The 144,179-nt window shown below is 34.7% G+C and overlaps 1 protein-coding gene across 1 annotated transcript; it reads right to left on the reverse strand.

Moving 5' to 3' along the window:
* Positions 1-10,479: 10,479 nt before the first annotated feature.
* On the reverse strand, positions 10,480-116,382 carry Eyg (eyegone). The gene is given in 8 exon segments (XM_074181529.1): positions 10,480-13,223; positions 17,733-18,019; positions 21,406-21,587; positions 21,590-21,691; positions 25,007-25,192; positions 43,637-43,777; positions 92,702-92,944; positions 116,056-116,382. Coding segments are annotated over 8 exon segments (1,521 nt in total). The 5' UTR covers positions 116,258-116,382; the 3' UTR covers positions 10,480-13,045.
* Between the last annotated feature and the right edge of the window lie 27,797 nt (positions 116,383-144,179).

A 144,179-nucleotide genomic window follows, 5' to 3' on the forward strand; every position in this document is an offset into this window, starting at 1 on the left:
GATGGAAAGCCAACGTGTTCAAGGTGCAAGGAGAGAAGAAAATGCACATAGTCTCTACCAATCCATACATTTTCCCGTATTTTAGTAACTCATTTGAAGATATTCTTTCCAACAAAAAGATTCAGAGGAAAATTGAATGTTACCATTGACTTGTCTTCAGAAGGATTAGATATGAGCAATTATGCAATGTGGCGCCTTGTCGTTATAATCTATATGCACTTTCGAATCATAGTGGGACTACTTACAACGGGCATCACACAGCATATTTCGGGCACTCTTACAGTGGCACGTGGCATGAATACAACGATTCTCACGTGTCCCCAATTTCACCAAAATCGCTTGTGAGTGGGGAGGCATATGTCCTTTTTTATGAATTGGAGATAACGAAGCAGGACTTTTGAGGTGATTTTTCATAAATTAAATTCTGGTAATTGATTTGTATTTCATGATTCTCTTTGGATAAATTGTAAAATTTTGATTCAACATTACTATTTTTGCAATAAAAAAAAGATAAAAAAGTTGTAATAAAATACTTTCTGTATCTCATCAGAAGATAAGAACAGTAATAAATACTTTAATGAAATCATATAGGAAACTATTGATGGAAAAATATGTTGAACTGGAGCTTGAATTCTGACAGAGAAATAGTTGGTATAGAATATGGTATAGAACAGCAAACATTTCAGGGTACTTTGCTTCGGGACTCTGAAGGTCAGTATGGACAGCAGATCCAAACAGTTAGAAAAGTACAAAGGTCAAAGTATTCACGGTCCAATTCGAGGGTTCTCATCCTGATATTTTCTTTCATTTCATCATAAGTCCAAAGTTCTCTAGGCATATGAAGTTTATAGCTTCCTTAGTTAGTTATAGTACCTTAGAAACTGTAAAGCCTCGATTCTATCAATATGCACCTGATAGAAAGAGGACTAGGTGAATAAAAAAGTATAAATTTAAAAATTTTTACTAGAGCATTATACAGTAAACGGGTTGATGATGTTAGAGTGCTCGAACTTCAAATTGTAAATCAAGAATAGCGGATCGGTCGGAACGTAAAATCATTCATGATACCAAGTTATCTGAATTTACCTTACAACGTAATATACAATATCTCTTCTTCGTAATTGTCATTCGACGAATGAAATATTTCTGTCAGATAAAATGAATGAAAAGTAACTCTTTTTTTATCCTTTTTTTCGCTCGGAAGGTTAACCTCTTGTAGAAGTTCATGCTTTTTGTTACAAAATTATGTGGATTTTATTGAGCTGAGAAAAGAAACACAAATATAGTTGCTGCATTTCCATTACCTTCAGGATAACATATAACTCTCCAATTATGGATTTTGCGCTCTATATAAAACCTAACCCTTCAAGACCTCCCACCACCTAAGGTAAGAGATCAGATAAGTTCCACTATCATCAACTACCATTATAATATCACCGACAATATTACCCATGTGATGTCTTTTCAGGCCTTCCTGGTCCTAATTCAGTATCACCCACCTTCGACGACACCATACCTTTCATCATCAGCTTTCGTCGAACTTTCCCAATCTGCATGGTCACCCACCCAACTAACCTAATATAGGAACATACGTAACATGGTTCGAGATCCATATTTTTGCCCACCTTGGTCTGTGTGAACTTGTACACCACCAAAGATCATAACCGGTACCCTGGATATAATACCAACCGAATCAACTAAGATCTGTCCTTATTTCTGTTTGATTATACCTGCTAGTTATACTGGCTTTCTGCACTCATTTTTTAAAAACATCTTGGTTCCAATACCGTAGATTCAAGAAGACTATTAAAGAAAATGACAAATCTGGATATTTATTTAATTTACTAGATGTGAACCTCAAGTATACTTACCTACTTAAATGCTTAATATTTGTTAGAGTCTATGAAGTGACCCTCGATAATAGCAGGGGAGCCCACGATGCAAAATGGGGATTTACTCGAGCGTCATTGAGACATATTAGGTTGCAAAGCTTAGATGATAAGAAGAAAAAAATGTTATATAATATATACCTTTTCATCGGTGGGGGAGCGGCTATAGATTTTTGAATATGTTGTATGGAAAAGAAAAAAAATGTATTTGAGCGCCTCAGATTTTCTAAGGGGGTGTTGAGTGCAACAAAAAAAAGCTCTCATTCAATAATCTGACGATTTCGATATGACGCAAACTCGCGGACATTATTATACTGTGCAAAAAAAAATTCCATTTTGAAATACTCAAGCGCGTAATCTTCATGTTTTAGACGTGCTGTCTCATAATCTGAATTATCTAGAGGGATTCGCTTAATCTGACAAAAACAATATTTAAAAAAAGAAAATTTTCAATTCATTGTACTGAATTAATTGAAAAGTTCAGGAAATAGCATCCAAGTAAATAAGTGTATGTGTTTTAAGTAGAACACTTGTATTTATGAGATAATAATTCTAAAAAATTCTCAAAAAAATTTAATTGTTTATAATCATTTGATTAATTAATGAAGAAAAGAGAAATTCAACTTTCTATGTTTTTTACCACTTTCATTTGTAACTAGCGTTACTGCAGTTTCGTCATATAAGTACATTTTCAAACTTATACAATATATAAGGAGATTTTCAAATTATAAGTAGGTATAAGTTTGAAAATGTACTTATAGGACGAAACTGCAGTAACGTTAGTTACAAATGAAAGTGATGAAAACATAGAAAGTTTAATTTCTCTTTTCTTCATTATGATTTCCTACCACGTAGTAACGGCTACATCCATCAATTAATTGATTAATTATTCATCATCTTCATCTTTATCACGAACAATTAGCTGTGATGGCGTCATGGTAACCGAATTCAGAGTGGGGACGGAGTGAGAGAGTAATAGATAGAGAAGAAGTGAATAGAGAATAGAGGAATAGAAACTCGTAGAGGGAAATATAGGTATCACACAGCTGCACACATTAAACTTCATGGAAGAATTTTTGTTATTTCGGCTTGCGGAAATCGTCAGATCATATATTTTTCGTTATCCTTGAATTATTTCTTTCAAAATAAAAAAAATTTGCTACGCTCGTGAATGTCGAAATGACGTTATTTTTTTACAACTTTGCTGCCCTCCCCTTTCTTCACGTCACTCTCAAATTGTCAGATTACTGGAATACACACTTTTTAGCTGGTAAGCGGCTGGTGAAGCGGCATTTCGATTGAGAAACAGTTCGCTTGGTTCGATAAATAGTCGGGTAACAATGATAGAGACAGTTTACCAATACCAATATAGGACCTGAAAGAGAGCTTGCAATAGTCACATAAAATTAACAATATATCATTATACTTTAATTCCAAACCAATGGCCAATTGATAAATTTGATATAACATCACCAATATTGTGCTTTCGTCAGTAACAAGAAAAATGTATATAGGTTAGTATATAATAAAAAAAATTATATAATTTTAGTTTTTTGATATGTTTCGTCACTTTGCATGAAACCCTGTGTTTTCAAAAATGCAAATACCACCATAACCAAATTCATTCACATTACTTCGCACTCAAAATCGTACCCGAACTATCGGCTCTTGAAATCCAAATACACTCAGTCCGAAATAAACACAAGATAAAAATCTTAATTACGGCCACTTTCGATTCTCCCGCACTAAATGTCTCAATTAGAAGAGGCGAGAATACAGAGTTTTGGTAAAAGACCATCGACCAATATCCTTGTCAGGTTCTTTATGGCCCGTCAATAGGTTCTTGTTGTGTTAACGTTATCGACCTACAAGTACTAGCTCTATCGTAAATCGACTGGCTACCATCCAGGCCAAAAGACAGACGGAAAGAGTACACATGGACGGTGTCAAGTCATTAATTCAAAACATGTTTACTGTTTTCGTCGATTAGTATATTACATTAATTTTCAGAAACTAGCAGCAACATAATTTAAGGACTGAAAAAAATACTTGGATAGAAAAAAATCCATGAAAATTGCAATCAATCCTTCCATCAAAAAATGTTATTTGTTTGTTTGACGCCATCCAACTGTATCGTTTCAGTACAGCTCGAATTCTGCTGTCGACACTCCTTTTTATGTTTACAATACACCATATTCAAATTCCACATTTATTTTAAAACTCAACATCTACCGAACTGATGTGATCACTTGTTTGCGATTTATCAAAATGATCACAGGTCCATTGTTTACATCAGAAGAGGCGATGGAATATAACGGTGATTTTTTGAAATGTACAGTGTCGCCAGGAATGTTTTGTATGATAGAATTCTGTAACTCTGTGAATATAGGAATTGTTCATTTGAGTGTTTTCATTTTCTTGTTTGCGATATTTATCTTTTAACAAGGAAACTTTGAAAGGGTTATGTGTGAATTGGTTATAACTTTTAAATTTTTTCTTCAATTTCAATTTGATCTGTGTTTGAAGGTGGTTGACAATGTTTCGTGGTGCTTTTCAGGACAACTATTATGATAGCGCCAACATCATCAACGTGAGTTTCCGCCCGCACATAAACATAGAGGAATCCTTGTTGAGAAATGGTCTAAACTTCTCCATTGCACCAACATCTGTGTCCACTTTGGAAATAATAACTGCAGTGGAATCCACTAGTTTCCTTATTGATCAGACCAAGGCAGAAGAATTCAGATGGAAAATCAGAGAACAGCTAGATCGAGAAACAGTTCCAACATCTAACATCAGCAATGAAGAACGAAGAACGCTGAATGGGATACATGGAGACAACACCATCAAGATCTTATCTGCAGATAAGAGAAACACTACTGTTGTGATGGATACTGATCTCTACGAACAGAAGATCGAAGAGGTGCTTCAGAAATGAAAATACCCGAAGATCGTAATATACCCTACTGCATCAATTGAAAGAAAGTTGTACCACACTTTTAAAAAGCACCAAGTCTTTTTTTCAAAAAAAAAAGACCATCGCTAACACCGCAGCACAGTAAGCCCCCTCACTTCTATGGACTACCCAAAATCCACAAGAAGAATGTTCTGCTCAGACCGAGTATTGGCTCCAGAGATTCAGTCACTCAGAACTTGTCCAGATTTTTACTACCAATAATTAAATCACCGCAAGGAAAAACATCATCTTTTGTGAAAAATTCAAGGCATTTTGTTGAACTACTAGGGGAAATTGAAGTCAACTGATCAGTTTTGACGTAGAAAGCCTCTACACCAATGTTCCTGTCGAAGAAGCACTTCAAATCATACAGAAGAAGCTATCCAAAGATGGGGACCTGAAAGATAGACAAAACTTACCGAAACAAGTAATAATGGAATGACTAGGATACTGTGTACGAAACTGCTACTTCCAACTGAATGACGAATTCTTTACGCAAGATGAGTGACTACCAATGGGATCGCCTCTTTCACCGGTTATAGCCAATATATATTTATATATATATATATATATTACAATGTAGGTTTTCACGGATGGTAGAATATGATGTGTTGTTTTTCCGGGTGTTCATCCGTTGTGTACTATTCGATAGTCGACGTTTCGCCATCATCTCAAATGGCATTATCAAGACGAGTTACTGCTTCGCTTCGAGAGGTGTAACTGCAGTTACACCTCTCGAAGCGAAGCAGTAAGCAGAAGAGGACCGAAACTAAATCGGAAACATCTGTATATCGGAAACCCACCCATCTGAACCAGGAATCCAACCACCATCAATCGACAAAGAGGGGAATCATCAAGACTCAACTAGACCGTGCTTTTCGCCTCTGCAATACAAAGGAAGGTCTCAAAAAGGAACTAGGCATCATCAAAAATGATTTCAACGAAATGGGCCCAAGTATAACATCAGAACCTGCTTCAGATCTGGGAACACTATCCACAGCAGTCTCACGAAAACCAGGCTACCAAACGCAAACTGCGATTCCAAGAATTGTATTTACTGGATACCCTGCGAGAGCGGAGAATCATACATCGGTGAAACTAAGAGGCCATTGAAAGTTCACATTGCCGAGCACAAGAAACACACACAGCGAGGAGAAACCAGCAAATCCGGAATAGCAGAGCATGTTTGGACTCATCAACATAACATCAAGTGGTCCCAAGCTGAAATTCAATTTTCGTTTCTTGTTAATCATTTTTTAATTTTTCAGCTCGTGTTAATAGTTCAATTTTTTTTGGTTACTGCTGTATGTTATTTCATTGTAATTTCAGTTTTTTGCTTAGTAAAATTGTTATTTTTCAGCTGATCTTTTTAATATTTGACAGATTCTTTCAGGGATTTCAAATCAATTTATATTTTATTAGACAATGGAAGTCCGAACTGATGAAATACAATTTTATCATTTTCACTGACCTATCACATTTTCGAATTATATTTCTGTTTTTATTATCGTACCTATCTTTGATATCGAGCAGCGTTTTCTTCATATACTGACTAATATACCTTGAAACTTATGAAGCAGAGTCCCAAAATAAACAGAATATATAACGCTTTTTGACTATCAATTCTTTCACCTATATTAAGTAGGGATACTTGAAGTCTTCACTTATCTACACAGTCGCTTCATAGACAGATTCCTATCAGAAAACAACTGCTTCCCGCGAAGGGCGTTGTATTATATTCGACCGGTGTGAGTGCTGGATCATTCACAAAAAAAATCCTGCATATGCCATTGGCGATACAACTGCCGGAATCGATTTTCAGTTATTGGAACGGGCACACTTGCAGACCGGTTTCGGGCTATTTCGATGGTTTCCCATAATTGAAAATCAAATTCTTTCAGTTTGTTCAAAGTTTGTATGAAGCTGAAGCGAACGACCTCTGTCATCGACCCCTCTGTCCGTAGACGAGGTATTAACCAACCGCATTTTCGAATGGCCCAAATCCTCGTTATAAGGAAATAAGTTTCACCTAAAGTAAGTGGTGATACTTGAAGACTAGCTATAAATCACATCATCTGAAGAAACAATTTGTTCAGTCCAGTCTTCACTCGCGTACACAGAAGGTTCATGGACTATGCATCTATGCATATGCAGGAATCTTCTGTGAAGAATCCTGTACTGACACCTGTTGGATGTAATCAAAGGCCCATCGTGGTATTACTCAGGGAAGTAGTGTTACGGTTTGGATGGTCCTTCCAGTAACTTCAAAAACTAAATTGGTTCCTTGAAAAGAAAAGGAAAAAAAAGCCGATCTGGGTTTTGAAAAACAAGTTCTCTTCTGGTCGTGTGTATGTGTTGGTATTTCGGAATTGTATCTTTTTCTCTATTGTGCAATAAGAATTGAAGTAATGTAACTTATTTACTTGACTTACAAGAATAGGGAAGAGCACTGAAGTAAGAACTCGAGTAGGAACGTTATGTAGGAGTAGAATGTGGCTTATTATAGTGGGTTGGGTGCTTCAACGTTAAGAAAACATTTCTTTTAATCGTTGTTTCTGCTCCTGGTTGTGAAAGAGTCTAATATCTGTGTGGAGAAGCATTTCAAAGCGATATTAGGAAGGGCTTTTCGCCAATAATATTCACTACAGGGCGGATGAAATACTGTATAAGCAGTTGTGTCTTTTCCTTTGTTACTCAATTTGGATACGAGAGGTTTTGTGGACGAAAGGACCTTCAAGAGGGTTCCAGTGAGGGGGCCACTATTCATGATTGAAGTTGATGTGGAAGGTAATGAAGTAGTCATTTGCTTCTACATGCAATATTGCTGTCTTGGGCAAGTGAAATCGGTAGCTCTCAACTCGATTTCCCGTCTGAATTCTCCGGAGAAAACCGCAGAACTTGTAGTTGTTAGGAATGCTGATTTATTCAAATTTCAAGTTTTGAAATGGCCTTCCAGGTTCATTGCAGTATTAGTCAATACTATTTCATTTAAGCCTCTGGTTTCTTTAATTTAAGCAAGAACACAAATAAAATAGGATAAAAAAAAGATATAAGATTACACTTGAAATAAGAGAAATAGGGATTTTAAAGAGAATTTCAATGACATTCTTCTTAAAACAAAAATTATTATGTGTTTTGTTCCTAAGGTAACGTGTAAGCGACAACGTGACGTCACTGCGGCATGTTAGCTGAGTTTTGCCTTTTTTTGTTGTGAGTAAATACATATTAGATGTTTAGGGGCACTCCTTTCTTTTGTGTGAATGGATTATTCAGTAATTTGTACCGATATGCGTAATCTGTCTATTTTTGTAATATGATTGTTAATCATCTTTATATCGTTCCGATTTGTCTGTTCATACCCAGTCATTCTGGGCAGTCTACTAGTTTAGACTGGCTCATTGATAACTAGTGGCGCCCATTTAAATAAACTTAGGAAAATCAAATGAAATTAATCTCATGGGCCCACCCAACCGACACTTGAGCTTGTGTACGAGTTCACGCACCTCAGCTATTGGACAGGTGAATAAGGGTACCTAATATTAATTGAGTAGTGCGTGACAGTAGTCGTTTTCTGATAGGAGTGAGTCCATGATCCTACGGTGTAGGTAAGTGTTTCACTTCTCTATCTAAATACAAAAAATTGTGAGAGACTTCCAAAGAAAGGGAGTAAGTAATCTCTCCTAAAAATAGACCTCCTTCGATTCAAGTAAAATTTGCTAATGAATTATTGAGTGAAGAGATTGACACAAGTTCCTGGAAAAGAATGGTATACAAGACCTTCATGAGAGTCTGCATTTTCATTAAACCTTTCAAAGTACGAACTAATAATGCTTGATGCATGATGGGTATGAGCTATTTGGCTATACAATATAATATAGTGCAGGGATAAAAATTGAACTGGATCTAGAAATGGTTCACTAGGAACCATAAAGAGTACTCGGTAGATGTATCTGTGAACACACACAGAAAACATTCACCTGACAAAGAAGCTCATAGTGTTTTATGCGGATTTGAGGCGTTGAAACACAGGAAGCCAACATCTCCTGAAGACGCCAACTTGGACGGTGAAACGCGCGTCAAGAAGAGTATTATTGCATTTCTAGTGATTGGGAAAAGTGCTTGTTTCGGATCATGTCTTGATCCGAAAATATGTTGTTTGCAATGAAAATGGACTAGATAAGTATATTATTTTGATGCTACCATTCGAGGGTCTGATCTGGAACCACTTTCAGTCTCGATATCCATTATCTTAATCAGTATATTCTGGGTTTTATCTTTCAGTGCATTTTTTTTTAATTTTCATAAGTTGGAACTGAATTAGCGACAATTTTGAAGTATATCGCTTTAAATATTATCTGAATGTTATTCCTTATTCATTTATGGGTTTTCACGCCCTTCCTTTGGATGATGTTTCGAGAATCGACTCAATTTGAAAAGATCTTGAATATGAAATTAATTCAATTGTGAGTTTTCTGAGCATTTCCTAAAAGGATTCGACAAAGGAAATCCAACCAAAGGAAGAAAGTGAAAATCCATCAACGCCAGTAATTTCACTTTATCGCTGTGAAAGAATTATTTATGATGGTAATTTATCCACTGAAGACTACATAGACGATATAGGTGTCTGTTTTCATTGTACTTGATTCATTAATACACTTTTTTTTTCATTGATACCTCAGGTATTTCTGGATGGTACCAGGTATAGAGATATAAGCGAAATTTCTTGATATTCTATGGAAACGTTTGAACATAGTACGAACTAGATTATATATGCTAATATGATTCAATAATGAAAAGAACGAAACTTTTTTCATTTTTGGGTGAGGTTCATGAAAAAACAAGATAGTGGGTACTTACTTTGAAGGGATTAAAGATCTTATATCTTTCAAATCACCCATCTTCATGTTCTGAACTCCTCGCACATACTTTTCTTCTTAAAACTTACTTTTCAAAACTATTCACTTTACACCAGGAACCCTCAAAATCTTGAGGATTAACCAATACAGGTGTAATTTTGGATTATTTCGATTCTAACTAATTTAAAATTTCAACAATATCCACAGGACAAACCCTAACCTGTTTATTTGGAAAAAAACTTTATGCGATTGACCTTTATAAAACTGAATAAACTTGTAATAAAAATATGTTTTTTAGTTTGTTTTGTAACTTTCTCAATAAACATATATACGACAAGTTACTGATAATTAGAACATTTTTCTCTGTGAAAAATACTTTGATTTTACGCAGTAACCTATCAGAGTAAACTAAAAAGTTTGCCCTTTCTATAAAGTTTTCCATTATAATTTGTATATTTTTCAGATTGTGGGAGGTAACAAATACCCAAGAAAGGTCGATGAAAAACTCATTTTTCTCCACAAAAAATTACTTCCGTTGAATAATGAATTTTATATTCTGTTTGAAATTCACGAGTTGTTATGATGACACATACAATTATATTACAAATTATTGTATGTTTTTCACATACACTTGATGTGTATTGTATAGAATTATTGATATAAAGCAAGCGAATTTTATATCCTTCTTCAAAATTGTCATGGAAACTATTCCATTTATCATACCGAATTTGAAATAAATACCCCTGAAATTGAGAAAAGAAAAACAAAATCTGAAAGATATTTTTAATTTAATCAACAGTAATTACATACTAGTGTCTGATATACAGTAATGATGTACAAACTCATTACTTTCTTATTATACAAGTCAAAAATATCATCGAACAATACTGTATGATACGAAACTATTTATATTTGTACAAATAAATAGGGGAAAGTTCAACATGAAGATAATCAAACGATTATAGGAACAACTGTTTACAGTAGGAATTGAGTTATTGACTGATTTTCAGTGAATTTCAGTTCGGAATTAAATCGTGAACAATATTTCCTTTCTCACATCCTGTTTACCAGGTATTTAATTTTTACGATTCCTTCTATATTGATCATGAATATTAGAAATGATGATCATTTTCGCAACAAACGCATCTCACTGAAACTTATAATCTCACATGAGCTGTTCTTCACGGAATATCTCATCGAATCCAACTGAAAATCAGTTAAGTTTTAACAAACGAGACAGTGTTAAGGTGTATGTACATTTTTAACCTATTATATACTAAAATACATCATCAAGATAGCGCTATCTACAGGAACCGGTGCGACAATTTCAAAATGTAAACTGATAATACATGTACAAATATTTGATTCATGATCTAATGATATCACAAAATGAGCTGTTGGCCGGAAAAGTATGAACATTGAGCAGGATATAAATATAGTTGCATCTACTCATTCGTAAAAATTTGATCTCAAGCAAGAAACATTTGCAGCAACGACAAAAAAAATCTTCAAAATTGGAAACAAAAAAACTTCCAAATTTTCTGTTTTTTTACATGTCACCAAAAATTCTAAAAAAAATGTAAATAAACAAAAATATTTATAAAAAATCAAACTTTGGTTGTTTCAATAATGAATATGAAACAGGAAATTGTGTTTGTACAAATTATAGACATAACAAACGTTTTCGCTTTTCGCTCATTACAACAGAGATAATTAAAATTATAAAATTTGGTTTTGATAGCATAAAAACAACAAAACTATACGATATCAACACCTGAATTTCGAAGTCATAATAAGAAAAAGTAACAGTAAAATTTTGATTTTTTGTAACCTTCAATTTCCTGATTCATTTTCACCAACTTCAAGATATTTGTGAACTCCAGTAGTTGACCAATTGTGAAGTGGAATCATATTTGCGTCGAAAATTTGTAACTCAATATTTTTTAACGTATTTATACATGTTTTTACACATTTGTAAAAGATAACTGTCAGTTCCATCCAATAATATAATTGGTCGAAAGACTTGAGAGGTCACGGTAGTGTGGGAATGGATTACCATAATCATACTCTCAAAAATCAGAACCTATACGCGGATATGAAGATGATTCCATATTTCGTATCATCTATCAATTGTCAAAAAAGCCTGGAATTACAATTCTGTCACCAGAAGTGACATATCTACTCATGTCATGATGACCGACAGTACGTGAACATATTCATTTCGTTATTTGATTTAATCCCAGCCATAGGATCTTGTTTGAATTGAAAGGCAGATTTTTTATCAGGTATACTTTTTGGCTTTCTAGTTCTTTATCTCTGTATAAAACATATGAGACTCTACCAAAGGAAGGAAGAAAGTTCAAAATAATCATACTCGTTACATAAAATTAATTTTCACTTTCCCCGAGATATAAAGTCATAATGTTATGAAAAAAATTAGTGCTTCACCATATGTTTTTATACAAAACGGTGTTGATGTGTTGATGAGAGAGGTATCCTAAACTTCGAAGTACACCATCGAAGATGACACTGTTTCTTGTCAGTGAAATTCAATATCGATATATACTCTTTAATATATCATATTGCGGATCGTTTTTATGAAAGATATATGTTACAAATTCATAACAATTGCTTGGACTAAAAGTGAACACCACGTATCGAGGTGTTAAAAATAAAGGTTTGGTGATGGGATAAAACTCCAGTAATATTCATTACTACACCATTACTACAGCATTCCTTATATTGAATCATTCACAGATACTATCCTATTCCATGAATGAACAATTCGAATGTATAACTTATGGAATTCCAAAATATATGTTATGAATTTGTAAACAGATATCGAAAAGTGAATGGTGAAAATTTTGAATGAAATAGATTGTAATGAGTTTTGAAATAATGATATTTATCATTTCCTGTAGATTATTATGAAGAATGTAAAACTACTCACAACTCAGGATTGGATGAACTGATTTTTGGAAAATGATGTTGGATAAAGAATTGAAAGATCGAATGACCTGTCAACCCAGGTATTATAAGACCCCCTTACTGTCTGAAAAATGGTAACGGAAGAAGTCACACAAAAAAGTAATTGATGAAAATGAGTTTTTCTTCATAATTCTGGCTGACATTGATATCTAGTCTCGTTCAAAAGTTAACAGAAGGAACTTCTCATGTCCGCACTATGGAAATTGCCATGAGAGCACATAAAACAGTTTTTGGATCATTTAGCAAAATCCTCACCACATAAGCCACGTTGAGTTTCGTTAATTTCATGTTTCGAGGACTAACTGGTTTCACAAATATCCTGAAATAATTTGTTACAGTATACGTTACATGTCACGTTAATCCCGATCATGCATTGTGAGCTGCAGCGGCTGGCACGTCGTGGTGTCCTTGGAAGATACCTCGACAACTTCTACTGGACTGTAGGAACGCGATCTCCTTTCTATATGATCCTCGATATCTGATTCGTCATTGACGTTTATTTCTTCTTCGGAATCTGTCACGTAATCGCTCAATCTGAAAAAAAATATCGGGATCAGCTGAAAGTAATGAAACACATTGTTAAAATATCACGAGGAAGATATTCCTCTTGAAGTTGATCACTTGGTGACCGATATACGTATCGAGGTATTAAATCAACGCCAGTAATATTCATTACTACACCAAAGGTTCCAAACAGGGCATCACAAGTACATTGTTTGAGTGCATTTTTACAAGTCTGACGAGACAGCATTATAGATCGATTTTTCCCAATTGGAAAAGGTTCACTGGTTCACTTTCAATGTGACATATTTGAATAAATTAATTTTGTCTTCTGATTGATTCGGCAATTACTTGATGAAGATCCATAGTAATTTCATAAACTACACCTGACGATTTGATCTCCACAAACTTTATTTGAAAAATATTTCACATGTGATTTGAATCACTATTGATAAAGCTACTGTGTTAGCGAAACATGTCGTGATATATTTCTCAAATGAAGTTTGTGGAGATCAAATCGTGAGGCGTAGTTTATAATAATAATAATCGTCTTCATTGTTTCTCAGCTGTAGTTACATACAAATATTCAAATAAATTACAGAGCTAGTTGCTGATGTAACAAAAGGTGAAGTTCAACTCAGTTAGCACAAGTGCTACTGAGTTGTTCTTCCACTCAACCTCAAAAAGATTCTACCTAAGCTAAGACAAAGAGAAAGTGAAACATAAAAAAAATTGGGATTGTTCAAATATCTATTAAGATGCTGGAGAAGACGTCCATTATAGGGTTGGGCAGTTTATACATAAAGTTGGCTTTCGAATAGAAGGAGTTTGAATCTTTTCCGTAAAACAGAAAGTTCTGAATTTTTCTGAATTTCTTTTGGTAACAGGTAGATCACTTATAATATTATAGCTAAAGGATCGCTTGAAAAATTCAGTTTTAAAACTGGGTGGGGTACCCTTAAATCTAATGTTCAGATTGTGAACATCAGTACGAAAAGTGATTTTTCTGTACAGATAAGGCGGCGTTTTGGTTTGTATAATTTTGTTTCATAAATTAGCAGCATTCAATATCCGTCTATTTTCCATTGTGATCCACCCCGTATCCAGTAACTTATGGAATATTCTTTGATATTTCCTAATTCCGTGAATGAGCCGTAGACACGAGTTCTGTACTTTCTGTATTTTCTGAGCATACTGTTTGATTAAACATGGCCCATATAAAGTATCCGAGTAGTTGAAGCGCAATAAAACCAGTGCATCACAGAGAGTTGTTTTCGTCTGCTTCGTGAGTATGTGTCTGTGTCCATAAATAAGTTTCAACGAAGAATATGCCAGTTGTATATGTTTGTTTATATGTTTCTCCAACCGCAAGTCAGAGTCGATTATAACTCCAAGATTTTTGCATTCGTTTTTGGGTTGTAAAGGAACATTAACATTCGTGATTGTAAGAGATTCACTTGTTTTCTGGCGATTCTTTTTTGATCCGAAAAGGATGATATTCGATTCAGTGGAATTTAGTAGTAGACAGTGATCTCTTGCCAACCCATCAAATGATTTGAGATCATTGTTAATAGGCGTACATGCGTTTTCTACACCTTGAGGGAGAAAGCTGTGATAGAGTTGAGTGTCATCAGCATAAAGGTGAAATTTACAGTGTTCTAGACTACGCAACATGTTTGATGAATAAATTGTAAACAATAATGGACCCAATATTGAACCCTGTAGCACACATGACTTAAATTTTAGATAGTTTGAATAGATTCCACCCTGGCACACTTTTTGTTCCCTGTTTTTGATGTAACATTCAAGAAGTCTGATAGCAATACCCGATAATCCCATATAGTTTGAAATGGAGGGAAGTAGATCATAGTTTACGGTGTCAAAAGCTCGACTAAAATCAAGAAGCACAAGTACAGAACAAAGACTCTCATCTGAAGCCCTAATAATGTCGTCCACGATGTGCAGCAGAGCAGTGGCGCAGTTATGACCTTTGCAAAACCCAGATTGTACTTCCGAAAGTGGAGAAAACCGAGAGAGATGATTTCTCAGCTGTTCTTCAACTGCTCGTTCAAATTTTTTTTGTGAAGTGCACGCAAATCCTTATATTCAGTTGGATTAGATTTTTTGGGCAATACTCTCACCACTGCTCTCCCCCACATCGCTGGAAATACCCTATGGGTTAAACAAAAATTCGCTATGTGGGTGATATATTGCACAATATGGGGACAACACATTTTAATTAATTTAATGTTTATATCATCACAACTTTCAGCATTTGATTTCATGTTACATATAATTTTATTTACGGATAATTCATTTTTTTCCTGGAAAGCAAAATCTGGTTCTACTCGATGGTTTTCCTTGTAAAGAGTTATTAGATTTCGAGGTGGCTGCATGTTAGGTATAGAATTAATGAAAAAGTTATTTACATCATTTGGGTTATTCAAATAATCTGGAATTTCATTGCATTTTTCAGATAAGATTCCATTTGATTTTAGTGTTTTCCACATTTCTTTATTATTTTTAGTGTTCTCTAACTGATAACATAAATATTCTTTTTTTCTCTGTCAATAGCCTTATTTACATAGTTCCTGATGTCTTTATAATACTGCAGCCGCCCCTCAAATCTATTTCTTTTCAATGCTCTCAGTGCTTTGGTCCCTAGTAGATATCATCTGCCTCATGTTAAACGTTAGCCAGGGAGTTTGGAAGGATATTTATCAACAAAAAAATTTTTTCATCAATGCTTTCGATCGTAAATCTGGAAGAATGGCATATTGTATAAGTCTCTCTGAAAAAGTTCTTCATTAAAATTTTTAAAATTCCTGTATGTACACATTTTTGTAATTCGCTCCTCATCAACAACTCTTATTTCACATTGAACCTTGAAGTGATCTGAAATACCATTATTATCGATGACACTCCTTTCTATCTCAGAATTTTCGTTAACTATAATTGAATTCAATTGTGATTGGCTGTTTTTACCTATTCTAGTAGGCAAGTCAATGATTTGAGTCAAACCAAAGTTTTATAAAACTGATTAAAGATTGTCTACGTGTGTATTTTCGAAATCTAGGACGTTGTTGTTGAAATCGCCAATGCATATAATTTCATCAACAGTTGGATGAAAATATTCGGAGTATCTTCGAATTCTTCTAAAAACAGTTTTTCATCCTGTTGAGGGGGCTTGTATATTACACCCAATGCAAAAGATTTTTTTTGAAGAGAAATTTTTACCCACAAATGTTATGAATGAATTAAGAATTGAAGTTTCCTCAAAATAACCTTTAATTTCGCAAATGATTTCACGTTGTATCAATTTTTCACGGGACGATTTTTTCATAAAAATTAGAAAGTTATTGATTATATTGATACAAACGTGATACAATCGTCCTGAGGAATTTCATAACTTTTTAAAAAAGAAACACACGTTAAGGTATGGTGCACTATAAAACCGACAGTCAAACCAAGATAACATTCAGTTTTATCCTGTTATAAAACTTCATGTATCATTATCGTTATTTCAAAATGAAATTAAAAATTAACAGCGACCTGTAACTTGAAAATCATAGCCTAACCAATTGATGTTTCATGGAGTTTTCGAAATACTTGAGGATTCTTTCGGAGTATAGGTATTGCACATTTAATAATATAAAATTCTGAATGCAACTGAGTATGGTGAAATTGAAAAAATATAGTTTAAAAAACTAAAAAACCTGCTTTTAAAGAATATCGAACTTAAAAGTTTAAAATACTTTTTAAATAATCTTAAAACAATAATGAACGAAAAATACTAGTGTTATTGTGAAAAAAGCGACGGGCGCTTGATATACAAAGAATATGGCACAAAGCGCCCTCGCTTTTTTCACACTAATACTAGTATTTTTCGTTCGTTATTGTTTTGAGCTCATTTAAAAAAATATATTTTTTCCTTTTTAGTTCGATGTTCTCCAAAGCGTGTTTTTTAGTCTTTTTCAACTATATTTATTTTATCTGAACTTTGGAATCGATCAGCCGTATATTGTTTAATATACGACATTGATATTTTCCAATTCCGGAGAGGGAGCCTGAGAATCAGCTACCAAGCCCAAGGCAGCAGACGTGCAAAGGAGGGTTACAAATAAGGCAACAGGCGCGCATGGTAATAAAAAAAAATACTTTTTACAAATGAAGAAATACATGTAAAGTGAGTTCGAATTATATCAAGGAGGTTACTTACAGCGCCATCTGCCCGCGAATAGATTAATCAATATAATGTCAATACATCAAGGAGTTTACGTACAGCGCCATCTGTCCGGGAAAAGATCAAGCAATGATATCAATAATTCTGGAGTTACAAACAAACAAACATACATACATACAGGTGAAGCCAATATAAAGCGTGTAAAAATACAATAGAAAATGAATAATTCTGCGATGAATCATCCCCAAGAATGTAAAAAAATAATCGAGTCAAACACAAAACCCTTCTTTCCAATTTTTCTTCGCCAGTAATGCAATGAAATGATCCATAATAAATATACAAACAAGTAAATAACTCACCGCCTGAGACTCTCCTGGGAATTCATCAGCCCTCCAGGCACCAGAGCCTTGAAGGCGCTATTTTCGCCGCCCATCCCCAACAAAAGGGACGAAGCCGCGGGGTGGGAGGTGAGATGCGTAGTAAGCGGCGAGCCAGGGGTGGAGCCGCCCTTGTAGTGTGGCGAGGGGGTCAAGCGGCCGCCGAACATCGAAGACTGGCCGCTGCCCTGCGGGCCCGGAGATGACCGCTTCAGTAGGTTCATGCGTTGGTGCCGCCTCCATTTCGCCCGTCTGTTGGAAAACCAAACCTGGTTACAATGCACCGATTAGTGACGAGTTTGATTTCATTTGTTTGTTTGTTGGACGAGATTGTGTGGTGTTTTATCAATACAAAGTAGTTTTTCAGAAAGAATTGAAATGAATATTCGAATAATTATTGATTTGTTTTCAGTGGTCTGTAGGTTGTTTTCACGTCTGACGTTTCGCTTACAACTAGCATAACCACATCTGTTGAATCATTTCCTTTGATAATATCTTTCGTAGTAGTAGACGAAACATCAGGTATAAAGACCTGCAGACCACAGTCAACAGATCAGAAAAATAACTTTGACACAGCTAAGGTCGAGAAAGTTTACACTATTTGAAAATTTGTTGCTGAAAATCTTTTGGTGATTATATTTCAAAAAGAGTAATTCCAAATTGTGTTATGAGTCGAAGTCCAATCCTGATGACGTAATAGTATGGACTGGCAGTCACGTGACTATCACATATACTTGATCTGTGGTTGATACAAACTTTTGGTAACTACGTAAGAGCTCCGAAGAACGTGCCTATGACTACGTTATAACATTCTCAAATGCCATAACAGCTTTTAAACAGCCGAGGTGGAAGTAGATATAAAAGAAAGAGGAGTAAATTAATTTGCGAATCGCTTTTTGATAATAGTTATGGGAAATAGGGCATCGGTCAAATATAACGAAGGACAGTTGCGATTTTACTAAGAAGAAAATGTAAAAAACCGTAAATAAATTTGTCGATTCTAACTTCAGGAATACATGACACTAAAACAAAAACACTCAGTATTCAGAATTCCATCTTTTGATATTTCAAGTTCATAGACATCGAAATTGATATGATCACAGAATATAGAAATTTCCAGAGAGAGCCAAGTTTCATCAATCATATCGCGGTCAACAACGTTCACAAGGTAAATATTATCGACTCCATTCATTCCAAAAAACTACAGAAACAAGTCATGGACCAGGTCTACCCAAATTCAAGAAACGATATCATCAGCTATAGGACATTGCATATTTTGGTGAAGCCACCAATTATATCGCCCGCGTTTTAAAAAAGGAATACTTGGACTTGGCTCACAGAACGGAAAATAGTTCAAGTAAATTTATCCGACACTTCAGTGTCGGAAAGATGGGGAGTATGTAAGTTGACTTGTGGCTCTTGCCCATATTGCCATATTGGCAAAACGGGGAGAACTTTTTCTCAGAGAATTAAAGAGAATAGAAGTAGTTTCTTGAATAAAAATACCAATTTCACATTTGCAAACCACCTTTTAGCAGAATCACATGAGTTCAATCATGAATATGATGTTACTTCAGAAGAGAAAAAAATTTAGTGAAAATTCCTCAATAAAGTGTTTCTGGAATATGCGAATGCTAATTTTTTCTTCATCTCATTTCGTTTATACTGAAAATTAGTTTTACCCCCAACATTCAGTTTATCTATTCATCCTCATGAAAACTACGTAATTCAATTTCCTTTTCCATTTGATTAATGATTCAAAATGGCAGAAGCCATGAATCATTAACTCAAATGCAGCTTCGGGTTTTCAACCCCTTAAAAATATGCCCTTGGCCAATGAATGAAATCATTTACCCCTCGGCAATATTCACCCCAATAAGTCATTGAGAGGCGTGTTTAGTGAAATTCGTTTATCTCTAATTCAATGAACCATGTCCAACATGGCAGGTAAGGTGTCATCGATATCACTATCACTACATAGTATAAAACAAAGTCGCTTCCCGCTGTCTGTCCCTATGTATGCGTAGATCTTCAAAACTACACATCGGATTTTGATGCGTGATGATGAATGAAATTTCATTCCATAACGAATGTTTGGAATACAAACTAAGTAGAGAAAAGTATCTTCTTTATAATTCAGTGTTCATGTAAAAGTATTTGTTTCGAAAGAATTTTTTTTTCTTTCGTGTAATTCAATGTTCATATGAAAGTAACTGTTTTAGGAGGGCTTTCTTTCGGAACTAGATTTGTTACCCTAACGAATTTATTTTTCTCAGAGAGGTAGGACTCAACTCATTTCAGACTATTTCGTCTGAATCCATAACATTGAAGTTTTTGCATTGTGATTGACGCATTGGACAAATTATAGGGCACTGTTTCGAACACCTCTGATACTTATTCCACTTATTCCACTAAACTGTACAAATTCGATCATTCGTTCCTAAAAACCAAACTGCTTCATTTTCAAAAAGAAAGACTACAAATCTTTTCTCAGCCAATTTTCCAATTATTTTAGCTTATGTTGGTATGAGGTAGATGGGCCGATCCCCAGTTTCGCCGCCCTTATGAGGAGGAATTACAACTGCAGTTTCGAAGAAGGTCAAGAATACTCTTAGTCTGAATGAATGTGTAATCAGTTGGACTGAAACATTAAATGCTGAGTCAAGAAAGTTTTCAAATTATCTGAATGAAAAATCGTCATTACCATATACATTATTTTTGATGCTATGACTGATCTCTTTCAGTTCAGATATGTCAGTATCATGAATATGGAAGAAATAAAGTATATGGATATCTGTGATATATTGTAAGGGATCTTTCATTGATGCGGTTCGTTTGCAATCGAACAGAAATATTCGTTGCAATTGTCATAGTATTACAACAGCTTGTCAATTAAAAACGTTTTCGTTTTCACTAGAACATTTTAGTGTATGGGAAAGCATTCTAGAACATTTTGAAACATTCTGGAATGATCATAAAACTCCTGGAACATTTCATATCAGTATGAAGTGATCAAGGGAGTTATACAGTGTGGAAGCTTTCTACCCTCCATCCTTGAAGAAGGTCTCTGTTTTCACTTGAAGGGCGTTCTTTGGACGATTAAAAGACTGAAAGTTTCGGCCACTAAAAGGACCTAGAACCGTCTAGGTCTTTGGATAGTGTTCGAAAACAATATTACAGCATTATTTCACAATACTCCAGAATATCACGTTCAGTGTTCATGTTCACACTATGTAAAATAATGTGAGATATATATTTATGGAGAATGATAAATGATAGTGATATATGGAGGAGTAAAATATTGTTACAAACCTGCTCTTCCTTGAAATTCAGTTTGAAATTTTGAATTGAAAATTTTAGAAAGCCCAAAAACGTATGGGTTCCGAAATGGCTCTAGTGGTACATCTCCAAATATGAGGAGATGATTCATTCCCTTCAATTATTTCAATAGTCCTGTGCTACATTAACCGAATATAAATAAATTATATCTTATCTAATATAATTTTGAAAAAGTTCACAGGAGATATTTTTTTTCTATTCTTTCCGTACCCTATTCATTCTCTCAGATAAAATGACTCCAAACTTAAAAACAAGAAACTACAAAATCCAGTCTGATATAACAACACACGATCTCGATCCTTTTCTTTCAACTCACCTGAACCCTCGCTTCCGAAAGTGACGTTTTGGAAGCAAGCCTCTCTCTAGTGGAAACGCAGGGATAGTGACTTTTCTCGAACTCCTTTTCCAATTCTTCAAGCTGATCAGGACTGAATGTTGTCCTATTTCTTCTGAACTTTGGCTGTTCTGAGCTGTCTAGACTGGAATCGTCCTTGTCCAGACCGGGGGTGAGCTCATGAGCCCGTGGTCGGGGTGGGGAGAACCGGATGATACTGGGGAGGCGGCCATAACTGTTGGGTTGCCAGCTCCGGGAGGTTGAAGACCTGAGACGAAATGAATGAATGAAACTTTTTTTTTACAAAATTTCAGAACCAATGAATTGTAGAGTATATTAGTCGAGGATACGTCTGCAAAACATAAAATATCAGAGATCAGACTGGTGACAATTCACATTTCCCATACTTGCCCAATCAATGGAAAGAAGAGAATGAATTTTGAATATTCTTGTCCCTCTAAGATTATTCTGGTCTATTTGTTTTTGGTATGATGTGGACCCCTTGTATTTCAATGGAACTCAGCGAAATCACTTGTTGGATATGAACACACAAGTAAAAATTGGTCAGGTGCTTTCTTTTTTTATGTTACTCTAGTTTGACGTTCTGATGGTTATAAAATTTTATTACTGTATGATGTCGTTGAACGATTTTTAGCCAGTTATTCTCTATGAATTCAAATTGAACCAAAGAGCAGCCTAAAGAGCCTTACAAATCAACGTGGCATTTGGTAATGATTGCGTTAATGAACATACAATTCGATGTTGGTTTGAGAAATTCTGTTCCGGAGATTTTAGCTTCGAAGATGAGCCTCGAAGTGGTTGACATAAGGTAATTCAGGACGAGGATTTGAGGACCTTGGTGAAGACTGACCCGTCACAAACTGTGTGTGGGATAGCGGAAGAACTGAGCATCAACTTCTATGATTAAAAACGTTTTGAAAAGCTCAAAATACTCAAAAAGCGGATGCCCGACGATTTGAACTATCGACAGAAATTGTCACGTTTCGAGGTCTGCTCTTCTTTGCTTTGGCGCAACCAATACGATTGTTTTTTGGATAGGATTGTCACGTGTGAGAAAAAAGTGGGTCTCCTACACTTTACGACAATAGGTGACATTCAGGAAAGTGGTTGAACACCGATTAGCCACCCAAGCACTTCTTGAAGGCAAAAACCCACCAAAAATGACCATAGTCACTGTATGGTAGTTAGCGGCTGGTGTAATTTACTATAACTTCCTGCACGGGGGCCAAACCATTAGGTACAGCTAAGCCCTTCTTCGACTTTATCGAATCCCGAGTACGCAATTCTATGATGAAAGAATCAATCGACTTGTGTAACGACGTTATATAATAACATAGATATTAGGGTTAGTACTAGAGCGTCACCAGGATTTAGCCAAAGCCTCGATAGATAATAACATTTTCCTGAGGTGAGTTGAAGAGCACGACAGGAGTAAAGGTAATCGCAGTGTTGACTCTTTAGCCAAGGAAGCGGCTGGACTAAGAATTTTAGCACCCAGTGGCATCTACGAACTAACGACTTCAACAATTGCGGAACTAGCCAAATGTTACACCCATGCTCAATCCCTAAAGAGATGGGATGGAATCAAAGGATGCAATCTTGTCAGGATCACTCTGGGCGACCTTGGGAAGCTGGCGCAGAAGAAATATCTGGCGATGACCAGGGAAAATATACGCTCAACAGTAGGATTTCTGACTGGTCACTGGCAACTGAGGAAACACCTCCATATTGTGGGACTAGTAGATACACACCTGTCAGGCATGTCTTATGTGAGTAACCGGAGTTATCGTTAATAAGAAGTTGTTTCTTTGGTGAATATTGGGCTATACCTGCCGATATGAAGGAAATGTATCCAAGTAACCTGTCCATCTTCCTGGAAAGGACAGGATGGACGATGACCTAGGAGGAAAACTCTTTGGGAGGATGTGCAATGGGTCACATGTGGCTTAAGTGCTGAGAGCTCACACTCACCCTCCCTTCTCTATAGATACAGATACAGAACAGATACAGAAATTTCATGTGAACGGAATACGTAAATGCAGAAAATATAGTCTTGATGACATAACGGTATTCTAAGTTTAACATTTCACCTGATATAAAAGATTGGGGTGTTCACAAACTAATGAATAAAAACCGTTTCACTTTTCACTAGGAAAGTTAGCAATAACGCAATTTTCTTAAAATCTCTACATGTGCTAAAATAAGAATTGTTAAGAAATTCCTTCTCTGGAATGATGTAATGCTTCCAATAAACTCTTCCATTTATTATACATTATGACACAATATAATGTTTGTAAACCATGATTCATTTATTGAGCCTTTTCACAGAAACCGGAAAACTTCAATTTCAATTGATATCTAATAAGTCAAAACTACTCAATCTGAAATATAATCTAGTGATGCTTAGCTAATATGGAATATAATCGACAGAAATTTGCAGTTTTGGTGGGGGTTCTGCTTGTTCAAATTTTTATAATTTCCAATACTTTCCAAAATTTTCGCCAATTGAAAAATATGTTGAAGTGACCCATTTCACTATATTATTTCTCTTCAGATGAAAGAAAAGAATGAAATTTATATGCACTGAAGTTTATCTTTTCGTAATTGGGGCACATTATGGAATATTTACTAATAGTTCTGCGAATTTCACAAAACCTTGCATACCGCGTATGCGTGTACTATATGCGTTCTAGCTTCAATAATTCTTTCGCCATTATTGATCGAATTCATGTCATCATATTTCAAAATTCCTCTCAGGCAGCCTTTCAAAAATATCATAATTCATTCATATTCATTTCAGAAAATCTAAACTGTTGGAAATGATAATATTTTCATGAAAATTCTATTACCATCTTATGTAGACTTCTTTTCTCATCCTGAGAGTTTCTGTTTTTTTCCGGTACTTAAATCAAATTATTTCCAATTTCTTGGATTGGTTATACCAATGACTGCCCTTTTTGGTTTTTCGTTTTACTTCAACGTGGTTCTGTCCAAATAGAGATGCTGTTTAGATTTTCTTTTCGAATTTGGTTTCCTTCGGTAAATTTAAAGACTGGATTATTGCTGTTCTTTATCAAGTATAATCATATATTTCAACTCAGATTCACTTACTTCATTGGGTATGGTGAAAAAACAATTATGACCTGAGAGATCCACCATTTTTCAAATGATTTTGAATATGGAACAATCTAACAAACTACCAAAATGTATATGTACTTCTGTACCGAACAAAAAAACCTATTTCTTCAGAAAAAAAGGATTTGGCTTTCTGCTTCTCCATCTTTATAAAAAATGTGGAAAACTTCCCAAGAAACGAATAAATATGGAAAAGAAACATTTATTTCCCAAGAATTACTAGTTCCTAAAATATATTTTTTTTAATTTATACTATCCTCCTACTATCAACACCCGCTCGCTCCGAAATATTTTGTAAAATAAGACTTTTCAATATATATCCAACATTGACAGGTACCTAGGAAGATGTGGCTCAATGTGTTCTGGTTTTTTGGTTTGGAGAGGTATCCTCAGCAAATGTACTGTAGGGTAGTTGTTATTCTCTTACCGTGCAAAGGTCCATTGGGCCATAGGGGTGAATGCCAAGGGAACCCAGCAGCAGCATAGGGGTGGTGGTGATATAGACCATAGCCAGCTGCCCGGGCAAATTCCGCTGCCGCCCTTTCAGCTGCCCTATTTCGAAGGATTCGGTTGATGCTGCTGACAGAAGGTGCTGTTGCATTTGTGCATACTCCTGAAACAATACAATTGAATCATGATCGGAAGTACCAGAATACTCAAGAACTTTAAAATGGTGGAACACATTTCGAAAGCATTCTGTTCTCATTATAAATTGTAGACAAAAGACCTTCCTTGGTTTGACTTTGGTAGAATACCACATGTGAACATACATTATCATTCTCTAAGAAGAAAAAGAAGTTATCTGACAAGAGTTGCTGCTGGTAATTTCATTGGCATATTCATTAAGATGCTTTGCCGAGAAATAGAAGAAACACAAACACCTTCATTTATGGTCTGTCAGTCAGGTTAGATAACACAGACGATAGTGTTATATTTTCATGTGAAAAGTTAGATTCATGGACTACTGTTCAATTTGCTAACAGATGCGTCTGTAATTGAGACGCGCTTTCCAGTCAGGAATTTTTTGTAATACATATATGGATAGAAAACTCACTTAATCATTTATTGAAAAGAAAAAGTGAAGGAAGTGAGACGATATAGGTTGGAAAAATTCTAGAACAGTACCTATATTAAGGAAATTTTGTGAAATAGCGTTTCTGGCTGAAAGCAGACAAGACACTAAAAGATTGAAGAAGCTGTTGCAAATCCTCTTATAGCGATATGAAAACATAGTTTCCAACAATGACTTGAAGATAAAATCTCCAAATGAAAACTGTGTTCATCAATGAATCTGGAGAAAATGTAAACAGGAAGGATATTACTGAATATTAGAGTCGGCGATCACAACATCAGCGAGGATACTATGACCCACTATAAGCATATCAGGAAGCGGTTTGAAAGTAAATTCGTCAATATGAAGGAACCCTAATTGAAGAAGGAGTTCAAGAAGGAGAAGAAAAAAAACTGCATAAAATTGAATTGAAACGAATTCTGGAAATCAAATTCCAAAATATGTCGGGAATGTATATCAAGGTAATTTGGTTTGTCATGATCTGAAAACAAATAATAAACCATATAGCATCATAAAACGTAATTCGAATTCTTCTCTTCATTCTTATTTTTCAATGTTATGATATATATTCAATATCATTTATCAGCTTCACTGCAATTTTGAGTATCTTCAAAAACTCCAGTTTTACTAAGGAATTGTCATTCAGTTCAATATAAATATACTATTCCGAAATTATCATGTCTTCGTGAAAACCATTTATTTGTATCTATCTGTTGCATGTAAGTATTGTACCAAATGCAATATTTCCGTGTTTATTGAAAACGGTTATTGAAGTGGTTTCAAGTATTCACTTGAAAAACTGATGACTGATTGGAAAGCAAGCACACTCATTTCTAAATTAATTCGTTAATGTCACCAATAACAATTACATGATTACATACTGAATAATTCGTATATTATTCGAAATCACTTATGATGAATTGTCTGAAAAGAATCCTTTCATACTTTCCACTGAAACACAATAACTATCCTGTTCAAACCATTGTATCTCATAGCTGTCGGCTGTGTTGTACCTAAACTAATATTTGTTTGTCCATTGATTCTTGCTCACCTTTTCTTTTTGACTGGTAAATGACGACTCTCTAGATATTTCTTAAAGATCCTCTGTCAAGTGGCGTTAACAAAGCATCGATGCCAAACGACGAGTAATCTTTTATATTGTTTGGACTGCCAACTCAAAGTATCACTTGGAGTATGCAGCACTCGAAAACAATGCAGTGATTCCGTTGAATGGGATAATTACGCAAGACTGCGGCGTATGGGATTACTAATAGAATGGGTGTATTGATATGAGTGAACTTAGGAGTGATTCGATATGGAAAGATCAGAGTATACTATTCTACGTTTTTTTATGGTAGCTGAGGCCATCTGACTTGCCAATTTATTTCTATTTTCGAACATTCGAAAAATGCCCTAACCTCAAAAGCTCATTGCATTCCTTCCATCTTTCACCATTCCAACAATATTCGTTTCAAGTGATACTTTATTCTGAGACTTTCACTGAACAGTCTACAGGATCGGACGTGTTTATATTAACTCTGTGTCACCTGCGAAAAGGGAGTTAAGGGCTAAAATCGCATTTTCGGAAAAACGCAATTGAAAGTTTCATCATTTTTCCATTTTTAAAACTTTAAAATTTTGCCAGTGCTTTTTTCTCAATTATGGAAATGGTATCGTTTTTTGTATTGTTAATTATAACCTCTATTTTAAGGAATGTTGTTTTTAATTATCTGTACTTAGTGCGTTTGACAAAATCTTGGAAATTTTATGCTATATTTACCCTGTTAGAGATTGAAGATATTATATGTAAACAATAAATTTTACTTTTTTCATAAATTTTTTTATTGAAACACGATAGCTGGTGAACAATAATGATATTTCATACTTAAAATAATTTTTCATTACTATATTATTATAATTGAAAAAAAGGCAAAGGAAGTTAGGAACGTGAACTAAACAAAAAAAAGTAATACAAAATGTGCTCGTAAAAAAACAAATATTAAAATAATGAAGTTAAAAATAAAAAAAAGTTAAAAATAATTGTTGCTTCTATTTCATTAGTTCGGACTTTCATTGTCTAATATATAAAATGATTTGAAATCCCTGAAACAACTAAAAAAGAAGAATTAAAAATGAATAGCTGGAAATAACAATTATATTGAGCAAAAAAACCTGTAATGAAATAATAGTTGAATAAAATACAAGTAAAAATAGAACAATTGAACAAAAAATGAAAATAAAGAAATAAAAATGAAAATTAAAACAAAAAAGTTAAGAGATTCCAAGCCAAGTTAGTTCACGACGTTTCGATTGTTAGGAACTAACTTGGCTTGAAATCTCTTAACTTCATTATTTTTATTTTCATTTTCATTTCTTAATTTTTATTTTTTGTTCAATTGTTCTATTTTTACTTGTATTTTATTCAACTGTTATTTCATTTTAGGTTTTTTTGCTTAATATAATTGTTATTTTCAGCTATTCATTTTTAATTTTTTTTTAGTTGTTTCAGGGATTTCAAATCATTTTATATATTAGACAAGGGAAGTCCGAACTAGTGAAATTCATCATAAAACATTGTCAATCACCTTCAAAGAAAATTGTTGCTTCCCTAAATATTATCATAAAATTCCCCTCTCGACTTCTTCATCTTGGGCATCGCGGTACACATCAGATACATTGCTCGAATTAAGGTTCTCAATAAAATTTCCTGTATGTTTGATCTATATAAGAAAGTAAATCCAAGAGATTCTCTTTTTTCAATTGGTATCATAGGTGATCCCTGATACCTAATGGGTGGCAAAAGTTCTACAACCTTCCCTTTTTTCTTGAAAGAAACTGTTTTAAATTCTTCATTGTCGAGTGTTAATTTATAGAGAATTCCAAAATTAGGTAAGCCATCTAACCCTAACCCAATACATCACACCATTATCGTTATTTTTTTCTTTTAACTAATGCAAATTTTAGTAATGCCGAGAAATTTTAAAAGTTACTTCTCTCCAACTCGATTACATGAAATTTATTTTTTTCCCGGTGTCACGCATTAATTGCACCCAATCATGAGAGTGTTCAATCGTCTGCTGAATTTTTTTGTTATTTTTTCTATGATAGCATGAGAGATATCGCACTTCATATGAGTATGGCCTGAAATGAGAAATTTGTGGTTGTAATTCCAGTAGTAGGCTACTGGAATTATGAAAAGCTACCCAGCACATAACAGCACAATGGCTATTTTTGTTTTGGCCAGAGCATGAATCGGAGTACATTGTTACAGATGTTACCGTAAGCTCAAGAATGTTGGTGAAATAGTGATACAAACATGATCCAATTTCGGTTGCTCCACCAAAAATGGTTGAATCAAAGATCCATAGAGTCCTTTCATGAAAGTAAATTGATGCATCATTCTGCGAAATTTCTTTGTCGTTTCGCTTTTGATCATAAGCCTAGTCAGCATCAGATTGATGTAAATGCAGTTTCTTGTATCATCGTTTTGTTCTCCGCTTGAGCCAACTTTTCTTCAAAGGTCAGACTATCACAAGTCGTGCAGGTATCGACGTTAGGTTTTTTAAAGTGGAGATTGTAACATGTAACACGTTCCCCCTGCTTTTTCGGCGTGAAAAAAAGTAGGGAAAAGTAAATTTTGGGCCATAAAAAATAAAATTAAAAAATAAATGAAAAATTTAAAAAAATAAAAATGAGAGGAAAGAAAAGGAGAGGTAATAAAAAAAGGAAAAGAACCAAGAGAAGGTTGGGATTTTCCAACATGCATAACTTTAAGAAAATTCTGAGTTGTTTGAAATCTTCAAAAAAGTTTAATTTCTACCTAGTAGGAAAACAGTCCTGAAGAGTCCACAAATTTTGAAGTGACAATTTCACAAAATTCCCAACGTTTCGCTGTTTTTTCGACTCGGAAAAGTTGGAAAATTTCGGGCCTTGAAGATAGAAAAATAATAGTAGAAATCAATGAGCACAATATTATTTAAGTGTTGTTTCCTTTCATTCGTATTGAATATCCCTATACATGGTGAATATGGTGGAAGACTAAGGACCTTGGTCCAAAGTAGAATAATTCCCATTATTATTTTCATAATTAGCAAAATTTAGTTTTGTTTGTGCATACACTAACGGGCATAATCATTCAGCCAATCTTTGTATAGCAAAGTAAGAAAATTTACATATTATAGTAGTAACTAATCCCTCAGCTTTCAAAGTTTTCGAAAGTTGGTTCGAAATTTTACTGGTGGGGTTGGGAAAATTTGGATTCCCTCCCCCCCTGGTTTTTCTTTTCGCTACGGCCCTGCCTGGAGCTCAGATCTGAATGAACAATATTTATTCTTAGCACAGGCCCACAATCTTAAAGCAGTTCTTTAGTGTTTTTCATAACGGACCCGTTCACGAAGATGTTTCCGTATATTTTCTCAATATACTTTATGTTTCTCATTGACTCATTTCCTGATCTGGTCTCGCACCATAGATTTTGGCATCTCCATAGCTGGTACAGAACCAATACATGGAACTGGTGATCCGTATCTAGCTTTTGGCGGCCTGCAATTTCTGAGTGTCTAGGTACCCAGTTATAGAAAACAACCGTTCGTTCAAAGTTACCATAATTTCAAAACTTTTTTGACATTTCTTCTTCACTTTTATCTAATAAGGAAGGGCCCTACATAAATGAATATTTTTTTAAATGTTCTATCACACGGTCATAATATTGTTTGTGTCGATTCACTAATATAGAGTTCGGTTGAAAAGAACATGAGTCGTTTGAGTGAATCAAATTGAATATTATACAATTTGGTTACAGTACTTGATTGAGTTGGTAAAACAGAATTTGATTTGGTTCATTCGTCTTCCAGTTAAGGTTAAGTTAAGGTTAAGTCGTAGAACTGTAGTGTTCTACACTGCATTTTTGAACGTCGCCTCTTGGTTGTTATACTCTATCTCACGCAATAAAGACCATTTTTATTATTATCATTGTTATTAAATAATGCAGCTTTGTTCAAATCGATGCTGCATTGATAAGAGCAGTTGTATTTTCCGTTTAGCATACTGAAACTTTCAAAAAATAATGATGTTGTTTATAGTCAACTAATAATTTTTCACTTTTCAAAAATTCACTGAACATAGTAACCGTAACAGAAAACTTTGTACTGCTTTAACACAACATATGGCATAATTTTTAATTTGGCATTCTGATCGTCCCATATAATTATATGGAAACACACACAAAACAGTCAATATTTTCCGTTTTTTGACCGCGAATAACTATAATTAGTTGCCAGTTTGCGGTCGTACCAACACAATAACAGTTTTGCCATCCCAGACAATAAATAAAGCCCTAAACATTGTCATTGATTCGTTATTCTACCTGCGGTTTCTTTAATATCGAGAGGTGTTTTTATTCACACGCAGAACAAACCAGTCATCTGTTCGTCACGAAAAGGATATATCTTTCAATTTCTTTCATTCTTTCAATGATATTGGTGTTTCGAAGTAGTAACCGAATACCACATAAATGATAATCGAAATAAATTCAATTGGGGGTAACAATAATAATAGTATTAATAATAATGATAATAATAATAGTTCCTCTGCTCACTAACTCATTCGAAGATATAAAATGAATCAACATAGGCATAGAAAACATCAACACACGAAACCGAGCCATGCTCACTAAACACAGAATGCAGCGCTCTAACTCAGATATGGAAAAAAACAATACTATAAACAGTTATAAGAGACAGAGGCTCAATAGATATACCAAGTAAATTACCTCAGAACATATTTCTGAGACAAAACCAATAGCTCATCACACCAAGAAATAATGAAAACAGATATAGGATACACACCTAAGGCCTGAATAAAACCCAGAACGATCAAACATAAACAAACAACTCACATACACACTCAGGTTGAAAATAACTTAAAAATGGTATATATAAATAAAAGAAAATATAAATTATCACGCATAAGATGATATTTCAGGTACATGGTTGGTTGGTTGCTTGGAAGTATTCCAATGGAGTATAAACATTTTTCAACTAAATGAAGTTTTAAATATTTTTTGAATGTATTCTCATGTTCCAGACCGTTCAGGGTATTTGGGAAATTATGGAAGATTTTAACTACAATCCTACTTGGAGCTTTGTATGTAACATTAACCCTGGACAGTGGCAGTCGCAGATCATTGTTACGATGGGTGTTACAAGAGAGGAAATCTCCATTGCGTAGAAAAGAATGCTAATTTTTTAAAAGAATACACAAATTTCAAACATATACAGGCCTGTACAGGTGATAATTTTGTGATTTATGAAGAGATTGTGGCATGAGTAGTCACTTTTGATACCAGCTATACATTTTATGATTTTTTTTTAGAAATGAAGACTTTCTGCGAGTGAGAAGAGTTTCCCCACGAACACGTTCCATACCTGAGCCGACTTTCCACTTATGCATGATAAAAATTTATCAGTTGCTGTAGAGTCAATACGTGTTTGAGATTTCTAAACATAAAGTAGATCGATGAGAGCTTGGAACACAGAAACTGACAGTCTTCTTTCCAGTCTCAGCGGGAGTCAATGAAAATGCCGAGAAATTTACAGTTTTCATGAACGGATAATTTTGTGTCATTCAGGAATATATATAAACTTTCATGTTACTTCTTTGTTGAGTGGACCAGTATTAATTTTGTTTTATTTGGCGTTGAAACCTCGTTCACTCAATGCAACAAGTTTCAAGGTAGATTCACAAGTTTCATTTGAGGTATATGGATTTGTATTAGATATAAGTAAACGAAACCGTTTTTATTTTCTGCCGAACATCATCAATCGATTATGAACCCGATGCGATTCACTTGATACAGAAAAATATTTTATTCATTTTCTTCACACACAGGGCACAGACCCCTATGTTGGTCACGGAAAGTTTCAGTTAATCATACGACACGCACAAAAAATGTTTTACTTGAGTAATTGCTACCGTTTGAGCTACATTTCTATTTCTCTGAGAATCATTTAACCATAATTATTGATTTTTACTCTGATTTAATTCTATGGTCAAGCGTCTCCACACGCAAATTCAAATTGACTGGTTTATTATAATTTGCTAGAAGTAAAAATATTTAGAAGGAAAAAAGTAACTCAATTCATTAAATAATAATGAATGGTATTCTCATAGACTAGAATCTACCTGAGTATATGCATCTTCATTGTCAAAGTAGAAGCCAATTTTGAGTAAATTTCCCAATCTATGGATGAGAGGAAATATGTGATCTCATTATCATCTTTACTCCAACAGATAAAACAGCACAGCGACGGACTGCATTCACATTCATAGGTCACCAAACCAAAAAATTAACAAACATCTTCAAACCCTTGAACATCAACATCACTTACAAGCCGAAGAGGGAAATAATACAAAAAATTACCAGCTCTGTAAGAGAAGAAGACAAAGACCTAAACGGAGTGTACACTATACAATGCATGGACTGCAACACGTTTTATATCGGTCAAACCAAAAAAAACTGATCCAACTATACGACAAAAAGCACACATAAACCCAATAACGTATAGATGAAACTTCGCAATATATACACGCCATACAAAACGAACATGATTTTTTCTCATCGAACTCATAAAACAAGTCAATGAAGGAAACAGTATGGACAACTGGAAAAACCCATTCCTTCATAACTTCAAAAGTCAAAATTCATTTATCAAGGAACAAATACAAATCGAAACACAACAATAAATAAACATTCAATATACTCCACAAAACAATACACATTCCTAGAAACAATGAACCTAGAGAAACACCAACACAAAGAATATTACCTGATGTAACCCAAGTACAGGCAAATTCAAAGAGACATCCGGATGAAAGGCGAGGACAGATACCTGCACTAAGGCGTTCTAACCATATAAAAGAACAAACAAGAAGATAAAACGTTCAGTTTGAGTAGAGCTGTGAAGATAATAGCACATCCTGCTATGGAAAGCGCTCGCATATAATAATTAGAAGTTGCTTCAAATGCTTTTTGTGAACAAATGTTAATATTAAAACATTTTTATTTCATATTCAAGATAAGCAAGTAAACATATAATAATGTCAATAATGTCAGTATAGAGTAGAAAATAAATTCATGTTTGATTTCCATATCATTTGAAAATTTTAGTCTTTATAATCTGATATCGAAATCGGTATATTTTTAAAAATAGCCTCACTTTTTATTACATTTTGGAAAAATTATCATAAGTTTACTCGTATTTTAGTAATTCATTTGAAAAGATTCTCTCCAACGGAAAGGTTCAGAGGCAAATTGAATGTTTCCATTGACTTTTCTTCAGATGCATTAGATATGAGCAGTTATGCAGCAGACAATGTGGCTCCTTGTCATTATAATCTATATGCACTTTCAAATCACAGTGGGACTACTTACAACGGACATTACACAGCATATTGCAGACACCCATATAGTGACACGTGGCATGAATGCAACGATTCACACGTGTTCCCAATTTCGCCAAAATCACTTGTGAGCAATGAGGCATATGTCTTCTTTTATAAACAGGAGGGAACGAAGCAGCACCTTTGATGTGTTTTTTTTCCTTCCTTTTTTTTTTCTTCTTTCCTTTTTTTATAATCTTAGTTCTTTGAATTGATTTGAATTTTTAGTTGTATCACAATTAAAGATGAAAAGATACTAATCACTGACTACTTGTTTTCTTTGTTATTTTTCAATAATTCGATAAAAGCATAATCTGAAACCATAATCGAATTTTCTACAAAGCTTTGAATGAAAAATCCCATGAGAAACAGACTTTACTAGTTATACTGTATATTCGTAAATTTTCAGTTGTGGGTATCTTTGGATATTCTTTCTGACAATTGTTTTTTGTCTATAAATTGATGAAAAAATATGTAAAATCTCCATTTCATGAAATTTTTTCTTACTTTCATTCCAAAGGATGAAATTTTGATGTCTCGCAACATCTTTAGAGTAGTTTTCCTATATATATAATGCACAAAATATTTTTTTGTTGGATCTTTCAGAAATTTTAGTCGTCAAAATCATTGCTCTTCTCACGGGTTTGACACTTTTTTTTTAGCTTCAGATGCACTTTCAATGAATGAAGTGCCTATGACCGACTTGATGTGTGAATGGTCTTCACAGAATGTAATTGTGATTGACCAATTTTATCTCTTCCACTATCGAATAATAGTCGTGAAACGATTCAAGTGCCGGTCTCTGAAATATATCCAAAAGTCGTGGCTGACTATTTAAATGTCCTTGAGAGTTCGAAAGCTATTCGTGTTAGTGAAATTTCATATTTATATCCTTGTATATATCACTGATATTTGCTTCAATCTCATCACCAAAATTTCGTGTACTACCTGTTTACTTCAGTTTTTATAATTGGAAGAATTTATTCGGGATCGATTTCTTCGATATGCGACTGAAAAATAAATTTGATGTACACATTGCTGTGAAGATTTTCTTTCGAAAGTTGTCAGTTTATTTTTCTTCCTTTGTAGTTTTCAATATATCAGAAAAGAAGAATAAAATAAAAGTGGCTGCTCCTGAGAATGAATTGTTTCAGAAATACTTCTTTTCTTGAACATAAATTATTTGTGGGAAAAACCTGTAACTTTTGCTGAGTACGCTATTTCCATTTTGGTACATTGTATTCTTTTGGTAGTTCTTTAGCAACGAAACAAACTGAACAAAATACATAAAATTGCCTTTCAAGTGAAGCAATTGGAAATAAAACACTTTTATATACAAAAAAAATCAAGTACAAAATTTCCAAAATAATTATATTAATATCTTTAGTTCGTAATAACAGATCAAATTCTTTGTAACTTTTTTTTCAACCGTTGAATTTGTGTTAGTTCCATAACAAAATGGTTGACATAACAACCATTACTGAATACACCTCCTGCGTAGAAGCTCGCTGTAGTATCAATTACGTTATGCGTCGGTATTAGTTACAATCATGCAACAATTCTCTAAACCCCGGTTTCCCTTTCTTGTCTATACAGCTCAAGTATTAGTTTCATTCGAGACATCTTGATACGCTCCAGGCTACTAATTCATTGTTTCAATTGAAACTGTTATATAGGTTGAATAGAAGTACAGAAAAAATATGGAATTTATTCTACAAGAATTTTCACATTTTTCACCACTTATCAGATCATGCCAAGTCTTTTTTACCTATACTTACTTGTATACTTTTTGATTCATAGTTTCTTATGGAGACCATTTCCTTCTATTGAAGCTTTATCTCCATAGTCTTTTTTTATTGATCGGTTTTATTGATCGGTAAAAGTTCATTTCTCACGTCCAAATATTATTTTATATACTGAGTTGTATTTGTCGGGTTTGAGGTTTGTTGTCGCAAGTTCATATTTGGCATTCATTTTTGGTTTTGTGTACCGCTCGCTTTTGAATTGTGAATGTGAAAGTTGAATCGGTTTGCAGAAAAATCGTTACTTAAGTGGAAAAGTTCATGATTTTGAAATACGTACCATTCACAAACTTTCATCCACTCAAACTATTCTCTATTTCCTTAATAGTCTGGGATCCCGCTACAGAATCACTACGTTCATAGCGTAGTTAACCAAACCAGATAGGAGAATACATTTACGACAGGGTGCCAGTCAAAATGTGGCCGCAAGTATTTTTAATTAAAAAAGCAAGTTTGCTTCGAATCAAACGACCAAAGTAAAACTTCTTGGCTCCAACTATATATGTATGAAAAAAATCTGCATGTAGCTAGTGTTTCCTAAATTATCCAATCCAATTTTTTTCGCAAGATTTCACAAGATTGTCTACTGATTAATTAGGGAGAACATGTTTCACATAATCTGTTTCGGAACCATTTCTCAAGCTGCAACCGATCCATCCAAGTGATGAAGGGTTTCGTAGAGGGATTGACCCAGCTCTTACTCCATGAAGTATTTCATCAGCTTGATTTTTTCAAATAAAAATATTGGCGGCCATTTTTTGATTGGGAACCTGTCATGTATTTTCCTATTCATGAATGTATGTAAAAATTTGAGTTTGATTAACTACGTTACGAACAAAGTGATTTTGCGGCGGGATCCTGTACTATAACGCTAAATACTCTTAAGACTCTTACCCTTCAAAACATGGCATATTGACATAGTAGTTTCTGCTACTATTTTGAGTTTTCGATATCGGAGTGAATAAATTAAGTTGAACTTTGAAAATAACAATTGTACCACTACTTGTTCAACTGGTCTCACTTTCGCAAAAATCTAACTTATTATTATTTTACTGAAATTAGTATTATGAAATTTGTAAGGAGTAGCAGAAATAGGTTTTTCAGAAAAAATTTTGAAAATTAAAGATAGCTTTGATTAACAATTGCAGTTTTGTAAAGAAATACTTTATCTAAGCATGATGATGATCGATCGTCTTGTCGAATGAAAAACCTGAAGTCAACTATTCAAGGTTTATGAAATGAGTGTCATCATTTTGATATTCTTCAAATATAATGCCCTCAGAATTCAGCAACATTTTTCTTTCGTTCTCATTCATGTACCTTTTCAACATGACGTATTTCGTTTCTCTAAATTTTTTTTAAATAAAATGAAATTCAGAAAAATTGAAAAATTAAAGGAAAACACTGTCAGTCGTATGGAATCATACTCTAGATCATACCCCATGAGTTTATTCATTTGAAAACTGGTGTAATGAAAATATCGATTTGAACATCGATACAATTCAATGTGTTCTTATAATGTACCTCTTTCAACAATTTCCAGCAGTGTTTGTTCATAGTATGGCCAGTAACACTAGACTTTTCTGTCTGTGTCATATACTCTAAATTTATATTTTCATTATGTTGGCGAAGGTTCATTATTTTCAACTACGTATCCAGTAACATGTTTCTCAATATAATATATTTTTTCATTTAATTCAGAAATAAGAAGCTTATGCATGAAACAGTCTGTTTTCACCAATTTTCGTTATTGACTTCAATGGAAGCTGTCTATTGAAAAATTCGTGTATATTTTTAATGTAATAATTTTTATAATGAATACATAAGTCTAGTAGCTCTTTACTAATTTCATTTCCATACTCATACTCAATATCATTAAGAGTTTACACAAAAAGTCCCATACCTCACTCTTTTTAGTAGAAATTTAATTCAATTTAACTAAATTTCATTTTTTTTCAAACTTATCTGTGATATTTCACACATAACATGTACATAATTTTAGATTTTTTCATGTACACATCAATATAGTGTTTTTCATATTGAAAAGATATTGATAAGCAAGTAATTGCTGATTCAGAAACAAATTAGGTGTTTTGATTCAAGACTCTTCGGAGTACTTTCGAATGATTTTATACTTTTTATAGTTTTCATGTTTTCGAGAAGGAAGTTAAAGAATTTTGGGAAATAATAAAATAGACACCTTTGAGAATGGGTTTTTCTGAAAAGTGGAATCTGTAGTCTAGGGAGTCTGTTTGATCTTGTTGTATAATTTTCTGGTGTTTTTTCAATATACATTTGAGAAGATCCAAATGATGCTTCTGTAACCATATAAAAAAATCTGTTAAAATCCATTTTACCGTTAACCAGCTATCGCCCTCCTACGAGCGACAACTCTCAAAAGTCAAAACTTGTACGAGCTATAGACTAACGAGGTTTTACCTTTTAACATGTGATTCCTAATAGGATTGGACGATATGAAGTGAATAGATCGTCCGGCACCGCGGTTCGTAGCACCGGTTCGTACCGCGGTCGTATTGACTGAGTGGAGCTGACCACTCACGTTTATTCATTTTTGGTGTATTATTACACAGTAACATGGTGTAATATCGTTTCACTTCCTTGTGAATCAATTTTAGTAAAAAAAATTCAGCAATTTCAAGAGGACCGTAAATATTATTAAAAGCGCTCTACCACGCTGTAATAAAGTGACTCAAAACAAATTCAGCCAAACTGTACCATTGAATAATTTCTAGACACAATTTTTGAATTTTGAAATTTATTTATCAGTAATTTCATCTCATCTCGAATAGAAATTATATCTATATATCAGATCCAAGGTCGTGGAAAATAATCTCAGTGACCTTTTGTTTCATCTGCTCAAGAATCGATCAACAGGTTTTGCTTTACCTTACCTTCGTGCTGTCTAGAGAATCAGTTGTTGAACTAAAAGAAATAATGTTGGATGCAAATCAATGGGAGTTGTATATTGTATTCTTCAACTCTTTATCACTTAGACCATTGATCCTAAGGTCTGTCAAATATCCAATAGATTATGATGTACTTCTGAGAATACCTACATAAAAAAATATATGAAGTAAAAACAAATTTCATAACCTCAAGTCCTTGATTTTCTTAATGAATTAGTTTTGACTGTTATTAAATACTAAACTGTTTTGTTAGCCAGAAATTCATGTTCTGAGAAAACTTCTGATATGAAATAATTTTAGTTATTGCAACAAATACATCTTTTATCTTCATGATACGATCCAGAAATTACTACGTGTATAAATTAACAATATTTTCTTCTTCATTAGATATTCATCAAATCCGTCCACTAGTTTTCATATCCTCATTCTATAAAATGAAAATTTATACTTGTTCATTCATATTTTACATTGAATTGCTAACAACTATCAATTTTTATTTTTGACCTATGCCACCATTATTCCATTACCAGCATCCGATTGATCGCTCCAGTCCTCATGCATATGACCATACACACCAAAACATCCAATAACTCATTTTCGTTCAGCGGAATATCATAAATATTCATCAGATGTAATACATTACATTCAGATGTAGCTACTATAATTTAACAATAAAAACTGAATTCGAAAATGAATTTATCGATGGACATTCCTTCATTAGCCAGAGGGATGAATAGGAAATTAGCCGAGAAGATAAATCATCTTTCTTCTCTCTCGTATCGATGCGTATCTGAGAGATGTATCCCTGCGCGATCATGATCAATGCTGCCATATGATAAATACGGAATTATTAATCATTGATCAGTCATCTTGTAATTATACAATGTGCTCTCGGATTCTTCCACTGTGATTTATGCGCGGTTGCATTTCAACTTCTGTCATAATGGGTGTAGCATGGCTCTATAACGGCAGAGATAAGGTCAACGGTGTTGATATGTATTGAAACTTCATAAACCGTGAGCTGTATGAAAACATTTGTGAAGTTGGAATACAATGAATTTCTTTAATGTCTCCTCCTTTTATTTTTTGAACGGGTCAACTCAAAAAATTTTATTCTGGGATAATGAAATAAATGCCTGAATACTTTAGTTTGAAGTAAAATTGACAGATGACACTTTCAAGTTGGGGACTGAGCGCCATCTGAAAAAAAATTGGAAGGAAAGGAGGGTCTTGTGAAGCTGCTGACGAATACTTCACAACCCTTGAATATGAAGGCAATATCTTTATCTACTACAAAATGGCGGACAAACACATTGATATCCATATTTCTAGAAATATTCCTTTTCATCTGCCATATGGCAATTCCAACAACCCGATAAGGTTTTTTAAGTTATTTTTTATTTATAAAAACGACAAAAAATGTCAGTACGACAATAAACATCATTGTTCAGTTAGAATATTCTCATTTAGTTTTCGGTTTTACTGGTAGAAAAGTAACACGTCAACAATCTCTAAAATGGTCAATTCTCGTCCATTAGAAGAAAAAATTAAAGAGATTTTTGAGTACGGTGGGACGCGTAACTTTCAGGAGACCGAAAGGATTTTCAATGAACGTTTTCCGAATCGTCCTATGTGTAGAAATTATATGAGGGAATTTGTATCGAAATTCACAACTACCGGTAGTGCAAATAATTGGTGAAATGGTAGAAAATCCTGAACAGTCTACTTATTTCGTCGCGAATGTTTGTGAGGTGTCTCCTTCTACTGTGTGGAGACTTTTGAAGAGGAATTGGTATCATCCATATAATATTAAAATGGTACACCAATTAACTGAAGGTGACCCTACGAAATTCTGCGAAATCATGAGGGAAACCATTGCATGGCATCCTACCTATCTCCACAATATTTGTTTCAGTGACGAATGTACATTATTTTTGAACGGCAATGTTCACGGACAAAATTGCCGTTATTGGAGTGACACCAACCCCCACGTTTTCCGGTAAACACATACTTAATATCTAGAAAAAATTTACGTTTGGGCAGGAATATTGGGAAACCATATTGTAGGGCCTCTATTCATTGATCAAAATTCAACATGGAAACTGCATTTGAATATGCTGGAAACTACTGTTGACCCTATCATCATTGAAATCGTCGAAACGAATCCTAATGAATTCGATGTGGCTATTGTATTCCAATAAGATGGAGTACAACCACGTTACTCCAGACAAGTAAGAATCTATTGGATACTACATTTCCTGGTCGTTGAATTGGCCGTCGTGTTCCTACAGATTGGCCAGCCCGCTCGCCAGATTTGACACCTTTGGACTTTTTCATGAGGCTATTTTAAGCAGAAAGTATACGAAACTGAACCTGCTTCAATATTGAATATACGGCAGAGAATAATGAATATTTGTAGAGATATTGACGTTACTGTGTTCGAAAATGTTCGGCGTGAAATATCGGATAGGCTATTCGTATGTCAAGAAGTTCAAGGCAACTATTTCGAGCATCTTCTTAACTGACCTCAAGCTTATTACCTCATATTATGTTGTTGAATATCAATGTATTCAGGCAATTATTAAAAGTTTCGCCATTTTGTAGTAGTTGAAGATATTGATATCATATTCCAGTGTTGTGAAGCATTTATCAGGAGCTTCAAAAAGATGTGTCACAAGACCCCCCTTTCCATTTAATTTTGTTCCCAGATGGCACCTAGTCGCTATCTTAAAAGTTTCATCTGACAATTTCACTTCAAAATAAAGTATTTATGCATTAATTTCATTATCCAAAATTTCAGTATTTTGAGTGGACCCGTTCAAAATATAAAAGGGGGGGACATCAAAGAAATGCACTGTATACAATGCAGCTTAGAAATAACAGATATTTTTCATCAAAATGCACAAACTCAGTTGGAAATCTTTTGAGATATTATATGAGTGGTGCCGAAATGATGATTCACGTAGGATTGAATTCACGCAGTACTTCTAATAAAAGACTTTCAAAACTTCGATATTTATTCAATTAAACCCCAAAACGATTAATAGTTATAGTTTACCACGTATTACTAAAATACGATGTAAGCCATCGGCAAGGCAAAACAAATGAGTGCAACCTGTATTGTGGAATCCACAAATTGAGCGGTATTGGGGCAAATTGCAAATGAAGAACTAGCTCTTAAAGAATTGCAAAATCTTGCGATACTCTCGTAATGTACCAATCACAAAAAATTCAAGCAAAGTTCGTTTTATGTATCGCCATTCTTCAAAACATATTCAGTGACACTAGACTTTACTGGTTGATAAAACTTATGGTACTTTCCTCTTCCACAAATTTGTGACTTTGAAGTTTCCGTCAGCTCGCTTTCGATTTTTCTGCTTTTTTCATAAATGAATGAGCTAGTTCATCTTTCTAGGAGTGCTTGTACCTCCACAAGTAGGTATTTACATCTAGTAATAGTGCGAACTGGTCTGCTATGCTCCGATCAAAACTTAAGTAAAAATTATTCAGCTCTACGATCTGGATCATTTCTGATATTCACGAACTTGAGCCGGCAAGAGTAGTATTCATCTTCAAGAGAATATGAACTCTGTGACTCCTAAACAATTCGCTTTACATTTTGAACAAAACAAATAGTGCAACTTTTCATCATCAACAATGGCCGGAAATAACTGTATTCAAGTTATTTTCCGGATTCTCTGACCGTGGACTACAGCTTTTTATGAATGAAGTTTTGCCTACTACTTCGGTATACAGTATCAAAAGCGATGTGGTAACGGCCGCAGTACTCCAGTTTATACTCTCGTTGTCCCGAACATGGACGTGGCTTGATTCCTCCTAATTGAATAACCTTACCTCTAAGGACAGGTAGCCAAGTTTCGTTGAGGTTCATTGCCTCTTCTCTTCTATCAAAATCAACCCTGTGTGTTTCAATTTCTATTGTCTCTCTATATACTATTGAATAGTAATTTTCAGTTTCATCGAGTATAACTGTATTTTCGAATGAGATAATGAGAGTATGACTCATTTGTTGAGAGCATGTTCTAAAGAAGAATGCATTCAAATAAAATAAGTACAGCAAAGGAGAATTCGAGCAGGCCATACGATACAGGACAGAATGCCAAAATAACTCCAGCTAGGCTGCCCAAGCGAAGAGCTTTCCTTCCTTATGGTGGAGAATCAGGATTGGGATATTCTTAAAAAAACACGACGTGGCCAACAAACTGTATCAGACAAAGTCTAAGGGCAGTTAAAGACGACAGAGAACCTTCAGCAACACCCAAGTTACACCAGATTCTCTATAGCTGCGGGTCGGTGTAGGTACCCATCTTTCTGAACAAATTACAAAGAAGTGGTGAACATCAACAAAATCTGGGTACCTGTCTCAAGAAGTATACAAACAAGGTCATGAAATCCAAGCCACGCTCACTAATAATAATATAAAACTGGAGTCAAAGCATCGTAGTTAATGCATTCAGAACAACGGGAGAACCGAGTTGGGCACTGCGATTGATACCACATCGCCTTTGATGATGTCTTCCGCAGAAGTAGATGAAACGTCAGGCGTAAAAACCTGCGGACCACGTCCAATAAAACCAGGAAAGTAACTTCTTCACATCAATAATGTCTTCCAACTTCTGCTCATTATCATATCTTGAATGTTAAGAAAACTGTTGTTTTTGAATCACCTTCATATTTATGTGTTCACTTACTTGTTTTTTCACTATATTCGTCAATTCAAAGTGGAGTACAAAGTGAAAGTTCTGATTTTATAAGTTTTCCTGCAATTGTGAACTAATATATAGATTGAATCTCACCTTCCGATATCAGTCTTTCTCGTATTTCCCAGGCAAATATCGTGGGATTCTCCCTTTTATACTGCTCTATTTTTGAAACTACTGCAGGGGTGGCTACTTTGGGTTTACTACCTCCAATCAACCCGGGTGGCCTCAAAGTTCCTGAAACAATTACAAAAGTATGAATTACCATTTGTATTTGATGAATTGATGGATGTAGATGTTACTACGTGGTAGGGGATAATCATGTATTCGTTTGAAAATGTTCCTATACTGTCAGTAACAGACTGAGAAAACTATTTAGAAAAAAAATAGTTTTCCACATTGGGTTTTAAATCTATGGAGAGTAGGTTGCCATCATATTCAACCAAATTTTTTGCAGTTTTTATACAAATCGTAATTATAATGAATAATAGTTTAAAACACTAAAAAAAACACGCTTCACTATCAACTCAAAATAAAAAATTCATCATTACATCATCGTTACATCAAGCCGCAGGACTTATAGTCCTGCGGCTTGATGTAACTAATGACTTTCAATAAGCCTGGAATCAGAATAAATCTTTCAAAATATATATATATATATATATATATATATATATATATATATATATATATATATATATATATATATAATATATATATTGTTGTAAAAAAGCGTGGGATTCTTTAAATTGGATTTTCATCATAGCTCCAATCTGGGAAACAGCTCCTTACCCCAAGTATTTATAACAATGTATATTTAGCACCCAGGCTCTAACCTGACCGAAATGAAGATGGGTTGTCGAATCATGCTTTTTTACAACAAAATTAATTTTTCCATAAGTGGATTTATTTTAATTTCAGACTTAATAAATGTTATAACTTATTTCAAGCTTTAGGACTTGCTTACTATTTCAAGCCCATTTGTTTTAATATGAAATATATACACATGCGCAGACAGTGTGGTTGTCTCACTTCAATCAACTTTTTTTTCGGCTATTCAAATATTAGTCCTATACACCACACGATACGTTGATGAAAGAAATCTTGTAATTGAATCGTTACCGATTAGTTGTTAAAACAAATATATTCAATCATAATTCTATATTTTCAATAAAACAACAAGTAGAGAAATACAGATACAACCCGGTGTGTGGTCCCGTTCAAAACGTATTTGTGATACTTCGTAATGAATTGGCAAATTACTATCCGCTAATTCGTCATGAGCAATAATAACAATAATTCAACCAATTTCCGATATCATTCAAGAGATTCAATTATGTATTTCAGACGAAATGAAAACTCCAGTTGAATTCGGTATACGAGTGCTAAAAATATCTTTTTTAGAAGAGAGTTTGAGTTTAATTTGTATTACTTACTCCACAATGAACGATCATGAAATAATGAATGCGAATCATAAATTCACTGACATAGTTCATATTATAAATATTTTATTGCGAGGACTGAACTGGAAACAGTACAAGGCAATATTATGATACTTCACACAGGATGATGTGGCTATTTGAAATTGAGCTAATCAGTAGTTACTGGAAACGAAATGTAGATTTGTAAACCGATTGTAATGAGTCGTAGATTTCTCTACATCTCAAGACCGTAACCTATAAAGACATGTTTGACTTCAATTCAGAAGAGCAACAGTTTCTTGTAAGGAATTATCAGAGTTAACGTAAACCTGTTGAGGGATTTAAGCAAAGCAAAGCGAATATAAAAAGGGAATACCAAAATCAGATCTATGTTCCATCGTGGCAATTCTTTCTTTATGTGACTTTGGATCTTTTCGGACCTATCACTTCCTTCAAAATCACTTAGGTTCGACATATTTCAATCTGTGCAGTTACAAATTGAATATTGGCTCTGCAACTCTGCATTTCCTCTCAATTGCAGCTGGTACAATACCACTTCAAACTTCGACTGACATAACGTTTCTGGGCTTTTAGAAATGCTTTTGTTGAAGTAAATTCAAAGGAGACCTCTGGAATAGTATTAGTCAGATAGAGATCATTTGGGATAACCAGACAAGTAGGTAATTAGTTGAAATTTCTTCAACTCAGACTACGCCAGAGTTTGCTAGCCAAATTTTGATGCTATGGCTTGTCGGATCATTTTTACACGCTTTAAATTAGCTTCACGGTATGTATGTTTGTTTGTAACTCTTGTTTTCATTTCATATCTGGATCTATATTTGACAGAATTATCGACATTATTGCTTGATCTACTAGCAGGCAAATGACGCTGAACGTAACCTCCTTGATATATCGACAGTATTGCTTGATCTATTCGCGGGTAGATGGCGGTATACGTAACCTTCTTGATATAATTCATGAACTTATGAATGAATAAAACAGTATTTTTTCATTAACAGGCGCGCCTGTTGCCACTTTATAACCCTCCTTTGCGCGCCTACTGCCTTGGTAGCTGATTTTTAGACTCCCTCTCCCGAATCGGAAACTATCAGTGGTCATTTTTCTGAACAATATACGGCTGATTGATTCCAAAATTTATATAAAATGAATATAGTTAAAAAAGACTAAAAGACACGCTTTTATAGCATTCGAAACTAAAAAATGAAAAATAAATATATTTTTGAAAACAAAAGCACATCGAACTAAAAAGTTAAAAATAACTTTTTTTAAAATAAGCTCAAAACAATAACCAACGAAAAATACTGGTATTATTGTGAAAATAGCGTGGGCGCTTTGTGCCATATTTTTTGTATATGAAGCTCCCGTCGCTTTTTTCATAATAATACTAGTATTTTTCGTTCGTTATTGTTTTGAGGTTATTTAAAAAATATTTTTAACTTTTCAGTTCTATGTTCTTTAAAAGCGTGTTTTTTGTTTTTCAAACTATATTTATTGTGTATGGATCCTTAGCTTCCTGAAAAAACGTTCCCTGCAAGTGGCCGTCGATGGATATCTTCCGGATACTATTAACATCAACACTGGTGTTTCCCAGGAATCCATATTATCCCCTCTTCGTTTTTTATTGTATATCAACGACTCATTGAAAAAAATCAAGAATCCAAAATATTGCTTTGCTGACGACAGCACACTTGTCTCATCATTCCATTTGGATTCCAGGAAATCGGCTGCGGATTCACATCTTCACCTGCAGCAGGAGGTTGCATATCTCATTGAGGATCTAGAGGTGAGGATCTAGGGATGAAAGTGACCAGATTCAATTCAATGCCATGAAACCCAGGTATCGGTTTTTCGCAAAAAGATGAATGTCTCCGAACAGGATATAATAATGTCAGAAAAAACAATACTGCTTTTTGCTTCGATACATTTGTTTGGGGTTGAGATGGACACTAATATGTCTTGGCACAATCATGTAGCTGTAATTGCAAATATTGCTTCTCAAAATCTTGGAAAACTATTCCGAACCAGAAAACTGTACACACCTCAGCAACTTTTGATGCTTCATAAAGCTCAGATCAGATCTTCCTTGGAGTATGGTTCTCATGTATGGAGCCCCGCCCCTAAGCATACCCGGAAGCTGCCGAATTCCATCCAGAACAGAGCCATTCTTCCAATTGGGGACACAAAGTTCACTTGCAACCTTGATACTCTGGAACATCGAAGAAAGGTCGGAGATTTGTCTCTCTTTTATAGATGCTTTCACGGCAGGTGTTCAAGTGACTTGGCACAACAGGAGCAGTACATACCAGAAATACGCGACGAACTGTGGCTGCTCATCGTGAAACTTTACTGTTTAAGAACTCTTCCATTTGTAGAACTGCGTTTATGTGGAAAAAACTTACGGAGAATGTTTTTTCAAATGAATGTAATCTCCAGCAATCTCAAATCCAACGTGATTAGTAACTTTCGCACAGGCACCGCTCTTAGAGGGTGTCAAGGATTTTCCTGTAGTACTTGTGTTCTGTTCATGAAAACGAATGATAGTTTTCCCAATTCGGTAAAAAACGCTGCGATCAACATGGGTTCGAAATGTTTATTTATGACATACAAACCATCCTTTCATTTCGTACCATTCTCGAAAATCTGTTCTGTCTTTGTAAATTCTTTCAGTTCTCAACATTTCCGTAGCCATCTAGGTGTCAGCCTGAAGCGGGTAGCTGAAAATTTCTACTTTGAGATTTTTTTTTCCGGAATCCTAATGCTAAAAGAGTTGTTGTGCTCTCACATGATAACTCAAAGAGTTTTGGCTCTACACGCCACACTGGTGGCAAAATTACTTTGTATTATCTCTGAACACAGAGTGGAGAGTTCATCCTAAGTAATTAATAAGTCTGCTAATGAACACCGCAAAACTGAACAAAATTACTTTTCATACGAATTATCCAGTTTCAGTGGAGCAATATAATCATATACAGCAAAACAAATCGGAGCTGAGCACCAAAAATCGTCAGATACTCGCTTTCGGTTAATGTAATAAGGCTTGTTGAATGCGATGCCCATAAAAGATTTTTATATCACTATAATGACACAACTTTTTGTCGGCACCTTTCGGAATGCAAAAGTGTGTTGTGGTTGTGAATGTTGAAATACTCACAAGGGAAGTGACTATCGTAGATGGTCCCCTTCCTATGTAACAAAGAGTTAAGTTAACAGATGGTTTTCCCATTTTGTCTCTTAAAAGGTTCTGTAGTTATAATTATATACAGTGTGTTTATGAAATACCAGAATGGTGGTACGAGTATTTATAGAATAACTGATTTTGAACAAAACACGGACACACCAAATGCCATTTTCAAAATCCTATGGTGTTTGTATGCTGGTGGTTCGATAGATGAGCTTTCATTTCAAAAAATATTGTAGACGGTGCTCTCAGTTATTATTTCCATTCATTTGATTTGAACTCAATGGGGATGTATAAGAAGAAAAGTCGCGAACTCAGTTGCAAAATTCACAACAATATACAGATCTTCAAAAAACTCAATCTGTCTACAAGTTTGGACATGGTCAAGCTTCAACATTGACTGAAATAAATAGCTTCAAATATTTTGAACCTCATTCGACAAATCCGGTGTAATAACCGTCTGAGGGATATTGTTATTATAATCTGAACAATCAAAGGTGAAACGTGAACATCTGGCATAGAATGAATTCAAAAGAAGCACTCTTCCCAATCTCCAGAACTACAATACTCTTCTCGAAGCGCGTTTGGTGAAGACACCAATTCGTTTGGTGAAATGCGCGTGTAGGAGAGTAATGCAGTTCTGGTTATTGGGAACAGTACTTGTTTTGTTAATAATTTGAATAACTGAAAGCGTATATTTTTGAAAATTTTTCGATTTATTACTGAAATTATCATATCTCAACATCAACATGACAAAATATGTTATAAAACTTTAAAATTCCATATTATTTCAATGAACAGGACGTGGGTGTGAATATTTTTGAATTTTTGAAAAAAGTTTGCCCGTTAACTGAATTATTTATAACCATGGTGACAACCTAATTAAAATAACATGTGAATGCCAAAATAGACAACTGGAGTCTCAAGTCGATGAATGTACCTTTCCGAATAATATAGACGCTCCTGGCAGATGTATTTTGCCAAATTTATTGTTCTTTGATCGAAATGTACAATAGCACATTCGGCAGGTGTTTTCAATCGGTAAATTTCGAAACGTATCGACAAAAACATAGTTAATCAACCTCATCTGGTTACTGATTTCTGAAACAGTGGTCGAACCGTTTACATCAACATACCTTAGATATCCTGTAGTGTGTAGAGTCCGACAATCGATAATTGGAGTTTGTGTATTCATTATAATTCGAATTGTATTAGAAAAGATCACGAACCGTTGAATTGACCCCTTGCACAAAAAATACAGTGGTACTGTCAATAATATATTTGTATTATATTACAAATCGCATTTTACATCACAAACAGGTTTATAGCAAGGGATATGTTTTCATTTTGGTCAAAAATACTCGAGAAGGAGTTTGCAGGAGTATTGATAAGATTGTCAATGAATACAATATTTCAGAATATTCTCAATTTGATATGAGTGAAAAATATAACAATTTTGAGTAAATTGAATTTGCATATCGATGAAGAAACGGACAAATATACTTCTCATAGGAAAAAACAGAAAAGTACCTATGTACTATCTGCCTCCAAATGACTCTTTTATAGTTTCCATAACTTATGATGCACTGTTTCGAACCCTTGGTGTAGTAATGAATATTAGTGGAGTTTTTTCCGGACATAAAATAGTTATTTTTAACAACTCGACACTTGTTTCCATCACCACGTGATCATTTTCAATAGGAAGATTAAACTTCTCTTGAAGATGTCCACTTGGTGATCGAAACACGTGTCGAGGTGATAAAAATAACAATTCGAGGTTGGAAAAATATCCCAGTAATATTCAGTTTCTATGAAGTCAGAAATTGTTTTCATTTCATTTCTAAATACGATAAATGATAGTTGTTTGATTTCATTAGCAATCGAATCAGAGCAAGAAATGCCTGGTGATGAATGTGTCCCTTTCTGATGATTTTTTCAATTTCTTTATTAACTATTGAGTTTTCCAAGTGAATAAATTAGGAATATCAAAGTATCAATCCCCATGACATAGTCCATTGGATATGAAGTTATTAACTTAGAACATTTGGGTATCTACTTTCTTATTTTTTTCATTGGAAATACCTCCGATATCATACTATTCTGATTTGTCTAAATAATTATACAGGTTTGCTAATAATTTAATATATATATTCAGTATCGATGGTATTTTCACTTTTACTGAATAAAAATTGAATTATGCTTATTATGAAATTGTTTTTTCAAAATTCAATATTGATTATATATTTCACGTTTCTGTATTCAGCAAAAGCTCCTGAAATGAAAGTTATTCAACTCCAAACCATTCTTCACCAAATTCTTCAACATCACATACATCGCATCTTACAGTTTCGATGTTGGGAATTTCGAAAACATTTGGATTGAATAATAGACTCAATACAGAACCCTGAGGTACTCCATTACGATATCAAAAAAATTAACTCATTCGTCTTTCATTTCTCTCTATCGCAATCACAAATGGGAAAATACATTTTTTGTTTGACCAAGTGAATTTATTTACTTTGTTGAACTTTTTAGTAGTTGTTTAGCTGGAAATACGTACATTTCTCAACTTTCATACAAAAGTAAATTCTCTGTCCAACAGTCAATAAGAAAAATAAATCTAACAGTGAAGTGTAGTAACGAATGTTCTTCAACAGAAAATCCTTCAAAAGTCTGGGAAAGTCAGTTGAATATAAAAAGAAAAAAAGTTGAATGAAACATGTTTTAAAAAATATTGGCAACGTACTATAGAAAACTACCTCTGGGCAGAAATGTGTAATGAAAATTTCACATCAAATCATGAAAATTGGTGATTATCATTAACAGACACTGAGTAATAGTCAATAACGAAAGAAGCATTAATGTTGCAGTTCTAGGCCAGGTTGTCTTGATGGAATATATGCAGTATCTGACTTAATTGTCCCAAACATCAGGATTCGTTCACACGTTCTCAGAATGTTTCATCGAGAGAAATTCCACCCGTACTGAATAGAAATGATTCATTAAATGAACGAAGCTGGATTGATTTTGAATTTTCTCCGAATGCGTCAACTGCAGTACATATTTGTGGAACACATCATCATCCGCAAGAGCAAATGGATCTTCAAAATTTTCGATAATGGAGTGATTCAAATCCTGATATAGCACACTAAATTCATACCAAATGCCCCTCAAAGTGAATGTATGAAATTTTGGTCACCCGTATTATCGGAACTATCTTATTGAAAGCGAACCTGAGTGTTAAAGGATATAACAATTCACATAATAATCATGTTATGACATACATTAACAACGCCATCCAGGTACTTCTCTATTGCGAAATGGGGTAGTCTGTCAACATGATGTACTATTTTCCATTGCTTAGTACTAGTATGTCAGTTCATCGAGTTGATGGATTGAAAGGAGATGTTTCACAGAATGGCCACCCTTATCTTCCGATTCGATTCCACCAGACTTTTTTATAGGATCGATTGAAAAAACACTAAGGAATGCAATCAATTACTGTAGAAGGTAAAAGGTGCTGTAGGCTATCGATAATTTATATTATAATAAATACGCTTGATAAATGATTCATTATTGATTTGATAAAGTTAATTTTTCAATTTAGTTTCACTTTATAGTTCAGAACTAAATACTAACTTAGTGAAGTCTTTTTTTTGACAATGTCAATAATATTACACGGGGTTGGATACCAACTCCATTACCTTTGTTCCAAAACAAAGACGTTGATATTTACTATGTGTCTGAATACTTTCATCCACGTCATTCTGAAAGCTCTTTCCGTAATTTCTCGAAACTAAGACTCCCGCGGATATTCTAGTGAAAAAAGTTGAGTGTCAATATCACTACCTGCAATTTCATCAATCACGTATTCCTACTCAATATGCATAGAGCATGATTATCTCTTTTCCCATATGGTCAAGAAACCGATTCGGATTGTACGATCTACTCGTTGGATTCCTTTGATGCCTTTATTCGTTGATAGTGCGGGAACAAACGGCAACATTTGTCTCCGTATCAATATAATGGACACACTAGCATTCATAGATATCATTGTTGATAATATGTAGATACATTAAATTTGATGTGATCCAAGATGCGTAAAATATGCCAGGTGTGATTACTTGGGCCCCACCCCCTGTGAAATATTTTGTCAATAACTATAGACCTATGGCACAATGATGAAGAAACGATGAAAAGATCCAACAAATTTCAATACTCCTTTCACAGACATGCCGAGTTCACCTGAAGCAATTTGGGAAAATATTGATCAGTTGAATGATTTTTTATTAAAAGAACTGAATAAAAGACGCGGGACAGATTTCAATTCTTGCAGTACTATCTCTTTTCTCGCTACCAGAGTTTTTGAAAAAAAAGTGAATCGGTAAAAACACCGACATCACCTGTGGTTGGGCTACCTATTGGGCGCGTGCCCAGGTGGTGGATAGGGGAACGGCCAGGGGACTGGGGGCCCTGTCCGGGAAGCCAATGTGGCCTTACGGACAGGGTCGCCAGACTCCTGGTCAGTGGCAGGAATAAGTAGGGCGAGGGGAACTAAAACCCCCCAAAAGCCTTTGCAAAACATGCCACCGTGGACCAGCCTACCTAAGCTAAGGTGTGAGGAATCGTGCCGACAGCTGAATGGCCACAGGGTGATATGTGGTCACGTACGATCCCCTTGGGGAACTGGGCGAAACCTCATAGTAATCAGCGTTCCTCTGGTAATACAGGGCTCTGCCAGAGATGACCAACTCTTCCCTTGCTACTCGTGGGAATACACATGAATGAAACAACACAAAAACAGAAACAACAAAAACAAAAACCAATTCCGAGGCTGGACAGAAGTGCTCCCCAATATATCGTTTGAAATGAGGCTGGACATAACAGATCACCTTCAACAGCACGGCATTTTCTGCGGCGGGCGCCAAGAGCTGCCTTGAATAAAAGCAAGGAACCGGCTGCCCTTGCAGGAAAGCTCCCTTACTTGGGGTTCTTGGGGTTCCCTCCATGGAGGGAACCCCAAGAAGGTTGAAGAAGCCGGGCAACGACAATAAAATCGCTGCACCTTTCAAGACCTTCGCGAATGCCACCATGAGAGATCTCAAGGTTGCCAAAGAGAGTGTGTGTTAGGCGAGTCTTGGCCTACACTTGCCAATATAAAGGAGATGTCTCCTAGTGACCTGTTCACCCTCCTGCAAAGGACAGGATGGACGATGACCTAGGAGGACAACTCTTCGGGAGGATGTACAATGGGTCACATGTGGCCTAAGTGCTGTGAATCTACACTCACCTCCCCAACTCTACAGATACAGATACAGAACACCGAGATCAGTGAAAAAAGTGTACCACAAAAATCAAATCTCCAAAAAATTGATCTAAAATAAAAAATGATTGAAACTATGGTACTCATTATTTGAATAGCGCAAATTGATTTTTTTTCCTTGAACAAAAGACAAAAATCGGGTATTGGCAATGATGATTTCTTTTTAGATGGAGAGTATCGGTCCTTATATTTCTTTTATTCTCAACAAAAGGTATCACCACAAATTATCAGCAATTGTTTTGTAACGATAGAATAAAAATCAAGAACAAAAACAAATGTCGATGAGAAAATAGAGAGAAAAATATTTCAAACCTACCACTGCACACTGTTCTGGTTGAAAACTGTTTCTCAGTCATTCATTTTTCTTTGTTTTCGTAAACTTTTTGTAGATTATTGAAATTTTGATTATCCTCAGTAACACTTTCTAATGGATATTATTCATTTCAAGTCAGAAAACTGTTTCCTCAACAAATCATTACACTCATTATTCAGTTATCTTCTATAATTTTTTATATCACTCCATCACTTTTTCATATTCAACTCTTTTGAATATTTTGGTTCTAGTATCAACTTCTAAGAGTATTCTAGTATTTCTACTACTCAATTCATTCATTTTGTCACAGACCGACCGAAAAGAAGTGTTTCTACATAAATATCGAAATAGTTCGTGACTGTATTTTATCAAACCGTCGAATTGGGCTAGAACCAATATCTGAAGAACCAAATATTTCATATGGACATGCTCATCATATAATTCACTTTGATTCGGACCTGTGATGAATTCCTGTAAAATGGATCTCCAAATATCTTCAGGTTGAACAAAAGTGTAGAAGCATGAAAAATGCAAGTTTGAAAGAAATGCAAACTTTCCAAGTCATGGATGGAACTTGCTGATACTCGATGAAAATCTAACATAACTCATTCAAATAACAATTTGGGAGATTTCCACCTGCATATGTAAAAAAAATGTCGAGGTTTTGTAAACTGTTCAGTGAGAATCTCACAATGGAGTATTATATTTGAGTACAGTAAACTTGAATCTGGCTCCATCCAACTATCACATATTTTCTTAACAAGAAAAAATTCAGATATGTCGTAAATTTTCTTCCAACGAAGTGACAGAAGTTGTGTAGGTTTAGTTGGAGAAGCAACATTTTTCCAAAGGTCCAAAGGCGTTGCAGGTTCGTTTCAATTGAGAGGAAATTAATTTAATAATGAATTTCTTTGTCTTTAAAATTTTGTATGCAGCTATACTAGTCTAGAAATTTTTCAATACATCCTCGTGAAAATTAACAGCATAATAATGAAAGTAAAATATCTTATGGAGTTTTTTATCTTTTCAATAAATTTTTTATGAAAGAGTGCATCAGTCGGTCAAGTTAAATTTTTGAAAACTTGTATGATTTTGAAATGGTATTTCGATAAGCATGTCACGAATTTTTGTCTGTTATTTTTCCTAAATTTACTTATTTTTATTTTCAATAGTTCACTCATAAACTAATAATTTATTCATATTTTTTTTTTCATTTCCAGTTTTTTCGACATAAGTCCATTTTCAGGTCAGGTTTGCAAAATTTGCTATTTTATAACAAAACTATAATCCTTACTTACATAAATGATTATGGGAACCTGAGGTGGGGTCATTTTTTTCCTTATATATTCTTATTGCCCAAATTTTCAGTTTCTTATTGTATAGATGTATTTTCTGACAACATGGAGATAGCAATGAAGTGAATCCTGACAAACAATTGATAGCATGGTGAATGTTTGAGGAACTCTTTAGTCAATAAGACTAGAGATGTGTCATTGACAAATTTTGGTAATAATTATACCTGAAGCAATGTTCTCACACGGATGAATTGAAACCAGTACCTAGTATTCGTCAATTGCTACCGCACTATGAGGCACGCTTGATACTGTGGAAAAATGTCGGATGTCAATGACAAATCACTACCATTGATTTTTATGGCAATGCCGATGTAAACATTGTTCGAACATTTTTTTGGCAGAGTACTGAACTGATACTGGTGTATGTCGGGAAAAAGTTTATTGCTTACTGTTAGTCGCAGGTAAGACATTCTTGTTTTCGAGAGAAAAGTAAAAAGTTGAGCATTGACACAATGGTTTCCTTAAATAGTGCTAATAAGACTTTTGCGCACAGAATACATCATGAAATCTGAAGAAGTGACAAAAACTCGGCATCTTTTCAAAGATACGTTAAGGAATGTTTCCATTGGCGGGGGGATTAATACACAAAAGCATTTTGTTGAGAGAATATGATCCGATTGTTTTTTATATTTTGGTTGAGTCACATACTAATGTACATTTTACCTTTCACAATACCTTTGATGGGGAATTCGAAATGTAATATCATTTTTCACATTTCATGTTCCATTTCTATTTTGACTGTTTCTGATGAAAACATCAATATGATCAAACTATCATGATTATTACAACACAAAATATCGCCTTCGGGGTTTTATTACAAAAAACGAGTCATATTCGATGAAACACATAAGTTTTGCTCCCTAATAAATTATTGATGGAGTCTTCATTCAATATCACGATTATATACGAAAAATTAAGTTGTCACTTGAAATAATAACTTACAATATGAACTGAAACAAAAGCGAAAATATAGTACCTGTATGAATATGTAATACTGAAATATTATGGGTAATCAACAAATAGAAAATGATTGATTTGGAGTAAAAAATCTCCTGATACATGCGCTGTATCAGGAATCAACACATTTTTTATATTAACAAACAAAGACAAATTATTGGATGATACTGGAAGATAACTTCATGAAAATCCATATTCACAATCACTTATACAATTCAGTGCAATATTTACCCTATAAGTGTGAATTGTATCAATTAATGTAAGAAAAAACAGGTGAAGTTTGCGATCAATCAGACAGGGTTCTTGTTTGGATGGTAGCTTGCACTCAATTCATCTAGAAGAGATAATATAAATCGTTAGAACTTTTTTTCAAGAACAAAACACAAGCACTGCAGAAAAATCCCTAAAACGCTCATAAAGCGGTGACCATGCGAAAGTAGCGATTCACATTGGATTTGAATCGCTGGAGATTAAACCCATTTGGAAAAACGTTCTCAGGAAGATTATTCCACATAAACGCAGTTCTCCAGATGAAAGAGTTCTTAAACAGTGGAAGTTTGACATGTACTGAGTTGAACCTCAAAACGATGAGCTGCCACAGTCCGTCGCGTATTTTTGATATGTACCGCTCTTGCTGGAATCAAATGTGCCAAGTCACTTGAACACTTCCTGTGGAAGTATCTATAGAAGAGAGACAAATCTCCAACCTTTCTCCGATGTTTCGAGCTATCAAGGTTGCACGTGATATTCGCGTCTCCAATCAGACGGATGGCTCTTTTCTGGATGGAATCCAGCAACTTCATGGTATGTTTGGGGACAGAGCTTTCTACATGAAAACAGTACGAAAAAGAAAGTCTGATCTGAGCTTTATACAGCATCAAAATTTGTTGAGGTGTGTACAGTTTTCTGGTCAGAATCAGTGTTCCAAGCTTTTAAGAAGCAATTCCAGCGACATGATTGTGCCAAGGTATATTGGTGTCTATTTAACCCCCCAACAAACTTATCGAAGCGAAATTGTCTGACCTGACATTATCATATCCGGTTCGGAGACATTCATCTTCTTGGAGAAAACCGATGCCTGGGTTTTTGTGGCATCAAATTGAACCTGGTTACTTTCACCCCATTTCGAAATCACTTCTAGATCCTCATTAAGATATATGACCTCCTGCTGTAAATAATAATGTGTGTCCAGTGACCTGGAATACAAATGGAATGACGAGACATGTGTGCTGTCGTCAGCATAGCAATATATTGGATTCTTGGTTTTTTCCAATAAGTCGTTGATATACAATAGAAAGTGGGTTGGAGACAATATGAATCCTTGAGGAACACCAGCGTTGATGGTAAAAGAATTCGAGAGATATCTATCGAGCAGAAAACGTTTTTTCAGGAAGCTGAAGAACCGTACACAAAAATGATCCAACAAGCCATAGCATCGAAGTTTGGCCAGCAAATCCTAATGCCACACACGGTTGAAGGCCTTAGAAATATCGAGCGCAACAGCTTGATACTGATCATTCATTACTTTTTTCTGATAGTTTATTGTTTGAAGTTTTTTGTAATACACAAATAGTTTTTTCACAAGTGATGAACTATGGACTTGATACATCCGATGGCAAATGAATTTTATATCATAATCATTATTCTTATCTTCAGGAAGTAAAGGTTCTGGCTTTCTTCCTCTTCATCTATTTATGAAAAATGTGGTAAACTTCCACATTTACTATATCATTTGGTGTTCCTAAAAATATATCTGAAAAATCCCATCAAGAATATTTGGAGTACAAACTGACTAAAAAAAAGTAATTTTGATATAATTGAATGCTCATACAAGCGTAGGTATTTCTGAAGTACTTCATGAAATTTAATGTTCATGTAGTTTTTTCGAGAGGACTTTTTCTTCCAGTGTGTATCTGAAATTAACTTATAAATAGGATTCACATATTTTTATGGAGAAGAAGCCAAAATCTATATTTTCCAAAAACTAATCCCCCCTCAAAATACACTGCTTTTCAATTTATTAATCAGATAACTTTGAAATAATAAATATGCAATATATTGTGTTTAGAAAGTAATTATTGAAGTGCTGACGAAAGTTTCTAGTGTTGCATAATTAAAGCAATTTATCATCAAACAATCAGGTTGCTCGGAGCAGGTTGTTCATTACTTCGTCTTCTCATTTCAGATGCACAAATTGATGACGCATGTCTGAAGATCCATTGACCGTTCTGTATTTATTGTCTTCCATTGATAAACATTAGTTTCATTATATCGTACATTTCTCTCTTTCGGTATTGTGAATTGGTATGATATTTTCTAGACATCCGATCTTTGATTGGCAACTAAAATATAATATTGATTGCACGCCAATGGTCGCGGTGTCTGATAAATTTCGAGTACGGCGGGAACAAATTTATAGACAAGTAAGTCAAAAGTGGTCTTGGCAATTGACAGCTTTGCCAATATGATTTTTTTCCGAATGTTCTCGACTTGTAGTGCCGCGTGTCCGGCATCTGTCCATGTTCCATTATTCAGTGGGCGAGTCTTTTGCAAAATAGCGCGGCTCACTTTTTAGACATCATTAATATTTGATCGCAAGGTGTTAGGTGAGGTATGTTTTATTTTCGGCATATTGTTTGCAGCTTTGGAGAATAGCTGAATTTGAATCGACACACAATTGACCTACTTAAATGTTGTAGCTTGTCAGAATTCGCAATAATGAAGTCTACTGAGAGGAAGTGTTTTTGTGGAGAACAGGTGGAAATATATCGATTTAGCCGTGAATGATTTCCTTTCAACCGAAATAATTCATTACCCCCGATATAGCTTTTCAAATGTTCTAAAACTTCATTCAACATACTAATGAAAAAGAGAAAAATTAAAGAATTTGGGACACTTTGTGGGTGATCTTTCAACAAGTTTGGACTAAAAAAATATTTCTATGAATTAATTGATTATGATTTTTCATTTGATTTTACACCAGTTCAGCTCTTGTAGTGAATAATTTCTGAATATGTTATGACTTTTCTTTGTGTAGAAGAGAACAATAAAAATTGCAAAGACTTCAGAAGGTTTGACCTAATGTGGGCTATTCACCGAACAAAAGAAGTCGTGATTTTTCATAAATATTGGTCTACAGTTTGAGCTTCCGACTCTGTAGTTTCGGTGGGTTCGTGTAAATCTGTACATCAACTTTATAGACACTACATCTGGTCGATGAACGGATTGTGTTCACTTCAGTTTGAGGACGAAAATGGATTTGATTTCTTATAATTCACAATTCTCATGAAAATAACTCTGTCTTTTTTTCAACTTCAGAATAGATAGTGAAATATCGGATGATTCAAAAACTGATTAATACAGTTTATTGTATGATTTTCACTATGAAGGGTTTCCCTCAGTCATGAACCCATTTGTCCTTCTTCGACAATATTCAACTAAAAGAGTAAGGGAGCTGGACTCCATCCTGATTGAAATGAAGACGCTAGATCAGTATGAAGAGTTTTACAAAAACCGCAACACGTGTTTTTCTATACAATAGCTTTCTCAAGCGTAAAATAAACGTCAAGGGCTTACTGTATGGTTTCGGTGGTTAGAGTCTTTCAACATATTCCGACGAGAAATAAAACAAAAAAATCTTTTCAGATCCACAATTTGTTTTCAAAACGAATTCGAACGATAACTTATATAATAATAAGTTATTTCACGCTTGAGGAAGCTATTGTATTATTGTATAGCGAAACACGTGTCGCTGTTTTAGTAAAACCCTTCAAAGTGAAAATCTTACAATGAACTGATTTAATGAGTTTTAATATGGGTTTTCATCAAGTATCGTCCAGTTCTATTGAATTATCGAAAAAGTTGGTATTTTTTTTGTTATCATTATTATTATCGAATATAAGACTGAAAATAAGATATTCGAATGAAATAATATTTATTAGTGTACATATCGAATGGAAGTGTTCAATCTTCGTCAGAAAAAAAGTTCGCTCTTTCATTCAATTTTCAATCGACCCTTCACATGTGATGTCTAGTAATCACAACAACAAATATTCATAAATTGCATCAGTGGCAACCTTCTGAATTCCAATCAAAACTTCCTACGGACTCTTACTCGAAGAAGACAGTCCAGGAAAATGGAATTTTCAAGGTTCGGTTTTGAGTGCCACGTTGTTACTTATTGTGATGAATGGTTGTAATGAGCCAGCTTGTATGCAGATGACATCGCAATGTAATCACCAAAACTGAGGGTATACAAACAGGATATCCAAATAGTGGGATACCAGGTAACTCGGAATTACTTTTGAGAGTAAACTCACCTGAAATGCTCACTTGAATCAACTTAGAGCATTCATATAAAACCACCACTGTCCAACCAATGTCAAGTAGTTACTACTTTGTGAGTTTGTTAATATTGTATTTACGAAATGTTAACGTTTCGTTGGTAATAATCCAAGTAGTTGATGCAACTTGTCTTTAAAATGGTTCTTCATCACTTATCGATATCCCAAATCTAATGTTAGTAAAATAATAGTACAATTTTTGTTGAATATAACTGGAGGTTTTTCCCAACACCAAACCGTTATTTTAACACCTCGACACGTGTTTCGATCACCAAGTGAACATCTTCAAGAGAAATATTAAACTAAACTCTTCATTACTGCACCAAAGGTTCCAAACAGTGCATTAATTGAGATAAATTAATCGAGGAAGATAACCAACCGATATAAAATAAATATGAATATAATTAGAATAAATAGTCTCATCCATGAATTTTGAGTATTTCTTCTGAAGTCATTGCATGCCCTTTTTCTTGATAAATGCTAATAAGAGGGATTGTACTAGGAAAGAATTTTATTGTCGAGCAACGTGATAATATGATATAATAAAGATTCGCGAAACATCGTATGGTGTTTATATAAAGTCAAGTTAGTGAAATTCAACACTAAGGTGCATCAGTTCTGAACTCAATATTATCATAAAAATATCATAGTTTGCGAAAAAATAATTTTTTGAAATGCAGATGCCACATTCTATAATTTCCTAGGCAAAATATGTTTCCGTCTTCCTATTACTCAGATCAAATTCAGTGGTACATAGCACAAACCATATTTGCATAATTATTGTGGAACAAAAAAGAGACTCGCCCAGATTATTCCGATTTTCCGAAAAAGTTTAGATGCATAAATATAAAAGTGCTGAGGTCAACATATCTTTTCTTGGGCAGGCCAAACATATGTTACTTGAACTCCAGATCGATTTTTGGTGGAGTTTTTATGGATGTTTCTTTTCCATTTGTTATAATATGGATACTTGACAAAATATCTCTTGTCAAAAAACAACGTATATCAGGAAATTTATAGTGAAACGATACTTATTTCAGGATACAACCATGAGGAACTCCGGTCGAAAAATATTACTACTATGAGGTGTTTGTCATTATCATTCTTTGTTGTCAATTTCCTATGTACCTTTCGGAAAATTTTTGCGTAAAACTCAGATATCGCAAGTAGATGATAGATAATTCTATCAAAATCAGTACTGATGAAAATGTTTTTTCATGACCAGCTTTGTTAATATTATCAGTGACATTGACAGTGATACAACTGTGCAAAGCGAAAACTAGATTGATGAGATGATAGTACACTGAACTTGTTCAAGAATTTTTCCATCCGTTAGTCAATGATTTTTCCATAAACTGTTAATATGGTGCATAAAATACGAATGAAGTTCAGATCAGAAAGATCTTGAAGGAAGCTGGCTTTTTCAATTGGTTATATATTCAGTAGGTAGCTTCCCGATATCAGCAAAAGTTTGCTTTCTCAAGGAATCATTTGAAATAAAGGTGGTATGCGTAGAGAATAATTCTTAAACTATCAAAGTCATGCTCAATCGTATTAGATTTTGTTAACTAAATATGCTTGTAGGTAAATCCCTTAGTCATTTGTGAGTTTGATATCAAATTTTGGTCTATCAATGTCACGTAAATTTTGATTTATTATCATCATTATTATTTTTCTTACCCTGGTGTTTTCTGGAAGTATATATATATATATATATATATATATAAATCAAAAGGAGGAAATTCGTGGACATGACACTCAAGAAATATGGAGGCAATTTGCAATTGGCTGCACCTCGCTGATGAGGCCAATAGCCAGTAACACGTGTCCGCGGTTTGCCTCCATATTTCTTGAGTGTCATGTCCACGAATTTCCTCCTTTTGATTTATATCATACACCCTCAATAATATATATATCTCTGTATATATATATATATATATATATATATATATATATATATATATATATATATATATATATATATATATATATATATATATTCTATCAGAAACGGTCGAGAGTGTAAGAGAAAAATGAGTCGCTCAAATTCTCAAATTAGGCACAGTTTGGTTTGATTTGAATTATTTGCTCTCTATATTTACCAAAATCACCCAAAAGTACAACATTCAAATCTATGTAACAGGAAATACAGTCCACGTATACTGATACTCAACCTAAGAATATCATCATCTGGTTGAAAATGAATTTTATAAATATTTGCAAAGTAATAATTGATTTCGATATTATTTAAATTATCAGGTGAAATCGCATTCGATGTGAAAACTGCCTTGAATAAGAAAAACATATGTAGCAGCTCCGTTAGTGTCGGAACACGAAAGACAGCATTCAGCCCTGACATTTTGTGTATGTTCAATGAAGCCGCGTCACTCAGTATCAAGAACAGTAAATTACCAAATCGATCTCTAATAACAACCGGAGTGAAATTACAGTGAAACACTGAAATGGCAAACGTGCCTGAATAAATAATCCTCATAGCATTTTAATGCGATATAATAATTTCAGTTATTACAGATAGATATTAAGTGCTCGTAGACAGCCCGCCATTTTGTATATCGCATGTTAGGCAAAACTTGGCAGTAAGTAATAGGTAGTTTGCTCGCACAATGATAACTTCGAACTTTATGTGATATACTTGACAACTTTCATAATGCACTATTATTGGTTTAAGACTTATTGAGGTCTGAACGTGTTTTTTGTATTGTATTTTCATAATAGTATAGGTGGGGTTTTAGAACGAACGGAATTGATTTCTGATTGATCATACACTGTTGCGCAGAAATAATAAGAAATAGTGAATAGGGAGGAAGAATTCCACCTTTTCGTCATCTCTGCTAGCTTTTCTCACTCACTGATAGTTGACTGCTTGGCATTTGAAATTATAATTTGGTATCTCATCAACTCCTTTCGAAAAGTTTGAAATGAAAATCATTTAATGGTACTCATACTGATCAATTGAGTTTGGTCTACGAAGTATGAATTATTCTCAGAAAATGTTTTTGGGTTAGATACATCACTATAACTCTAACTTTAAAATGGTGAAACTGACAGCTTTTATAGTTATCCGATTTGTATTCTGGTTAGTTAAACAGGGTCAATACAATTAATTGCTCACTCTATAGAAGATGCTTCGCTTTCAGCTTTCTACTTCTCTGTTTTTCTGTATTAGAGAAACGAATCTTTCTATGAAAACAATCATATCCAAATACGACATAGTACCTGATATAGATACATACTTTGTGGTGAATTGACCTTCTGCTCTCTATTATACCTAATGAGTACGCGCCTAACTATTAGGTTATTTCAAAAATTTTGTCCGTTTTGATGTCATGTATTTTGTAGCTCCATATCTCAATGAATAATGCTCCATATCTCAATGAATAATGCATCGCGAATGATACTGATCGATATAGAATTATGTACTTTATACAACATTGATGCTGTTATTTTTTTTTCAAATTTTGATTTTTCGCCTGTTTTGAGCTTAGGTTAGGTTAGGTCCAAAGTGGGTGATTCTATTCGATCCCCAACGGCAACCCGCAAGGGTTTATTGTGGCTCACACCTATTTACACACGAACAAATAAACCCATCTTCCCAACGAAGTCGATTAGTTTGTATGGTGAGTGGTATTTCAGGTCAGATGGTAAGAGTACAGCTCTGCCGGACTCTTAAAACCTGATTCAGTCCCCTGCGGGGTAGGCACAAAGTGTGTGCTCTGCTGTTTCATCATTTTCCAAACAGAGGCGACACACACTGTCTTCCGACAGTCCGAGTCTCTGCATATGCTGATTCAAATAATAGTTACCTGTAAGAAGGCCTGTTAGGCATCGTAGTACATCCCTACTGTAGTCCAACAACTGATGTTTGGTATCAAGCTTCGAAGGGTGAATAAACGCCTTGGAGTGAGCCAATCCTAGGATATTCTGCCAGAAGTCCATGAATCTTTTTGCCATCCAGATGTTCAATATTTGTTTGGCAAAGCCTAAAGAGATTCCAATGACAGGTTCTGGTCCGATGAAGCTGCTTGCAGCACCCTCCTTCGCAAGGGTGTCAGCAGCCTCATTGCCTTCCACGCTAGTATGGCCAGGAATCCAGACGACAGACAATCTGTTGAGTCTCCTGTCGAAGAGAGTCGTTTTTGGCAATTTGCTCCCAATTTAAACGTTGCTCGGTAGGAGCCAAGACCTTCCAACGCCGCTTGACTATCCGATAATATTTTTATTGACTTGTGTACAAGGTTAGATTTTTCCAATATCTCCGCACACAATTCAATAGCTTATTACAATATTCAATTCCAACCAAAGCGCTGCCGAAACAGCCCTGAAAATCAACCAGACATTTGGAAATGATAGTGTTAATAAACGCACTGTCCGATGTAGGTTATGTTCAGGAAATTTCAGCCTCGAAGATGAGCCCGGAAGTGGTCAACCTGCAGTAATCCAGAACAATGATGAACGTGGGGTGGCGAAAGAACTGGACATGGGCTCCCATGCGGTTTTTGATGGTTTAAAACATATTGGAAAGGTGAAAAAACTCAAAAAGTGGGTGCCCCACGATTTGAACGATCGAAAGAAATTGTCACGCTTCAAGGTCAGTTTTTCTTTACTTTTGCACAACCAAAATGATAATTTTTTGGATTGGATCATCACGTGTGATGAAAAGTAGATCCTATACGAGAACAGTAGACGTTCAGAACAGTGGTTGGATACCGATGAGCCACCGATGTATTTCCCAGAGGCAAAAACCCCCTAAAAAAGATCATGAAGCGAAATCAATCTGTTCGGAGAACGGGCTATGGAAGCGACGATTTTAACTAGTAGTGATTCAAATTGAAGAGGGTCATGATGCAAGCAACTAAATACATGACATACCAGCATTCACATTCACAAAACACAAATAAAAGTAAAACTGAATAAATATAAGCTTCCAGTTGAACACAAAATCTCAGACTAACACGAAATACTTAAAGTGGCTCCCTCTGCTCACGCTTATTGCACGCACAATATTTCAAAAACGCACAGATACAATCTGACATGATTTGCAGAAATCATTTTAAAAAGTATTTAGATAATTGTGGAGATACAAAAGAGTTAATAACATAATACTGGGGCATTTAAAATGTCCCTAGGAAATAAGTAACGAACACTAAAGGATTATGAAAGAGTAATTACGGCTGCATGAATTCTTCCAAGTAGCAGGTCCGCTCCGGGCAACTCACTGGCAGAGACTGTACTTAGAACGCTCCGGGTTCAGCGGCGGATCTGCGGGTGGGAAAATTAATCAACTGTTCTCCTTACTACCCACGTCGAATTCATGCTTGACGACAGTAGGGCGGGGGGGGGGTGTTCCGAGTGTTGAATTAGACAAAAAAACGACTTTCCAACCATTTGGTCCATAAATATGGAAACAATGTACGAAGAAAATACTTCAAATATTACAGCATCATTTTTATCGAACTGTAAGGAAAAAAGTTCATTTCAATCAAGAAGATATTCATATTCACGTATTTGGAAGAACCAGAAGCCGGATATTGTAGACCAACTGGTAGATGAATAAAGATGGATCGAGTAGATACGGAAATAGTATTCAAACATAATTCCTAATGAGAAAAGTGGAATCAGCGTGAGTGAAGAAAACAGGACGTGGAAAAAAAAAAGGAAAGAAAAAATGTCCATGCATGAATGGAGTCGTAATACACACACGCAAAATACCCGTTCAAGTTTCTACACTTATATTAGCCTGATTTATAATACTCTTTATCTATTTGACCTCACCCCTGATGACATCAACATCATTATCAATAAAAGTCGCTTTCTTAATATAACTATCATATTTCCAGTAAGTTCGCTTATATTGAATTCATCTAAAAGGAAATGCTAGCTTACACCAAAATATAGATTCCATTTATGAATCAAGAAATATGGGTTCCTTATGGGATTATTCCAAAATGTTACATTCAAAATCCCTGAATCCCTAAAAGAAAAGCTGTTAAGTATCAGATCAACAGGTATTGTTACAACCGCATACCCTCTACGAACTACACTCTCAAAAATTGAAACTTCCGCGAGCTAAGAATCAACGAGGTCTTACCTTTCAACGTGCGACTCCCAAAACGTCAAATATAAAATTCAATACAATCGATACCTGTTCATATCAAATATCAGCCGACATTTTCAATTGAAAATAACGAAATATATGAATTATAATGCAAATGTATTTACTGATGTGTACGCCAATGAGACGTCAGTTGCGTGCAAGTTGTAACACACGCAACGTGAGTTGGCTGGGCACCCACAGATTGGACAATTTCCGTAATGTTCTCCAATTTGCTCGTCCATGTGACCATGCTTTCAATTCAACCAACATAATAGACCCGAAATACTTCCCTAGGCGGCACTAAGCGTAAAGAATATCATTCCAAAAAGTATTTTCTTTTTGTAGTTTTCATAAAATTCAAGTGGCCATCATTATTGCAACAAATATGTGTGTACAGTTAAAGCAGACTGAATTAGTTTGCGTTTGGTTTCAAGCGAGTGGTTTTCCATGAACGTCGTATGGTAGTTAATTCAATGAGAAACAATATAAAGATGTGTCTCAATTGGTCCTTCTGAATAATTTTCTCTTTCAATTATATTTGTTCACCTGAAATAAAATAATCCCATCGAATATTTTGGTAGACACTGCCAATTGACTTACTGGGCAAAAAACCGAGTACTTTCGAGTAACAAGTACCTTTACTTTTTTGTATAGGTTCAATAGACAGTTATTTGAATGTAGCTTCTGATGGTTCTCTGAAACCAATCTCAGAAATTTGGAACCCTATTTCTAACTAGACAGTTTCATACATCACAATTGGTTATGCATCGCAAATCTCAAATTAAATCTTTTTCAGACCATTGCTCTTATATGGGACACTAACAGCCACAACCACTAGATTCTGTCAAGTAAAAAGTCATCCCTCTAGTGTCCCTCATGAGGAACCAATAATTACGGCCTCATAAAAAAAAATTCCAAAAATTTTCAAATGCGTCAGTATCGGAATCTCTATATTTCAACTGTAGGTTCTTCTTCTAGAGTGAGTTAATCTTACGAGATACCTATATAATTAGTTTTTGAGAGATCTGAATAGTTTCAATATTAGCCTCCTTTCATATCGATACCTCCATCAGTATTCTACAATAATACAATCACATCGAGTCGCGGCTTGTATAACATATGGTGAGTCAGTGGAACAACTATCAGTGAAAGTATCGAAAAAAAGACCCCAAAAAAAGTCCACGAACTTCCTTCGATGTTTCAGGCCACCAAAATTGTTCTGAATAGAATATAGCAGTTTCAAGGTATTCTTAGAGGTGGAATACCATATACGTGAGCAATATTCCAAAGCAAAGCAAAACATTAGATGCTGCTGAAACTTTTACAGTTTTATTTTTCGATATAGTGTTCCATGTTTCTGTGAACTTCACTTTGCTATACCAGTATATGTATCGATCTGATACCCAACAAACTAGGCGACGCAGCTAGCAAATTTGTGTTTCTTTATATTTTGATATCCGGTTCCGTTACATTCACCTTTTCAAAGAAAACTGCTTGGGTTTTCGTAGGATTAAATTCAATTTGATTTCTATCACTCTAAGCTGATTTTCAGATGCATTCACACTTGGGAATTCAGATAAAAACACATAGAAAGAAGAGGAGAGTGATGTCGTCAACAGAACAGAATGTTGAAAAAATTGGAAAACCACGAACAAAGACGAAGTGACGAGCTATCCAAATTGACACGCCAGACAAAGTTGAAGGCCTTCGAACTATCGAGCTCGAGATACCGAGACTCTCTATGTCTATCCATTGCATAGTTCGTAATGTGGGTAACATATATGTGAGAAGGTCGTCTGATGATCTTCGCATGCGGAAACCATGTTGATAATGGCTTAAGCAGTCCAAATGATTTTCGATATAAGTAAGAGTAGGTAAAGCGACTAGCTTACAATTTTTGAAAGATTTTTCTCGTCCTCCTTGAGAATAGGTTGAACTTGAGCGGTTTTACAGAAGAGCTTATAGAATACTGGTAAGAATTCATTCGCGCATTTATGAGAACAATGGAAGGTACTATATCAGGACCAGAAGCTTGGTGGATGTTGATCTGTTTCAGTATTTGTCTAACATAACGCTGTCAAAAAGTAATATTCAGTATCATGGATTGTACAGAGACAAATTGGAGAGAATTTTCATCTAGAAATTAACTGTAGTGTTGGTTTCGAATTGTTCAGCAAGTAATCTCACTTTCTCTATCGCTGTTGCTGCAATTGGATCATTTGACCCAAGATTTGATGAAATTTGGACCAACGGTTCCAGCAACTGAGCAGAAAGATCCAGCACCATTGATACTGTTAAGAAGTTTGTTTCTAATTCTCATGTTGTTCAATTTTTTACTATTGTTCAATCATGATTTGCAATATAATTTTTGGCACTGGGATTTAGGCAAACGCTCAGTGAGCGTGATTTGAAAAGCGACAGTATGCTGGGACCTTTTGTTGAATCGTAGTTTGTTGTCAATGGGTCGATTCATTGAAAAGAAAATACATGCACCCATGCCTGGTAGAATAACCCCAGTTACTTCAGAAGTACACATTGACGGATCATCAGCCATCTAGCCAGGAAAAGCTTGGAAATTGTCTTGAATATTTTTCCGTTCACCAGATTTGTAATGGCCAATTTCACGTGGTTTGAATTGTTCTTTAACACTAATTGATAATTAACTCAAAAGATTATTAGTTTGTCATTAGAAGATTCCAAAATTGCTATCACGAATTCACCATTTCGATCCACAATCCTCAATATTCTGAGTTGAACCCCTAGTTATTGCCCCTGATCTGCGACCTTGTTCATTATTGGTATTTAGAATTGTGAGCCAGTCGATATTTTGGACGATGAAATCTCCAAATATAAACAGGTGATATAGTTCTGGTGTTTGGAAACAGTGTTTATTTTGCATGTAGAAAATGAATAGTATCTGCTAGTGAAGAAAATAGTAATCTGGGTTAGGTATCGCTCCACAATGTAATATTTTTCTTTTTTTTCCACCCTCAGAACCGAAAAAAGAAAGAAGTTTCACGCCGCTGGAATGCTATCTCATCAGGCGATTCCGAATGGGATCAGCATCAATCTTTCACACATTTTCCGTTTCCATGTGAATCCTGATGACCCTTACTATTCCTGCTTGCACTAAACACTGTATGTTGGAAAATTGTTGTTTCATTGTTTACTACCACATCAATGATGAATTCGTTTCAAACTTCAAGTCTTTCCAAACGATATAACCAGCTTTGGAGAACATGTATACGATCATAACAGTTTTCGGTCGATTATCACACTCATTTGTTACGGTGTATATAAGAGATATGATGTTATTTGACGAAGTCACATACAATCAGCACTGCCTGTCACTAACAATTTTATTGAATCCAAACCAACTAATAATGAAGATTCATTTTGTTCGTTCAAAATTACTATCAGTCATTTGTTTGAAGGTGTTTGACAATGTTTCGTGGTGCATTTTATCAGTTTGCACTTCCATTATCAAATATGATATAAATTGATTTGAAGTCCCTGAAAAAATCTGTAAAAAATTAAAAAGATTAGCTAAAAAAACAATTTTATTGGGCAAAAAACTGATATTACAATGAAATAACATACAAGCAACAACCAGAAGAGGATAAGAAAGATTGGGTCCAAGTATAACATCCGGACCTGCGTCAGATCTAGGAACACTATCTCACGAAAACCAGGCCACCGAATGCGGGCTGCGATTCCAAGAATTGCATTTACCCTGCGAGTGCGGAGAATCATACATCGGTGAAACTAAGATGCCATTGAAAGTTCGCATTATTGAGCATAAGAAACATACACAGCAAGGAGAAACCAGCAAATACGGAATAGCAGCGCATGTTTGGACTCATCAGCATAACATCAAGTGGGCTCAGGCTGAAATCATCCACAAGCAGGAACACTGGTTTTAAAAAAAATTCAAAGAAGCCGCATATAAGTTGTTCAACAATGCATTCAGCCTTGCTAGCGTAGAGATACGTAACATTTGGAAACCTATAATCAATCGGAACACGACCAACTCCCGCCAAACAGTCAGCTCCCGCTAAAAGTCAATGAAGCGGAGAGAGGGAAGAGGGAATAGGTAAAAGCAGTCGAATGACCTATAAATAGTCAGATCTTGAAGGAATCCGGTTATCACCCGAAGACGATTGTGGATACTAGCAATCGAAACGTTGTGAAGTTACTTGGTTTGGAATCTTTCAATTTTATATTTTTAATTCCCATTTCTCATTAATACTTTTTTAATTTTTCAGCTCGTATTAATAGTTCAATTTTTTTGTTGTTGCTTGTATGTTATTTCATTGTAATTTCAGTTTTTTGCTCAATAAAATTGTTTTTTCAGCTAATCTTTTTAATTTTTTACAGATTCTTTCAGGGATTTCAAATCAACTTATATCATATTAGACTATTAGACAATGGAAGTCCAAACTGATAAAATACTATCATAATTATTATATATACTATTATTCTTTGCGATCTGTTACCTTCCTAACCAACACACTTGATATTTGCTGCTACCAGCTCGGTTTATGAATTCGTTTGAAAATAATTGAACCTGGAAGGTGAAATCTTCGGTAACATTCCTTATTTTCATCCCGTTATAATTCTTTTATAATGTTCTTTGATGAATAAGTACGCTTTAACCATGTCAGAAAACTATACGTCATTCGTTGCTAATATCAAATATCAATGATCCTCCGCAACATCCTCTTCATAAATAATATACAATTCGTCGAATCATCCTGTTGCTTGTCCTACGCCGGCAATTTTGCTCGTCAAAGTGATGGACTTGTGCGGGTACGAAGGTATAATTATTCGACTGAGTTTTCCTATTCATTTTTGCCAACAAATTGCGCACATTATACTTTATAATCGCATTATATTGCAAACGAATGTTATAATTTGTTTATCTATGGAACCAGAAAAATTCACGAGATTACACGGCATTTCGCGAGAATTGCATGCCTGTAATGTGTTGTGTGTAGGAAGTATGTTGATCTGGTTTCGAAATCATTTTTGTTCTCTGTTATTACTAGATGATTGTATTGTATGGTTTTATTCAAATTGAGTGAAACACGTGAAGGTTATCGAGAGCGTAGTTTATTCGTTTTTCATTATGGTTTTTACTGGTCGGATTTTTTATCATTCGAAATATGTGGGTAGCGAAGTTGGCACTGGTTTCAGTCAGTGAAGACTGCAGGATAGTCCTGCAGAAATTTGGAACCCTCAAATCCAGCTCGTCGCCGATTTCATATTTTCGAACATCAAATTATGTGAAAAACCTACAAGAATAAATTACGCAATATTTAAGAATATCCAATATTTTTCTTCTTCGTAGCGGAATACAATTCAGCTGTCTGAAATTCCTGAAATAGGTGAAAACGTGAATAGATTCAATGTGATATTTTGTACGTTGAAGCTACTGGATTGGAATTGAGTACCAGTACGTTGAAGTGGATAACTAATAACCAGCAATATTTCAGTAGTGTATGGATGGGGATTATCGAACACATAATTACAAAAACTTCAATTCGGGATAAATTTTTTCAAGGTATTTAGAATAATTGAAAACCTCGATTCTTTTTCATACAGAAAATGTAGTTTTTGATATATTTCTAAGGAGTGTTCATTTAAAACGGCACAGTCTAATCAAAAATGGTATTTTCATTAGTTGAAGTTGAAGTTACGCCAAATTTGCGGTAATTAGGTATCATTCCCATCGAATTTCTCCGATTAATTACAATTAACAGTAAAATCCCGCACCTCTAAGAATTAGAGGTTCGTGAGAACTCTCCTTTATAAAATATTACAGGGAGTCAACCTCAGTAACTTTTGTCAGTACTCGAAAAACACCCTGTGTTGTTGAGTTGAAGAAGTAATACAATTATTTTCAACACAAGTGAAATTTCCAGATGATGTGAAGATTTTTTTGAATAGATTCAGGAATTAATGACAGTGAAGTCAATTTTTTTGTTTTTCCCATATATATAGCGATTGGAGAAATATACAGTGAAATCAAAACTGCTTTACTCTGCCCAGCTTTCGCTACTAGTGGGAAGCTTCTTCAGATAGGGACAAGAGTGAAGTACTCTTATTTTGAAAAATTTCAGGAAATGTTATTCAGAAAAGTTGTTTAGCATTGAAAAATACATCTAGATTTGAAGTCATGGCCATCTAAGTGTAGTTTTATTTTTTTACCCATTTTTTCAAAATGGGGACTACGAAAAGTTAAATTTTCTAAAACGATAAATAAACAGCATCCTGTGTTAGACGGTTTATTTTGAAAGCCTGCAATATTACGAATTACACAACTATGGTGTTAACCACGGTCAATTTTCTTAAAGAGTAAAATATTTTTCAAAGTTTTTGGTGCAAAGTTATTTTCATTTTTTGTTAACACCGAAATTTACTCGAAATCATACAGTTCTATAACAATAACCCAATATTCAATAATATCAAATTACAAAACATCAAAATAAATTAGGTGTTCCGGAACAAACTCGTTGATTTTCTGGAGATTTTCTTTCAAAATAATTCTCCAAAACTCTTCCAATAGTACTGAGAAATAGTAAATTTTCACACAAGTCAGCCCATTTCTTATCTTAAACCATTAACTGGTACTTTGTACCATGTACATGGTACAAAGTAAACCAATCATTTTGTAATCCTGAGGACCAATCACAACCTGAGAGTAGATACATTCTGAACTTTGGAGAAATTTGAGAGGTAGAGTTTGTTTTCAATGTTTTGTGAATAAATGACAGTAGATATTACAAGTGTCATAAACTGAATCTATCATTGATAGCCTACTTGTTGACAAAGTGATAAGGACTATTGTTTTGTTGTTTATGAAATATTCTCTCGTATGTTTCACAAATTCATCCTCCAATCTTCAAATTTTTCACTTTTCTCTTTACTGATCTGCTATGAATGCAGGTCAGAAGGGAAAAAAGTGGGGTCTTCTGAATTTTAGTAAGGTATCTGCATCTGTCCTCAATAATTGATCTGAAAATAGTATAAAGTTTCAATGATATATTTCAGCATCAACATTATGTTGATTACTTCAACTGATCTATCTAAGCTAGTTTTTCTTATTGAATAAGATTTTTTATCTTTCGTTAAATGGTAATCACTCATGTTTCCTGACCACGAAATATATCAGCCCATTGACCATCATTTCAATGAGTATTTCTGTTTTCTTGATACCAACAGAACTTATTGTTCAAAATGGTATGTTCAACAGGTATGGTATGTATTGCTTCAACCACATCAATCAATGTGTAAAAACTCATAATGCCATTCACATTACTCCCAATATAAGGCCCTGTTCTAACTTCAATTACATATGTATGCATTTCCGAAATTTTCGTGTCAGTCGTAATTAATTCATATCCAGCGGATATTCGCAGCTATGTTCTCGCAATAGTTCAAATAACGAGATAATTTCATAATTCTTGCAAATTTCCAGTTATCTCCATCTCTCGCATGCATATAATTATTGTCACATAAATAATTACAAATATTATCGCTGCATCTGATAATAGGAAAATTATTTTGTCGTGCCGGCGAAACTAATTCTTTGAAATGCATTTCGTTTCTTTTGCATTGGTCATTGACTGCAATGTGAATCAGTGAAACTTTTGTTTTCATACAATGTCGTTTTCATGACCGAAACGTCGCAATATTTCAAAATTTCATTCAATTTTCATCAAATACCTCAAACTACTCTATGGAAACTGACGAAATCTGGAAATGCCAGATCACTATATCGAATAGAGATGAAGGATATGAAAACCAACATATCTATCGGATGGAAATTCATATACTATTTTCTCCCACCATCCTCAGAAGCGTCTCGATATGTGGCAAAATCTACCTGGAGTGTCCCCCAATCATACGTTCTTCAAAAAATGTCCCCAAACTATTGTTGGACCACAGCAAAGATGATCTTTGTTGTCTAACAGACCCATTGATCCACTAGTCCTTGGTAGTAAATATGTCTTTGCTGAGAGAGGTCGTGATGGAAGAATTGAAGGAAAAAGGCAGAAGAAAAAGCCTTCAAAAATTGTAGAACTGGTAGGATAACCTTCAAGAAGAGCACAGTGAACAAAGAGAGCAAAATTTGAATTGAAGAATGATGGGATGCAGGCATTCAAGCAGTTACTACTGGTTCACTCAGACACTGACTGGTCACGACTCATACAAAACTTACACACTGGCGATCGGTGAGGAAAAAAACGACTCCTTCGAGTATTGTGTCCAGTTGGATATGGCTGAACATACGTTCTTTGTACGCCCTATGTGAATGAGATGTAGATAATTGTGTTATATCAAAGTAGAAACAAGACTGAATGCAGACAAAGACAGGATCGAATACAAGAGTAACTGGAATGCAAAGCATGATTACACAAACAATGACTAATACGAAAAAGGAGAGGGTAAGGCAGAGTGGACCCAATTAGGAAAGGAAATTGGGAGGCCGGCACATCTGAAGTGATGTCATGTATTGGCGATTCCATTTGCGGCAATAAACGAAATTCCAATCAGTGGAAAGTTGGTGAGAAATAACAATTGCAAAAGTCGAGTTGTGTCCTAAACTCCCCGGTGCAAAACGGTATGAATTTCCCTACTAATGAATTATCATAAGGAGAAAGTTTGACTGCTGGAGGATCCGGCGTACCATCTCTGTTTCGAAGATGATGAGACACGGGAATAAATATTTTTTACTGCTCTGCCTCAGCTTGAGTGAGTTCATCATGTGTTTGTCAGTGTTTCACTCTCGCACTCACCAAACAACCTGATCAGTTTTGATAAGTAGCTAGACTCCTTCAAAATTCTGAAATTATTGAAGGATACCTTGAAGGAACAGGACCACATCCGTCGTTTTTTTCAATTCAATTCATTTATTCAGTTAACATTTAGTTAAATATTCAGTTTGATAATCAGTTAAATTCAGTTAAATAATCAGATTACATGAATAACTATTTAATGTGCTATTTTGAATCCATCAAAAAGTCGAGAATTACACCTAAACATAGAATACGCTTGTATTGTGCCTATTCTCTCAATTTGAATGAATCCTTACGACTATGGAAAACAAAACGAAGAGTTTTTATCTCATAGATTACATAATATATTGGAGAGAGAAGGTAAATGCAATGGACCAAAGAAAGAAAGGAGTATTCATGAATGAATACTCCTTGGAATTCTTGTATGATATAATAAATTTGTGTCAGTTTTGTACTACAGGTTTCATAAGATATTGTCAAATATTGTTGCAGTTCCAGCGAGGTATAATTTTGATTTTTTTTTTATTTGGGAAGTATTGATATTTTTCAGAGGTGTTGGGAGCATATTGTAGAGTTTTGAACCAAAAAAAAAACAAATCTCTGAGTATGAGTCTTGTGAAACAATAGTAGTTGTATTTTACCAGTGAATCTACTCACTTTGGATTTACGGTCATATTTTTCATTGTTTGAATAAATCCATGTCAGAGTTTGGAAAGTATATAAGGATCTGATGTTCAATAATTTGATATTACTATATAGAGACTTAGTTGCATGCAATTTGTGTTTATCGAATTTTATTTTTAATAAAGTGTTTTGCACTGTTTACATGCAAGTCACTGTACTATGAAATGTTCCACCCCAAGCTATTAAACAATACCATATTACCGACTCAGCTAAAGAAGTATAACACATTCTCAAATTCTTTATATCTAGAATATCTCGTAGATTATAGAAGGTGTAAATGAGCTTTCTCATAAATTTCGTCTTACTAACATTCAAGGTCAGTAGATTATTATTAAGCCATGTCTTAATCTTTTGGAGGCCGTCTTCAGCAACATTATAGACATCTTTCCATGATTCTCCTGTGTATACAATAGGTGTGTCATCGCATAGCAGATGAGGTGGCAACAAAAGTGATACTGTTTATGTAAATGAGAAAGAGAACTGGCCCAAGAATAGTTTCCTGAGGAACGCCAATAGTGAATTCTTGTGGGGTACTCAACTGTTCATCTATTTTAACTCTTTGTAATCTATTTTCTGAATAGTTCTGCAAGACATCTAGTGTCTTATCTCGTACTCCATATCTATATGAATTTTCTACTAGTAGATTATGGAAAACCGTGTCAAATGCTTTGGTCAAATCAAGGAATATGCTTAAACACTTCCTCGACTTGCCCAATGCATAGACAGTCATCTCAACAAGGTCCATAATAGCATTTTCAGTGCATAATTTATTCAGAAAGCCGTACTGATGTTTAGTTATGATGGAATGTTTATCAAAGAATGATAATAATCTTGTTTTAATGCATCGTTCGAAAATCGCTGCAAAATTGTTAATGACAGAGAAAGGAAATCGTGACCAGTAGTTAGCAATGGAACTTTTTTATTCAAAATTATTTTCAGGGTCTAGAAAGAGAAAAATATCACAGTTGTTTCAATTTCTCAATTTTTTCCACCAAAACATTGCAGATACTAAGTATTTCTAAATGTTTTCTGGTACAAATTTCTCAATTCAGGATATTCCGTGTATATAAACATCCTGAAAACCTCATAACATCATTACCATTACAGAAGGTAAAATAAATTGACCCCAACACATTTCAAACGCAAATATATCAAACCTCACATGCCACGTAACTATTAGATATTCCATGTTGTAAATAAGCTTAACCAATAAGCTCGCTCGAAATCATAGCCGAAGTTAGAAACCATGAAAGAGTTTCATTGGACATAGACCCTTCGTGAAGTTTGTTGTACAATATTTCATTTCACATAAATACTGTCGTGACCAGAGATATTTATTTTATCATCTGTGTCTGGGTTTCGAGGAAGGGAACAATGCACAAACGCAACATATGTTTATATGTACTTAGGCCAGTGACGGTAGGAGAAAATTCGTTATAGGTTATCATCAAATGTGAAAATTGAATGAATGTTTGATAAAAAATATGGGTAGTTGTTCAAATTGTTCATGTTTCTTTCATATTGACAGTACGGTTCTTTTACCCGAGATCAATTTCTTAGTACCAAGAAGTGAAGGTCGACACAATCTGAAATTCTATTGCGAACCAACACGAACAAATATTATGCTACGATCACCATTGAATTTTATGTACAGTAGCTTCAATAAAATCTGTGAACACTGCGATATTCATTTCGACTCTCTAAACGCCTTGGTATCTTGTACCCACAATCACTTTTAATGATACTATTAATAACTTTTGTGTCAGTACTCTTACATTGCATGATTTGTAACTTTTTGTGTTATATACTCAATATTTCATTTCTTTTTGAAATTCTACTTATATACGAATATTTTATATATACTTTGTTTAAGCATTTACTTTTATACATTTCTATTTCTATATTCCATTTCATATATACTCTGTAATAATAGCATTTCCTGTAACTGGATACTCCTGTTGGAAATAAATTGCTTTTTTTTAATCGGTTGAAGTGTAACATCAGATATTCATAGACAGTAATGTACTTGGAAGAAAAATTACCCATGTTTCCGTCAGCATGAAAATTGTGTGCCTTTTCTGCCTGGTCTTGATTGGTCAAGGTTATCGAAGTACTTGAAAAGATGGTAGTCAGTTGGCGAGAGATTTTCTAACGGTGATTTTTGAAACGTATGCTGCTCCACGTTGTCGTGGAGCAGGATTGGACCTCTTCTGTTGACCAGTCCGACAGCTGCCAACGCAATTTTCGGTATATTTTGTCAGATTTTTTCACATTAGCACTCTGCTGTGATGGTTAGACCCGGTTGCAGAAAGGTGTATTGAGTTACACGAGCCGCTGACCACTATAGAGTCACCACGGTCTTTTTTTGGTGGCTTTTTACCTTTAGGAAATGCCTGAGTGGCTCATCGGTGTCCAATTAGCGCCCTTCCACATGGAAAGCTTCACGTCTCTCGCTCCCGAGAAAGAGGAAGACCCTTAGCGCCAAAATGCAACGAGGCCAATGGAACTTTCAGACGAAGAGCTGGAGCCGCCACATCTCGGGAGATGAAAGCTCTCACGTCGCCTACACTTCAAGCCGGATGCTTAGTCTTCTCCTCAAAATGCAAAAGGATGAGTGGGGGCTTCCACACCAGGAGTGAAAACGGCTTTCTCTTGTTGACGCTTCACACTGTATATCATAGCAGATTAACGATGTGGAGCTGTTAATTAGTGCTATCTCTAACCGAGTCCTAACAGTTCTAAACGTCTCTTGTTGTCGTAGAAGATCCGCTTTTCATCACGTGTGATGATCCGAATAAAAAAAAGGATCGTTTATATCGCGCAAAAGCAAAAAAGAGCAGACCTCGAATCATGAAAGTTTCTGTCAATCGTTCATATCGTGGGATACTCACTGTTTTGAGCTATGCATTTCAAAACTATCAAAAACCGCATGGGAGCTGACGCCCAGTTTTTCCACCATCCCACATGTTTGTGATGGGTCAGTCTTCACCAGAGTCATCAAATTCTTGTCCTGAACATCGGGGCTCATCTTCGAAGCTCAAATCTCGGGAATGAAATTCCGTAAACCCATGTTGAACAGTACATTCATTGACAGTATCATTGCTAAATGCTTGCTTGATTTTTTGGACTATTTTGGCAGCGCTTTGGTCCAATTCTAATTCGTGTTCACATCATTCAGTGATACACTGAAATGAGGCAAAGAATTGAAATTCATTATCGATCATTAATAAAGAAATCCACATGACGTAGAAAAAAAGAGCCCAGGTAAAGCATTCTTGATTTTTTGTGATGAATCATTCTTTATTTATTATTCACGAGAAACGACGACAAAACTGGAATATTTTGCACAATATTTTCTTTACTGATTTCATTAATGGGCGTGTTGTCAAACCAAATTGTCGCTTCTGAAGCGATGAAAATCTTTGACTTTTCAATGAACATTTGGGCTGGTATTCTTGGAAATACATAATTGGACTTTCATCCGATGAGAAAAAGGTAACTGGTAAGCTCTACTTGAATCTGCTTGAAAAAATAAAAGACTCCTTAATAACAACTATATAGTTTATAAAATCAAATTGATGAGTCTGTTAACATGATTTGGCAAGACGATCTTTTTCATTTTCAACAAGATGGAGCTTCATCGCACTACTTTCAGTTGGGAACTGAGTTAAATAAGATTTCCTGGCTGATAGATTGATCGAAGCGGAGCAATGACCACACGATCTCCCAACTTATCGTCTTATAACTTCTTCCTATGGAGGCATCTGAAATCGATTATTCATAAAACACAGCCTAGAAATGTATTACTTTCGAAGAAACGAATAATAGCTGCCTGTAGAGAACTTCAGGCAGGAGTTTTTCGGAATGTTGGAGAGGACTTTGACAGTCCACTGTCACCACCGTTTATAAAATAATAGACAACATTTTGTACATTTATCAATACGAATTATTTTTTCATTAATTTTTTATGTTTCATTTCAAAACACTTGATCCTTAAATATCTTCACAGTTTCACTTAAATTTTCCAAATGTACTTAAAATAAAAGTCAATTTTGAGGAAGATTTCAGGAATTGTTGAAAACTAGCCTACAAAATGTCTTCTTCGAACTTCAACATGTTTCTGCATATTTTTAGATTTCATATAGGAGCCAGAATATACAGTGCTTTTCTTTAAGGTTCCCTTCCCCCCCCCCCTCCTTTATTTTAACAACGGGTCAACTCAAACAACTGAAATTTGGGATAATGAAATTAATGCATGAATACTTTATTTTTAAGTGATATTGACGGATGAAACTATCAAGATGGCGACTGGGCGCCATCTTGGAAAAAAATTAAATGGAAAGGGGGTGTTGTGATACATCTGTTTGAAGCTCCTGACAAATGCTTCACAACTCTAGAATTTAATGTCAATATCTTCAACTACTACAAAATGGCGGAACTTTCAAAAATTGTCTGAATACATGAGGTAATAAGCTTGAGGTCATTTCAGAAAATGCTCGAAATGGTTGCCTTGAATTCCTCAACATATGAACAGCCTATCCGATATTTCACGTCGAACATTTTCGAACACAGTAACATCAATATCTCCAAAAATATTTATTATTCTCTGTCGTTTATCCAATACTGAAGCAGGTTCAGTTTCGTACACCTTTTGCTCCAGATAGCCCCATAAAAAAGTCCAAGCGTGTCAAATCTGGCAAGCGGGCTGGCGATTCTGTAGGACCTCGACGACCAATCCAACAGGAAAAGTAGTATCCAAATAGTTTCTTACTTGTCTGGAGTAATATGGTGGTGCTCCATCTTAGTGGAATACAATATCCATATCGAATTCATTTGGATTCGCTTCCACGATTTCAGTGATGAGAGGGCCAACAGTAGTTTCCAGCATATTCAAATACAGTTTTCCTGTTGAATTTTGATCAATTAATAGAGGTCCTACAATATTGCTTCCCAATATTCCTGCACAAACGTTAATTTTTCCTGGATATTGGGTATGTGTTTCCCAAAAAAAGTGAGTTGGTATCACTCCAATAACAGCAATTTTGTCTGTGAACATTTCCGTTTGAAAAAAATGTACATTCGTCACTAAAACAAATATTGTGGAGATAGGTAAGATGCCTTGTAATGGTTTCCGTCATGATTTCGCCGAATTTTGTTCTTCGATCAGGGTCATTTTCAGTTAATTGGTGTACCATTTTAATTTTGCTTCAATTTTTTCTTCCAATGGACGATAATTGACCATTTTAGAGATTGTTGACGTGGTACCTTTCTACTAGTAAAACCGAAAACTTAATTAGAATATTCTAACTGAACAATGATGTTCATTGTCGTACTAACATTTTTTGTCGTTTTTATGAACAAAGAATAACTTAACAAACCTTGTCGGGATATTGGAATTACCATATGGCAGATAAAAAGGAATATTTTTAGAAATATCGATAATATTAAATATCCCGCCATTTTGTAGTCTATGAAAATATTGACTTCATATTCTAGGGTTGTGAAGTATTCGTCAGGAGCTTTAGAATGATTTGTCACAAGACCCCGTTTCCATTTCATTTTTTCCCAGATTGCGCCTAGTCGTCATCTTGAAAGTTTCATTTGTGAATTTCACTTCAAAATAAAATATCCATGCATTAATTTTATTATCCCAAATTTAAATTTTTTGAGCTGATCCGTTCAAAAAATAAAAGAAGGAGGGCATTGAAGAAATGCACTGTAGAAACTGTTACGTTTTCAAATTGATATCCATGTTATGTGTATATAATATTGTAATAATCATCATATTATTGCTCATGATTCCAAGACAGTTCATAAATGTAGGATAATTCCTGTTCATTTGGAATTTGTAATTAATTATTATTATTTACTTTGCAGGGAAAATTGATGTCATTTTCAACAAATTGCCCAACTTCCTCGGTGTAATACTGGAGTATGAAAATTGCCAAGCCGTATCAGTAATTATTAGTATATCTCATGAAGCGCGTTACGGTTTGCTTCAGAACAAACAACGGAAAAAACAGAACAAACGGATAAAAACAGTAATGGTCTGTTATTATTCGTAATGTTTCATATTGCCATCGACTCGAAGATCTCTCGTTCATTTTAGCGGTAAGAGATAGTTTTGCATATGTAAACGACCGTTTAAATAAATTTGAAGTATGTCATGTGAATAATCTCGTATTTCTATTCTGGAAATTATCAGAATATAAATGAAGTAGGACCACATACGACTTTTGGAATAGGGTCCAATTTTAGTACGTCTTAGCAAACATTTTAACCATGATTATTTTCTTCAAATCGATAAAAACTGAAGGCTAGACCACTGAAAAAAAGTGTTTTCCAGCGATAGGTGAAACGCTTATACCCAACTTTCATAATATCAACATCAAGGTGTTTTAATTCATACGTGACCCTCGAAGCCCAGTTATGCATCTGTCTCAGAAATTATTTTTGAAAAATAATAATAATCATCATTAGAAAGAGGATCAGTGTTATGCAGTGTTATGCTTTATGCACGAAAGCAAAAATTTCGGTCGAACAAATGCAAAAGGTTGCCATTTTTGCTTACAGCACATGATTCTTGGATCCAATGATCACGTTCCCCAAGGTGTGGGAAGTGTGGTCATTGTGTCCGAGCTTCAGGGACAGGGCTCGATCCTTCGGTGACAAAATAAAGATAATAATGAATATATTCACCATGATACAAATTTCAAATAGAATGAAATAACAAGAATGAGAACTACTGATGTGTGTAAATATGTAGGGTTGAATCTCTGCGCGTTCACGAAACATAAGACAATAGATATTCTCTTATTGAAAGTTAACAAAAGTATTCAAAGTCCATATAATACAATTAACAAATTACAAACAACTAACTGAAGGAAAATGAAAATGAATCCACGGTATCACCGAAATTTGGAACAGTGATGCTGGTGTCAATAACTTTATAATCACGCTTTGTACCTATTGTTTATATCATATCTTAATTACAATTGACGTTGAATACGGTTTCATTCATTTCATGCACTTATTTACTTATTAATTTGTTGTTATCAAACCTCATCTGCACGATTTGTCGATTATATTCATTTTATTGACTGAATAAACATGTGAAAAAAAATATTTCAATTTTATTTCATTTCAAATCGACTTCTGCATATAATGATGAATATAAGCAAAATGAGATCTAAGTTCTCTGAGTTATACTTTATGAACAATTCTTCTATCGACAAATTGTGAATTTCCACTCTCGGAGTTGAATAAATCCCCACTTTCAATTGATGTCTAAAAATCCAGCAGAATGTAGTTTCTTCATTTCTCCAGGAATAGTGGCGTATAGAATCGGACTCAAAAAGTTGTAGCATCGCTGGATAGTCGTTGTGTCACCTTTTGGAATATATGTCTGGTCATAAATGCCTTTAATTTGTTCCAAAGATTTTTTTAAATGATTGATTGATATGCTCAGAAAAAAATAATTGTTTGATATCAAATATTTTAGATAGTTCATTGATATGCTCAGAAAAAAATAATTGTCTGATATCCAATATACCTACCAGCCTCTTCATATAATGCTTTGGTTGAATCCCTGTAGGTACTGTTTGTTATGGATAAGTTTGAGTTTCTTGAAGTTTTTTACCTTTTTGCAATGCCTACCCACGTTAGTATTTCACAATACGATGAACAATGATGATGAACAAATTGTTAAATTTATTGGATGATATATCGTATCCTCAATCTTTTTCTTTTCCCTCATATAATGTACAATTCGTCAGGAGGCTTTTGATTTATTTTCAAAAACATTGATGCAGTTATAATAAGCGGATGTCGTCCCTTGAGTTAGTTGACCTTTATATATTTTCTGTATTCCTTCTCATATGTTTCTTGATTCCCATCTTTTATGTATACCCAACAACTCCATGACTTCGAGAGGACTGATTTCTCATAATTACCCAACTCACAGTAACAAATCTCTCCAATTTCACCCGTATCCTCCTAGCACTCGATCACTTCTATCTCCCATCAGTGAACAGAGCAAACAGTAAAATCGGCTCTCTCGGCAATTAGACGGCGATATATTACAATGTAACACTAGGAAAATTATAAGTTGGATGCTGTAATAGGCACTTGTACTGTTGCATTCGCGTTGTTCGAAAACGGAAATTATTATGTAATTTAGATCGGTAGCAGAACGTCCATTGCGAAAGGCATTCAATGCAGATTTCTATGCTACCGTATTGAATTTGTATCTCCGTACCAAGTAGGTACCACCCGCGGGTGTTTGCTTAATTTATTTCCATCTCGTTTTATTCAGTTTGAATTACGGCGGGGAGTTGGTATCGTTCAACCATGGGGAAACTGGTTCTGTGATGAAATATCTCCTCCTCCGATGACTATTATCGAACATATTTGTATACTTATTGTAAAATAACCCCAATTCACATTATTCAAAAAGATAAATTTATCAAATAAGCCCTTCCATTTTTTCTATATTAATTTTTGTCTCAGCTTGCAACTTTTTTCTACTCTCCAATAAATGTCAGTGTGTCTTAATTTTTCCAGACTTTTTGAGAATTAACTGTTTTCTCTGGGTACGAATCAGATGTTTATCATCAATTTCAATAATGGTCATAGTAGATAGAAATAGAATGACCTGTTTTACTGAATGATCAATATGGTGGAATAAAAACTCAGATAAACTCCAGCTCAATTCTGAGTGGTTTCGATATATTACCACAGAAGTAGTCACAAAGCGGTTAATTTTGTCAACAGTTCATCGATTATTCGATCCCATTGGCTGTTCATGTCCAGTATTTCTTTGTCCCAAATTATTATTGCAAAAGATATGGAATTTGAAAATAGGCTGGGATGCTGAGGTTCAAGAGGAAATTAGAAGCAGTTTTCTGAATTGAGTTAAAGAAATTCCCATACTTTTGAACTTGAAAATACCCAGATGGCTATTTGATTCCACCGAAGGAAAACTCCACTGTAGTTTACACGTCTTCTGTGACGCTAGTCAAAGCGCTTACGACATCGCCTAATTTATGAGATCTGAAACATTTAAGGGAGTGACTGGTTAACCTGTACAAGCCAAAGGTTGAAAGAATGACCATTCCTCGATTGGAATTGTTGGCAGCAACAATAGGAGCGAGATTATCTAAAACTGTCACGGATAGTACAGATCCAAATGTGTTAGTTTATTACTGGTCTGATCTTGGATTAAAGATGATGAAAAATGGAAACCTTTTGTTTGGAACCGAGTAAAAGAAATTAGAAGCTTGACAAGTCCAAACAAGTCCAAATAATTGGTATCACGTTCCTGGAGATCTCAATCCTGCAGATATTCCATCACGTGGTTGTTCATCCAGACAACTGATTGTGTGGAAATGATGAAGTAGATATGAATGGCTGAAGAAATCTCCAAAACATTGGCCTAGTCAACAATACATCAAAGATGACAAGACAATCGCGTCTGAGAAAGGAATTAGCACTTCAACTAATTTATCATCGACTAACGTTTTTTCCTGGTATCATGAACGAATTTGGAAGTTCACTAAGATCATTAGAGTACTTGGTTGGATCAAAAGGTTGGGAAACGTTTTCATGGAGAACTGTCTTTGACAGAAATAGAGTTGGCAGAAAAATGCATCATAAAATTTCTGCAAAGTGAAGCCTTCAAAGGGGTCAACGACTCCCAGTTGGAAAATTTTTGTTGTTTTGTCAATGATGATGGTATTATAAGGATTAGAACTAAGATCTTCCCGAAGAGATGACCTTCTAGATTTTCGGTTTCCTATCTACCATCTAAACATTTCATTGTGAGTAAACTCATTTATGACACTCATATAACATTATTTCATGTTGGAGTTCAGGGTTCACTAAGTATTTTGAGAGAGAAGTTCTGAATTATCAGAGGAAGAAAAGCAGTCATATCTATCATTTCGAAATGTGTGAAATGCCGCAGATTCAGCTCAAAATATATAGATGTTCCATCTGTAGCACTACCTGAAAACCTTGTCCGACAAGCTCATGTTTTCGAAATCATTGGTGTGGATTTAGCTGGCCTATTTTATAGTCGAACTGGGGAAGAAGCTTGGATACGTTTATATATGCGTGTGATATTTATAGAGCTGTTCACTTTGAACTCTTATCGTCACTTTCTACAGATGTATTTTTACAATCATTAAGGAGATTTGTGGCCAGAAGAGGACGATCATCAACTATATACAGCGATTATGGTACAAATTTTGTTGGAGCGAAAAATGCTTTTTCGCAGTTGGATTGGAAAATGGGAACAATGTTCAGTACTGCCGAGAGAATAGTGTGGAAATTCAATTCTCCAACAGCTTCCTGGTAGGGTGGTTGGTGGACAAGGTTGTTCGGAATCATGAAAAATTCACTCAGGAAAGTCTTAGGTATAGCCAGTCTAACCTATGAGGAATTGTCCACAATTCTTTCTGATTGTGAATATATACTGAATTCGAGGCCTCTCACTCATTTGCATGGCGCTAGTAAAGATCTTGTTCCACCCTTCGCTATGTTTCTCAAGGGAATTTGGAATGTGGAGTTCTAGATATAGACGCTGTAGATGATTCGAATTTAAGAAAACATGTAAGGTACAGAATGGAACTCAAAGATGACCTTCGTAAAAGATTCAGAATTGAATATTCAGGACAACTCAAATTATCGTCAAAGAAATTATTTCAGAGATAAATCAAGCTTGGTGATGTTGGACTGATAGGAGCTGATAATCTGAAACGACAGGAATGGCCTTTAGCTCATGTTGAAGAATTGATATTTGGTCGCGACAATAATACACGATTAGTGAAATTGAAAACATCAAAATGATCAGTACTCCTACCGGTATAACAAGTGTACCGTTTAGAGATGAATTGCAGCAAAGATTCAGATCTATCTCTGATATTCGATAAAAGAAATATGAAAGAAAGTAGAAGCGAAGATACAGAAGAAATACAAGAAACAAATACAGAGTTCTTCACCGCAGATTACTACAAGATATGGTCGAAAAGTTCAAAGATTGAACTTATAGTAAATTGAGTAGTTGAACCTACTTCAAGGGAGTAAAGGAAGGTTGCCTAAATCGTACCTCTTTTTACATTTTATTTTTGTTACACCATATAGGGAGAACCTGTGCAAAAGTACCGTAACCCTAAGAAGTATTGGTTATTTAGACAGGTAAATCTAAATTTCAGTATCTGATATGGTGATATTAGACTAAGGTGAATCACTTTTTGTAAAGCGATACAATCGGTACGATTTAGGAAACCAGTTGCCCAAATCGCAACTCCAACTTTCTAAATCGTACCACCTTGGATAAAGTTGAAATTGAAGTGAATTAAACAATGAAATGGCATGAATGGTTGAAGAAACTTTTATTCAATGCAGTATCTTCCTATACTTTTTAGATACAAAGTGTTTCTCTTGGTCTGTGTTTTATTAAGAACCAAATACAATTTGAGCAAACAAATTTCTTGATTTTTGCCTTTGAGCCGACACAACTTTCGTGAACCCATTTATCACAAAGCATGCACTACACCATGTCCTCGATTGAATTTTCCTCACAAACCGAGCAAAACCAATCTTCAGGTTCGATTTCAATGATGATGTCACTCTGGGCAAAAGTTCCAGCTGGATTTAAGATTACTAGATTTGGATCTGTTTTTGAAACGACAGCCTTCTTATCGGTGTCTCGGTCACTTTCATCTCTTCAGATAAAGGCAGTTTTTTCATCTGGAGCTCTTTGACCTTCTCTTTAGCCAATTTCAGCTCGTAACATACTTCAATTTCATTTTTGTAGGAGCTACTGGTTAATATAACTGCTTTTTGCACTTTTGAATTAGATCTGAGTTTAGATCCATTTCTTTAGGTTAGGTGAGGTTACTTCAATATCAAGAGTCTGATTTTCACCCAAGCAAGTTTTCTCTTGTTCTAAACATTCACTGTCTTCTCGATTCTGATCTAAAGTTGTGTTGAGATATTCTGCTGGCAAAAAGTCTGACTCTTTAAAGATGGAGGAGTCAACGGGCCACACACCACTACATTTAAATCCGTTACACAAATTCTCATTCGTCACAGACTTACCATATGATTCAGTTACTAATTGTGAAATCTGGTATTGATATCTGGTATTGGCACACAACAGTTGTATTGACACCTCTTTCTCTACTAGATATCGAACCTACAGCACGTTTCCCCTTCTCAGCTATCACCGTCTGACATTTGTATTGTACGGTGCTTACGCCTGTCTCGTCAATGTTAAAAATAGTAGTTGCATCAATTTTATTTTCATCAATAGTATTTTTCAAAATGTCAAAGAATTCTTTGACATTGCCTTTAGAAAACCCTTGTGCCATTGCCAAGGATGTAGCCTGACGCTCACGAAGGGAAATGTCCTTGTGACGTTTCATGAAGTTGTAATACCATTTTTTACCAGCGATCTGTTTCTCCTCATTAAATACGTGAGGGATACCATTTCTAACAACAATTTGAAATGCGAGTCTACGCACGTCCGTTATTGTGAGCCCAAAGAAACACGCTTCTACTTTTTTTAGATGATGTGCAAGCTTTTGCTCTACATCGGGTGGTAATGTAGGGTGACGTCCCATAGCTTTGGGACCTTCATTGGCCTTTATATTTTTACTGTCTAAATGACGCTTAAGCAGTACTTGCTGGGAGCACCGCACGAACGCTGTAGTCACTCTATTTCGTATTAAAATTAATGTGGTACGATTTAGGAGACGGTACGATTTTGGAAACTCTCCTCTAGCTCATGTATTTTTTGTACACTCTAAGTTTATGGGATTTTGATTGATTATGTCAGTTTCATGTCACTTGAAACAAAAATTTAAGTTGTGAAATGGTCTTTGAATGGAATTAGTACTTTTACTATATATCGCATCCGTATTCGTCCTACATTCGACGTATTCAGTCACCGGGTAACAGAATTTAGAATATATTTAACAATTAATATGGTCTCTTTCTAAGAGACGCTCAACCAACTCAATTGTTTCAATTGGCGGTATACATTTTGGTCATTAAACGATGTAAATTCAAGATTTTCTCCTCGATGTTTAACCATCTTAATCCTCTTCAATCATTCACGGCCGTCCGAAACGAGTCCTTTCCCAAACAAATCACAGTCCCAATGAGCGATTATCTCGAAAGACACTTCGTCCAAGATCTGATTTATCTAATTATCAGTTGTGTCGGAATAATTCTCGCTCCTTTAATATCTGTGATTAAGTCGATGGTTATCGGAGGCACCCGTAAAAAACAAAGATCTTAATCGAGACCGTGATATGCAATTAAAACCTATAACAAATCTTTGGATTACTCTCAAATCCTATCATTTATTAAGAATTATAGATATAAATTCTCATAACCAGAATGAATAAATCGTGGTCGCTTTTCACCAACAATTAACTCGGAATTTATGGCAGCGCGGTTTTGCCCTTTGGACAACAATACGGTGATCGCCACCAACTGTTCCGCAGAGGTGGGAGATTTTTATCGCTCTATTTGGTATTCTGATTTTGAACACCTTTGCTTGAATCAAGGTACCAGGAGAGTTTCGATGATGTTTAAATTCACAGGGTTATCAAACAAAAATAAACAAATAAACAACATTTTAGATGTAATATGCAGTAACCAGTTATTTAAAATATATCATATTTTCTCAATTTTCAGGTGTCCCCACGAGAGTAAAACAAAAGGTACCAAATCAAGTAACCGTAAAGGCAATTTGATGTTGCTTCTTCCACAGATTCACTCTAGTTGAAAATGTTTATCTGTATAGTGATACAAATAATGTGCATGATCATTGCCCTAATGAAACATGAAATAGCTTCGATGGTATTCGTGATTTAGACAGTATCTTAGATCCAGAAAAGCCCATTTTTCCATCTTACTGACTTATCTCATTCCATCTGTTTAAATTATTCATGCGCCAAGTCAACCTCCTCTAGAAAAATAACCTCTCCAATAAGCTTGAGGTCTTCCACTTCTGTATATCTTATTACGTTAAACTATTCGACTTTACTACATATCTAACTGTAAAGATTCAACTTAATGTGATCATGGGGAAAAAGTCCAGAGCTTGAATGATTGATTTACGGATTGCGCTCCCTAACCAATTACTCGTCTTCATTCAATTCGTTTTGGCTTCAAACTAGGTCCAATCATTTGTACTCCTGTTGTTGAACAGTTCAAGTTTATGGAGATACTATTTATATTCTGTATTTTAATACGACGAGATAGCTGAAACCTGACAAACAGTGGTTGAAACTAAAACAGTAACGCGTGTCGAATTGGTGACGAATAACAAGCAAACATACTTCCTTGCACACTCCCTTTCCTCCAGTTGTAACGTCAAGGCGCGTATCCATTTACAACAAATTGCCCGTAACGTAACAGCTGAGACGATACGTTACGGCTAGTTCAGTTGGCTTCAACATCCTCAGCGACTTCAACAAGCGTAATTGTCACAATTCAAACCGCCATTCGTCAGTTTTTAGCCGATGCGTTTCATCAAAGGATTTTTACGTTACGCATGGTGACCAGTTAGGACAAGAATTTATGTATAACGTATCTTATTTAAGGCTTCATTCGGTTACGTTCGTTTACGTAACGAATTCATTTGAAGGATGGAAACTCAAAACGATTCTTGAATCAAACCAAGATATCTCGCAACAAACTGCACGTGTACGTGTGACGTTACGTTACGGTTCAATTAGTACAAATAGTTAAACGCCTTCATATGTTGACAATTTGTTTGTGCATATTGCGTCAGGGCAGTAATCGTGATATCACTGATACTTCGAGAATAGGAAACAGCATTAATTCCTACAAAAATATGATCAAAATCTCTAAATACGTTGAGGCTGTTTCACTCTATGTTATCAGAATACAGAAAACTGATGCCAGTAGTAGTATTGACTAAACTTTCCTTAATTGACTATTGAAAGAATTTCTGTCTGACGGGTGACAAGTTCTTGAAGACTTCAAAGATGAATTTTGCAACATTCAATTGGTAATCATGAATACATATGTAATAAATGTCATATGCATATGGATGCTCATTCTGTTATTCTTTCAGGTGCAAATCAAGCAATCATTATATGAAAACGGAAGCTTTTTTATGTAAGCTACATCGACTACTGTTATCAGAGAGAAATATCTAATCGAAGGCGGATTTCACTCGAGATATTTCGGCTCATAGCTATACACACCACTACCACTCAACCAATTTACCTCAATGAAAACTTACTGAAATTGAAGTCATTTTCAACTTTGGAAAAGTCTCTTCATCAACGTTGAGCGAACACTTGAAAAAATGTTTGCAAAAAGTTACGGTACATTTTTATTTTCGACACTTCCATGTTTCGGTTCATATACTTGTTCATTGACAACTAAATACACTAGTTATCAAGGTTGTTTTTTTGAAGTCTCAATAATTATAGCCAAAGGTTTGAAACTGACCTCTCAGATTTTGAAGGGAATTGTTCAGTTACTCCAAGATTTACGACAAAAATCCTATCTTTTCTGACGATGTATATGCTTCAAGTATAGCATTTTCTATGAACCTCATTACTTCGTGAATCATTTTGTTCCTGTAGACTCTGTGTTAGAACTCTTCTCATCAATAGCAACACAAATACAAAGTTGGAATTCACCAAACTGTCCTTTATAAATCCGGAATCACGTCATTGAACACTGGCATTCATTACTCTCATCATCAATATAAGTAGATATATAAAACATAATTGTATCAAAACCTCTTCAAGACATGTTATATCAATCAACCTACATTATTTATTCAACCAACATATTGATAATATAAAATATTCAGCAATCTTTATATCTATCATTGAAATCATAACAATTTATTAATCGTTTTCGTTCATTGAATCGCCAATCAAATTGATATTTCTCATTAACTTGATTTATGATCAATATCAATATTTGGACAGAATGAAACTAATTTCAATTCCAAATAGATATCTTTAGCAATTTGCATAATTGAGTTCAACCGGTGGGCTTTTCATATGAAATTTCTATATCATTGATCATTTATAACACCTCCATTCTGAATTGAAAATTTATTGAATATGTTTATGGTTAAAAAATATCTTTTGAAGGAAATGATGAAGAAATGATTTGTTATGAAAACCTTTGAAAAAAGTGAATCGTTAATTAGATGATCCATTTGCCAGATTGGCCTAGAGATCTAGATTGTATGGAAAATCGAGAATGGTTATGGATTTATCTGTCTTCGATATATTATTTGAAGCAATTATTCGACTTGTTTAGCCCGCTTGATTTTCTCGAAAGAGGGGTAAATCAGAAATATGCTAATATACCACAAACACAACTTACCCATTTTCATCGAAATCAATATTCGATTATTTAGAGAAATTTTGCAGGCAATTCTTGGCTGCGAAGAATCTCTTCAAATCCCCATTAGCAAACAAACAAAACGAACTTCTCAACATGACTCTAGAATAGTTTCGACTTACTACAATTATTACTTCATCATTTGAATAGATTAGCTTGGAGAATGAAAAGGTCATCCTTAAGTCCTTCTATAAGTATTGTACGAAATTATAGCTACTCAAACTGAATAAAACTTACCTAGTAGTTTTGTTACAGCCCCCTGTTGTGTGAGCATGTGCTGCGCTAAGTCATAATGCCTCAAACCAAACCTTGATAACTCCAAAAACCTCTGTTGCGAAACTAGAGAAGCCAGGGGGTGTCCAGGGGTTGCAGCGGTACTGCCGTACAATTCCCTCAGCGCTGCAGGACCAAGCGATGAAGGAATAGCTGAAGAAGGTGTAGCTGATACTTGACTGGTAATAGAGGCGGATGATGACGAAACTGAAACAGAAATGGAAGATTATGGAATGTAGCTTATGATTTATATTATGAAACTTCCAAATTTTTGTAGTGGCTTCAAATCCCGAAAATTCTGGCTTTTAGTGGGTTTATATTTTTTGCTTGCTGACCAAAATGAATAATTTCAAAGAGGGGGTTCTTTTTGAAGGTTTTTGACAATGTTTTGTGGTGCATTCCATTAGTTAGGACTTCCATTATCTAATATGATATGAATTTATTTGAAATCCCTGAAAGGATCTATGAAAATTAAAAAGATTAGCTGAAAAATAACAATTATATTAAGCAAAGAACTGGAATCACAATGAAATAAAATCCAAGCAACAATTAAAAATTTAACTATTAACAAGAAATGAAAATTAAAAGTTATCAAGAAGAAATTAAAATTAAAAATTTAAAGATTCTGAGGCAAGTTACTGTGAAGTTACTCTGAAATAAGTTGGCTTGGAATCTTTTAATTTTTAATTTTAATTCATTGTTAACAATTTTTAATTTTCATTTCTTGTTAACAGTTCGTTTGTCAATTATTGCTTGTATTTCATTTCATTGTAATTCTAGTTTTTTGTTTAGTACAATTGTTATTTTTCAGTCAGTCTTTTTAGATTTTATAGACCCTTTCAGGGAGTTCAAATCAATTCACAGCATATTGGACAATGGAAGTTCGAACTGATAAAATGCAAGAGAGTTCACTTCAATATGCCTAAATTAGAGTCACTAGTAAAACCTTAAAGTAAAAGTGAAAGATAGAAAATGACATAGAAGGTTTTCCAAAAATCATGGTATTTTGGTTGCGTGATCACCATAATATACATTTATGAAAATCATACTCTCTGTTCAAGATAATCACAAAACAGATACTCTGAGAGAGACAAACTCTGAAGGAAGTTCTAATTAGTTCCCGAAATATTCGAAAAGAACCGAAATTTTGAAATTTGATCAATTTTTTATGATATTATTTAGAAGATACTGAGACACATAAAAACACTACATCACTGCCACTTTTCAAACTGTACAATAAACACTACATTACTGCCACATTTCAAACTTCACAAGGTTTGACGAAACTTTGGTTTATTTCATATGTGTTATTTCATAAAGCGGGAGTTTCCAGTTCCAAAATTCACCAAAATAATGCTCAAAATATTACCCATTTTTTACTAACAATCCTCTCATCAGTCGCCTCCATTACACAGACCTTTCACCTATCATACAACTGACGTAAAAAGAATTAAATAAAACAATTTGTTTGCAAATTATATCGCGGATTATTGACCAGAAGAAAATCACATAACTGACCTGCATAAGGACCCCGTTTTTGCAGTAATCAAGAAGCAATTTGGTCCGGAATAGAGTCATGCATTGAATATTTATAGCCAAATTATCCAAAAACAAAACCTGTTCCATCTACATGAACGACTTCATAAAATATCGCTTTTTAAAGTTGGTGATTACACAGTCGCTTTCTTTCATAAGTGAATTTTTAGTATCAGGATCGGACTTCTGGTTTTGAAAACTTTAATCAGTATTGATTTCCATATGAAACAGGTTTTGGAATATAATATATGTTATTTCAAATTATTGTGGATTTGGTGAGGAAATAATAAAAATATTTTAATCCATTTCTGACAGATACTGTTGCAATAATGAAAAAATTGTTTTTTCAATTGAGTACACATATACAGGTTGATATTAAAATATGATCTTGAACATTTTTGAACAACTTTTCCATAAATATTACTGGAGTTTTTTCCCAACACCATACCGTTATTTTAACACCTCGACACGTGTTTCGATCACCACGTGATCCTCTTCAAGAGGAAGCTCAAGCTAATCATACTTACAAAGTGTCTTAAATCAATTTTACAATTTGCCTTATCTACTTGTCTTGAATTAATTTCACAATGTGTCCTTATGTAAAAGTCAGGTAAATGTAATAACTGAAAAATTATAAGCTATATAAAATTAATTTAACATACTACCTCATCTACTAGTCTTAAATAAATTTTACAATGTGTCTTTATGTAATAGTAAGGTGAATCTGATAATGGAAATATTATAAGCTATATAAAATTAATTTCACATATTTCCCTATCTACTTGTCTTGAATTAATTTTGATTTTACAATGTGTCCTTATGTAATAGTCAGGTGAATCTAATAAATAAAGTATCATTTCAACAAGATATATAGTATTTTTTCAGGTATTGGTCCACCATTGTTATTCATGATATTATTATGTTTATTCATTTCTACACTCTCATAGGCATCTAGTTGCCTGTTGTTGTCAACTTGTCTAACTAATCTTAATGAACTGAAGTCTATGGAATTGTTTTGTTGCAAAATATGATGGGCGACTGCTGATTTTTCAGGTGTTCCATATTTCAAGTGTGCTAAGTGTTCCTCATATCTTATTTTAATAGATATCATTGTCTGTCCATAATGTTTTGCAATGCAGTCCACACCTTCAATTTCGTAAATTCCAGACTTTTCCGAATTCTCGACTTTGTCTTTTGGACTTCCTAAAATTCTCTGTAGTGTATGACTTGTTTTAAAAACCACCTTCATACCTTGTTCCTTGAAAATCTTTTCAAAGTTCTTAGTATATTGGTGGTATGGAACTGAGATATATTTATATTGGTTTTTGTCCTTCCTAAATGTCGAGATTTCGTTCATTCTTAACCTAAACTTCTTTTTCCTTATTGTGTCATCTACAATACCCCTCGAGAAATCGTTAGTTGCTGTTATTTCCTGTATTGTACATTTTTCTTTTGTGAAACTCTCACGTGTTAGAGGAAAAGTCAAATAGCGATGCACTAGAAAATTTAACCCAGCACGTTTGTGCTGTCCACAATGATGTGAACTGTCAGGAATATACCTGAACGTGCTTGTTTCCTTTCTATATACATCATATTCTAACCCTCCATATCGGCTCCTCATTATCAAAACGTCAAGAAAGTTGTCCTTTATTTCTAACTCATACGTGAATTTCATTGATGGAAATCTATTATTTAAAAAGGAAACAAAGTCCTCAATATTCCATTTTTTGTTATCGAATATCGCGAAAATATCATCCACATACCTTAGCCATACTTTGACTTTTCTTTGATTTCCATTTTGAATCTGCTCATGAACAGGTTTTCCAGGTAGGGGGACAAGGGGTTACTCATAGCCGTTCTCTCCTGTTGTTCATAAAAGCAACCTTCTACCTGGAACCGGTTTTGTTTCATACAAAAATTAGTAAGAGAAACGAATTCATCAATTTCATTATTATTGGAACTAACATCAAAAGAAACCAAAATCTTACCTTCTTTCAAAACGATGTTTTTTGTATGTTGTATGAACTCTAAAGAGTTTCTATAAGAAAAATTTGAACAGACAACTCAATTGTGAATCAAAAATTGATGAAAATATTCCAGGGATTGAATTCGAATAAGATTTTGAAAACACCGATGAATTATTGAACCAAAATGAAGATATTCGAATAATTTTGAATTCATATTTCTAAGACGATATTGATCATTTCAGAGCGAAACAAGAAGTTGCAGGGGTCGCTTGTACCCAGTTAAAACAAGATATTTGTTGAACAACTATGACAGGGATGTTCATGGAATACCCTTCTATAGATTCAAAGAGGATTTCTTGAGGATATCCATGAGAGTTGCATTGTTGATCCATGAAATGAACAATAAGTGGATCGTATTCCATTATCTTCCACTTATATCAGTGTTTCTTAAAGTATGCGACGCGGCGCCCTGGGGCGCCGTGGAACCTTTACTGGGGCGCCGTGGGCCATGGGTGAGTCTCAAGGTACAACATTTCACAACATAGATAACTGAGAGTGAAGGTAATACGTCGAACCCATTAATAAAAATCCTCTGATAATATAATAATATGGGTAATTGCATAATGTAATCCGTTTTAACAGCCACCTACCTACTTTTATTAATTGAATATCTAGTGGAGTCTTTACGTTCGGGGCGCCGCGATAACCTTCAAAAGAAAAACATAAGGGAGCCGTGAATTCGAAAAGTTTGAGAAACACTGACTTATATGTATTGACTTTCTGATTGTAGTTATATTATCATCGTTTTCATCTGCTAATTTTCAACCCTGTTGAATAGACTTCTGAAAGATTTGCCAAGATCAATGATAAATGACGTAATAAACTGGAAATGAATGATAACAACTGATCAGGTATTGTTTTTACCTAGTGAAAGCTACATCATGAGTATATAAGTTGACGTGTGGTGCATGCCAAAACTTTATACTTTCCAAACGAGAAGAACCTTCATCCAAAGAATCAAAGGCCATTAAAGCAGTTTCTTGAATACGAAGACAAATCCTATTTTTGTCAACCTTCTATTAGCAGATGAGTTTATCCGCGATTATGACGTGTTACATGTGAAAGAGAAAGGTTTGGAATCTGATTTTTCAGAATGTTTGGAAATCGATAGATTCGAGAACTCTGAAGATGACTGCCGCAGTTGCAGGTTATAACCAAAGATGACCCGGAAACCCTCCACTACATTTTCATAATGAGTTCACGAATGGTGTTGAATCTAAGGAAAGAAGTATAATCTCTTTTTCAAGAAACAGATACAATTCTCTTTTACTGTTCATTCGAAAAAAAATATAGTATAGGTTAGAATCTGTTGAACAGAAATTTACATACAGTTATGTTCTTTGTTGTAAACTTTAGAGCTCATTTGGAATGTGTTGAAACTTACGAAAGTGTTATGTGTAACGTTTCTGTCATATTTGCTCCTATAGAAGGAACTATCACGTCAGTAACTATTTTGTTCTATATATTGACCATATTAAATATTATTAATCAATAACTTCTAGAAAAAGTAATGTCTTCAATTTTTACCTTCTCAAAAATTTGTGGATTTGCCACTCATTCTTTATTTTCAATTGGATAACGAATTTTGAGTTTCATAAAAATCGACTCATCTGTTTTTCATTGATAATTATCAGCTATAGTCTACATAAATTCATCATAAAAAAATTCAACATATTTCTTAGATTTTATATATTTTCAGATGTTTGCAATTCCATCCAATCGAACAAGGAAAGAAGAAGACACGAAGAAAACAACAAAACAAAAGTGAAACAGTTTCGTTCATGAATACATTAGATTATACTTCAAGTTTGTTGAAAACAGTACTCTTCTTTATATTCAGATTTGTTTTGAAATTTTCTTTTGTTGTACAAATTTGTATTATAATAACTACAGATCTTCACAACAAAAATATTGATTGATATTTGAATCAACGTGTAAGATATAGAACATTATTTTTATGTTTATCATTATTATATTTCAATTAATTTAATTTATTCATTCATTCAAAACATACTTGTACATCAATATTTCAAATGCTATATGTTATCATGCTGAATGATTGGTTAACAGCTAGCTACGAAACATACCGATATTGTGCTTTCCCATATATTCAGCAAGATTTGTGAATCATGTACTACCTGGGCTGAAAATTCTCAGGCCTAACACATAGATGGCGCTAGTCTTATTGCATTCACCGCTTTTCAGTTAGTACTGACCTTCAAAAGAAAACAAAAATTTTAAGAGACCGGTTCTGTGTGCAACAAAGCAGCAAAATTGGTATTTTAGGCCAATTCGCCGTTGAGCCTTCTACTTCAATTTCGAAAGTCGCTAAGTTAGTAAATATTTCAGTTGGTTCTATACACAAAGTTTTGAAACTGAACAAGTTATTTCCTTACAAAATGAGTATTCTTCAGCAACTCAGTGAGGATGACTATGATAGGAGAATTGAATTTTGTGAAATAATGACTGCGAATTTAATGACCCGAATTTATTAAAAAATATTTGCTTCAGTGATTAATCAACTTTTTTTCTTAATGACTTTGTAAATAAGCATAACTGTAGATACTGGGATACTGAAAATCCATACTTGTTTCGAGAGGATCATACGCAATATCCATAAAAAATAAACGTCTGAGCTGGAATTCTAGGAAACGAAATAATTGGCCCTATTTTTATTGAAGAAAATTCAACTGGTCAATTGTATTTAAACTTATTGGAAAATGTAATCGATCCACTCATAACAAAGTCCTTAGAAAATTTACATTTTCAACAGGACGACGCACCGCCACACTACGCATTGCATGTCCGACAGTGACTCGATCAACGGTATCCTGACAAATGGATTGGGAGAAGAGGCGCTCTGGAATGGCCGGCGAGATCTCCGGGTTTAACGCCATTGGATTTCTTTCTCTGAAGTTATTTGAAGACAATGGTATACAAAACTCCCCCGCAGGACATTCAAGATCTAAGACACAGGATTACTGACACATGCAGACAAATTAATAACGAAACATTTACGAAAGTTCGACAGGAATTCGAGAATAGATTGTACTTTTGTTTAGCTATCAACGGTGAACATTTTGAACACCTAATAAAGTAAGGTACATTCATTTAATTGCAATAGCTAATATTTTATTTTTTATTATAATTAATTTCCTTTCTGCCCTATTTTACGAGAACGGATCAACCAATTCCAATTTTCTAAATGAGGTTGAGTGAGGATTTTCAAGATCTTTGAAATGATGTGTTACAAGATAGGGGGTGCCATTTAAAATAATTAAGTGGGGGTAGCTAGGGGTAAGGAGGTTAAACCTGAAATACCAGTGGAACTGGTTTTAAACTTCCCCCTCGATATCTAAATTGACGTGTTTTTTGCCTAAGGCAAATTCTCTCTGCTAAACGAAGTACTAGGGGTGGGAAGTTTTGAAATGAAGGCACTGTATGCGTTATTGTAGCATTCGAAGGCAGGAGTTTCAAAAAAACGATCGCATATGGCAAAGAAAAAAATGTTGTTTCGTCGAAACAACGTACCGTGTAACAAGTCGATCTAAACAATGACAAAACTTGAATTGAACTTCGAATTGCTCCCACATCAACCGTATTTTCCTGATTTGGCTCCCAGCGACTACAGGCTGTTCGCAGACTTCAAAAAAATGCTCACCGATAAGAAATTTCACTCGAATGAAGAGGTTATTGCTGAAACTGAGGCTTATTCTGAGGCAAAAGATACATCGTTCTATAAAAGTGGTATTGTATGGCTCTTGATGAGAAATAATACGTTGATGAATAAAGCCATTTTTGAACAAAAAATACGCGATTTCTTTCTTAGGCCCGGGTCTTTTCCGCCCATGTGTTCCATCTCAAATACAGAAAATGGATCTGCTTAATAAATACACTGATTGAAACCGGAGGGCTATACAATTTTAGTGGTTTTAGTGAGTTATTGGCAGGAGAGCTAGGAAAAGATGTGTTTAAAATTTAGGATATATTGATAGGCGAATGATAGCAAAGCTGAACCATATTTATTTTAGTAATGGATTAGGTGTCTCAAAAATATCTATAAGAATATCCGAGAAAATGAGGTTTAGATTTCCTCTATTCATATTTCGATACGCGTACCCTGATATTGATTTGAGGTAACTATGTACCTGATCAAATATTCCATACTAAATTTCATGCTCTAATTATCAAAAATGTCAATATTTCTAGTCCTATCCTGTAGACCAAATTCACTTTCTTTGCGAGTCGCATTGAAATTCATTACTTAGGAAAACCATCTGCAAGTAAGGCCTTAATGAAATCTGTTAAAATGTCTTGTTTTTGGTAAGAAACACATGTCGTCACAGTAATTCGTAGTATATCGGTTACATCTTGTATAATGAACGGTGCATAATGAGCATGAAAAAAGGGATGTTTGCAAGCATGGAGGCACACCTGTTAACAGGTAGTTGTGCCGCAGGGAGGTGCACTCCAGGCGTTCTTCATCATTATGTTTGCCGAGGAATTTGACACATACAGCTGACCACCATGAAAAATATTTTCAGCGAGATTTTTAATGCGGCTTCAAATTATTACTTGGGTGTAATTCATACCTGCTATATGCACGCTTTCTTTCTTGATAATTGAGGAGAAATTGAACAGATTTATGAATTATCTTGTCTGGCGATAGGTTTAATCTGTCTCAATTTAATCCATGCCATATGGCATGACTTCTTATTGCGTTACACCAAGATTCAAATTGATTAATTCGATAAATAGGTTGTAGAACGGTATGTTTGTTTCATTGCAAGATGTTATGAAAACGGTTTGATTGAAATTACAGTAAATATTGAAGTTGTTAAGTTCAAAATTTGAGATATGAAATGAGTTTGTTGATTTATTTCTGTGCGATCTCACGAAATAAGTTTTCGCAATTATGTCTTTTCAGAACTACGTCTATTTAGACCTAGTGACTTATTACATACAAATTATGGCTGAGGACAAGGTCTTATGTAAGCCTAAAAACTAAAGTGATCAACAAGTTTATACAATGCATGCAAAAAGAAAAGAAAAATGATCAATATACCCATAGAAACAAATGAGCAAATAAGCAAATGTCTACTTTGTTTTCAAAACTATTCACTGAGTCAGAATTCACAACATCGTAACCGCGAATCTTTATTGAAAACATAAAGTTCTTTCTGATTAGCATAATTATACTCAGCTATACTCCCCACGGAGTCGACGTTGGTCAAAACTATCAGTTGTGCCATCCTCAGTCTTTCGGGATAGGTTGGACGCAATTCACCAAAAGTCATATGCGTGGCACGACGCTGAACATTTTGCAACAAGTTCTTATCGTTTTATGTTGAAGATGTGCAATAAGGGCGCGTTCACATATAAAAATTACCTTTTTATCATTGTTTCCCAATACCGCTATATTTTCGGAGGCAGAAATTATGTATGTAGGTTCGTTTTATGTTGTGAATGCACAATAATTTTTGAATATTCCGACTAAGGCGCCAGCCGCGGTGGAAAAGGGGGCGTTCATAAAATAAAATTACCTCTTCATCGCTGTTTCTCCTTGTCTTTAAATTTGCTGTCGGTGAATTTATATTCAATATTAACATTGCACCCGTGCGGAGCCGTGACGGGTCGCTCGTATTGTATAAAATAGGAAATAAGTTTTTATGAAATGAAAACCTAACAAAAATTCCTGAATGGAATTGAGCGGGGTTATAAAATAAAGATGTGAAGAAAAATTCTATTTCAGAAAACTCAATGGGAGAGGAATCGATCACAACAAAAAACGAAAATACCATTCCAAATAGTTTTGATTCAAGAACAGGACGTGATATAATTTCCCAAAGAATATTGACCTCCACAGATTTATGAACACGAATTTTGACCTTTGCAACAACCTGAATAACCTCTGAAGGTCACATGGTTACCTGAGCAGGTTGTTGATGAGTTGAGTGGCAACAACAATTAATGGCTTGCTCCAAATTTTCGTTGCATTCAAACCACTTAATTTATATTCAGAACAATTTCAGTAAAAGCCAGAAGTTGTACTACTGGAAAATATGGAAATATTAAAACCATACCAAGTTACAAAATTCTGATGACAAATATTTTTCTATTGAGATCACACGTGGTTCATATTCATTTTACTTCCAAGTGTAACTGATGAATTCTTTGAAATATTTCACGGAAAGCTTGAAAAAATGCTGAAACAATTCTAAAATTCTAAAATAGTCATCTCGTTGTGCAGTTTCTTAAATTGCATAACTTTCGCCATCAACGAGATGACAACCTTCACTTTGAAAATTCAAATGAGAAAATTCCTCTCTTTATAACTTGATTGGTAGATTTTTATAATGAATAACAAAAGGAGTTTGTCAGAATCAGTTGACTGAAAAAACTAAATTAACATAAATTTGAAAAAATGTCATATCAGATGAATCAGTAAATCGAAATGAATATCCGAAGTTATCTGTGGCAATGCCTCAATTCATCATAATTCTGACCACAACTTTTTGATGACTTCTGCAAACTGAAAAAAATCTGTTTAAAATCTGTTTTTTAGTATTAATATCTTTCATGAATTTATCGTTTTCCAAATATTCCAATAACTATTTCGTGTTTGATAACCATTGGATTACGCGCTGTTCATGAAACAGGTGTTACCAATATTTTTCAACTCATTCAGACCAAGGGTTTTGACTGAAGAATTTATTACTGGATAATTCGAAATATCTTTGAAAACCATTTCAGAATTTTGCTGAAAGAAAGTATTTTTTCCATATGCTTTTGTTTTAATTCTATAAAGTGGTTTGTTATTACCTTTCTTCTCTTCATAAAGGAAGAGTTCCAAAAAACGAAGCCGCATTTCCTCTTTGGATGGCTATACTAATTTTTTGAATGAGAAAATATGTGGCTCTTGATTCGTGGGTTTCATTGGTTACCTCTTTTCCAATTTCATTGATGAAAAATAAGGCTTCAGAGCCAAATACACCAAAAGCGATTGGGCGAAAGATATAATAATTTCCCAAATTCTGATATTTTCGTAGTTTGAAACTTTCTCCTAAAGAGGCACCAGCACCGGCTTCCGCAGAAGTAGCAGGAACATGACAAGTTGATAATGTATCCACACAAGTGAAGTCCCAAACAACAGATTTACCGTTTTTCCAAGAAACAAGTGTCATGCCATCCTGCCGTTTTTCGTCGTCTCGACTTGTACCTATGGGTTCTAAAATCGCAGGAATTTTTGCTAAAGTGAAAGCCCTTTTGATTGGATCATTCATTGCACAATGACGAGATAAACGACTAGCGCTAAAACGGTAGCTCAACCCATGAATATATGATATATTACATTTCCTGTTCAGTTTCACTTTCTAGTTGAAAATTAAATACAAACCTAAACAGCATTTCATTTTTTATGTTTTAATGTTAAAAATTACACAGAGTTGAATAACAGAATTGAACTTTTATTTGAATAAGGTGTCTCTCATTTATTATTGAAATTATTTTCGAAATGACGTCTTTTACGATTTTTACACAGTCTCCAAATTTGACTAAAATGCACTGTTAATGTTCAAAATGTTCATAGTCGCGGCCAAACAATTATTGTTGTATTATTTTACTCTGTTATATACTCCTATAATTTAAAAAAATCTTGATATCACATGTATGAAATATTGAATGCATCAGGGAGAGAATTGCAAAATATTCTCTACAAATAAATCGAATCGAATAGTCTGAAAATCAGGTTCGATTGAAAAAGCCAATGATCAACAAATTGCGTAACCTTTTAAGGAGAGGTATTTTTTGTTCTTAAATTAATTGTCGGGAAATAGCAAAAGATTAATAAAATATAAGACTGTAGCGGGCAAAAGCAAACCGTTGCTTATATGGCCGAGTAATTTGTCATGATGTTTTTATAATTGTACGAACATTTTAATTGTGTCACTTTTTATCGAGAGCAATATAGCTAATTGATATCAATTATCAAGATTTACAGGTTTGCAGACTTAATTCAATGTGCAGCATTTATTTCAACGCTATATAAATATTAATTATAACAAACACTGTGCAAGTTTCTCAAATATACAAAAACCGAAATTAATTACCATTTTTAATTGATTTATGTATGTGACTTTCATTATTATCGATTGGCATTCCTGAGAGTCGAGCACCTCATTTTTCTTTGGAAGGTTTTCGAAAAAGTTGTCCGATGTCGGTACAAATACGGCATCATAATTTCATTTCTTCATTTCAACGACTGAACGACGCAGGGAAGGTTGGAGGGGTAGACATGAGGAAAGAAATTGTACCAGGTACTTGAAACTGGGTACTTTACATGTTACTCAACGGTAAAAGTTAGCACTGCTGCTAAATACTTTGATTTTCCATGATTAGTTATATAAATAAATATCGACGTTTCCTGGCTTCGCACGAGTAGCAACGCCGCCTCGACCATGTATAAAATATTTCAACCACTTCAAATAAAATGTAAATGAATTATACACATGAAACTTCTCTTGAATCACTGCGTCTAATGGTAAAATTCGTATGAAAATCCATTCGATAGTTTGACTTTATCGTGGTCAGACAGTCAAACAGGCACGATGGGGGAACTTTGCTTTATATATTCGATAACTTTGGTCAAATCACTGAAACTTCCGTATGTGTCTATTTTTTGAAAATGAAATAGATATATTACTAGATATTACCATATTACTAGATAATACTATGTATAACCATCTTCAGGTGATACAAATTGTGATATCATTTCAAATAAACCAAATGATCAACAAAAATGTGATGAAAATTGATTCATTTAGGTAATCTCACAGCTTAAACTGCAGAAGGCTGAAACAAAATCTGAAAAATCTGCGATGATCTCTATTTTGTTTTTCATCGACTTGTCCGAGGGTTTCCACCTTCTGGAATATGAAAAAAATTGACGATGATTTATTCATAAATCAAAGATTAGCGATTGCATGAGCGATGCAAATCGATGTAGACTATATATGTATTCGAATACAAGTAGTTCAAGTCAAGTAGTTCATCTTACAAAAACAAAGGTTTCTCCTGTACTCATGACTTTCTCTGTACAATGATCTATACAATGGAGATAAGTTCCCAACCCAACTTCGATGTTTCAGACTATCTAATATCTTTGTGATGTTTTTGTTTTCAATGAAGTTTTTATTAATCACAACCTTTCATTAGGTTTGGTCACTCTAATTTTTCTTGGAAAACAAATACAACTGCATTAAATATACAATTCTTTGAACACATCATTTTATTTCATTCTGTGCAGTAAATCAACTCAATCTTTAGTCAAATGCGGCCGGTAAATAATGTGTTGCCCAGAAACACTTTTCCTTTTCGAAAGCGTTCCATATTTGACTTTTGGTCAGTTCTCACTCAAAAACGAATGAATGAATGAATGAATGAATTTATTTGAATAGGAAATCCTAATATACAAACATTACATCAATACATTGGTTTAATAATACATATACAAGGACAACTTAAATCTAACTCTAAGTCAGACCTATATACTAACAAATATATATACTTATATACACTTCAATATCGTTGAATATTATTCATTTTTACATAATTATTCAACCTGTCCTTAAACATATGTAAACCTTTGCTGCTTCTTATGTCTTGAGGTAATTTATTAAATTGATTTAAGCCTTTATAAAATTATATTTTAATTGAACTTGTTAGATTGTATTTCGGCAAATGAAAATCATTGATTTGTCTTGTTTTATAATTATGTGTGCTACTTCGAAATGTAATGAATTCACTGAAATATGATGGTAGCGTATTATTAACAGTTTTGAAAATAAATATCATTGCAGCTTTATTCAGCCTGTCTTCTACTGCGAACCACTGTAGAGCATCCAGCATAAAGGTTATACTGGTATACTGGTTGCATTTCAGAATCACTCTCATGCCTCGATTTTGTAGTTTTTGTAATGACATAATTTTGTTTTGATCTAAACCATATAACAGTGTACTGCAATAATCAGAATGTGGCTGTATAATCGTGTTATATATAGTGATTTTGGCAGCAGTAGACAAGTGAGTGGATATTCTTGTGAAAAAATTAAATTCCTTCGCTATTTTTTTTGTTACATATGTGTGATTTGCATTTAAAGATAAGCCGTATTGAGTTGATTGTATTTGTATGGTGTAATTAAAATAATGGCTTTGGTTTTGGATATATTTAATTTCAATTTATTGACGATCAAGTACTCATTAATTTTTTCTGAAGAAGAATTCATTTTAGTTACAACTACATCTACAACTACATTTATGAGATATAGACAGCAGTGTATCATCAGCAAATAAATTCATAAAATCACAGTTGTGATCGAAAATGATAACTAGAATTTTCACTAAAATCTGTAGAGAATGTATAAGCTGCGTAAGTACACAATTTTTGCCATTTTGACGAAAACTAATATTATTACAATATCAACCATTTACAATCATTATAGAAGTAACTGTCATAATTCAAAATCATAGCGTACTAAAAGATACACACTGTGCGCCTCAGTCTTGAATATTCATTATGGAAAAATATCCACGGCTGTACATATACTCAGTAATTTTTTAAAGATTCCTGGCAAATGAAGAATGCCATGAAATTATGACATATATTGCAAATCACGTTTTCATACTATTTAGCGTAACTAAAATCAATAATTTTCATTACATCTGGATCTATATCTACTGACATATTAGGTACTTTCACTGATAAAACAAATTTTTCTACCAAGTGAATGAAAAATACACTGGTCAACAAAATTTTAACTTTTTTTCGTCACATGAAAACTTATATCAATTTTTGAATCTTCTAGGGCCACTAACCAATATTGTATCAATGAAAAAAGTTTGACACATCAGATTTTTTTTGACATCAAAGCATATATGTCAGAACTCTTATCCTTTATAAGTTATCGTATTTGTGAGCCTACTCCCTTGAATTTTCGCGTCGCTGAGTTTGGGAAATTTTATTTTATTTTGAATAATGACATTTTCTGTCTGTGCTGCCAAAAAGAAATAAATTTTAAATTGCCACAAATTTTCCAAGCGTGTTCACTGTATTCAATTTTTTCAAGAAGGAATCTCATATTTTTGTAAGCCTCTTTCATATCAAGACCATGAGCAACTGGCACTGAAGGGAGTTCATTTCTGTTATCCAGCAACACTGCTTTCAAAGTAGTTTTTGAGGAGTCGATGAACAATCGACAGTGAGTTGGATCATGTTCAAAATTCCATAATTGTTATTAAAGTGGACTAAATAATTTACTGAAGAAAGGTAATGTTTTATTTCATCGTCACGATGTTGGAAATAAGAAACTTTTGTATCAGGAAAAAGTAAATTCCAGTCGTTTAATCTAGACCACAAAAGCTCAGTCTGTTTTTTTAGAAAATTCAAATCACATACTAAATCGTTTTAATCACTTTGTGTCAATGAGTGTGGTTCTTTTGAATTTTGCGGTTCATAACTTGGGTCACTATTTTCATATTTCTCAAGCCAAAAAGTTCCGGAATGGAATCCCGACTTTTCTGGTCGTTGTAATGCCTATTATTTTTGTCTGACTCAAATAAAAGGCATTACAACAAAGTCCAAACATACTATCCAGTATCCAAACTTATCCAAATTATTGGTATACCAAATAGCAAATATCTTGTTCAGCCTATCCTAATAGGAGTTTCACACATTTTACACAACATTTATGTGGGACTCAGAATTTATCTTGATGCTGCACAGTAAATCCAAAATATTCTAATGGGGTGAAATTTCGACGCTAGGATGTAAAAGTTGATTCTCCACACACATAACAAAAGTGTTAGGGTTAGTAAAACACTTTCGTGGCATATTTGCAATAAACCTATCGAAAATAAAATGTATATTAGCTGATGCAATAGTTATACAGCGGCCCAAATGACTTTATTCAAACAAATACATGTATATAAGGTCAGAAATGAGTATATAGCTGTCACAAAAAAACTGGATGTGATTGAAACAAAATTATTATATATTTATAATGGGGATAGGCCCACATAAACAAAAAATATCCCAAAGTTCATGTGACAAAAACACTGTTAACCAGTGATATTAGATAACTATGGAATGGACTACTAATTATAATTTTTTTATATATTCTGCTTAACTTAAATTTGTAATTTTCATTTTATTGGACTTTATATCTATAGTTGAATATTATTGGTCTTGAAGTCTTCATCACTTGTGATTTATATGTTTCTATCAACTTTTAGAAATGAAAAATATTGAAAAACCATAAAATTATTTTTCAATGAGAGTTTTTATATGCTTTGAAAAACTGAATTTGGTACTATTATTTTAAACTGGTAAATGAAATCTGTAATTTGATTTATTCATAAGATATCATAAAGACAAAATGAAATAAAACATTATGTCCTTTAGGTGTTATTACAGTACTTGTTTATATGATTTAATTGTGGATTTTTCAAAGTTCATATCTATGAAAGATTGATATGAAAAGGAAATATTTTCTGTCATTTGCCATGGAAACTACATACATTTCTTTGGGGCATTCATAACGATATAATTTTATATGATAAATGAAAATGAAAAAAAAAGCAAAAAATAGAAACATTCTACAAACTTGAGCCATTAGCAGAATTTTAAATATTGGCGAAGGTTTCGATGCGAACTCCAGAGTTAACGAATATGCTACACCCAAATCTGATAACACTTGTATGAATAGAACAACATCGTGCTGAAGAGAATCAGCCAGTCTGAAACCCTCTGCTTTTTCTTGCCTGAGAGTTACCTTGTCCTGATATCAAGACATGAGGAAACGCAATATTTGGTGTCTTCAACCTGATATTGCATAGCATGGCAGTTCTGATATTATTATAATCACAACACGAAGCAAATGATGACCAAAAAATTCAAATTTTGTAAAAAATGTAGCTCACAGAAACTGACTTTGAAACATAAAAAAAACTGAATATAGTTGAAATTAGGTCTCGAGATTTTTATTTTTTCTTAAGGACAAAACACAAGCACTACAGGAAAATCCGTAAGACGCTCTAAGAGCGGTACCTATGCGAAAGTAGCGATTCACATTGAATCTGAATCGCTGGAGAATAAATCCATTTGGAAAAACGTTCTCTGGAAGTTTATTCCACATAAACGCAGTTCTCCAGATGGAAGAATTGTTAAACCGTGAAGTTCGAAGTGTTCTGAGCTGAACCTCAAAACGATAAGCAGCCACAGTCCATCGCGTATTTCTGATATTTACCGCTCTTGGTGGAATCAAATGTGCCAAGTGACTTGAACACTTCCCGTAAAAGTATCTATAGAAGAGAAACAAATCTACAACCCTTCTTCAATGTTCCAGGCTATCAAGGTTACACTTGATGTTCTCGTCTCCAATCAGGTGGATGGCTCTTTTCTGGATGAAATCCAGCAACTTCAGGGTATGTTTGGGGCAGAGCTCCATACATGAGAACAATACTTCAAAGAAGACCTGAAAAGTTGATGAGGTGTGTACAGTTTTATGGTACGCAACAGTGTTCTAAGCTTTTGCAATTCCAGCAACATGATTGTGCCAAGACATATTGGTGTCCATTTCAACCCCCAACAAAGTTATCGAAGCAGAAAGCGGAATTGTCTGACCTGATATTATTATATATACTTAGTTCGGGGACATTTATTTTGGATAAAACCGATGCCTGGGTTTCTGTGGCAATGAATTGAACCTGATTACTTTCACTCCAATTCGAAATTACTTCTAGATCCTCATTTAGATATGCAACCTCCTGCTGCCGGTGAAGATGAACCTCCGTAACCGATGTCCTGAAATCCTAATGGAATGACGAGACAAGTGTGTTGTCATCAGCAAAGCAATATATTGGATTTTTGGTTTTTCGAATGATTAGCATGAACTTAATTTTAACAAATTGACTTATATAGATTGTATAAAGATGTTGAAGATATCCATATAGATTTGGGTGAAGGAGATATTTTATCCTCTGACAATAACACATGTTCAAGATCAAAGTTGAATAGGAATCTAAATTGGTCATATGGAATAAACGAATTTTCTAGAAAACTGAACCAATTGAGTTCTGCATCAGACATCGGTTGAACTCAGTTTACCCATTCAATTTTTATGATGAAAGAATTTTGAAATATGCACAGTAAGTACCTTGTAAAACAGAAGTCACAACAAATGTCCTTAATTACTTTACAGGACTGTATGTGGAGATGTGCAGTTTTTCTCGAAAACATTCATAATGAATCAAATTTAAATTCAAATTCATGCAAAGATTTAAATTTTGTCATGCATATCTGCGCCAGATAATGATGTGAACATGCGTATTAAAAATTAAAGGAAAAGGTTCCTTTCTTTATTGATTAACCTGAAACAAAAACATCACGAACAAATAGGATCAGAAAAGTTCAATGGAAAAAGCCAACACGATTTCAAGCAGATTCAAATCGTGATACCAATATTTGGAAAGTTATAAAGATTGACAAATAAAAAGATTCCAAATGATTGAAATTATTGAAGACATATGTATTCACAAAATCATTTGAATAATTCTTTATCTACCAAATTTCATCCTGCCTTGAATGATAAATCAACAGCCACATTATCCCGCTTCGAATACATAATTGTCGACAGATACCGATAAAATTGTTCGAATTTTATGGTATTGAATCATTTCTCAAGGGTGGAAAATATTCGTCTATACCAGTAAACTTCCCTGATATGAAATACAATAGAGAAACTGAGTATTTGGAAGTTAACATGTAGTCCTTCAAAACTCTGTTATGGGACCCCATGCACATGATTATTATTGATGTTGCGAATACTGATACTAGGTTATTGAATGATAAATGAGAAGATGTGATGAATACAGTTTTAAATTTTGAATCAACGTTCTCTATTCTACAATTCGCAGTGTTGGTAAACTACGGAAAAAATTAAATAGATATAGAAAGTTTATACTGAATAATATAATATTATTGAGTAATAATGAATCTGTTAGGAGCATTTTTGTTTGGATTTCTGAGAAATGAACTGAGTAATTCACTACATACTCTGTGAAATTTCCGGCTCAGCATTAGATTTTACCATTAATTCAAAGCGTATATATTTACATATTCTGGCACATACTTCTTTCAGCGACTCACCTGAAGTATAATGTACTGAATTTTATATATTTCTCGTTAATATATGTTTGATATAAGTGTATATATTTTTGGAACGGTGTACGGGTATAAGTCACGATGTCGTATATCATGTTCATATGTCATTTTTTCTTTTAATGTAGGGGGGATTACTAAAGAAGGTTTTTCATAAGTGCTGTTCAAGTGTCCAAGTTAATTGCATAAGTGCTGAAGCAAATGGCGATTTTTTTGTAAGTTCTTCATGGGTATTTCATTTTTTCCTTCCATCATAATCTTCATCATCTCTCCAAGGCAGGAAACCAGTCCGTTTCTCTTACGTATTTTTTCCAATGTGGGACAATAAAATAATTGTGAGTAATTATTCACAAATATTACCAAATGATCCTCATTGTCTTATATATGAACGAAAACCCAATCAACACAACAAAAATAGTATACAAACACCATTATCTCATTGGTAGAAGAATATATTACCATCAAGGAACATGGGCTTCAATTGCAATAATGATATTAAAAATTTTCTTGAGGAAATCATTATCTGACGTACGATGGGGAAACTATCGATGATACATTAAAGGATGTAATATGATTATTTCACCCACAAAATAGCCCACGAAGCTATTTGTCTAACTATTATAGTTGAGTTACAATAACAGCTTCTTTTCGATATTGGTGAGCCTGAACACAGCTAGAATTTTGTCATTGTCAGAAAGCTACATTATCCAGAAAAAATATATGCTACTTTTTAATTCCATATCTCTACAGGATCGTGATCTATGCCAGTGAATTAGATATATCTGTGATAGTTCACGCAAAATCAAGGCAGAATCTATTTTCTGTAATAAATACTATAATGACAAAAGTGACAACTACTATAGTTACTATACTTACTATAGTTTATTGAATTTGTGGAGTAGCAATGATAGTTGACAGAAGTTTGATTCACTTGTTAATTTCATCTGACTGTTTCGATATACAACCTGTTGGCAGAAGTCATGAAGCTGGTCGACATTCTAGCCATCAGCAGCCCGACGGAATCAATGTTCCAGTTGATAGTCGTCGATCGCGGAGCCGAGACAGAAACTGGACAGCAGCTAGATAGCGTAGTCACTCTAGAAAATTAATTTCCTGATCTACCATCAGATTCAACAGTTCAGTAATCTCTCAACCTGATAGAACACTCATTAATGAGAAGATACTTGTATACATTCCTTGATGATCTATGGCAAAGTCTAGATAAGAACGGTGCTATTCACTGAAGATATAATATTGATCCGCATTCAAGATGCTGAGAAATGAAGTTTTTGAAATCAATGACAATCCATGATTATCAGCCACTTGACAGAACTCTTTTCCAAACTAGCAATACCTGAGTCTAAAAGAATGAATGACAATCACAATTCGTGAGCCAAAAGCCAAAACAATAGTTTTGAATTTATAGTAACAGATGTGTCAAGCGTACAAGGACCACGTTATGAAATTACAGAATTTAATTCTCAGGTATAAGGTGACACTGGAGGAAACAGCTGAACCGCTATATTTGTAATAAAATTTCTATCATCACGGATTTATCGATGAAGGAAATCGATGAAGAAGCTTAAGGTAATCATCCAATGAAAAAAAAAAGCAAAGCAAAGGAAATGAGAGAGAATATTTTGCCAAAGGGACTGAAGCTGGTGTTGTCAAATCTGGAGACCAAGATCTGATCAACACATAAACTGATATTTACTTTGAATAAGGAAAAATATGAGGTACTTGAATATATCTGAAATGAGTTAACATTGCTGAAAGGCTGAAAAAATATTTGAATGGCACGTCATCCAAGTGAAGAAATGTATAGACAGATAGATTAGAAGAAATAAACATATCCGCTCTAACTGACTAACAACACTTTGGAACTGAAGGTACACGACATCAATCATGAAAAAGAATCAGCCAAGATTACAGCACTAGGATTAAAAAAGATGAAAAGAATGTAGGGACTCGAGTCCAATAGGAATATTGTTTAACGACTTTTGTAGCGTGCAGCTGATATAAGTTGCAATTGTGTAAAATCCGTACACTGACTTCAACTCGGATAGTTTCATTGGTAATCAGTACGTTACCACGGTGGAAATTTCGAATTTTCAGAAGTATTATATCTGGTGGTTGAGCTGAAAAATAGGAACATGTCATACTAAGACTCCTCAATTCCGTATTTCTTTCTTATTTACAGATATGCCACTGAAATTTCTAAACTGCTGTTTTTCTTATGTGGATATATTCTTTCTCTTGCCACTATGAATAACCTGAACAGCAATTATCATTATTACCACTATTTTGGAATATCGATAAACTCAAATACCAAAATAAATATTTTGAGTCATTTTCTGAAATAATGAAAGCTTTGTAATGGAGAATTTTATAACAACCAAAACTATAAAAAAAAATAATTCATTAGCCACAAACCCAACAACCATCAACACTCTTCACAATCAAGTTCTAATACCTCATATTCCTGAATCTGATAGGACAGTACTGATTACAAAAGATAAGATTGTGTGAAAGCTATTTTGTGGGTTTTTTTGGCCGTTATGTTAGATATTAACATCATATCTAACATAACTTCCTATAAAATAAGATATATAATCACACATACTCACTAAACTCAACAACATGAAATCAAAAAAAGCTGCAATTATAACTTACTATATTCTTATTGTGACAGTTATGTAATTGGTCAGACATCTTACCACATGACATCAATGTGTTAGAACACTTTTTGAAATCCTATGGTGATCATCCGGTAGAATTGAATAAAACTAAAATGGTCCAAAAATGAACCACAAGCTAAGCGCCGTAAACTCAAAGAATCAGCATACATTTTTATGATAACTGCATATGAAATATTTCTTTGGAGACGAATGGTACTTGCTACCCATCTTGAAGAAGGACGTAGGAAGTAGCAGAATGGTAAGAAACTGACATCAGAGAAGAGTTTTCTACATCTCCTGAAGACGCCAACTAGGTTGGTGTAACTCGCGTCATGAAGACAAGGTATTGTAGCTGCATCAAAAGTTCGTAGAGACAATCAACCGCGTACGACGATAGTCGTGTCACGAAAGGTTCTGGCGATGTATTGAATATATTGGAGCCTCTGGAGACACCCTACATTTTGGTTTATGAAAGACAGGACAATGGCAGATCAAGATCTTCACATGATGTGGTGCTGCAGGTTTTTCCGGGTTTTCCTGCAGCTAAAAAAGCAAATGCGCCACTGGAATCAATGAAGTCGCCCCGGAGCGCCAATTAATTTTTATTGTTGTTTTTATTTTTATCGTTGTTTTATCGTAGAAAATAAAAATTTTTTGTATATTTATTGGGAAAGAAAGTTTTTGGCCTTCTACTTCTCCATCCTGATACAAAAACTGTGGGAGTCTTCTAAAGAAAGGAAGGAAGCAATAAAAAAAAATAACTCTATGCAAAGATGTGTAGATCATGTAAAGAATTAACTACACAAACTGGAAGAAAAATCCCTCTCGAAACAGCTACATATTTTCATATAAAGATTGAATTACACGAAAGAAAAATACTTTCGAAACAAATAATCTTATATGAACGCTGAATTATATGAAAAAACTTTTCTCTCTTTGGACATTCGTAATGAAATCTAATCAGATATCATTCACAGGATTACTACACAATATAATTGATGAAAGAATTGAAATTTCACTTACATGGAACACTGTCATCCTCATTGCTAGACATCTGATATTTCGCGGTAAGATACTTGCCTCATCCGTTCTTCAGTAACAAATATATAACATTATAAGAAAAAAAACAGTCAATTCGTTCATAATTAGGACTTTTTGTCACGGAATGGATTGAATCCACCCATGTCATCGATGACATTACGATGACATTCATTCGCTTATTTGATTGAATCCCAGCCATAGGACTCTTGTTCAAATTGGGAGATTATATTTTCAGGAGAGAATTATTTTTGAAAAGAAAGTTCATGGCCTTCTACTTCATCATCATACAATAAACGTGCAGGAATCTTCTAAAGAAAGGAAGGAAGCAATCAATGTTTATATGAAAATAGAGGGATTTTGCTTCCAGTTTGTGTCTGAAAATTACTTCTTTGTATGATCTATGTATCTTTGTATAGAGTTAATTTTTCAAATTAATTGCTTCCTTTCTATCTTTGGAAGATTGTTACATTTGTTGTATCAAGAAGGGGAAGCAGAAGGCCAAAAAATTTCTTTCAATAAAATTATTCTCTCCTGAAAATAAAGGTACCTTCTCAGTTTATTCTTCATTCATCATAATCTGTATCAAATCAAGCAGAGAACCGGCGGTCCTCTAGCCCAAAGAAGACATTTATGAAAATTTGTTATTTTGTGTAACCATATCACCTCTCCTATATACAAATGCGTACCCAGTCAATATAAAATAAATAAAAACAGAAAATTATCATGTTAGGTATCCTCATTTTCTACAGATTTCAGAGTTATTTGACAAGACAATTCTGAAAATTGTCAGCAGTAACATTTCGCTTAATTCAAATATCTAACCTGTTGGCGACAGAGGAATCGCAGAAGTCATGATACTAGGCGCCGTGCTAGGCGTCGGCAACCCGACGGAATCCATTTTCCAGTTGACAATCGCCGACCGTGGTGCCGGAGTGATAGGAACGGGACAGCAGCCAGACAGAGCGGCCACACTGGAAAAGTCATTTCCTGCGCCGCCCAGAGCGTTTCCGTTCGAGATCAGCATTTCGGAAAAGCAAAGTCAGTCCATCGAGGAAACAAAAAACAGTCAACACTGGCACAGCGCGATGAACCCGCGATACTTGAAGCTTACGCCGCGCGGACACGACACTGAATGACTGCCTCGCTACCTTACAGGTAACCGCGCTACCTCGATCTCGGTTGGCTCTGGTGCTCACTCGATAGGCAGGCTTAACCCGGCCCACTGCATTTGCTCGCGCTTAGGACGGAGAAAGATTGGCGTTTGTTGGGCGATTAGAAGGAGACCGAGCGCTAATAGATCATTGATAACCAGTATGGATTTATTGACGTATTACCGGCTTCTATGTGCGAGATACGGTTACATGGAGGTGTTGTCTTCGTAAGCGACAATTGATATGGTTTGTTTTTTGTTAGATGATGCTGTTGCTGCTTGGTACGTTGTTTATTGGGGTGATGTTCGGTGTTCGTTGCTAGTTGGCAGCCCACGGTTGTGACCGGCATAGGCAATGGACAAGAACGGACCGTTTACTCATATTCCAAATAGCCCTTTCCCCTGGTTTCAATGATATATTCATCATTTTTATGTGGTTTTGGTTAGCGGAATATCTCGAGATTGAGAATGGGTTCATTCGGAATATATTTTCGAAATGGCATGTCAAATATTGGGGAATGTATGAAGATGTCTGGCCAAAGATGCTACGTAGAAATATATCGAGATGTTTACTCACATTGCTCTCCAAACAAATCTTAATTTAAAGGAGTTTTAGTAGTGATTCTCAGATCGTATATTTTGAAGGCAATTTCCTTGAAATGTAGGTGTAAAATGGATAAGTATCGAAATCAGATTACACTGTTAACATAATAATATATATTTTTCAACCACAGAGAAAACAAAAAGTTAACTCACATTAAACTTAAAATTCCAGTTAGACAATAATTCCTTCTTGAAATTCACCATCTATCAGTGGCTCAAAGCAAAATACATATTTTATTACTCACTAACAATTCTTAGTAAAAATTTTTGTTCGAAAACAACTCAAATACTCATGAGGTAGTAACTTCCAATTGTGACATATGAAATTCAAAAACTTTGACACTCTTTGGTCAAGTAGTTCATTCAAAAAAACTATTTTGAAAATAACGTTGATGATCTATTCTGCTACAGACAGCAGTCAATGGATCTAGTTATAACTTGAAGAAAATGCCTATTCTGTCATGTTCGAAAGAATTATTTGGTAGATCAGTTATTCCAGGTATGTTCTTATCTGAAAGTGGTCCACAATTCAAATCAAGTTAGATCCTTCAGGGATTTTTCTGAAGGATGCGACTTCAACCAGATGATGTCCTTACTCAAATGGAATGATGGAAAGGAATGAGCAAACTTAAAAAATGTTGAGTAGCTACTCAAAGCCATTGAAGATAGAATGGGGGAACAACTGATTCTGTTAATGTATAGAAATACTACCAAACCGATTTTTTTCCATTTCAATTTTCTCGTACCTCACGGGATATTTTAACAAGTAGTGGAAGCCATAAAATATCAATATTGAAACCTTAGAAAATAGATAGTGAGGTGATATATCAAACTTATTGGTGATCAAACTGATCGTTTGGTCAAATAACAAACAAACCTATAGAATACTCATATACATTACAGAGCATAATAACAGAACATAATACAATAAACATTGTATTGAATGGTCGTCGATGGAGTGATTTCTCACTTCATTTCAGGTCTTGATTTGGCATTTAGTTGATCTGACTGATTCCTTATTCATAGATACCCTAATGAATAGAGCTTCGATATCGCAGTGTTGGGGGAATGGTTCAACTAAGTACCCATAAATATTTTTATATAACAGTTGTCACTTGATCAGCAAGCTATCTTGTCAAGTTGTTGTAGGTTTATCCCTACGATTTTATTTCAGTGGTTAGGTTAGGTAAGGTCAAAAGTGAGTGGGTCTATTCCACCCTCCACCGCAACCCGCAATGGTTTATTGTGGCTCAAACCTATTCACAATCGACCAAATGAACCCAGCTTATTAACTAAGCCGATTAGTTTGTATGGTGTGTGGTCTTTCAGGTCAGATGTTAAGAGTACGGCTCTGCCTAACTTTGAAAACCCGATTCGATCCCCAGCAGGGCAGGCACAAAGTATGTGCTCTGCTGTTTCATCATTTTCCAAATAGAGGCGACACACACTGTTTTCCGACAGTCCGAGTCTCTGCATATGATGCTTCAAATGACAGTGACCTGTAAGAAGGCCTGTTAGACATCGTAGTTCATATCTAGTGTAGTCCAACAACTCTTTGGTATCAAGCTTCGAAGGGTGAATAAACGCCTTGGAGTGAGTCAATCTTGAAAGATTTTGCCTGAAGTCCATAAATCTTCTTGCCATCTAAAGTCCAAAGCGATGCTAATGACAGATTCTGGTCCGATGAGGCTGCTTGCAGCACCCTTCTTTGCAAGGAAGCCAGCATCAGCCTCATCGCCTTCCAGACCAGTATAGCCAGGAAATCCAGACCAAAGTCAATATGTTAAGTTTTCCTACATCGAGGAGAGTCGATTTTGGAAATGTGCCATCAATTTAGACATTGCTTGGTAGAAGCCAAGAGCTTCTAACGCCGCTTGAATGTCCGACAATATTTTTATTGACTTGTGAATTAGGTTGGATTCTTCCAAAATCTGTGCACACAATTCAATAGCGTAAAGTTCCGCTTGAAATACACTCGCATTGGTTCCTAGGCAGGTTGAAATATCTGCTCTTGATATTTCCTTGTCCTGATTTTCAGGGGTAGGCGAATTTATAATCGCTAGACATTCAACAATTTCAATTGAAGAAGGACGCTCACAAAACAATCAACATTCATTCAATTCAGACTCTGGCAACCCCTTACCGTTACGGTGTACTTACTGATAGATTACAAAATAAAATATCCGTTATAGTCCACACTCCAAATAATTGACTTTCATAGGTTATTTTTGATATACTGGATTACAATATTTTAATTTTCGTAGAGAAAATGCATGCAGCCAATAATACTCGCTAATAATGCAGCTTTCAGAAGAAGTAGGTAATTTTTAAAATTGGTTCAGTATGTTTTGAGTTTATCCATTATAAAAAACAATAAAATCTTTCTCCTCGATAATAATAATACTTAAGAGTAGATTTAGCTAACATTAATTCAGTATTTTCAGTATCATGTAGTTCTATTAATGACATAATCTGATCCCGAAATAATTTCAAACCAATTTTTCAAATATCTTATGTCAAAATGTTGGTCTTTCCACCTACAACTAAATAGACTCTATAGGTAGGATATGAGTGTGTAAGATATGAAAGTGAAGAGCATACACTCAGTGATGAAACAAAGTTTAAAAATGAGTTATCCTCCAAGTAACGATTAAACCCAAAATATTGATTTGGATAGTTGAAATAGAAATCCAGCTCGAAGGACCATATACGTTCGACTTTATTTTTATGACTTCGAGAAAGATTTGGAAGGAAATATGTTTTGATTGCTTCTGTTTTTGGAGTAGGTACAATGAAAATTAAATGAAATTTTGAATCTAGGAAAAAAATTGGGACTTCTACTCCTCCATCTTCACACATAAATATGGGACACTTCCAGAGGAAGGAAGAAAGCAATCAAGCTCAGAATACACTTTTCACACAGATGTGTAAATCATGCATTGCAGTTACTTTCATATACAAACTGGAAGAAAAAGACCTCCAGAACATTGAAATATACGAAAGAAAAAGTACTCTCGAAACTATTCATATAAACATATACAAAAATCACTTTTTCCTATTCATCTTGTACTTACTCCAAATATTCGTTAGGGAATTGAAGCCGATATAATTCATAGAAACCCTACACAATATAATCTATGAGAAAGTTACGATATCTGTTTCAATTACATAACGAATATTTGGAGTAAAAACTAAATAGAAAAAAGTAATTTTCGTATAATTCAATGTTCATATGAAAAAAGTTGTTTCAAAAGTGCTTTTCCTTTCGTGAGATTCAACGTTCATGTGGAAGTAGTTGTTTGAGGGTAGCTTTTACTTCCAGTATATATCTGAAACTATCTTCAATACCTACATGATCTATACATCTTTTGTAAATAGTTTATTTCGACCTTGATTTTATCCTATCTTCGGAAGTTTGTTAGATTTTTTATGAAGATTGAGAAGTGGAAATTCAGAAGGCTTCATCCTCCACAATCCACTCTATCTCAAAAAATATTCCCCCTCCAGTTTTTTTAAAGGTTCAACTTTTTCTATATAATATCGATTTCAACATAGACATATGAAAAATAAATCAAAAATATTTTGTAATTGTTTAATTCACAATATTTTTTATTTGCATAGATATTATACAAAAAAATGTGTATATACAAGAAAAAGCTACACCAAATTTTGCATTGGATAATTGGATTGGATTGCATCTAATATTTTTTTTTGATACCGGGATTGGCAAAGGCGATGAAATTGGGCGACCTGCAAGTTCTTCCCAATTGCTGCTGCTTGACTATTTCATAAGAATTTGAAAATTCCTAGTCTATTCCAATAAACCAAAAAATTTCGAATGTTCGACAGACAAAATAAAGCAAAAAATCAACGAATCACTCTGCGGAAATGATCAAAATGCTTGAAGAATCTCATCAACGCTTTTATTATCGTCAAGAACTAAGGGGGTAGCCCGTTTTAACATTTGATTCGAAATGCTTTTTACCAAAAAAATGTCATAAACATAAATTCGATCACACTGGTAGCTCGAACCATCAACATATCACCTCATACTTTGGAGGACAAAGCACTGCTCATTCTCAACGCGGTGTGTATACCATACCAACCATTAATAGATCACAGATAACCGGTATGGATTTATTGATACATTCCGACTACCATACTCGATATGCGGCTACGGTGTTTGTTTTCTTCTTAAAATCGTAAATGACAATGGATACGGTTTCTACTTTCTGTTTTATTTATTGGAGTTATTTTGTTTTCCATTTGACTACATACATACACACTTGGCGGTGGTAATTGACAGACAAGATTAAAACGATATTTTAAGTTATCAGTCCCCACATTATGGGTTTTATTTCTACATGTATAGTTCTTGTGAACTTTAGTATAGAGAGTGAATGGCTGAAGATGGAAGATGAACGAAACTTGTCAAAACTTTTGATTCTTCAGAATGTTACTTCCACTTATGTGAAACATAAACTTTTTCCTTTTTTAAAAACTGTGAGGAAATTGCAACTAATTGGTGATGTCTTTAAAGCAAATCCATGATGCTTTCTGAAAGGCAGAACTGAGAGCCTTCACATAAGTAGGTAGGTAAGTATAAAGTGAGTGGGTCTATTTGATCTCACCCCAATGCAACATACAAGGGTTTATTGTGGCTTATACCTATTTATTTCGATCAAATAAAGCCATTTCTCAAAGAAACTGATTACTATTTGTCGTGTGGGATATTTCAGGTCAGCTAGCAAGAATAGAACTGTGCCGAATGCTAAAAACCTGATCCATACCGCAGCGGGGCGGGCAAAGAGTACGTGTTGTGTTAACATGGCCTGAATTTTCTAGTGAAGAATAATTTTCTTCAAGGTTGAGCGACCATGGTATATTTTTCTTAAGCTACTTAAGACCTGATCGGTGACTACCTGAATCAGATAGTTGAGTAACACGAACATATGACTTGAGAAGTATAGGTGTCCAGTGACACAGGAAGACGCTATAGGTACTAAATATACCTACCATCCAGCACATTCTCTCCGTATCCTCTACCCTGTAGCCATTAGGCCATGTAGGTCCTCTCTTGGTGCAGATTATGCTGCTCAAGAATTTGGTGCAAGACAGATTCATTAAATACCCTGCTCATGATGGGGCAGTAAGTCGCTGCCTGGCTGCACCATCTAGTATACTAGCATCGTTCATGAGTTGGAAAACTAAGAAGTTAATGCTTATGATTCGATGTTCAACCTGTGGAAGATCAGTATAAATCCTGGCAAGAGTCAGGCGATACTGTTCACCCGTAAGTTGGTACAACCGGAAGGCAACGTCACCTTCAACGGACAAGAGATTCCGTGGACCAGCAAAGCGACATACTTGGGGATCATCTTAGACAGGAGATTAACATTTCAGTCTCATGTACGGCAGATATTTGGAATGGCTAGACACGCCAGACAACGACTGGCACCTATCATAGGACGCAGAAGCAACATGGGGTTGAAAGTGAAGTTGCTAATGATCAAAACCGTCCTCATGCCCATAATACTGTATGCCTGCACTGCCTGGGGCCAGTGCGCACAGACATACAGAAAGCAGATACAGTCGTTTATGAACGCGAGCGTGAAGGCCGCCGTAAACGCGCCGTACTATATCCCAAATAGATACATATACAGAGACTTAGACCTGGACACGCAATATTTGGACGTGTATATGAGAGAACACGCAGAAAGCGTGTTCGATAGAATCAGATCGCACAACAACCCAGCGCTACGGGATCTACACGATGCGTTGAATATGGATGACCCCAGGTTCCAAGAAAGGGACAAACATCCAAGGCCGACCAAGCAGAATCAACGACCGCCCCCACGAGTCGCCATCAGGCGACTCCGGTAAGCATACTAATCAGATTTTCTTTCAGCAAGTTCAACGCAGAACAACTCGACCGCGATCCAATTATCCATAGATTCACTGAGGAACCCGACGTTAATAACAATAGCCGCCGGTTAGTTTTTGGGGACCCCTATGCAAAAATTCAGTTAGGAATAGTCATGACAAAACATTTTTTACCGATCGCGATAGAATAGCACCTGAAGGCTGACTTTCGACCGAAAGTCAGATGACAATCTTGCTGAAGTGCCCATCAGTAAGTTGAGGACCACTCGGAGAGCGGGGGTGGATGGAGTGGGGTAGTAGGTTATCTTCGCTAAATAGCTAGGGGGTAAGCTTCTACTTCAAGGCACTCAACCCAGGAGGGGGTATGGGGGGATTCGATGTTACAGAGAAAACAGCTAGGGTCGTTTGATCAACATATCTTTTCTGTAAATTCAGTCAACTGGAGAACTGAAAAGCTCTTTCTGTTGAGAGAATAATTTGAGTCTTTTAGTCAACGTTCATCTCCTCTGTAGATTCAGGTTCGTAATTCTTGCTTATTAGATGGTCCATAAGGGTCCGATGAGTTAGAGAAGGAAAGTATAGCAGACAGCGCCCGGTATCTCGAAGGTTACTTTAGGGATACTGAGTGGACTCAAAGTCATACATCTTTCCGTCACGGATAAAAACATCTTAGGAGTAGGCGTCATTTGAATCTAAAACGAATACTGCTTCCATTTTTAGAGTCTTCTCTGAGTGCTTTTTGGTAAAGACGGCTGTATCAGTTCAGAGGAACTGAATTTGTCTTGTAAAGTTCAACATTTGGATTACACATTTCTCATAAACCTGTAATCTTTTGCAACGATCGAAAAGTGCAGGAAAATGATCAAAGTTGTGGAAAAAATTGCGAGTCAAAAATAATGAAGGACAACATCTCCTGGATAAGAGTTTTTCGATTCAAGCTCTCTTCGAAGATGTTATTGTCAGTGTTGAAAAAGCAGTACCTAACTGAGGCATCGCAGAAAATAGACAAAAGGAAGATCATTAGAGAATTGGGGAATGAATAACCAAGAAATCCATTGTCTTAGATGATTTCAGAGGTGTAAAGTACATCCAGAAAGTGTCATAATCTAGTCACACGAGCTTAGGATAAGTATTTTATCCTGCAGTGTCTTGGATGTATCCTTATCGTTTTCAAATGTTCTGTAACCATTCTCTTCAAGTAGTAATCTCAAGAGAAACTGAAAACATTGAGATTCATTAATAAGCTTTTGAAACTCTGTCAAAATCATACAAGCTATAGAATCTCTTTTCGAAGAATACGCTACTCATTCGACTTAGGAGACGAGAAAAGCCTAATGTCACTAGTGTCTTATAATGAACGAAGATTGCTCAAAATTCTCAAGACGCCATATCACATAAGAGTTTTATATGCAAAGATTAATTTTCAAACAGCCCACTTTTTACTCTCTGAGTAACACTTTGTCAAAAATAACAGAAACTTTCCTGAACATTCCAAAGTAAAAACTCCTTCCCTTAGCTGAAATTAAACGAAATTGGAATGGCGAATAAGTATAGTTCATATCCTGATGTCGCCGACTTTATTGACGAAATATGCTTCGAAAAGAGATTTCTCATTCTTGCGGAAGCAGTGTTTGTGTTGAAAAATAGTCCTTACTATGCAAATAAGGAATTTAATCAAATAATATATTCTCATTATTTGCAAGGGCGATAATCACTTCTCTTAGCAAAAATCTCAACCAAAAATTCTATAGATTATGTAACAGATATGTAGGGTAGGGCAAGACAAATAGCAACCACCAATCCAACCCTTGATGGAAAAGAAACGGCAACACTGTCCGAGAGCCTATGATTTGAATATCAATGAGAAAAGAGATTTTCCTGAAGTCTCACACTATTGTTATTGATTATATATAACATTGAAAGATATTCAAAAGTGTTATTCAACCATAAGTTTGAGTGTTAATGTTGGTGAGGTTTCTTTAAAAATGTTCTTTCATGGTGTTATGAATGAAGCAAGTTATGTATTTTGCTATGATATAATATATCTTCATTGTTTTCAGAATATAATTCAGTTTCGTTAACTTTGTTTATGAAAAAGAGATATGAAGGAACCATACGTGATCAAAATCCATAACGTATTCAAGGAACCATTCATTGTGATATTTTTACTACACATTTCACAAAACCGCAACACGTGTTTCCTTATACCAAAGTTTCTTCAGGCGTGAATATTATGGAGTTTTTTCCCAACACCCAAGGTGTTGAGATAACGGTTTGGTGTTAAAAAAATTCCAGTAATATTCATTACTACACCAAATGTTCCATACAGTGCATCACAAGTTCTTCAGGCGTCTCTATACTCAATGTATAAGTAGACAAGATGTACACACGCCTGAAGAAACTATAGTATAGCGAAACACGTGTTGCGTTTTTGTAAAACTGTCAAGTGAAAGTCTCACAATGAAGTGTTTCTTGATTATATGAGAAAGAAATTTACTGAATTGAGAACAGTAAAAGAACATTTGGAAAAATTCCAAATACTATTTGTATTTTTCTATATGATATGTAGATATTCGGGTTTTTTAGATATTCAATATCATCTATATCAGTTAACTAGTTTAGTGATCCAATAATTTTTCTGAAGCAAACCAATTGTTTTCTTGCCGACGTTTCGAAATTATTCAAATTCTTCTTCGAAAACACGAAGAAGAATTCAGGGCTCGAGCCCTGAAGAAGAATTCAATCAAATTCAAAACATCTGCTGAGAAAAAAAAATTTTAAGAGAAAATTGATCATGTTACTTAACCAACCTTTCGTTTGAGTATTTTGGATCCAGAACAGGTCATTCAGGTAGATATCAGAGGAACACAAGAGAATCGGAGCCACGGTGTAATTAGAACTATTTCAGTTCACATGTATCCGACCAAGTTCGCGATTTCTGAGCGGATCTTTGCAGCGCGGTTTCTGAGCTCTTTTTTAGCCAACACCTGCCTTTAAATACCAACACCTGCATTTAGAGTAACATGACAATGTTTGCGATTTTAAACAGCGGCGATTTTTTACAGCCGACCGGTCGTCGGATTCCGAGCGACAATCGGAGGGCAAGGGCGACCAAGTAGAGCGGGAAACCAGGTATACAGGGAACAGTGTTGGGGCTATATCCGAGCGGTTATTCAGTTGCTATTAGAACGTAGAAGTGAAAACTTTAATTCATAGCGTAGAAAATCACCCTTGTTGGTGGGAAAAAAGCGAGCAGGTAGATTTTTAAGAGAGATTGATTATTGAGACATAAAGGTTTTGTTCATCTATACTTCTCTATCTTCGTTAAAAAAAATGTAGGAATCTTCAAAAGAAAGGTAAGAATACACTTGTTTTCAAAATGAACTCTTTATAAAGATATGTAGATCAGGCAAAGAGGTAACTTTCAGACATGAACTGAAAACAAAGCCTGTCGAAACAACTACTTTCATATAAACATTGAATCACACGAAAGAAAAACTACTTTCCAAACAACAACTTTTATAGGTATAAACATTGAATTATACAAAAGATCTTTTTTTATTCATTTTCTACTCCAAGCTCGTTATGGAATAGAATCAGATATCATTCACAGATATCATTTCTATCAAATAAACTATATGCAAGAGGTAAAATTTCACTTACATGTAACACTGTCATCCACAATGATGGACATCCGATGTTTTGGAATGAGACACATGTCTTATTGCCTCTTCAGCACCTATCTCGGTAATATTATAAGATGAAGCACTCATTGCTGTTATATTATTGGTACCTATACGATATTTTGTAGCAATCCTGGTAAAAGATATCTGAATAAATTCCATGACGAATGTTTGGACTAAGTATACAAACTGAATATTGGAAAAGGTGTTTTTTATGATTCAATGTTCATCTAAGATTAGATAGTTGTTTCGAAAGTACCTAGCTACTTTATTTTCGTGTAATTCAATGTTTTTATGAAAGTTGTTGTTTCGATAGGGCTTTTTTTTCCAATTTGTGCCTGAAAGTTACTTCTTTGCATGATCTAAGTAGGGGAGACCGGAGCTACAATTAACAGAGGTAAGTATTAACAAGCAAATTTCTCTGTAACTATACACACTACACATTCAGTGGGTATCTCAATTTGACAACTCGATTGTCCCGCATGCCAGAGCCGTCGGTTAGTTGCGCTCCGCGCGTCATGGGAGAGAGTTGTGTGCTGGTCGATATTTTTAAGCAGGTAACGATCTTTTTAGAGTTCACAATTTTTTATTTGTACAATAATTATAAAGTTTTATGATTATGTTTCTCATTTCCCTAAAAGCATATTTTATACTTAACAATTATAAGTTTCTTATTTGCCATTACTATTGACCAATATTTTATTATGTTATTTAATACTTCGAGTGTACCTTTGGGCTATAATGAATACATGGAAGGGGCTAGAATTAACTTGTTAATACCTACCCCAGATGTGGGGGCTAGTATTAACAGAGTAGCTGAATGTTTGTGAATCATTATTTTATATATTTCTTCTTTAGGTATGACAGCATGAGAACTTATAAACGGACAACTACGCGTGGCACCACGCGTAGCTGCGCTAGAGAATATTGAGGAGAAAAGAAATTACAGAGATGTCACAAAGGAATTTGAGCTCTGTGTTTCTCTTTTAAATTTTGTGTAACCCCTTGATGTCGGGGTTTATGGGCAAAGTAATGTCTATATATGACCTCCCTGGAATTGTTAAAGAAGAGCTACCGTTGGCTTTAAACCCTATGAATATAATCAACGCTTTTGAAAAGTATGGCATCTAGTCGTGCGGAGAAGATATTTTTCAAGAATCTGACTTTGCGCTTTCTTTTGTCACGGACCGCTCAGACCCCAACGATCAAAACCAGTCACTAGTCCCTGAACCAACTGTTGATAATGATGACGTTAATATTGATGATCTGTCACTAAATTTGAAAAACCCTGAAGTTTCAGACGAAGTACCAAATTTAGATATTAGCGTGACTGATGTTATATCGCAAATGTCTTGTGAACCCATAGCTGGACCGTCAGGCTTGCATAAAGGAGCTAGTGATTCTGCAGTTGAAACCATAAAACCTATACCAAAATCTCCACCATGAACTACGTCAAATAGAAAACGCGCTGAAAAGTCTACTATTCTTACCGATATTCCGGAAAAAATGCTCTAGAAGAACATAATATTAGAGACAAGAAAAAGAGGAAAATCACATCAAAACACCAGCATGGAGAAAACAAAAAAGATAAGGAAAAAGGTAATGGAAAATGTATAGGAAAGGCTAAAGGAAATGTAAATAAAGACGAAAAAGTAGGAAAAGAAAAGGATATTATATGAAAGCAATAGCTCTAACGATGATGGTGACTATTTTTATATCATTTGCGGTGCCTCCTATAATGAAGATACATCAGGTGGTGAATGGATCGAATGTATCTCTTTGTTACACCCTGAACCAGGGTGTAACAAAGGTGATATCACAGCATTCTGTTGTTTGAATTGTAATTCAGATGATGAATTCGATTAGATACTCTTTCAGTTCGTAGGTATTTGAAATAATTCGTAATCCTTGATATTTTTTGTTGATTTTGTATTAAACTACATTTTATATACGTTGTTTAAGTCTAAAGACAATAATAATTAAGTTTAAAGATGTTTATTGAAGACTCATTACCTAGCTTTTAAGATGAAAAATCTACCATTTTCTACCTCATCGTATGATGTTCAAATAATATGTCTAATAAAGTTTAAATATAAAAAATATGTCCTGTTTAAGAGTGATAAATAGTTATTTTAGAGAGATTTTACTTTGTTACGTTGAAATATTTAAACAAATTTTGAGATTTCGTTTATGTTCAGATATTTTGTGATTTTGTTACTGTGAGTTTATAAGAACACGAGTTTCATGCAAGGCTGTATTGATTACACTTTCAATAATAAAAAAAATATGTCCTTAATATATTTATTTTTCATTATATTAGTCATAACCTATGTTAATTTTTACCCCTTCTGTTAATACTTGCCCCATACCTGTTAATTCTAGCCCCAAACCTGAGGTAACAATTAACAACCACCATTTTTGGGAAGAAGCCTTCTATCTACGGCATCGTTACTATTAAGTTTGTTTTGAGATCATTACGTAATACTTGATTGATTTCAGCATAATGTATGTCAAAAATAAAGTCTTAATGTTGAATTATTTCTTAGCTACAACGAAAAATATATTTTTTGTTAATTGTAGCCCTGGTCTCCCCTACACATCTTTATAAATAGTTTTAAAGTTTAAAATCAATTGTTTCTCTTCCTCTCTTTAGAAGATTCCCACACTTTTTCGTATAGAGATGAAGAAGTAGAAAGTCAAATCCTTTTCCTCCCACTAATGCATTTCTCATCAAAAAATACTAGAATGATAACTTTTTGAATAGATTCTGTCCGACCTTGATATTTTACCTCTTTCAAAAGTTCAGAATAGGTGAATACTTTTCATATCCGTAGATAGATCGATATCTCTAGATTGTAACATTGTCAAACCAATACAAAAACTAAGGGAGTTTCTTTCGTGACAGAGTTCAAGGATTTTTGTCCGGCTCCATGTACCTACATAAATCTTCTATAAACTTAAGGAGCCTAAAATATCTCAACAAGTTACTTTCAACTCCAGAAGCATATAGATCCAGGTATGGGCATCTCTTTCTTTTTTTTCCTGAAACTTTCCTCTGGGTAACTTCCAAGTACAGAATTACCACTTCCCAGTCATTATTGGTCATTTACGGTTATGCACGGTTTACAATCGCTGGCAACGCCTCTGACACGCCAATGGCTCATACGGAGGCGGGGCTTATTCGCCGTAACGCCCGTTTTGTGCTCCCGAGCAAACCTGGCTTCATTATGTCCAAATCGAGGTATAAATAACACTTCTGGGATATTTGCTGTTTTGCGTTCTGTGTGTACAGATCGAATAATGTTTGTATTTGGTACCGGAGTGTGGAGGTGTAAGAGGAATGCCTGTAAGCAGCGCGGCATTTTTTATTTTGAAATCTTTGTGCAGTAGCTGACTAATTTGTTGTACAGTGAGGAGGGTCATTTTTTAGCGAATTGTGGTGGAATTTTTTCCTTACCAGTGGTGAAAACTCTGGTTCATGAGAAAACTTAGTTTACCATACCTACAACAGATTAACATGGAATATTCACTAAGAACAATAGGGACCTACTGTTTGAATTGAATTATTTTGATTTACTTTTTTTTCAACCAAAAAAATTTCTATCATTGTGATGCCACTATTTATGAATGAGAAACTCTCTTACCTACAGAAGAGACTGAGTTTAGTGAACTGATATAGAAGGTAAACTTTGAGATAATTTTAACAAATACTTAGGTACGTACTTTGAGAGAAAAATATAATATAATGAAATTCACCCATATAGGAATACTACCCCCTTCACTCCCGACAATTTTTGATAACTGGGTAGGTAATTTATGCAGGTAGAAATAAAAAATGGAAAGCTCTGACGAACTATTCAAAACCTTCACTTTGCATTTATAGGTATGTTTTATATGCTTTTACAGTGTGCCCCTGTTGAGCGGAAATTTGAATAAAAAACTGCCTGAATAAAAAAAATCAATTTTACTTCCAACGCTATCAATATTCGTAATATCAAAACCCTAAAAATGTGAATTATGGAGTTGGTACCCGCCCCTTCGAAATGGATTTAACAAATACTTCAAAACAGTGCATAGAGAACTGTTGTTGGAAACAATCAGTGACGTAATTCCCAATCTTTTTATCTTTTTCAAAATAAAATGTTAGGTACTTACGATGGCAAATGTTATCAATATTGTGGTGATTCTTTGACTGAATTTCCTAAGTAGATACTTAAGTACACGTTTCTCAACTTCTGACAGTTGTCGTTCGTATGGGGGCGACAGCTGATTAACGGAAAAACAGATTTTTTTTAACAAATTTCTATCATTGTAAAACATTCTTGCAGTATATCTAGCTGATTCATTCATTTATTATAGGTACAGTTGATCATTATAAGGAGGGTCATTCGAGGGAATTCCGGTGATATTTTTTCTTTCCGAGTGGGTACCTATGTACCTACGATAGAATGGCTTGGACTATAACCTACTTTATTGACTGAATAGATTCTTGAGGAATTGGTGGTAAATATTTGAATTATTTTCTCGTATGTATATTCAGACTGAAACATTAAATATGAGATTGGGATCAAAAAACTATATATACTATATAAAAAGGAATATGGCTCATAAACCCCACAGGCAGGGTCGATTGAACCTCTCAAATGCCAATGCATTATATAAATCTTGAAACATATGAAATATTAGAGGAATATAAACAAAAACAAACCTCTAAATAAAAAATTAACTTGCTTACCATTACTGTCATATGTAAACATAAACTGCACTGACACCAGAAGTGTACTTAATCTGAGCCTATTCTTGGCCGCACTGTCTGATTCAGAATACACTAAAGACAAAATAATCATTCTCCTCTGCGTTTAACGGAAGTTGTGATTTCTTTACATTTTTCATCTTAGTCTTCTTAATGACTTACTGATGAGATTCGAAACTTCTAAAGGAACAATTCGTTTTTGCCAGTCTCAACTCCCTACACTGTAGGCAAATGGACTGACACCTATCAGAAAACAACTACTCCCCTGGCTAATACCACGAAGGGCGTTGGATTATATCCGACAGGTGTCAGTGCATGATTGTTCACTAAAGTTATTCCTGCATATGCTGTTGGCGATACAACTGCCGCAACATATTTTCAACTATTGGAACATATTTGCGGACCGGTTTTGGTCTGTTTGGCCACTCGTCAGTGCAAGGTAGTGTCTATCATCAACATAAAGTCGATGATTTCCCTCGTTCACAGGCAGATGCGGCGATGACGAACCTGTTGTTTGTTGTCCGCTTCAGCCTAGTTCGAGAAATGATACTCTGAAGGAATTCGATTTTCAATTATCGAAAAAAAATACTACTAGTTTGTCAATTCGGTTGAATTGACAAACTAGTAGTATTTTTAATGACCTTCTCGATGTCGGAAACAAAACAAAAATTGACAGTCATGTTTTTAAAATATTTCATAAAATGATATTCTTTTATGATATTCTAACATACATTTCGATTCATAATAACATTCACAGCAATAAAGCTCATATCACCTTTCTTCCTAATGTTGAAAATGAGCGACTTATGTGGATAAATTCATTTTTTTTACTAGTACAAAAATTTTCTTTGTTTTTAGCGAATAAAGAGCTATGAAACATCGAGTATTTATTCAAAAACACCGCCTTCTTGTTGAAAACATATTTGGGCCATTCTCTTGACACTACGTGTTGCTTTCAACAGAATTCTGTCATCAATTCTATTGATTCTTTAGTTCATCCACATTATCATGTTTCAATTTGTACACCTAATTTTTTAGAGAAATAGAAATAAAAATCTAGAGGTGTCATGTCTGGTGAACGAGGAGGCCTTCTTGGACCATTTGTAGCAATCCATCTGTTTTCAAAACAGTCTCGCAACATTATTTTTACGCCACTGGCATTGTTTGCCGGTCAGGCTAGGTTAGGTCCAAAGTAAGTGGGTCTATTCGACCCTCCACCGCAACCCGCAAGGGTTTATTGTGGCTCACACATATTCTCACTCGGCCAAACAAACCCAGCTTCTTAACGAAGCCGATTAGTTTGTATGGTGAGTGGTCTTTCAGGTCAGATGGTAAGAGTACGACTCTGCCCAATAACTCTAAAGGCCTGATTCGGTCACCAGCGGGGCAGGCACAAAGTATATGCTCTGTTGATGAGGTCAAGTTGCAAGTTGCAAGATTCCCACCTTGATACTCACGACAACCTTCCTATATGAGGGTTTTTGGACTTCAGCTACACCTGCAGTGCAGTGGTGGGCTTTTTCGCCTCTGGTTTTGGTGAAACCTCTCTTGAGCGCAAACGTTTGCTAACCTACTCAGGGGGGTTAGTTCCCCCACCTGAGACAGATTCTGCATACGCCGCAGCTCTCGCTCCTGAACTAAATATACAGGGAGTCGTAAACTCGACATCCTTCTCCTCTGTGGACTCGCTTCTTGTTTGCCGGTGCTCCATCCTGCTAAAAATAGAACCTCCAGATCAAGATCATCGAAAAACTCTTCCAACACTCTTGTTAATACATTAATGTAAGGGGATTTATTCAAAGAACCATAGTAGAAAAATGGACCGATTATTCTATCTGTAAATAGACCACCCCAAACATTAATACTAAATCGCCTTTGCGGATAGTGGGGATGGACTAGAAATGGATTATATCTACTCCAATAATGAAAATTATTATACCTTGTCTGTTTTTATTCATAAACCACCGACAAGGTTCTAGTGTATGCATAGGTCTTAACTTTTTTACTGGCAAACCAAGTAGGATTCTAACATGATGGGAAAACGACATTTCGAAAAATATTTGAATAGTAGTTGACAGGTGCAATAATTCATGACATCGTCATGATATACTTGAGAATATTTGACAAATAGTATTTCAACAAAATTTGAAGACAAATTGATAACTCATAATAATTCTGTTTTATCTAATCAAACACATTTTTTTAACCGCATTAATATGATGCACCAGTATTTTCTGTTCTGTATAAAACCGGCTTCAATGTTATCATTATAATAATATAGTGTTTAATAATAATAACTATTCTCAGTGCAAGACATACTAACCTATCCTAACAAATGGCAGAATTCAACATCTATACACTCACAAAGCATTTGTTTATAACAATTTTTCGAAGAATATCAGATAAAAATTAAAAAAATCATTTTCATGTAGCTTCTAGCCATAAAAAACCAATCTCAAGTTTTTCATTGAATTCTCAAGTTTACTAACATAGGTCAGTTCAATATTTTTTTTTAATGACTCACTGAATTAGACTCACGCTAGGCTATTATAGCCTGTTTTGTGATGTCTAAGTCAGAATGTCATTCGTGCAATTGTATGTCTTATGTAATTGTATTCAGATGGCATATGCAGTTCACTTACATTATTTATGATTATACATATATATACATATAATTTTAAAATTTCAAAATTAGCATTCGAAAGAGACTGGACAATTTGAACATTTCGATTGGGGTATAACCTAACCTCAAACTTGGTGTGGTATTATTGTAAGTTTCCGGTAGTGTATGTGAAGAGCCTAGATACCTACACAATATATAGGAACAATTAAAGGTAAGTATTTATTACATTATAAAATTGCAAATTTTTATGGATGATTATATACATACTTTTTTGCTTCTTTTTTGAATCGTTTGAAAGATGTAATATCTTTTATATTTTTTGGTAAGATGTTAAATATTTTTGGACCATGAAAGAAGAAAGAATTTTGGGTGACTGTTTTGTTGAAGAATTCAATTTTTACGTCCTGGTTCATTTTTGAACGAGTTTCTCTTGAATGTGTCTGCGCAAAATCTGCTCGTTTATAGAACATTCTTATTAGGCAGTGATAAGCGTATAGCGAATGAATATTTAACATGTTGGTTTCTCGATATAACTCTCTTGTTAAAAATAGTTTATTTTTTTCAAAGATGATTTTTAATAGAATGTTTTGAGCAGTTTGTAACGGGCTAATAGCATATTTGAATGTTGCACCCCAAGCAGGAATACAATATTTTATTATAGATTCGACGAGAGAGTTATAGAGTATTATAAGATTTTTTTTGATAGTATGTCACGTAGTTCATGAAATGTGTGCATTAATACTCTGAGCCTTTTTGTAACAAAGTTGATATGTTCTGTCCATTTTAGGTGCTGATCTAGTATAACTCCGAGGTATTTTATAGATGTAGTATGTTCTATGGCCTGACAGTTACAACTACCTTGATTATCACAGAGCTGTATATGCATTTTCATTTCGTAGTTTTTGGGTTGATCACGAAGTGTAGGGGAGAAGGTTAGATACTTTGTCTTATTTACATTCAGTGATAGTTTAGAATTATTCAACCACATGTATATTTCTTGTAAATTTGTTTCTACTGTCTCCCTTATTTCATTCCAAAATGTTCCCGTAAAAATTAGAGCAGTATCATCGGCATAGCATATTATATCACCTTCGAAATTGTTAATTTCTGTTATACTGTTAATGTAAATGAGAAAAAAGTATTGGCCCCAAAACTGTCCCCTGTGGTATACCAATTTGTATAATCAGTTCGTCACTTATTTTATTTCCAATGTTCACTCGTTGGATTCGATTTGATAGGTAGTTCTTCATCAAAGCCAAAGCATTGCCTCGAATACCATAGTTATTAAATTTTTTTAATAATAGTTCGTGATCAACTGTATCGAAGGCCTTGGCCAGGTCCAGCAGACATATTTTGATTCACTCAGTGGTGTCAGTGAGTGGTATAACATAATATGACAATTTTTTGTTTTTGCTGTTAGTAACAAAATATTGTCATTCGTATGAGTACCAACATTGGGGGTTTGGACAATCATAAGGTTTTATTTGCCAAAACAATGGATTTTTTTGTGAAATAGTAAGATAGTGAAATGAATAAATATTTCCACATAAGTCGTTCATTCTCAACTTTCGGAAGAAAGGTGATATAACTTTGTTGAATTGGTTGAAGCTTTTGCTGCCGAGATTTCTAGTGTTACTATCTTCATTAGAACTATGACTGGTGAATCATCAAGATGAATGAACCTCTGAAGAAGCCAGACACTAGTGCTGGCGAAACGTTAAGATGCTGTTCCAAACTACGATGGCCTTCAAACCCGAATAGAGATGGTAACACTGAAAATATCGGTCGCGAAAGCCTTAACTAATATAAATGAATGTGTTATTCGGATGGTATTTGGGCGATTCTAGTCGTAAGTAATATTCAAGATTGGAAAATATGTCTAACGAAAACATTGTGTGATATTGGCGGATTTTTCTCACTGATATGCATATTGCTTTTTTCACTTCTCATTATTCATAACCCAATAATTAACTGTTATAAAATGTGTCCTCGTAATTTTCGTTATCGTGTCGTAAAATCCAACATGGCTGCACAATATATCATAACAGCACGTGAGCTTGGTGCAGTACCATTATTCCAGAATTTGAATAAAATCCAGATAAGCAGAAATTTGCATAATAATATAAATCGGGGTTAATGTCGTGTGCGTGCTCTTGCCGGTAAGGTAGGCAACTGGCGATCCAGTGCACCACCGATAAGCTTATTTCGTCCTGCTTAGATATGGACCGGACTTGAGATATTGGTTTCACCACTATGAAGTCATCTCGAAATCAATTTAATTTTTCATAAAGTATCATGTACCGCAACAAAATTTCAATTTCGTATGTTCGTAAATGAGAATCTTCTAGTGGTTATGCATAGTTTAAGTCATTTTTTGGGGACAGAAGACTTTTTTCTCGTTGATTTAACTACAAATTGAAAAAAAATGTTGAAAAAATTATAGGATTGTAGAAGAAGCAAGCTACTGAATCTACCCAGGCAATTTGTAAAATGAAGTGCAATCTCATACAATTTACATGAATCATAGATGTAAAATTTGAGCCGAAAACTTTGTCATTGAAATCTGGTGTAGAGGTTGAAAACCGGCCTTTAAGTAAGCTAAAAATTCCTAACCTATATTTCTATAGAAATGTATTATGATTATACAAATTTGGTATTCTGGCTAAGCCAATGTTTCTAATCTTAACTTTCACGACTAGAAATAACTTTTGGAAGCAATTTTCTGAGTTTGCTGTTTGTGTTCTTCAGGATGCAGGTTTTTATACTTGACATTCACAAATGTAATAGGTAACGGACGCAGTGTCCTGGTTGTCGTCACCTAAGTACTATATCGTTCTCCGGTTTCATTCCATTAGGTGTGAGTGTGACTTTATTTCTAACATTTGGATTGATTGTCTGGATTCAGGTAGGTATATTAGTGAATTTTTTTAGCCATATCTTTCAATCCTTGAAGCAGTTCTGATATGCACTTTTTGCTATGTCCTTGAACTCTCAACAATTCGGTAATTATCCTCAATCATCGCAAAACGCCGTTCATTTATGGGTCTCTCCAAACTTGGAAACAGAAACAAGTCACGGAGGTGAATACGGAGGCTGGGGCATGATATCGGTATTGTTTTTCGGCAAAAAATTACGACGGATGAGCACCACAATACCAAAAGTTTTCTTCGTAATGCTTTTCGCAAACGGGGTATAACTTCAAGATAATACTCCTTATTGACCTTTCGATCATGTGGCAAGAACTCCCGATGCACTACGCCACGGTAAAAGAAAAAAACAGTGAGAGAAACATTGACATTTGGCGTTTTTTTTGGTCTTGGCTCTCCTGGGCTCTTCCATTGGGACGATTGGACTTTGGACGTTTTTAAGAAAATATGGATCACCGTTGACATCATTCAACAATGCAAAGATGTTCGTGCGTTGGTTTTTTTGGTAAAAATTCAGCAGTTTTGGAACGAACTTTGCTGCCACAACCAACCGATATGCCGACATCCTTCTTTAATAGTGATTCGATGATTCTCCATCACAATTTTCTTCACTTTCTCAATATTTTCATCGGTTGTTGATATACTGGGGAATCGTTTTCCACATCTACCTTCTCAACGTTCTGTGAGAAACTTGTATCACTTTGTAAACAGAAAATTGCCGAACACGAAATACACTTCTAACTTATATGCTTCTCACCAACAAACTGAACATGCTACACAGCTGAAATAGTGAACATATGTTTGTGATGACTGTACCAACAAAAATAAAAAAGTTGCTAATCGAATGTAAGTGGCTTGCGAATTTTGAGCATTCGCCTTATTGTTTGAACATCTCACGTTATTTTTGAATTTCATCGCCCCTTTGTTATATTTTGGATAAGAGCTCTAAATTATATCAAGCCCTTGGATCTGTTTGAACTTGGTAAAATAAGTGCATATCTGTGTACTGCTGATATAGGTATCGTTATGTCTAAGATGACATTTTTTGTTCAGAGAGGTCTAACAACAATTTCAGTGATTTCTATACAGTGTGTCAAATTACTTGCGATACATCATTAAAAAGACTATAAAAATTGCTATCCAATGGTATAAATAATAACTATACAGAGTGAAGCAATAATTGTGGAACTTTGGCTTAAATGGAATATTTAATGAGGTTTTTGTTGAACTGCAAATTCATTAAAAATGTCAATTAAGTAAATGTTCAAAGTGTGTTCCGTTGTTTTGTAAACAATAATACAGCTTATTTTCAAATTCTGTACGAACTTTGGCAAATGTTGTTCTAGTAATGGCGCGACATGCTTGATTTTTTCTCGCAATTTCCCAAGTGACGCAGATTGAGTCACTTGGGATAATTAGTATCCAACTAGTGCTTAACTGGAGCTGTATAGTGAGGAGGTGTTCCATCTTGTTGGAAGTGCAGCAAGTCTTCGTCTACAGCTGGGTTGCCTCGGTCGTCCCTCTGGTTCTCTAATTCATTCACAATTAAAGGTTCGATGGTGTTTTCCAGCATATAGAAATAAATGTGGCCACTCAAATTGTCTGGTATGAACAGGGGACCAATTATAGCATCGCCTAATATTCCTGCCCAAACATTCAGTTTTTCAGGATATTGAGTGTGACCTTCTCTGAATCGATGAGGGTTCGCATCACTCCAGTACCGACAGTTTTGTTTATTTACATTACCATTCAGCATAAAATAATATTCATCACTAAAACAAATATATTTTGACATTCTCGGTTCAACGCGAATTCTTTCAGTCATGAGTTCACAAAACTCAGTTCGTCGGTCTGGATCATCATCGCCTAGTTCTTGAAGAATTTGTGTTTTGTACCTTTCTAACCGACTCGTGTGAAAATCCTGTCACTGCAGATACTTGACGTGTTGATGCAGTAGGCTCCATTGCAAAATTTCCAAGGACCTCAATTTGGGTTGCTTCATTCAATAATCTTGGGGCATTCCTTTTTTATTTTGCACTGATCCCGTTTCTCTAAATTTTTCAACTAAATCGTGGACGTACACGTGACTTACATGAAATATTTGAGTTGTTCTGGGAGGCAAATATGAAAATTATCTCCACGCGCTCAGGTATACTGTAAACCATCGTGAAAACTACAGATGAGTGACAGAAAAGATCGTACAAATGATGAAAACCAATGACATTAAAAAGTATCAAACAAACCAAAAATTATTTATTGACTCTGACAGAACCCAAAAAACAGATAGTTTCAACTTGTTTTCCAAAAACGGCAAATTAAGTTTTTATTCAACAAAAAAAGTATCGACGGACACTTATTATTCAAAATAATAGTCCAGGAGGTAGCGTTACAAATAAAAAAGTCATAGTAAGCCGGTTGATATTAAAGTTCGTGCAGACTTTAACAATAAGCTGTATTATTGCTTACAAAACAACGGAATCCACTTTGAACATTTACTTAATTGACATTTTTAATAAATTTGTACTTCAACAAAAACCTCATTAAATATTCCATTTAAGCCAAAGTTTCACAATTATTGCTTCACCCTGTACATTTATTATTCATATCATTGGATAGCATTTTTATAGACTTCTCAATGATGTATCACTAGTAGGTGTTTGCAATTTGAACTTTTTGTGTTTTGGTGGGTGGGGCCTAGGGAGTTGAGGGAGATGAGTTCTCTTTCATGTCACTTTAGTTCCCCCTTACTATCCTAGAAACGGTTTCAAGCATTTTTCGACATCAGCTTTCGTTCGTGAGATATATCCCATTGTAAGTTTTAAAATTGACATACTCTATATAGAAACATCCACAGCTGCAAATGATCCGGAATATACTCGAAGTAACTGAAGGCTTTATGTTTGACTCTCTCTGATGATTCTGGTAACAGAAAGAGTGAATTACCTCGGTATGAACCTTTCTAATTGAAAACTATTGGGAGACTTAATTTATATCCGACCACCGTCCCGGGATGAGGAGAAGAACTAATCATATTGTCCGTTTTTCAAATCTCAACACTTAGAGGATCCTACAAAAATTTTAGTTCTTTTCGTATCGTCTAAATGAGTTGCCGAAAATCCATAGAAAAAAAGTGTCCTCAAGTCAACGAGATTGGAGCTAATCCGAGTCATATTTCAAACACTCAGGATAACTTGTATTTTGTTTGATAAAAGAGGCTGTTTGGCATTGCATGCATTGAACATGCAAAAAGAGATAATTCCTTCAAATGTTTTTTCTTATATATTTTAACCCCATTTGTTATAATCCGGAGATGATTGATGATTGTTGATAAGAGATTAAAATTCGAGTACCCTTACGCTGAGCCCTGCACGTTAGAATACCCCTCCTCCCCTAAATGACTTTTCTTTCTTTCTAAGGTGTATAACCACCCCGATGATTCTGAGTTCTTTTAGTGTCACTAAGAAACGTCTGATCGTAGAAGCATTTTCACGGTAATACGGCGGTCTGTTTTGATGGACTTTTTTCCTTTGGCTCTCGTGAAATCCTTTGTGAACCATGTAGTAACCAGAAAAATCGAGCCCAAGTCTACATAGAAGATGGACGTTGACTGAACCCTCCAACTGATCTCCCTGTAACAAAGGATCAATAGAAAAAGCTTGTTTCATCTTTCATCTTATCTTTTAAGCTGTTTTCTCAAAGAAAGTAGATGTTGATCAAACTACTCCAACTGTTTTTCATGTAGTATCGGAGCGAGAGCAGAAGCTTCTCAGTTCTCCGACTCTTGAACAAACCTAGTGAGCTAGATGCTGCCACGAGAAAACGACTCATCACCTTGTCAAGAGCAGGATATAGTATAAATCTGCTTCATACCAAATACACAGAATCCGCACCGGAAGGGGAATTAATTTTCCATTGAGCAAGTCGTGCAAAAGCTAATGCCTGAATGATGTTTTTCTCGGACCTGAAGCGAGAAAGCTCTGTATGGCTGAATCTAATGCACATCGTCAGGAAAAGCTGACGAAAAAATGTCTTAGCTTAGAAAAGTTGCTGCAGGCATCAAGGTGGGAAACTTTCACCTTTAATATTCGACAACCTCAACTAGGGACGATTTCAGAAATGCGCATCCCGGCCTGAATAACTACAAGCTAATACCTTTGAAGTTCAGGAGAGCATGTTTTAGCTGGTGGGGCAGCTAGGACACGCCATGGGAGATCTTCCTGAAGGCTGCTTTTCCATCCACACATTTGTGTTTCTTACCTACCTGACGACGGTTGTCCCAGACTAACGGCCATTTTTACTAGATTGAGAGAAATGTATCATAGTCTATCAGCCTTGAAGGGAATCATTCTTCACTAAGGAATTCAGGCTCTTATAGCAGCCGGATCAGACTTCCATCATTCAGCAAATCATTCGCCAAACAGATTTCGTTAGAAAACTGAATTTATTGCGTGGAGTTGAATAGATGTGAACCATAATAAACCTTGGCTGGTTTTATTGGAGGATAGAACATACCCACTTACTTTAAACCTACGTACCTACCTACCTATATAAGCTGTAAAACTCTTGTTAAGTTGATTGTGGCTGAAAAATTACTCAATTTTTCATCATCATCACACCAACCCACTTGACTCCAGTGGAAAAGAATCATCTTCAATAGATCAAATGCAATCTCGAATCGTATTCGATAATACATTGACTTGAAAATTGAATTTGTTTACATTTTTTCTTTTTTATATGGAGACGCACAAGAACTTCGGAAAAATCCTCAAAAAATTGATTAATAGAAATTGTAGTGTGATGCATTCTGTTATATTTTGAAACCATGGTCAACTGAATTTCTTCCTGTATTTCTAGCATATAACGTTTTCGCTTTAATGTTTGAGTTTCTAAGTAATCAGGGTTAAAATAATATAACAGGAAAGGGATCGGCAGAACACCATATATGATCAGAATAATCCAAAGAAGGTCTAATATTGTATAGTTGAACATGTTCCGTCGTTTTGTAAACGGTTGAGTCGCAAAGAAGTGTTATTTGATTACGTTATAATGGTCATGTTTACCTCATTTCTGATGAAAACACTTTTCTCACGCCAGAACGATAGCCTTGTTCCGTCGTTTTACCTTTAGGGTTGTCCTTCACTCGTGTGTGGTGTGTGCGAACATTTTGAAAGCCACTTTCAATTTCATTTTTCCAAAAAGTCCAACCAATCCGTTGGTGTATTTTGAATCGTATGAAAGAACTATGAATTTTGAGAATTCGTTTTTCTAAAAGGTCGAGGATTCAGGAGAACATTTTCTTAATTTTCTTCTTAGCAGATTATCCACTATGTTTGGAGGATACCCGTTCCTTTCAGTCATCTTTTGATAACTTCATTCTCGATATCACATCTTTATTTTGCTCAAAGAGAATGTAACCAGCCTATGTAGCAAAATATATCCCCACACTCGTTGAATTCTTGTGAAATAACGACACTCAAACTGTGTTGCTGGATAGATAGGGTTTTGAATTGTTTCAATAGCCATTTGGCGATCTTAAACGTAGGGTAATCTACAGCTGATACAATAATGTTGTTGGCACCGATTTGTCCACTTTGTGAATTTTTGGCAGACCGAATATTTTTGCTACTATAGGATTTGATACTTGCATAATTATCAATTGCAGACATCAAATGAATATCCACGTTATTGTCACCTACCTCTATACATTGTTTTCTGTCACTCTACTTACTCATTGTCCAACCCTGTGAACATTTGCATATTTATGCTATTTCATCGTTCCAATCTTCATGGAGAATATTTGCCACAATTATTTCAAGGTACGGACACGGCAAGAAGTAATACCAATGAGAATTGTTTGTTGACATCGTTTTAATGTAGGGATTATGCTAATTGTGGAGGACAAAAACCCAACAATCATTGCAATACAGATATGGAGTCAGAATACCACAATGGAACATTGACAGCTCAGTAAATATTCGTTAATACATAGTAATCGGTACCATTCAATGTTCATTTTCTGAAATATCAGTGATATATTTGAAATTTATAATGCTAATACATGGTTTCATGAATATACACCGAACGGTACATGTGTCCATCATTCGTCAGAATAAAGATTCTAATTCATTCAAGTGAGTAATGGCCATTTTGCGACTAGAATGCTTTTTCTAGGACTCATGACAGGAATATTTTAAGTCTTGAAGTAAAATAAATCTTCAGAATTCTACAAAATTTATCCTGATTTGTTGATGGTTTGAAGACCTGAAAGAATACATTTCTTAGCTCAGTTTCAATTCGACCGAGAAACTGTTCTTCCTTATCATTGTTCTAGTAATGTGTTCAGGTCTCATTCCATTTTATTCATTCGATATGAAGAACTATTCACAATTCAATTCACGGCATCCATTTCTGCAATAATTGTGAAGTGACGGTCACTTCAAAACTGATGATATTGACATCGCCTTCAAATTTCTGTACATTTTGAAGTGGTATGGCAGTATTTTGCAGTACGGCGTGTTCTCTATTTCTACTTCAGCATAGTTTTCCCTTAATCCGTTTCACTGTACAATAACTAAGAGAAAACCTCTTATTTAATGAACTAGAGCACAGAAAATCTACATTTATACTGACGCACTACAGTATGAACATATCTGATGGAGCTATTGTTGTGGTTTTGTAAAGTTTTCAATGAAAATCCCACAATGATGTGTTACTTGAATGAAACTTAGTTTCATTGCATAATTGTTTTATATCAAATCATCTATTTCTAAACTGTGTTTTGAGTGCATTACTTGATATATTGGAAAAGAGTATCTGATAATGCATGTTTATCCCTTCTCAAATGTTGGGCTAACAATAATCTAATAAAAAATAATGAATACAGTTTATTATATAATTTTAACTGTAAAGGATTTTACAAAAACCGCAACATGTGTTTCGCTATACAATAGCTACCTCAAGCATAACTGAGAGTTACTTCTAAATTACAACCATTTTATATTCTAATCTAGTACCTACTCGTCTACCTAAATGATGAATCTACCTGAAAAGGTCAGGTATGAATTCATTAACAATATCAATTATTTTTTTTTCCAAAGTATACCTGTAAATATACCTAACTATTTTTACCTGTACATCAACAGATTCAATAATGGCGAATTATTCAATTCAGTCTGATCCTCCATAAGTTTTTGAAAGTTTTGAATTTGTTCATTTGAATACTCTCCAACAGGTTGAGTTTCAAACTTCACTTCTGGAAATGGAGGGGTTTGTATTCATGGTTGAACTTATGTTCCTCTGAGATTAAATGACTGGCATATGTGGA

This window comes from Leptinotarsa decemlineata, unplaced genomic scaffold (assembly GCF_025532065.1).
Source record: "Leptinotarsa decemlineata unplaced genomic scaffold, Ldec_3_MD MMD2_tig00026314_RagTag_RagTag, whole genome shotgun sequence".
In the NCBI taxonomy this organism is placed as follows: domain Eukaryota; kingdom Metazoa; phylum Arthropoda; class Insecta; order Coleoptera; family Chrysomelidae; genus Leptinotarsa; species Leptinotarsa decemlineata.